At 43.2% G+C, this 142,863-nt stretch overlaps 8 protein-coding genes across 13 annotated transcripts in view; 3 read left to right on the forward strand and 5 right to left on the reverse strand.

Moving 5' to 3' along the window:
• Window positions 1-2,835: 2,835 nt before the first annotated feature.
• LOC129168000 (prostaglandin reductase 1-like) lies at window positions 2,836-7,337 on the reverse strand. Of its 2 annotated transcripts, none has more exons than XM_054752750.1 (9): window positions 7,251-7,337; window positions 6,784-6,908; window positions 6,639-6,684; window positions 6,510-6,569; window positions 6,150-6,317; window positions 5,806-6,079; window positions 5,633-5,738; window positions 3,444-3,562; window positions 2,836-3,339 (listed from the first exon to the last, which is right to left on the reverse strand). In XM_054752750.1, exons 2-9 carry the CDS (start codon window positions 6,887-6,889, stop codon window positions 3,229-3,231), a joined length of 990 nt encoding a protein of 329 aa, XP_054608725.1. In that variant the 5' UTR covers window positions 6,890-6,908; window positions 7,251-7,337; the 3' UTR covers window positions 2,836-3,228. The 2 variants fall into 2 exon arrangements, with proteins under 2 accessions (XP_054608725.1, XP_054608726.1); XM_054752751.1 differs by lacking the exon at window positions 7,251-7,337 and adding an exon at window positions 7,201-7,224.
• Window positions 7,338-7,395: 58 nt separating this feature from the next.
• Window positions 7,396-46,062, forward strand: poln (polymerase (DNA directed) nu). 4 transcript variants are annotated; one of them, XM_054753966.1, is made up of 28 exons: window positions 7,396-7,474; window positions 11,009-11,126; window positions 11,233-11,317; window positions 11,398-11,549; window positions 11,625-11,801; window positions 13,735-13,796; window positions 16,422-16,913; window positions 16,978-17,147; window positions 17,221-17,333; window positions 17,422-17,558; window positions 19,538-19,597; window positions 19,688-19,748; window positions 20,653-20,717; window positions 24,828-24,911; window positions 24,982-25,077; window positions 25,170-25,226; window positions 25,309-25,365; window positions 25,433-25,498; window positions 28,615-28,672; window positions 31,300-31,377; window positions 32,267-32,378; window positions 34,426-34,508; window positions 36,613-36,744; window positions 43,801-43,911; window positions 44,024-44,102; window positions 44,336-44,403; window positions 45,186-45,247; window positions 45,318-46,062. In XM_054753966.1, the coding sequence occupies exons 2-28, from the start codon at window positions 11,033-11,035 to the stop codon at window positions 45,402-45,404; spliced, it is 2,898 nt and encodes a 965-aa protein (XP_054609941.1). In that variant the 5' UTR covers window positions 7,396-7,474; window positions 11,009-11,032; the 3' UTR covers window positions 45,405-46,062. The 4 variants fall into 4 exon arrangements, with proteins under 4 accessions (XP_054609941.1, XP_054609942.1, XP_054609944.1 ...); XM_054753967.1 differs by having other exon boundaries at window positions 16,476-16,913; XM_054753969.1 differs by lacking the exons at window positions 7,396-7,474; window positions 11,398-11,549; window positions 11,625-11,801 and having other exon boundaries at window positions 11,016-11,126.
• Window positions 7,440-11,162, forward strand: haus3 (HAUS augmin-like complex, subunit 3). Its single transcript, XM_054753971.1, has 5 exons — window positions 7,440-8,737; window positions 8,815-9,024; window positions 9,113-9,345; window positions 9,485-9,764; window positions 10,522-11,162. The coding sequence occupies exons 1-5, from the start codon at window positions 7,793-7,795 to the stop codon at window positions 10,747-10,749; spliced, it is 1,896 nt and encodes a 631-aa protein (XP_054609946.1). The 5' UTR covers window positions 7,440-7,792; the 3' UTR covers window positions 10,750-11,162.
• A 560-nt stretch (window positions 46,063-46,622) lies between the features above and the next one.
• On the reverse strand, window positions 46,623-69,074 carry nat8l (N-acetyltransferase 8-like). The gene is made up of 3 exons (XM_054753100.1): window positions 68,639-69,074; window positions 67,758-67,922; window positions 46,623-52,238 (listed from the first exon to the last, which is right to left on the reverse strand). Exons 1-3 carry the CDS (start codon window positions 68,931-68,933, stop codon window positions 51,871-51,873), a joined length of 828 nt encoding a protein of 275 aa, XP_054609075.1. The 5' UTR covers window positions 68,934-69,074; the 3' UTR covers window positions 46,623-51,870.
• Window positions 69,075-70,338: 1,264 nt separating this feature from the next.
• Window positions 70,339-76,113, reverse strand: c15h4orf48 (chromosome 15 C4orf48 homolog). The gene is made up of 4 exons (XM_054753101.1): window positions 75,982-76,113; window positions 75,719-75,844; window positions 75,459-75,547; window positions 70,339-71,077 (listed from the first exon to the last, which is right to left on the reverse strand). The coding sequence occupies exons 2-4, from the start codon at window positions 75,831-75,833 to the stop codon at window positions 71,009-71,011; spliced, it is 273 nt and encodes a 90-aa protein (XP_054609076.1). The 5' UTR covers window positions 75,834-75,844; window positions 75,982-76,113; the 3' UTR covers window positions 70,339-71,008.
• A 2,599-nt stretch (window positions 76,114-78,712) lies between these two features.
• nelfa (negative elongation factor complex member A) lies at window positions 78,713-91,842 on the forward strand. Of its 2 annotated transcripts, XM_054753174.1 has the most exons (14): window positions 78,713-78,965; window positions 81,925-82,096; window positions 82,157-82,318; window positions 82,393-82,482; window positions 86,816-86,943; window positions 87,023-87,092; window positions 87,161-87,249; window positions 87,319-87,427; window positions 87,514-87,845; window positions 88,051-88,150; window positions 88,250-89,657; window positions 89,746-90,008; window positions 91,401-91,554; window positions 91,620-91,842. In XM_054753174.1, exons 1-11 carry the CDS (start codon window positions 78,756-78,758, stop codon window positions 88,432-88,434), a joined length of 1,647 nt encoding a protein of 548 aa, XP_054609149.1. In that variant the 5' UTR covers window positions 78,713-78,755; the 3' UTR covers window positions 88,435-89,657; window positions 89,746-90,008; window positions 91,401-91,554; window positions 91,620-91,842. The 2 variants fall into 2 exon arrangements, with proteins under 2 accessions (XP_054609149.1, XP_054609150.1); XM_054753175.1 differs by lacking the exon at window positions 91,401-91,554.
• On the reverse strand, window positions 88,832-112,870 carry faah2b (fatty acid amide hydrolase 2b). Its single transcript, XM_054753176.1, has 11 exons — window positions 112,647-112,870; window positions 112,260-112,342; window positions 104,264-104,400; window positions 91,592-91,801; window positions 91,398-91,517; window positions 91,203-91,338; window positions 91,027-91,144; window positions 89,875-89,994; window positions 89,700-89,811; window positions 89,440-89,628; window positions 88,832-89,358 (listed from the first exon to the last, which is right to left on the reverse strand). Exons 1-11 carry the CDS (start codon window positions 112,833-112,835, stop codon window positions 89,183-89,185), a joined length of 1,590 nt encoding a protein of 529 aa, XP_054609151.1. The 5' UTR covers window positions 112,836-112,870; the 3' UTR covers window positions 88,832-89,182.
• A 27,375-nt stretch (window positions 112,871-140,245) lies between these two features.
• The window catches only part of LOC129168468 (fatty-acid amide hydrolase 2-B-like), a 14,575-nt gene continuing 11,957 nt past the window's right edge, over window positions 140,246-142,863 (reverse strand). The window contains exons 5-11 of the mRNA XM_054753780.1: window positions 142,795-142,863; window positions 142,600-142,735; window positions 142,424-142,541; window positions 141,271-141,390; window positions 141,096-141,207; window positions 140,840-141,028; window positions 140,246-140,750 (exon numbers count right to left, since the gene is read on the reverse strand). The exon at window positions 142,795-142,863 is cut by the window's right edge and continues 51 nt beyond it. Of these exons, the coding sequence (XP_054609755.1) occupies window positions 140,575-140,750; window positions 140,840-141,028; window positions 141,096-141,207; window positions 141,271-141,390; window positions 142,424-142,541; window positions 142,600-142,735; window positions 142,795-142,863 (920 nt within the window). The 3' untranslated portion in view covers window positions 140,246-140,574. The remainder of the gene's footprint in view (window positions 140,751-140,839; window positions 141,029-141,095; window positions 141,208-141,270; window positions 141,391-142,423; window positions 142,542-142,599; window positions 142,736-142,794) is intronic.

Genomic DNA, 142,863 nt, shown 5'->3' on the forward strand with positions numbered 1-142,863 from the left:
GCCACACAGTCAGGAGATCAGGAAGCTCTGGGTTCGAATCGCCTTTTGGGCATCTCTGTGGGGAGTTTGCATGTTCTCCCCGTTCTTCCAAAAACACACATGTTAGGTTAATTGGCGACTCTAAATTGTCCATCAGTATGAATGTGAGTGTGAATGGTTGTTTGTCTATACAGTATGTGCCCTGGCAACCAGTCTAGGGTGTACCCCGCCTCTCGCCCAAGGTCAGCTGGGATAGGCTCCAGCATACCCATGACCCTAGTGAGGATAAGCGGCATAGAAAATGTATGTATGGATGGAAATTGACATTGTTTCCTTAAACATTCTGTCACGTACCTTTTCCGTCTTCCTGTTCCTCCTGGCGCAGTGACGAGCCACACCTGTTGCCACCTGGCAAATGGAATGTTTCTTAAAATTGCCTGTCCCACCAGTTTGTTTTTTGCTGATCCATTGAGTTGGCACACATCTCCTTCTCCACCATTGTTCTCCTTTTCTAAGTTTTTCCACAGATCAGTTTTTTTGCTCGATTCTATGCACAGCTTGTTTATGCTGCTGCATTGAGGCCAGCTCTGTCCTCCCGCTCTAAACCCTCTTGCCTAGCATACACCTCCAAAAATTATAACCTGCCATTGTGGCAATGGAGACCATAATGACTGTAATTGGTCATCATATGGGTACATTATTTCCTGTGTTCAAACGCCTCATTCAGGGGGCATACAGCCCACCTTCACAAATGCTTTCTCCACCGATTTCGGATCAACATTTGCAATAAAGGTGTTGTAACACCGATTAGCTCCAGTTCCAGTACCACTCTCTTTAGTTGCCATTGTTCATTAGTGGCAAAGAAAGCTAACAAGCTAAATTGTTGACTACTGTCATGGTTTCTCACCGAGGTGACTCAACGGACAACAATGCCCCTAGCAGTTTGGCAGAGAATTGCACGGCAGACACGGGACAGGACTTTGAAAGGCTCGTGATTACGTCACAAGTGACGCCATTGTTACTACACACAAGCATAAATCAGCTGGAGCCACAGCAGAAGGCTAAAAGAGCCGTGGGTTGCAGACCCCTGGTTCTGAGACCGCTGCAAAATGGTCACTTTCTCCAATTTTACTATTTATGTGTTTGAGAAGCAATGAACGTTTGTTTTATTCTACAAACTACTGCCAACATTACGTGAGCTTTCTTCTTTGCATTTTAATTTTTAACCAATCCAGTACTCATGTTTTAACTTAAAGAATTTAGAAATCAATACTTGGTGGAATAACCCTGATTTTTAATCACAACTTTCATGTGTCCTGGCATATTCTCCACCAGTTTGATGGCTTGTGACCGTATGACCGAACAAACAGAACTGAGACAAATTTGAGGTGGTCTCTTAGGTTTTTCCAGAGCTGTGTGGAGTCTTTTTTGGGGGGGAACAGCTATACAGTGCCCTCCGGAAGTTTTGGAACAGTTAGGTCAATTCCTGTATTAGTGCCGTGGACTGAAAATGTTTGGGTTTGACATCAAAAGACGAATATGAGAACAGAGAGCAATAGGTTTATTATTATTTAGGTTTATTTCCAGGTATTTACACCTGGATCGAACATACAACTTAGAAGATAGCATCTTTTGTTTGAACCCACCCATTTTTCATTCATCTTTTGATGTCAAACACAAATGTTTTCAGTCTACAGCAAAAATAAAGAAATTAGCTCTCCCAATACGTCTGGAGGACACTGTAGGTGATGTTGTACTGGCAGACGGCATCTGCGAGAGAAGGGTTTTAAGAACAAAAAAACGTCTTAAAAGGCCTCTTCTCCTTCAACACCACAAAATTGCCCATTTGGAATTAGCAAGAGAGCACCAAACTTTGGACATGAAAGGTGGAAGAAAGTTTTATTCTCTGATGAGAATTTTTTTTTTTACCTTGACGGTCCTGATGGCATGACAAGGAGATCCCACCTGAGATGTTCTCCACACGGCACAGTGGAGGGGGCGCCATCATCTGCTTTTTCCTTCAATGGAACAGTGGAGCTTCAAGTCGTGCAGGGGTGTCAAATGGCAGATGGCTATGTGGAGATGTTGCAGGGGGCATCCCTCATGACTGAAGGCCCTCATCTGTGTGATAATGACCGGGGTTTTCAACAGGACAGCGCTTCAGTTCACAATGCCCTCCTGAAAAAAGGAATTTTTCCAAAGTAATAACCTCACCCTTTTGGACCATCTTGCATGTCCCCCTGATCTAAATCCAACTGAGAACATTTGGGGATGGATGGCAAGGGAAGTTTACAAAAACAGACATCAGTTCCAGACAGTGGATGCCCTCCGTGAAGCCATCTTCACCACCTGGAGCAACATTCCCACTAGCCTCCTGGAAACACTGGCATCAAGCATGCCCAAACCAATTTTTTAAGTGATTAACAAGAATGGCGCAGCTACTCATTACTGATTCCTTTTTTTAACATTTTATTTCTATTTTAGGGGGTGTTTCGTTTTTTTTTAGCTATTAAACTTTTGATCTTTTTCTTATTTCAGTTGAATGGTTGTTTGCAATAAATTGCAAAATGTACATTTTTGCTATTTTTCAATTGGCCTTAACATTTTTATTAGGAGTGTCTATATATTGAAATATCCATCCATCCATTTTCTTCACCATTTGCCCTCATAAGGGTCACGGGTAAGCTGGAGCCTATCCCAGCTGACTTTGGGTCCAAATGATCAATCTTCTGACTGTGCAGACAACATGCTAACCACGAGGTCAATGTATGGCCCATATATATAATTTCTACAAGTGATTATGTATTCTTTGCGGCAGGAGTATTTTTAAAAGTTTGACTCATTCTGAATATTTTTAAAAAAGGTTTTTATTGATTTTCATGCTTTAAATGAAGAATTTACACAGTGCAATATGTTGTTGTGCGGCTTCACACAGCTGTAACTGGCCACAATAGCAGATGAACGGCGTCTCTTGTAACCATGGTGACAATGCTCTCATCACCACAGCCCACTGAAATTCAAATCAGCCACAAATTACAGGCTTGTCTATTTCCAGATCAAACACAAACAAGATCCACTAAGCCAGAGGCCTTCATCTTTAAATCATGTAAAGACAACCTAGCAGTATGAGCGCCAATAATTGAAGACAATAAATGGCAAAAGACCTGGGGTTATGTTGGCATCATGTTGGTTAGTAGTCCTTCATGCTTAAACAATGATTAATACTGTTAGTGGTTCCTGGGTTCCACATTAGACTGCCACGATGGCCTTTCCGGTGTTTTCTCCTTGTAGCATCCCCATAAAAGCAGCCGGCATGTTTTCAAAGCCCTTTGTGATGTGCTCCCGATTCTGCAGTTTGCCCTGTCAAGAGGACCAAGGTAGAACTACTAAATAACCATATAACTGAAAAATAAATAAGAGACACCAATCTAACATTGTGTTTTGTCTTCAACATATGGACAAACCTCTTTCAGCCATCCCATCAGCCTCCTGAGGGACTCTGGATGCTTTTTTTCCCATCTGCTCTGCATGAAACCCTCCATCTTGAGCTGCTTGAAAATCATGGTCATGTGTGGAAATGGCCCTAACAAGACAGACAAACATCATTAAGCACGAAAAGGTTTTTATTTAATTTCTAGGCCAGGGAGCACAATGCACAAGGAAACAGACAAGAAGTTGTTCATTGTTGTGTGTGCAAATGAGGATTGTGTTGTGCTTTCATTTTGAAGGTTTCATTTATATTGTGTGCTAAATGAGAGCTGGTCTTCTTACACAGTGCTGTGACTTAGAGCATTTTCTGAGCTACTAGCCTGGCATTTGTTTCTTGACTGGATGCACTGACTAGTAAATGTGCACAGGATTTTATGACAGTGGTTAAGGTCTGAACAATTGCACAAACCATGAAATAACAGTTTCTCAGCGCAATGACTCCGTGGAGGATGTTTTCACAAAGCTACGAGCAACTGCAAGTTTAAATATTACGTGTGGAGTGCCCCAGGGGTCAATACTGGGACCAAAACTGTTCAACTTGTATATTAATGATATCTGTAAAGTGACGAAAGACTTAAAGTTAGTATTATATTATATATGATACTAGGGATACTGGGGAAAGCTCAAAATGAGCACACCATCCGTAGTCTCATTATTAGCAGTTGTCAGGCATGCGTACAAGCACGTGGGGGCCACACAAACTACTGAGAATCATTTTGAGTTGTTACAATGACATTTTGGCAAAATGGACCAGTCTGCCGCATCATTTTTTCACTTTCATTTTTGGGGTGTCTTTGATTTCGCTCCTCTATAGGGTGATCATTTTCATTTCTATCAAATTATGTGGCATCATTTTGTTACTAATACATCACCCACTTATTATCAGGAAAGATATTCAAGATCATTTTTCCCCCAGTTTAGATCTGATGTGTTTTTGAAGTGTTCCTCTATTTTTTTAGCAGTATATTATATATATTGTATATATATATTCACAATATACCGTTGTTTTGTGTAAACTAACTATTGCAAAATTTGGTGTTGATTGTGTGATCCAAGATGGCTGGATAAAAAAGCAATGTTAGGACTAGTCCGCCCACATCTTTATTCATACCACAAGATTCAACGTGCCAAAGGGTAAAAGTTTGTTATGCGCAATATTGTATGACAACCAAGACAGTCTACGACAGGCGTGGGCAAACTTTTTGACTCGCGGGCCTAATGAGTTAAAAAAATTGTCCGGGGGGCTAGACTATATATTTGATACATGCACACTATTTTACGCTTATAATTCCAACAGTCCACTTGGAATTACAGTGTCATACAATCTGCTATATGTGCCTTTTTTCAGGAGCACTTTAAACATCAGACCACATCAAACAACAATTGAATTTTTTTTCTACTGAATTAAGGATGAGATACACATTGTGAACTATGAATGCTAAAACATTGACGATTAAAAAATATGTGAACGTCCCTCCTTTTTTACTTTCCGGACGGTGCAGTGTGTAGGTTAAATTGTGTGTCACATATTTGTTGACTTGTGTTTGTTTGGCACCATGGGTGAGGTGGTTGTTTGGATCGCTGCATGTGAAAAGCTATTTAAACCATCAAAAGGTTGTCTCAGCCTGACTGACTCTGACTCCTTGCAAGTCATTTTGCCACCTTGTATGTTTAAGGTTTAAATACTTTGGAAGCAACGGGCGGGCCGGATTCAAACGCTTGGCGGGCCGCATGTGGCCCCTGGGCCGTAGTTTGCCCACCCCTGGTCTAGAACAGAGGCAACATTTGTATATGAAAACTGGGGTGTTCGAAAACCGAGGTTCCACTGTATATCAACAACTACTTCATTCCTCACCAGGTATATTAAGTTATTTTTTTTTAATATTTTCTGTGTTTTATGCCCTTTTTGTCATAAGCCCCCCTGACTTTTCAATGAGAAAAAGACAAAATATACTATATTAAAAGAGAGAGAGAGAGAGAGAGAGAGAGAGAGGGAGGGAGAGAAAATCAAAACAATCAAATAAGCAGAATGTCCAAGTAAACAGTCTCCTTTCGCTGTAGCACAATGTTGCCCTCTACTGGAAAGACACGAGGCAAATATGTAAACGTGTCCCCGCAGGCCAGCAGATTTCCCTTCTAATGAAAAAGTCGTTACAGTACATACCTGTCTGAGGCTGAGTGTCGTTGTATGTGGATATACTTCCACACACAGCTATTCTTCCAAAGTCTTTCATCTGTGATAGGGCCACACTTGAGAAGGGGCCTCCCACCTTAATCGAACACTCAAAGTTAGGACAGCAGTAGGGGAAAAAAAAATTATATATATTTTAAGCTTACATTTTCAAAGAAGCAGTTGTATCCTTCTGGAGCAGCCTTCCTCAGAGCCTCCTCCCAGGAGGCCACCGTTTTGTAGTTGAAGGCCTCGTCAAAGCCCAGCTCTTTGAGGAAAGCCACCTTGGCATCAGACCCGGCCGAGCCCACCACTTTGCAGCCCTTAATCTTGGCGATCTGCCCCACCACGGAGCCCACCGCCCCCGCTGCTGCGTTCACCAGCAGGGTCTCGCCCGCCTTCAGTCCAAGGACTTCTTCGATTCCATACAGAGCGGTCAGGCTGGAAAGAGCAGATAAGAACATCAATGATTACGACTTTGAACTTTGAAATGAACATCTATCTTCCTTACCCAGGCATGCCGATGATGCCAAGAGCCAGGGACAGTGAGACATCCCTAGGCCAGTCAGGCATGATGGGGATGAGGCCGGAGCCATCAGAGATTGTGTGGCTTCTCCATCCACTACGACCAACCACATGCACCCCTGCAGGAAACTCTGCATTTTTGCTTTGGATCACTCTACGGGTAAAGAAAAAAAATTGTTATGAGGATTTCACTGGAAACATCTGTCACACTGATGGATCAAAGGCATTCTAGTTCCATCCCAATGAGTCAGCCACAAACATCTGGACTGTTTGTTTCCAGAGTCAGTGTAAAATAACATGTACAAGCTGTGCTCTCCTCCACACACGCAACTTTTGTGTTCTTTACTTTGCAACTTGAGTTCCGATCATCACATCTCCTTCTTTCATGCGGACGCGGCTGAACGGCCTGAGGAAACAAACAAACAAACAAACATGTCAGTATGCTTGTAACACAGACTGCTTACTTTGCACCCACCTCATGTAAGGGTCGACACTGAGAAACAATGCTTCCAAAAGCACCTCTAAAAAAAAAGAAAAGTTCAGTAGAGGTTAATACTACAATTGACATACTTCAAAATATAAATATAAATATATATATATATATTTTTAAAAAATCACACCTCCATCTTTAGGCTCCGGGAGCTCTTCCACTTTGAGCTGGAAGTTGCTTTCCTTGGGGAAGCCATCAAAATGTTTGGTCAGGATCCATGCCTTAGCTTGAACCATGATTCCACCTTTCTCGGCACTAAAGACGATGATACAAATAGTGTATATCTCACACATATTTTTAAGCAATGCATTCCAGTATTAAAAAAAGGTTTGTAAGTTGAGGTAGATTTCATACTACATAACGTTACATAAAAATGTTACAAAATCCTAAAGGGAGAATGCATGTTTTCATCTTGCACAAACACGCCTGCCTGCATACACATCATGTGGAAAACCGTGATTTTCAGTCATTTAAAAAAGTGAGTTTAGCGGGTCCTTTAACATCGAAATAGAATATTAAAACGACGGATTTCATAATGCAAACGTACTGCTACAGCAACAAGTCACGAATAAACATGCCCATTCTGCTTTTTCTTACCAGTTCCTTCTCTCTGCGGAGGATGGCAGCACACTTTTAACTTGAGGATTGTGGTGCTTTTGTGGCAACAAGAAAGGGCGGAAGACAAAATTTTTAAACCGCATGTGATTGGTTGGAAATGTTGACGTCATCATCTCTGGCCCCAGTCCTTTAATGATGATGTAAGGTGTTTGAAGTTGGCGCGGGCTAAGTGGCAGACGTGAGTTGCTAAGCTAGTGGAAGCGGTGAGTGGAGACGTCACAGTTATTATTATTCTTGTTATTATTATTAGAAGTAAATAATTTAAAGCTAAGTACCACTTAGCTTTAAATGTCAGGAGAAATATGAGTTTGCAGGGTGTGGTAACAGTACATTTCAGTATACTATTTTTTCGAGTATAAATTCTCTACTCGCCTATTTGTGTTATTCTCTCAAAGCAACACAAGTGTACGTGTCTCATTGTGTATGGCATTTGACATATGCTGTCATATTGTACCGAAAAATAGTGTTTCCATTTCAGAAAAACAATTAAATAAAACTAATAGGAAAGCAACATCAGCACCATGTTAAACGGTCGTCAGTTTGTGGAGGCTATGGGCCGTCTGGGCTACCCTGATGCATCCTCGCTGAAGGCCTACGAGTTCGACTGGCTGTTCAACTGTGCCCCGGAAAACCTCCACTTTTTGCGTTTTGTCTGTCGGTCACTAAACCGGACTAATGTGTTGACCATGGAGGAAGCGCGTGCCTTTCAGGAGCTCAGCAAGTCTGGCAGACCCATTCTGGATGAAGCAGCTTTGGGGGAGGTTCTCAAAACCATCGGACCATCTGAGGAGAACAGTGCAACATCCATGTTTGCAGCAGAGGCGGGTGTTTCCATAGAAGACTTGGAAACAGAGCTGCAGTCACTGTGTAAGGAGAAAGAGCTGAAACAGCAGCGTTATAAGAAGCTGCAGGTCGCGGCCACTTCTCGAGCAGATTTTGACTTTCGACTTGTCGCAGAATCCGAGAGTGCTGCATCCAAGCTAACTGAGGTCAACGCTTTTCTTAGAGCTGAGAATGCAGATACCAACACCGCGTTACAAAGCCTCACGGCTGAGGTGAGCAGGCTTGCGTCTCACCTTTCTGTTCAACCGGAAGCCAAGCACAGAGAGAAAAGAGAGTCTACTAGCAGAAGGCCAACAGCTCTTCTGTCTCAGCTCTCCTTGGATCCATTTCTGCATCAAGAAGAGCTCAACACCAAAACACTCTCGGCCTTCACCCGGAAGCACTTCTTCACAGGCATTTCGGACATCGTCGAGACTTCTTGCTCCTTTCAGCTGTTGGACCTCAGCTCTTGTGAAGGTGAAGAAAAAGAGAACAAACAGAGCGTCGTGGAGCAAAGAAGAACCCAGATGGCCAGACTTCAGTGGTCTCACATTGTGGCCCAGCATCAGCTGATACAAACCACTGCCGAGGAGAAAAGCGTCAGGGCTGGACTAGACTGGCTCGCTGAGAAGTCCTCTTGCAAGGTAAACATACCAGTGTATATGATCTTGTGATGCATTCACTTACATGAGGGTCCTTTTTTTGCCTTTTACGCAACCAGAGCATCTCCAACTCTTCCTTGCTTCAAGTGCGCGAGGTGGTATCGAGGAAGGAGCTGCAAGTTGTGGAGGCAGAACTCGAAGCTCTGCTCCACGGGCCGGTGCCTGCTGCACTGCGGCAGTCAGCGCGGCTGCTTAATGTGCCTATTGTGAAGGGAGACCTGGCCCTGCAACTGGCCAGGCAGAACTACCTCACATCCAGACAAGATCAAGTTTGTGTGCCCCAGTTGCTTTTTTCCTTTAATGTTAGTGGAGGAAATTAACAGCCAAAGTCAAATCCTTGTCACTTCATCCAACAAGGTACGTGATGTCCTGCTACGCCAGAAGGCCTCCTTTGACATCGTTCTCCTGGCCCAGGAAGTGGAGCTGAGGAACTGGAAGGCATGCCTGAAGCATCTTAGTGACGTGAGCAGCAGACTTGTTGAGGAAGGCAAAGCCGTGTCCCTCCGGATGCAGGCTCTGGGGCATTCTGAGCTGGCACTCAACACAAAGCAGAGTCCCATCATCAGCTGCAAGGACACTGCAGTGACCAGGTAGTAGGATTATATTATATTATCATCAATGAAGGTTACCAATTTTCCCCCATTAGGTGGCACAGCAATGCAGTGCATAGGAAAATCCAGCGAGACTGTGCATTTCTTGGTGTCTCACCTGTCCAAACACTTTCCACAGACTCCTCCATATCCTGGATTCAACCCAGGGGGCAGCAGAGCCTTTCCAGTCATTCGAAGCATTGGACCAGGCTGCTCATGACCTAGCAAGCAACCTCCAGGTGTCCCGTGATGCGCTTGCAGCTGCCAGCTGGGAGCAGAACTACTCTGTGGCACAACTGGAAGGCCACTGTGAGGCCCTCCATAGGGTCATGTACACAGAGTTCCAGCAGTTGGTCTTAGGTCCACACGTATGTTCTATGGCCATCACTAACCAAGAGCTGCTCTGTCCAAATGCACAGGTGGGTTGGATTTCCTTTATTTTATGCACACCATCATCATCACCCTCATCTCCATCAAGCGCAGTACAATTTGACTCAAAACCACTATGCAAAATACTATAATTGAGTGTATACATATATATATATTGTCTTGAATAAAAATTGGACTTGACTGAAAAACACAATATTTTTCCAAATATGACAAATGCGACAGGCTATAAAAATGTTGCAGTTTGCCAAGGAAATACTATACTTTGCCACAAAACCATTGTACTTGACTCAAAACCACTGTATAATGCCACAAAAATAATATACAGTACTGAGAATTGAAAACACCAATTAGTCACAAAAATAATATACTTGACTGTAAACTATATTTTAATCATAAAAATCTATACTAGATTCAGACCCACTATATTTTGTCACAAAAAATGTTGTTCCCATGAAAATTTGTCACTGAGCTATGTTGTACTATTAAAAAATATGATATTTGGTAAAAAAAAAAAAAAAAAAAAAAAAAAAAAGGTAAACTTTGCCCAAAAATTCTATAGTTTGCAAAGAAAATGCTGACATCACAAACCATAGAGGTGTTTTACATATAACAACACTACTTCTACTTCTACTACTGGGAGCTGGAAGCACCATGTGTTTTGTTGTTAAACCACACACACCAAATACTGTAAAGATGCACACTTTACAGCTATGGGTTGGATGTCATTTGACAAAACATGATCTTGAATATAAATGTCTTGGTGTGATTTCTCCCCCCTGGCCACAGGAGCTGACCAGAAAACTTGCAGGCGCAGAGTCACAGCTGCAGAGTTTGCAACAGGTCATGCAAGAGATCATGAGCCAGGTGAAAGCCAAGCGCTCCCAGCTGGAGCGCAACTCCCTCCTCAAACAGGAGAGGGATCTCTACATCTATTTCCACTTAGACGCCAGACTCCTGCGGAAAGTAGTGGAGGACCTGGAAAGCAAAATGAAGCTGAGGAGTGGACAGCAATAGTGACATCTACAAGGATGAACCTTCTTGTGTTTGTTATGATGTTAACCTTGTTTTTTTGTTGTTTTGTTGTAGTTGCCAAGGTGTCTTATAATGTTTTTTTTTTTTTTGGCATGCCATCTAATAAATAAAGGACAACATTTCTAAGCATTCTGATGTTGTATAAATTATTAAAAAGCTTTTTTCTGTGTTATTGTAGTTTACGATAGTCCAATGTGTGTCTGTCTTTACTCCTCCATTTATTTCTTTTGGTTCCTGATAGAGAGAGAAAACAGAATTATTTTCAATGGAGAAACCCAGCAGTGGACAGCTTTCCAAGGCGGCCCAGAGGATCCTAGCTGTTCTCCAGGCCCAGAGTGGAGCAGCCGGACATCGACACAGTAAGTCATACACACATATACAATATTTTGGGAGTGTAATCATCGTCGCTTAGCTGGTCTGTTCTAATGAAGGTGAGTGATGTTTTTTGTCTTTTGTTGTATGTAGCTGGGAGGTATCCTAGCAACAGGAGGTCATCGTGTGCTCCCAGCACTCTCACCAAAAATGAGGAAGGAAGGATGGATGGATGCTGGTAAATTACATGAGATTGATTTGTTTTGTGTTGTGTGTGTGTGTGTGTGTGTCTGTAAACAGGTGTCTTTTCTCCCTCAGCTTCACCGATAGCAGAAGCTCGAGTTCCCTCCCCAGTATCCATCCTACAAAGGATGAGGGCTTGCATGCTTTATTGTTCCCTAGTACTTGTCGCAGTGTGGAGCCCACTCTCAAAATAAGCTTTGGGAGTAGTCACAACACATGCACTGCAGGTTTGGAGGCAAATTTAGGACTAATGATGCATAAATGATCTACAAAGAGTGACTTGGACACATGTTTGTGTACAGAGAATCGGTTAAATGTGCAAAAAGAAGAGGTCCAAACTAAAAATGCAGAACATGACTGTGAAGTGATGCTACAAGCACAAAGGAGCGTCAATGAGGCAGAAACCCTTCAGACAAAAGTCACAGCTGGACCACTGGTGGCCTGCAGACATGGTTTTGATAAGTTGCATTACTATACAGGTAAACATATAGACTAATTATGATTATTTCCATTTTAAGTCATGTCATCATGTAGTTTTGACAACAATGTACATACAGTATATTCCCCAATACAGCCCAATACTGTATATGCTAGTAATATGCAGAATTGACCGTTAGAGGGCGACATACTAATAAGTATTTCACATTTACAGTGTCAAAGTTTACAGGCCGTCAAAACAGTTATCATTCAATAAAGATAATTATACATGATTCCTCAATAGTTATCTAAATAACCTGAGTAGTATGTCAGTCAAAATAGCTACATAGCGCTCGTTGTACATCCAGTTAGCATTTGCTATCAAACATTACAGATATACAAGAAATGAAAATGATTATCCAAAAGACAATGCAACCGAAGTCAAGGCAACATTAAAAAGGTTCAGCAATCGGCACATTTTCAAATTCAAGAAATAATACTTTCACAAACAAAAGTGTAGAAAACACGCATTTCTACAGTGGGGTTCAGGACGCGGAGCAGAGCCATCAAACAATTGACTTTTTTTCTGCATAACTAGCTGCGACAAGTGAAAGGATAACTTTTGTTATTACTATGCCTTGTTTATTTGTTAGAGGCTAAATGATTGAATCTTTGAGGAAGGGATGAAAGGACAGGATTGTATGTGGGGGAGAAATAATGTCATAGACCTCCCCCTCTGTTTAGAGATTGTTTCTCAACTTTAATGTAGATAGCCTCTCACTCCGCTTTCAAACCATCTATCTTATCTGTCCTGAATATGTACAATTGTGTCAATTTTGTCAGAGTGCTGTTTCTGTTTGAGGTGAAGAGTTAGCCTGTCTGTGTTGTGACATTGAGGAAACTGCGTGTTTCCTCAATATACAAATTGGTGCAATCCTCATTGCACTGGACAGCATACACCAGATAGTATGTAGTGTCCTGTCTTTGTGGTGTACCAACTTTTGTCTCAAAGTGTTAGCAGGTTTGAAGTGTACTGGTATGTCATGTTTGTTTAAAAAAAAAGTTTTGTTTTTTCTGGAGCGAGATGCACTTTTTACAAATGACCAGGTGATGTATCCACAGGTTTTGAGGGCATCCCTCAGGTGCTTATGCTCTTTCTGTTTGGCTTCTGGGCTGGTGGGAACATGATCAGCTCTGTGTTGTAGGGCTCTGATAACGCTCAGTTTGTGTTCCAGTGGGTGATGTGAGTCAAAAAGTAGGTATTGGTCGGTGTGTGGGTTTTTTCTGTAAACCCCAAGATGGAGGCCCCAATGTGGACATCACTGTCCAAAAAAGGCAACTTATTGTCTTTGACGTTCTCACGAGTGAACTTGACGTTTTTGTCCACTGAGTTTGCATTAAGAACTGCAATTTATTTATTTTGAAAATATTCAATTATTTTTAGTTATTTATTTTAAATACATACAGTGGGTATGTTCCACTTTCGTCAAGTTCTGTTGTATTGTTTTGAAATGAAGTTTTTTTTCTCTACTTTTCAATAAAGGTATTTCAAAATAACACATTTTAGAGCCGTAAATATAATACCGAACCGTGACACCATGATAGTTTTGCCTAAGGTCATCCTACTGTCAGAATCTCATAACGGCCCATGCCAAGTTGCCTCACAGTTTCCACTGCATTAAAAGACATATTTAGAAGGTTGCAAACAGGTTTTCTATGCTCTTACTACAAAACATTCTATTTATATAGAAGGAATCCTACTTTGTGGAAATTCACTTATCACGGTCTGATTTGGAATTGATTGTGATAAATGAGGGATTACTGTGTGTGTGTGTGTATCTATATATAACCTTTGCAAGGTTTTATGGCATCTGCTGACCTTGTCCTGACACTGCGGACACTCACACACATACTTATGTAACCTTGCTGTTTCATTGATTCCAGGCGTGTCTGTAAAGTGATGATCAGATACTACAATGCCTCTTCTTCTTGCAGAAAGCCTGGGGAGAAAATGCTGCCCAGCGCCAATGACGCTGCATGGGAATGCCCAGCAGCAAGTGAGTATCTGTGAAGAAGCTCGTTGTTGTGATTAGTCCTGAGTTGGTGGCTGCTTTGAAGAGGATTAGGGTTTTTTGTTATATATTTTTTGTTATATATAATCAATGTGGACTGAGTTAATTAGGCTACAAGTGAGAGATCCCGGCTGAGTTTTTAGGTTGAAAGACAATTTTTAGCACCGTAGTTTCCTGCAGCAGAAGAAGGGAAAGCAAAGATGGTGGTGTGTTTTGAGGAAATGGTCTCAGTAGTGGACTCAACGCTGTTGCAAATTTTGGAATTCTTTAAGTGGATTTGTACATCTTTCATGGTTTATTGGTAATGGTTTAATTTATTTTGAACATGCATACAAGTTACATTGGATTACATCACATATGTATTTCAATTCACAGTTCTGCATGTCCAAAAAGGAGTAGGAAGATGCAAAGCTTATTTAATCCCACCTTCCATCTGTTCCACATCAATTGCAATACGTTACTTTGTAATAATTGCAATACACTTAAGTCCCCAACTAACAAACACAATTGGTTCCAGACGACCGTTCTTAAGTCGAATTGTTCTTTAGGGGAAAAGGTAATATTACCAATTATATAGGTACTACATGTACGTGTATACATATACTGTACATTATATGTGTATGTACAGTATGTAAATATGAGTTTGGATGCAGTAGTAATATTAAACGAGGATAATTAATGAAAAAAACATAAATAAAAATGATATAATAATATGTAATGATAAATGTTATTTACCTATGAAGAGGAGTGGTCGAGCATACATCGTTGGTGGTGGTGGAGGAGGAGATATTGAAAAAAAGGACAAATCGTCGTTGTCGTTAGACTCTTCTAAAAGAGGTAGTGTTCTGTGGGTGGTGTCGAATTAAGCAGGCCTATTAACTCTTCATAAACTTTAATCACAAGCTGTGCCGGGTTGCATCGGACAGCTACAATTTAGCTTTTCTTCACGTCTCCTCCCCCTGGTCTTCATCACCTGTTGGTCCCATTAGCAGTGTCACAGTGCCCTTTAGTGGTCAAGCATGTGAAATATGGACTTGAATATAAATAAATATGGACTTATAAGGCAAAACACATAAAAATATAGACAAGTAGGCTTGTGTTTGTATCTCTAAATGTTCGCTAGTCGGATGTTTGTAAGTTGGGAACTTAGTATACATTTGTTCACTTCCTATTTGCTAGTTTAAAATGCATAAGAAAATGATTAGATAATATACAATGTGGTAAATAGGAGTCAAGGTTCTTGTCTTCATAAATAAATTATACAGTCATAATAATAAATATAAAATAGTCACTGAAGTAAGGGTTGACAGTGGACAGAAACATATTTGGTCCTACAGACACTACCTGTACTCGGAAAGAATGAAGAGTTAGTAAGAAGTGTAGTAGTTGTAAACAGTGGTTAAGGACTCTTCTTCCTTGTACTTCATAAACATCAGTTGCTTGTATTGTTTCTTGAAATCGCTCATGTTAGTGCATTGTTTGAGTCCTTTACTCAATCTGTTCCATCAGACAATTTCAGACAACGGAACTTGTTCAATGTAAGGTTGTGCAATATAAATGATATATAATAGAAACTATATAAATTTGGCCTACGATAGGACGGTAGAATTAAAATCTCTATCGCGATAATGCATGTTGTTGCTCCAACAGACGGCAATACGTCATCAATGCAGTGTAGTGCGCCTAGCTAGTGTGGCTAAAGTATGTCTTGCCAAGTGCCGAGGATCTTATATAAGTTTCTAATCTTCACCTCCATGGCAGCAAATAAGCTTAATTTCTTACAAGTATCATTATCACTGTAGGAATAGCTACACACAGAGCAAGAGAGCAGGAGAAAGGGAGCCATGCTAATCGCTAAGCTCACGTGAATGTAAAGTAGCAAAACAGAAGAATAAATGCTTGGTATACTTTTAACAGAAGTCTAGCTGGAACTGTGTACAGCCGAGAGTGACCAATAGGGGTGTTACGATACACGAGATTGGGTCTACAAGACAAGATGAGATTTTAGCATTACTTTTAGAAAAAGTACAATTAAAAAATATATTGCAATTTACTAATTTAATTTCTACTACGTTACCTTGCATTGCTCCTCACGAGGCTACAATATGCTAACAACCCCCCTCCGCCAGCTTATTACTATTATGTATTGTGTAAAACTAAGACAGTAACAACATCAAATCAAAAGCACAAAGTGAATACAGACCCATCATCCACCAGTACGAACCTGGAGTCAGTAGCCAATCCTCCAGTCCACTCCTTGGAGTCCTCCAGTAGTAAGGCCCCCAACGTTGTCCAGTCTTTGTTCTTATCCTTTCTGGCCCTCCTCCTTGCATTGTGCTCATTCTTGTATTCATTAGACAAACGCTGAATGACTTACGGCCAAATAGTTGCTAAGATGTTTTGCTTGATGGCAGCCATGTTTTTGGCTCAATCTTGCTCAGAATTCACACACATGTGCTTGTCCGTCCCCATTGCGGTGGGACTTTTGTAGAGCTGTGTGAGAAATGTCAAGCCTATCTGACTTTTGGGGTCAATTTTAGGGTTTTAATAACAGTGCCAGCATGTCAAAAAATAAGATCACAGGCAACACTACCTTTTGTTCTTGTGTAGGTTGACACTGGAAGCAGCACAGCCACGTCTTGCCTACCAAACATGTCATTGCAGGACTCCAAACCCATGTATGGACTACAAAACAGCAGTCAACCTTCATCCCAGAATCCGGTTTTGCCTGCGTCCTTGAAGAGGAAGCACGAGTTGCTTCACGATGAAATCCCTCCCCACAAAATCTGCCAACGCCTGCCCCCTTCCTCTCAGCATCCTGCTTCAGTCATGGCAGCACCAACTAACTGCTTGCATAAACCACCACAGAAGACAGCTGGTCTGTGTACTCTGCAACAGAGACGGGTCAATGACGGCGCTCCTTACAGCTACTCAAAACCAGGCTGGCTGGCCACTATGTTGACCTCTGACCCTAAAGTGAAAGATGCAGAGGTGTTGAAACCAGATGAGAAAAGGCAAATGTTTGAGTTGGTTAGGCAGGCTCATGCATTGCTGCTGACCATGGTGTACCGAGATGGGAGCACTCAGTTACACTCAGGGTCTGTAAGTTGATACATGTAAGTTATATTTGCTTTATGGACAAATTCATGCTGGTTCTTCTGCACAGAGGCTTACTCCGGCAGTGTGTGGCCTCCTCCTACTTCTTAAGAATGATCTGGACAGCACCAAACCGCAGGACTCACTCGGCCACAAGGACCTACTGCTCTACCTAAAACTGGACTGCACACCGACATGGGCCCAACAACACACGCAACAAACACACAGGACTTTCACCAGGTGTCACTATGTTTTTCATGCCTCCTCGTGTTTGTGTAGCATTTTTGTTTAAAAAAATATCTGTGCACCACAGAGACCTGCTGCTACAGGTGCTGTCTCGATCCCAAGTGGCTGTGTGCTACAAAGCCAAGGATTTGCTTTGCACGGCTCTGCAGTTGTACAGACAGCCCATAAGCTGGAAACAAGGCAAAGCACACAAATATGATAGCATACCTTTATGTGTGATAATACCATTTGTTACCTTTAATCAGTTGTGTTTTGCCTCTCTGTCTAGTGTCAGGTTGGCATATCCAGGACCCTCAGGTGTCAGGGTGGCTCCTGGACCCTGCAGATCCCTGCTCCACCTACCAGGACCTTCTTAACAAACATTTAAGGGCATCACATTCAGCACCCGCCCGGAGTATCACACCGGTAAACTGCCTTCACTCCATCCATACATCTTCTATGCCGTTTATCCGCACTAGGGCCACGGGGGTATGCTGGACTGGTCGCCAGTCAATCGCAGAAACGACCTGCACTGATTACATTAAAGTCTAATCAATTTCAGAAAACTATAGCGAGCTAAACCTCTGCAGGGGAAGGATAATCTCCAAGCGCCATATGTCATTTGTGGCAGGTAACAAGGAGACTTTACCGGGATATGCACAAATGGCATGACGTGATTTGGTGCACGCACCCACAACGTGATGTGACGGCACGCATCAAACATGACATGACGTGCATGCATGTGCACTTATGCACACGCCATAATGGGACCTGATGACATACTATCTGACGCACACGACACAGTGTTACATACAACACGTAACATACAGTGGTGTGAAAAAGTGTTTGCACCCTTCCTGATTTTTATTTATTTTTTTGTCACACTTAAATGTTTCAGATCATCAAACAAATTTCAATATTACAATGACAACACAACTGAACACAAAATGCAGTTTCTCAATGAAACTTTTTAATACTGGGGAGAAAAAAATCCAAACCTACATGGCCCCGTGTGAAAAATTGATTGCTCGTCTCAATTTTGGCAGAAAAAATCTTGATGATCCCCAAGACCTTTGGGAAAATACTCTGTGGTCTGACGAGACAAAAGTTGAACTTTCTGGAAGGTGTGTGTCCCATTACATCTGGTGTAAAAGTAACACTGCATTTCAGAAAAAGAACATCATACCAACAGTAAAATATGGTTGTGTTAGTGTGGTGGTCTGGGGCTGTTTTGCTGCTCCAGGACCTGGAAGTCTTGCTGTGATAAATGGAACCATGAATTCTGCTGTCTACCAAAAAATCCTGAAGGAGAATGTCCGGTCATCTGTTCATGACCTCAAGCTGAAACCAACTTGGGTTCTGCAGCAGGACAATGATCCAAAACACACCAGCAAGTCCACCTCTGAATGGCTGAAGAAAAACAAAATTAAGACTTTGGAGTGGCCTCGTCCAAGTCCTGACCTGAATCCTATTGAGATGCTGTGGCATGACCTTAAAAAGGCGCTTCATGCTGGAAAACCAAGAGTGTGGCTGAATTACAACAATTCTGCAAAGACGAGAGGGCCAAAATTCCCCCTCAGTGCTGTAAGAGACTCATTGTAAGTTATCGCAAATGCCTGATTGCAGTTGTTGCTGCTAAGCGTAAACCAACCAGTTATTAGGTTTAGGGGGCAATCACTTTTTCACACTGGGATTTTTTTTCTCCCTTAATAAAAAGTTTCATTTAAGAACTGTGTTCAGTTGTGTTGTCATTGACTAATATTGATGATCTGAAACATTTATGTGTGACAAACATGCAAAAAAACAAAAAAAAAAAACTCGGGGAGGTGGGCAAACACTTTTTCACACCACTGTACATGCTGTGACGAGATATGCACATCGTCAAACAACATGACGCCAACATTTCTGGTATTGTAATGTTTTTAGTAGCCTTAGTTGTTGTTTTCGCAACTTAAAAGTACAGGACTGTTTTACGCTTCTAATTAGGGAATTTTCTGACATTTGTTTTGCATCTTTCTTGCCATAGCCCATGCTGCTGACTGCAGAAAATGGCGCGTTTAGTCAAACAGAAAACGGCAGCATTTCTGCTATTGTAGCATTTTATGGAGCCTTTTTTTGTTTATTTTATCAGAGCGCACACTGCTGATTGTAGAAAAGCCACAATGTAGTCGAACAAACACAAAAACTGCAACATTTATGCTACTGTAGTATTTCTAGTGTATTATTTTTTTCTTTTCTAGCAGAATTACGTGAAAATGATTTACTAAGTAGAGGGCCGTTGTTAATACTGCTAATAATGGACTTGCTGGAAATTACACATTTTTGAGATTTTTACTGCCTTCTTATCAGAGCGCATGCTGCTAATTGAGGACTTTGGCACAATGTAGTCAGTCTCAATTTTCCAGGTCATCTCAGACCTCTCCTCCCTCTACTGGCTCAACGTGGAGCTTTGTTCTAAACTTCAGGTTAGAATTGGATATTTTCTACCTTGTGTCTTGTATCTATCTCACACACACATGCACTCATCTACTGCATGTATACATGTGTGTGTCCAGAGCCACGGTCTTTGGAAGCTGTACTCGGACATGGAGCTGAACATGATTCCTATTCTGGCAGGTGACTATCTCCAATGGTTTCTCAGGAGGGGTACAATGACCAAGTTGGCCATTTGTGCCCTTCAAGGTGTAATTTACACCTGAGGTTTAATTACTATGCTTCCAAGTGCTGTAAAAATAAAGTATTCAGGACACAGAAGATATTCCTTACCAAGTATCTATGTACCACCCCAATCCCAAGACACTGTACCCCTGAAAGTACACTGCTGGAAATGTGAATTTGTCTTGGAGATTATCTATCCATCCATCCATCCATCCATCCATCCATCCATCCATCTTCTATGCCGCTTATCCTCACTAAGGTTGCGGATATGCTGGAGCACAGTTGACTTTGGGCGAGAGGCGGGGTACACCCTTGACTAGCCAATAGTAGCTAATCTATCTATCATGTGCCGGATACTCGTTACAGATAATGCATTTTTGCCGAGTACGAGCATGAAACGAGTACAGCTCGTCATTATCCGTAATCGTGATGAAGGAAAATCACTATTGGGTAACTACTTATGTATTCACTCTTTTGGCTGGTGATATAAATTCAGTGGGAAAATTGCTTTTGAGAAAACTAACTTGAACAAGGCTGACAGATTATTTCCCTGTTTGCCATCACCGGATGTTTGCATAAATCACCAACTTCACACACATATAGCTAAATAATCAACAATAAATATAGCAACTTCTTATCAATCCATGTCAATTTCAGGCTTAAAATAATGTAGCAATTTAAGCCACACCCATTTCTGATCAAACCACGCCCACTCCGAGTACAGCTGCTACAGATAATTTAGATGGGTGAACAGATACAGATAGTGGTGTACTTGCTCATCCCCACTTTCTATCTAACTATATATCTACAGTATAGAATAATTAAAACACTGATAATTAGTTTCACTCTACTTGTGTTTCAGCAATGGAGAGCCATCGCATCCACGTGGACAAAGATGTTGTTAAGAACATGTCAGACCTGCTGGGGGTAAGCAAAGACATGTACAGTAGAGTATATATAGAGAGTATATACAGGTAAATAGTATAGTACAGTAAATAGTATAGTATTACAGTATATTGGTGAAAAGATGAGATGTCTCAATTTCAGTATCTGAAGCATATCTATGTAAAAAATAAACATTTTAAAACACTACATTAAAGTACTCAACTCACTCCTCATCTACTTTTAAGAAATAAAAAATTTAAGGGGAAATGGTGCTCAAAAGTACCAAAATGTCCTTCCTGAGTAACGTCCGGGCTTAAAATCTATCTGATAAATTTTGACAAAATGTCAAAACAATTACGAACGTTATTAATCATCTACTTTGGCATAGTTGTGGTGATGTTTGTACTAATGCCTACTGATACAGTAACAACCCAAGGTTGTTTTTTTTTTTTTTTTTTTACATTTTTACCGAAGTAATTCTTTTGTCTGCATTTTTGGGTTTCCCTAATGTCCTCCCTGGGAAAGAGACGTTAAAATATAATATTATCCAAAAAGCATTTGTGTAGTCATGTGACCAGCTACAGCTTTTTCAAGACGGCTGAGAGTCACAGACAACGGCTTGAAAGGTCCGTAAGTCTCTTAAAATGCTGATATTTGGACCTTTTCGCTCCCCCGTATGTGATGTTTTAATTACTTTTTATTTTTTCCTAAATTCAGTTGTTTCCATTTTAATGTTTTTTATTCTGTTTTTTTCTTTTTACACATATTTTATCACCATAGATTGGGTTTTCTAGTGTCAGTGAATAAAATGTAAAATAAGTCCAAAAATCCTTACATATATTGATGCAACACATCATTAGACAATTTTTCCCAGTATTTTTCTAACTTTTCATTGCTACAGAATGCTTAAATGATCGTATCTGTGCTTGTGGTTAAAGAAGATGTACTTGCAGATGCAAGTGCAATCGTTTTATTAATGTAAGCTATTTTTTAAGACACCCTTATTTAATTAGCACTATTACAGGATGTGCGCCACTCTTACTTTGAAGGCCAGACTTACTTCAGGAGGGGGCTGATATGCCGCTATGAATCATATGAATTCATTCACAATATGTCAATATCCGTGAGATTCCGTGTTTAACTCATTCAGTCCCAGCCATTTTTCAAAAGACAACCCATTCATTACCGGCCATTTTCAATGATTTCAACTGATCTTTCAAGGCACACAGAATATTGTATTCTGTGGCTATGTAAACATGGAACCAAAAGAATGATTAGACTCCACTCTTTTATCAGAAAAAAAGTTTGTTTCTACCTTTTTCTGTTCTAGTAATCTAGTTGTAATGTCGTAATTTTCAGGAAAATATCAGTTCTCAAATAAAAAAGATATAAATAAAATTTTAAAAAACATCTTTTGTGAAAAGATACATTTCAAGCATAACTTTCATTTTGACACAAATGTTTTGCTTTTGTGAGAGCTCAAATATGTAAACAACTACACCACAACATAAACAACACAAACAATGGTTGTTTTACATCACAATAATGATTTATTTATTAAAATATAACACCATGAACTATTTACAATTTCCACATTTGGAACTGAATTGTGCGTGCGTGCGTGTGTGTGCGCATGCGTTAAAATTTCCCTACAATGCGTAACCTTCTGCACGCTACACTCCTCCACGTTTTTCCACTTCCTCATTGCTGTCATGTATGTTTTTTTTTTCCTTCAAATTCACATGCCGAGCTCTTATCAAATGCACTTCTGCCACTTTGTGGCCGATTTTATGGCTTAAAACTGCTGAAAAAGTGACATCCTTTAGTGTGCAGTTGTGTCATCCCCTCTATTTCCCTCTCGTGCAAAACAACATAAAAGACGTATAAATAGGTCTTTGGGGTCGGGCGTTCGCGATTATAAAAACGTATAAATACGTCTTTGGTATTGAAAGAGTTAACAGTAAATTCTGTTTTTAGCGGCCGATTCAGTTCATGCGGAAATTATGGGACCCTACTTACTTTTGTCCAGTGGTCTTCAGGGCAACTTCGACGATAGTTCCACTGTATGAGGTTTAGGTTGTTGTGTCTTTTTGTTGATAAGTCTGAGCCACATGCAGTCTGCCGATGAAGCTTGACGACCATGCAGGGCTTGATCCCACGTTGTTAGTGTCCTTGCTGGCATTGCAAAGATATGCTTTGCCCAAAGGGGGTTCTTCAGACTCGTGCTTTGATGAAAAGACAATTCATCACCACAATATGTACACACAACTTTAGTTTTATCCAGACTTCCATTAGGTAGCTTTTTAAATTGAAATTTCCTGTGAAGCAGACCCTTTCTCCTCATTCATCACTGCGGGCTGCATTGCCCCGCCTTTTAGCTTCCAACTCGAGGAGCGTAAAGATCCACGCAGGAGGACTTGCTTAGTGATCTGAAACAATTAAGTGTGACAAACATGCAAAAAAAGAAATCAGGAAGGGGGCAAACACTTTTTCACACCACTGTGTGTTTTAGCTAGCTGGGCCATTGTTTGGCCAAGTTTTGGCAGGAAAATTGTGTTGTTGTTTTTTTGTCACCCTTGGAAAACAAAGATTTTCTGTTACTCAGGACATGTCCTCTGTTATCCAGAATGGACATGTTGATGAATATAGTATTTTACTTGGTATTTTTATTCATGAAATTCTGATAAACAAATACATTTCTGAAATGTCTTTATTTAACCAGTGTTCTGTAAAACGCTCAGTTCTGGTTTTGAAATAAAGATAAAAAAAATATATTTTTCAAATATTTAACAGTTGCCCGTGTCTCATCCTATTACTATGTATCGTTGAACTGTTGACTGTTTACCTGTGAAATACTTTGAAATCTTGCTGTATGTCATTCCTGCATGATACAGTAAAGTGTCTTTTAACCCAAATAATAATGTAATAATGTTTTTACACAACCACATTTTCATCAGTTGATGACAAAGATTTCGATACCTTTAGTTTAAAGTATTTTAATACAGTTTCCAGTTTTTCTTCTTTTTGGCATGAAAGTTTGTTTGATGAAGAGCACCTGATAGGACTATTCCAGTACACATAACCAAATATATTTCAAACATTTTGATAAAAATGTTTTTCTGAGCAGTAATTGCTGTTGAGGAAATTTTTCATTTTGCATACAATCCACAAAAAATCTGCAATTTTCATTCTTGAGATGAATCTCTGTTGTTGAGTGGTACACAGAACACAAAGTGCTTCAGTTGGCACTTTTAGACACGTACATCCATCCATTTTCTATGCCTCTTCAAATTAGGGTCGTAGGTCATGCAGGAGCCTATCCCAGCTGACTTCGGGCGACAGGCGGGGTACACCCTGGACTGGTCGCCAGCCAATCGCAGGGCACATATAGACAAACAACCATTCACACTCACATTCATAGAGTCTCAAATTAACCTAACATGCATGTTTTTGGAATGTGGGAGGAAAGCGGAGTACCCGGAGAAAAACCACACACGCACGGGGAAAACATGCAAACTCCACACAGAAATGCCCAAGGGAGAATCGCACCCAGGTCTTCCCGATCTCCAGACTGTGACTGTGGCCAACCACTAACCACTAGACCATCATGCAGCCCTAGACACGTACATAAATGATCAAATTTTAATCCTTAATATCGAGTCAATCTTTGTCAGAAACATTCCCACAGACCCGCTTGCATTCTCCCATAAGATGTCGGAGGAACATCTCTGGATCTTTTGTTTTGAGTTTATAAATGATGAAACGTATACAGGTATACCTGTAGATGAAAAGTATTTTCTTTCAAGTGTGTGTGTTATCAATTTCTGCCTCAGCCAACATGTACACAGCAGGTGCTGAGTCGGGTGTGTTTGCATGAGCTTAACCGTCAAGGTCACCTCTCTTCCTTCCAAGGCTGCATCTTTGTGTGTGTGTGGTTTCCAGCCCTGAGGGGCTTGTGTTTAATATTTATGATACAGTCTGGCACTTCCTTTGGGGCAAGAAAAAGAACATATTTTACAATTTCTGCTCAAGTCTGCCGGCTCTATCTTGTTTCACCACGAGTCAATTTTCCTTTTGTCCTGTTTCCCCTCTCTCATGATGTCAAATGTGTTGTATGCGTGGGTGTCACTCATGTTGTATTTTTTTGACCAGGCAAAGATGAAGCAGTTAGAGCAAGAGGCCCATCAAGCTGCTGGACAGATGTTCCTCATTACCAGCAACATTCAGCTGAGAACCGTCTGTAACCTAACATATACGTCAGGTGTGCATTTGTGTGGATTCAGTTTTTTTCCTGCCAATTTTAAAGGTTCTGTTTGAAAAGCTGCGCCTACATGAGGTCTGTGAAAACAAGAGGCTTCCCAGGACCTTCAGCACACAGCAGCAATCCACATCGGAAGCCACAGTACAACACACACACACACACAGAAAACACACTAGCTATGTAAAATGCCACCGTAATGTAACGTTTTTTATGACTATCCTCTGTCTTTGAAGTTGCTGCAGCTCCAGGACCTGCATCCTCTGCCAAAGATTATTTTACAATACAGACAGGTGTGTCACCATCCTTGCCTAATCATAAAAACATATTTTACTTACATTTCATAGTAAATATTGCCTACATTGTTGCCCTCAGCTCCACAAAACCAAGTCTACTTATGTCGACGGGATCCTTTCTTGCATGATGGGAAAGGTGAGCTGTTTTAATGAGGTGCATCGCAAGTGAGAACAAAATGAGTCAGTAGTCAACTTTCCCTCAGGACTACATTTCCTCCACATGGTCGCAGACAAGTGCGGTGACAGGCAGAATCTCCTCAAAGCACCCAGTAAGCACCATCTTCACAACACCAAAGCACTGTGGTTCTATTTCTTTTCAACCTGGAAATAGTTTTATGCACTGAATACAGTGGAGCCGTCCATGCTGAACCAAGCTGCTCAATGTGGATCTGATTTATCTAATTCTACCTCTCTGTTTTGCAGTGGTAATGGTTTAGTTTATTTTGAACATGCATACAAGGTTACATTGCATTTTTACAGTTACATAATTCAACATGTCCAAAATAGAGTAGGAAGAAGCAGAGCTTATTTACTCCTACCCTTTCTCTGTGTCGAAGCAATTACTGATGGTTTATTCACTTTATGTGCTCAACATGTGCCAGTTTACCATGAAATAACACCCCAGTAGCTACTTCTACACTCCTATTATTTTTTGTTAACATCACATTGCGCAGGCTGCGGGATCACTGCAGGGACATAACAGAGGGCCGCCGCTAGCATAGCAAGGTACCGAGCTAGCTACTTAGCCTCTCCAATTTACTCATTCTAAACTTAAAACAGTGTTTCAAACGGAGTGGGGAAGAAGGACAAAGAAGCCAAAAACTTACCATTTCCACACGAAATGAGAGGAGAACCTTTTTTCCCCCTACTCAATCTCAGCCATGGCATGTCCACTCGGCTCTGGTGGCTCAGTAGCCAGTCTCCATGCAGTGTGAAAGGTAATGTAATCTAATGTCATAACATTACTGATGCCTAGTGACCAGAATACTACATATAACTTGTGTTTCAATATTTTTTGACTAATAATAGGCAATAGTCAACCGCGAATCAGTGATCATTAATTATTTTTTGAAAACCTGCGATGTAGTGAGGGAGCGGTATTCGAACCGCGATATAGCGAAGGACGACTGTACAATTAAACAAGGAAATTTAGGAAAAAAAACATCAGCAAAATGAAAAAAAAAAGTTTTACAAGAATAAAGATGAAATATCAAGAGAAATCAGGAAATCAGAAATCAAGAGAAATAAAATTTCATAGTAAAATAGCAAGTTAAAATATTAAAGAAAACAAAGAATAAAGTTGCAATTTTTGTAGAGCTAAGTTGGGAAAAAGTTTAAATATTACGATAAAGTCAAAATGTTATGAAAATAAAGGCATAACAATATGAGGAAAAAATGTACAAGAAGTAACTTTTGTAAAAAAGAAAAAAAAAACAGCCCAAAAGTGTAATGTAAGGAGAAAAGTGTCATATTAATGATATGCTCGGTCACCGATAACACAAAGCTAAGATGCAGGCTGTATAGAAATACTGTATATGCCAAGGTCTCGGCATATCTACAGTACATGGGTTGGTTTAAAAATGTAAAAGTGGCCTGTGCATCCTTTTGATTTTTCAGTATGTGGAAAAACTTTGGACACCCCTGGTCTAACACATGTTTTTGGGATGTGGGTGGAAGCCGGAGTACCTGGATAAACCCACACATGCACACGGAGAACATGCAAACTCAGCACTGAGCTGCCCAAGTGGAGATTTGAACACTAAATTATCTGACTGTATGAGGCCAACATGCCAACCCTCCTCTGCTGTGTGACCTAATAACGCCTTATTAAATAATAAAATTCATAACAATCAGGATAGTGACAAGTTTGGACAATTACAGTATGTGCAGTTTTTGTGACAGCCAATCCAGCAGCAGAATCATGGCTTACGTAAACCCTGGTGGGTGCACAAGTTCACTTCAAATTCACTGTCAGTTTCAAATGAGGAGTGTTGCAGAGCTGGTAGCTTTCATCTGCGTCAAGCTCAATTGAGGTAAATCCTGTCAGCGTGTTACAAAAGGGCTGCAGAGGCTATTCTCTGCAGAGGAAAAATGTAAAATCCCTCTGCTTGATTTGTTTTTATCTCCTTGAAGTCAAAAGGTATCTTTCAGGAGAAAAAAACTGCAGTATTGTTTTGTGGTTAAAGCAATTTTTGTACCAGCAGGCATCCCTGGATTCAAAGAGGAAGCAACTGATGGCTGCCGTGGGACATAGTGCCCCAAGCCTCACGCACCTGACTCCAATTGATGACTAGCTAAGCTGCGAGTGTTGCATCCTTGCACCACTCAATGCGGCTAGAGCTTGGTGTTTGTTTGTGACTGCAGTGTGAAGTGAATAAGGACGTGTGTGTTTTATTCGTGCATATGTTCCGTGATGAGTCGTTAAATTGGTACACAGCGACTGAGTTACCTCACACGACTCCCACGAGCAATAATTCTGCTCCATCTGTTGAACAAGCTAGCCAGTCAACTTTACATTCATCCCATTTACATTTTTTACCTCCCCAGTACTGATTCATGCTTTTGTCACTGCACACTCTGAATCACCCGTCACCTCACATCTCACACACCTGACATTACATGCACCTTCAAACTCCACAGGCGTGTTTGTGTGTGCCCGTGCTGTTGTGCTCTTACAGTATATCCTTTCCTCTGTCCACACCCTGCCTCTGCAGTCCTTTTTACAGCTCTCCCTCGCCTATGTCACTCCCTCCCTATTGCTGCTGAATAATAAATAAGTGATGGAAGCAGAGTATTTTCCCCCACTCCTCTTCTATCTGGATGACACAAAAGTACACTCACTCTAAGGGTCAAACCCACCGCATACTGACCTTGCATGAATGGAAACAGTTTCATCCATGCATATGCTTCCTTCATCAGCATCCTCCTTATATTCTCTCTCTCTCTCTCTCTCTTTCTCTCTCACATACACACACACACACTACTGAGGATGTATGCAGGGAGATTATCGCCGATTGAAATAGAACTGCTGAGTTCCCTTTTTTCTTACATTAGACAGTGTGTAATGTGACTGATCACTTTGCTGTTTAGCTTCCTCTGCAAGAAAATAACTGCCCATGTAACTGTGTGTGTCTATTTCAGCATTTTCTCTGATTACCCTGTGGCTTGATGCAACACGAGCTAATGATGAGACTATCACTGCTCCTATTTTAAGACGAGAATCTCTTGAGTGTTCTAATTAAACTATGCCCACGGTTATATATGCTGCTTAAAGGTGTGAATGAAATGAGTCAGGGGCAGAAGGCAAACTAGCACCACAATAATAAATGTCAAATTAATACCTTTCTGATGTTTTTATATTTACTATTTGTTTCCTCCTAACTAGAACTTCCAGGCCATCCCAAGACAGCCACTTCGGATCAGCAAGAGGCAATACATACACGGTACGCTGCACAATGCTTAAAACTCCAAATCTGCTACAAAGCATTTGACAGTGCTTATGTATGCATTAAATGTTTTCGGCTACAACAACTTGGCCACCTGAGAGATGAAATTATTTTCAGTATACACATAGGGGCGAGGGAAAATGCATTGACCCATTTGTGGATTTGTGGATAACCCATCTGTTGCCAGGACTGGACCACATTGACAAGCTGTCACTAGCAGGCAGTGCAGGCCACACTCAGCTCTTTTTCTGTTTGTAGTGATTCATAGGCGCTAACATCAGCACCTCTGCTCTCCACAGAGAGCTCCTTGTCATCAAATCGTCCTTCTCTCCATCAGCATCCCTCCCTCTGTCATGTCAGCCTTCTTGGGCTGTGTCAGCACACACTGATGATGTTTTGTAGCATGTCATTACTGTTTTTTCTAATACGCACCGTCTACCACTTAGACTGAACCGGGTGTAATGTCCACTTAAATTATGCAACATCGACTATGTAACGATGTACAAACAGTAACATGTGCCCCATGTGCCTGTTTCTGAACCAAACATGAGAAAACTAGCATTTCCCTCACCTGTTTGCACCTATTTTGAGTCAGGTTTCAAGTTTAACGTTTTCATGACATCGTGAAGAAAAAAACATCCTTTTTCGTGGACATGATACCGTCTCAGACCTGGCCTTAGCTCAATGAGCCCACCCCATGTATACGCCTCCCAGTTTGGAAATAAATAGGCTTTGCTACACATCTTAAAATAAAACTTCAGCCCTCAGCCAGTCACAGACGTCGGTGAGCTGTAAGTTTAATCGTTTTGTGTTTTTTCAGCGAACAGCCAAACCTAGCACGATGTTGCTGTTTAAACTGTAATGTTAGCATTGTAGCTCACATAGCTATGATAAATACAGTGATGTGAAAAAGTGTTTGCCTCGTTCCTGTTTTTTTTTTTTGTATCTTTGTCACAGTTATATGTTTCAGATCATCAAACAAATTTAAATATTAGTCATTGACAACAAAGGTCAACACAAAATGCAGTTTGTAAATGAAATTTTATTATTAAAGGAGAAAAAAATCCAAACCTACATGGCCCTGGTTGGGCCACCCTTAGCAGCAACAACTGCAATCAAGCGTTTGCAATAACTTGCAACAAGTCTCTTACAGCGCTGTGGAGGAATTTTGGCCCACTCATCTTTGCAGAATTGTTGTAATTCAGCCACATCGGAGGGTTTTCTAGCATGAAGCGCCTTTTTCAGGCAATAGGAATCAGGTCAGGACTTGGACTAGGCCAATCCAAAGTCTTCATTTTGTTTTTCTTCAGCCATTCAGAGGTGGACTTGCTGGTGTGTTTTGGATCATTGTCCTGCTGCAGAACCCAAGTTGGTTTCAGCTTGAGGTCATGAACAGATGGCCGGACATTCTCCCTCAGGATTTTTTGGTATACAGCAGAATTCATGGTTCCATTTATCACAGCCTCTTAGTCTTTCAGGTCCTGGAGCAGCAAAACAGCCCTAGACCATCATACTACTATCACCATGTTTTACTGTTGGTATGATGTTCTTTTTCTGAAATAAGGTGTTACTTTTACGCCAGATGTAATGGGACACTCACCATCCAAAAGTTTAACTTTTGTCTCATCAGACCACAGAGTATTTTCTCAAAGGTCTTGGGGATCATCAAGATGATTTCTGGCAAAACTGAGATGAGCCTTAATGTTCTCTTTGTTCAGCAGTGGTTTTCATCTTAGAACTCTGCCATGCTGGCTGTTTTTGCCCATTGCCTTTCTTATGGTGGAATCTTGAACACCGACCTTGACTGAGGCAATTGAGGCCTGCTGCTCTTCAGGAAGTTGTTTGGGGGGGGGGGGGGGGGGGGGTCTTTTGTGACCTCTTAGATGAGTCATTGCTGCACTTTTGGGGTAATTTTGGTTGGCCGGCCACTCCTGGGAAGGTTCACCACTCTTCCATGTTTTTGCCATTTGTAGCTAATGGCTCTCACTGTGGTTCACTGGAGTCCCAAAGCTTCAGAAATGGCTTTATAACCTTTTCCAGACTCATAGATCTCAATTAATGTCAGTTAAGTTATGTTTTAACAGGGGGGAAATCACCTTTTCACACGGGGCCATGTAGGTTTGGATTTTTGTCTCCCTTAATAATTAAAAGTTTCACTTAAAAACTGCATTTTGTGTTCAGTTGTGTTGTCATTGACTAATATTTCAATTTGTTTGATGATCTGAAACATTTAAGTTTGACAAAAAAAAAAATCAGGAGGTTTACACCTTTTGACACAACTGTATATACTGTAGATACTTTATTCATCTCCAAGAGAAATGCTAGTGTTGTGTCCTGTCCCACTCCTTAATGTTACGTTGTTTTTTTGCGATATTTGGTATCCATTATGTTGGACAAGTGCAGAGTTGCAGTATATATGTAAAAAGTGCACAATAGTACTTCACAGGTATAGACAAACACACTGCAAAAAGGTGTGTTTCCAGGGCTTACTAAAAGCACTTTCAAACTGTCTAAATTCCATCATCAAGTATACATTTTGGACTTGTTTAAAAGGTATTCCAAAAAATACGAAAATATGGGACCTTTGTAAATTAAATTTAGGTGGTAGTGTTTGTTCTCCACAGGAAATGAGGAAGAGGTGGTGACTGTTCATCCTCGGGACATGTTCATTCCTCAAGAAGGCTGGACCTTTGTTGCTGCAGGTAGAGCCAACACACTTGCTGTTAGATACAGCAGGGAGGCAGTGACAGTGTGTCGCACGCTTACATAAGCAGGGTTAGCAAGAGGACAGAACACACACACACACACACGGTAGAGTTTCACTACCCACTTTGCACCAGCAGGCCAACACATGCCCACACAAGCATGCTCACACACGCTGAGGAGTCAGAGGCCATGTTGCCATGGAAACAACCCCTGCAGGGAAGCCTTTGCCTGGCCATTCTCTCACCAGGTCTTCCACGTCCTTCACAAACGTGTGTGATGGAACTATCACTTGCCGTTATCCCAAGGAGAAGTTCATTTTGGAGGCACGTCAACCGACATTGATGGTTCAATATGTTTTGTAACGACATAACTAGTTTGTGCCTTGAGATTGATATAATAGTATTATTAAATTCATTCGGATAGTGACAAAACGGAATGTTATCTTTGTAAAGAAACAATTTATGATGCAGTTCTTGTATTGGACCTCATGACTCTACCTAATGATTGTCTGTAGGTATTCCAGTGATATAAAAATTCTCTATGGAACATATTTCAAATCTTAATTATTATGGTTTGCACTATGTATTACGCTCGCGGGAACACACCAGAACACACACATCCTCCAATATGTTCTATGGGCCTGTCGGCCATTCTTGGAGGAAATTTGATCTGACTCATAAAACATTAATGGGATGATATCTTTAGAAAGTGCCTGTCTCCTCATCACGGTTGTCTTTATTTCTGTCCTCATCCTCTTTTTGTCTTTCATCTCAACAGACAATATTTGATTGCGATGGCTTTGTGCGTAATTAATAAAAACGTGTCTTTGAGCATTGTTGAAATACTGTACATTAATTTGTAAGTTAACACAGGCCATCTTTCCAGACTTCTGCCAAGTGGAGCTGCGACTCTTGGCGCACTTCTCCTCTGACCCTGAGCTGCTTCGCATCTTTATCAACCCTTGTGCCGATGTCTTTGCCATGCTGGCCTCGCAATGGTGGGTCTAATCCAAACACACACACACACACACACACACACACACACACACATTGTTTCTCTTATCCGAAACTGTCAAACTTAACAACTGTTGCCATGACAACCATGCTAAATGCATCACTTGCCCTCTATCCTCCATGGGCAGGACACCCCTGAGCTAGTGTGCCTTTTGAAGTATCTTTTTGAGTGTGTGTTGTCTGTGTGTGTGCAAGAGCTTACTGTGCACTCACATTTAGACTGATTACCACATTAACAGCACCATTGTGTCTTCCAAGTGATCGCGCTTTTAATAAATCTACTGATATCACTGCGTATCCCTTGTGATGACTCCTTTTTGCTCTGTCTCAGCTCTTTTGTGTCATTTTTATTCTTGATTACTCCCCACAAGTGTCCTCATCTTTTAACGGCTATCCTCTAAACCCCCTTGTCATTTTGAAGACACTGGATTCGGCCAGGGTGTTAAAAAATACAGGATTAAAGTGTGTGGGAGCAAAAGGAAAAAGTAAAGTTTAATGTTTTGCATTTGCACCCCGTGTTGGTTGAATGGTTCCTGTCCACCACCAATGAGTGTCCAATGTCATTTAGAAAGTCACTTCTCTTCTCAAGATTAAAAATAGTACTAAAGTTGAAAGGGGGATAAATGGATGTTTTCAACAGCTCACTCAAATCTAAACTCTGCTTGTTTGGAAATAAGCTAATACTAGGCAAAACCCACCTAGCAAGTTCCTCGAAAACACACAGAATTTTGTTGTAGATTCAAATAAAGGTGGGGAGTTTTTGCCTTAATTTCTCAGTGTATGAAACTTGATGACAAAATTTAGGCAATAGGAGAGGGCTGCTTTGGCTTCCTACTGAGTGTTATTAATATTGATCATCCAGCAGAGGGCAGTGAATATCGAACCCTATCTCGATGGTAAAATAAATGCTTTTCAACAATTACAGTTGAAACCAGAAGTTTACATACACTATGCAAAAAGTACACCTTTTTTTTCTCACTATTTAAAATTAAATCAAACAAAACATTTCCTGTTTTAGGTCGAAGGTCTGAACCTTATTTTGCCTTAAATTGCATCAAACAGACTTCAAAACATTGATAGGATCATTGTCCATTTGGAATACCCGTTTGTGGCCAGTCTTCAACTTCCTGGCTGATGGCTTGAGATGTTGCTTCAGTAATTCCACATAATGTTCTTTCTTCATGATGCCATCTATTTTATGAAGTGAACCAGTTCCCTCGGCAGCAAAATGTGATGCTGCCACCCCCATACTTCACAGTTGGGATGGTGTTGTCATGTTTTCCAGCGTGCTCCTTTCCTTCAAATGTAGCAATGGTCATTATGGCCAGTCATTATTCATCACACTACAGGACATATCTGCAAAAAAAAGATATTTGTCCCTGTGCATGTTTGCAAACTGTAATCTGTCTTTTTTTATGTTGCTTTTGGAGTGGCCTTTTAGCCCTTGTCGGTGCAAAACACCTTTGACTGTGGATAATGACACACTCTTACCAGCTTCAGCCCTCATCTTCTCAAGGTCTTTGTCTTTGGTTCTGAGGTTGATTCACACATTTCGGACCAAAATATGTTCATCTCTAGGACGCAGGACCCAGGACCCGTCCCCTTCCTAAACGGTAGGGTGGCTGGACATTCCCATGTTGTTTATATTTGCGGATAAGTGTTTTAACAGATGAATGTGGCATCTTCAAGCATGTGGAAAGGATGAACCAGACTTGAATTCTTTTCTAGATATCTTGGCTGATTTTCCAATAATGCCAAGCGAGGAAACAGTGTTTTTGAGATGTTTGTGTGTTTTTACACAGTGTATGTAAACATTTGGTTTAAACTGTACATGACTGTTACTGTGTGAGCTTGACCCTGACATGAATACATTGATGTGGCAGATCCTCCCGAGAAATCCCACCCTGTCGGGTGTTTTCACACATCACTATAATCCATATTTTAGGTACTATTTGTGTTCCCCTTGCATTTATGAAACATATGTTTAAAGTGAGATTCATTACAGTATTTTATATTATTTTTTTAATCCAGGAAGGGGGTGAGTGAGCAAGAGGTGACCTCTGAGGACCGGGAACACGCCAAGCACATTGTGTACTCGCTTGTGTATGGAGCAGGTCAGTATGAACTCACAACACCAATCAACTGAAGCTGTTCAGTAAAAAAAAAAAAGTGTGTGAAAAAGAAGAGCGAGTGCTGTTTAATGCATCACATATGAGAGAAGTCCCCAGATATGATGCAATTAAACATACTCCTGATGTTGTTCAACAAAACAAACCAGAATGGAGGATGGATTAAAAAGAAAAGAGAGCAAGATGAACGTATAATGCACCCTTGTGACCCGCAGAAAAGCTTCTGTGTGCGTGTCACTTTTGACATATTTCCTACACATGCTTTTTCTCGTGAGTGCACATAGACTTTTTTTCATGAGCAACTACCGTAATGTGTAGGTCAGTGACACGCGATGGCCATATTGATGTTTGTATGTGTCTTTTTCTTGCATGAGGTGGTGCAAATTTGGGCCACAAACAAAGTATATATATTTTTAAAACATGCATTGAAACCGCAATGAAGTTACTGCAGCTGGGTGGAGGTTTGTGGGAAAAAAAATATGTTTAGGTTTGGTTAAAATGTGCTGAAAAATACTCATAAAAGCAACTATAGACAATTTTTCTTTCCCCAAAAGTTCTATTATTGCACACGTTGGTGTTATTTATTGATGCATCCATGTGTGCATGTTTACATTGTGCTTCCATTTGTGTGGAGGAGAAACAGAGCTTTAATGGCCATCCGCTACTCTTCATCAGGTTTTACTGCCTGGCGGAACCACTAAAAATACTTACTCTAGATTTACAGCTTTTTTCCAAAGGGTCATGAAGGCACCATAATGGCGTTTTCATAAAAAGCATACTATATTATTGGAATTAAAATGCTTTATTGGTTGAATAAAACCCTTTGTATTGACCCTATAGCATATGACATACATACAAGAAAAGCTGATGCCCTTCAAGCATATGATTGAGTGATAAATAAATAAACAGTCCATTCATTAATGAAGCAGACAAGTGGGTTAATGGTTAAAAAGGCAAGTGTGACCAGAGAGAGACTGGGAATTGTAAATCACTTGTGGGAAAATATATAGGCTGAAGGATGGGAAAGGAAGAGCGAATGTAGGGGAAAGGGGAGCAGTGACGAGTGGGTGGGGCTGAGCGTGGAAAAAGGAGGGAAATGCAAAGACAAATGGAGGGAGCTCCTGAGCAGCATAGACAGACAGCTCCTGGTGGAGGGATGTGTTGCCGTGGATACGGAATACTAAGATGAAGCTTTCTTTGCAAGACAATAATCAGGCCATGCAGGGAGGAGGGGCAGAGCTGGTCTATATACACACATACACACAAACACACATATACAAATAGGTCAACAAGAGAGTCAGGTGATTACGACAAACTTGTGTGTCTCTCGTTTTAATTACACGATAACCTTTTGTAGGAGAGGGACAGGAAGAATCCCGGTCCTTAAGGTAAAACCAGATTAAACAAGAAAAGCCATGCAGGATTGGCGGCTGTGTGAGAGGAAGACAGGGGAGTGTTGGTAACCCTCCCCAAAATGACCTAATTTTGCAAGAATGTAGTGCTTCCAACTCATATATCCATACATCCAGACCTCTGTCCTACAAGGTGTACAACAAACATGTTGTTACTACAGTGTATTGATGTACTGTATATTAAATGGGCACATTGCCATTACACATATAGTACAGGCCAAACGTTTGGACACACAGAACACAATTGATTGTCCCAACCCCATTAATAAGGCAAGAAATTCCACTAAGTAATCTTGACAAGGTGCACCTGTGAAGTGAAAACCATTTCAAGTGACTACCCCATGAAGCTCACTGAGAGAAAACCAACGGGATGCAGTGCTATCAAAAAAGCAAACGGTGGCTACTTTGAGGAATCTAAATTATAAGACATATTTTGAGTTATTTCACACATTTTAGTTAAGTACATAATTCCACATATGTTCATTCATAGCTTTGAGAATCTACAATGTAAATAGTCATGAAAATAAAGAAAAGGCATTGAATGAGACGGTGTGTCCAAACCTTTGGCCTGTACTGTACATGTATTGTAAATACATTTTTCCACAAAGCTGGAATCATTAAACAGTCCGAGATTTAAGATGCAAGGTGAACTTGTCCTGTGTGGCGTCTCCCTCCAGGTCGTGAGCGCCTGTCTGGCATCCTGGGTGTGAGCATGGAACAGGCCATCCAATTCCAAAACGCCTTCCTCCAGACGTATCGAGAAGTACAGGCCTTTACCCAGACGACCATCGAGCAGAGCCACAAACAAGGTACAATGTGTCTCCAAAAATAAGCCTGTTCCTCAAGGCAGCGGTCCATAACTTTTTGAGCCTACTTACCAGCTTGTTTTTGTCAAACCTCTGACTGAGTGGGACACAGGTGCACCCCAGGCCTCATAGTGATCTAATACTGTAATGTCTGGTATTGTATGGTTTATTTGTTTTAGAGAAGCTTAACAAATTTCATTAAGGAACATCACGTGGTTGCTGTATATTTGCATAATTCAACAAGTCCAAAAAGGAGGAGAAAGAAGCGGAGCTTATTTAATGCTACTCCTTCTCCATGTTTATTACTGATAATTCATTCACACCATGTCTTTTACATGTTGACACTGACAATATTTTGTTTGCTTACATTTTGTCATTTAAATTTTGTTCACTTCCTGTGTGAAAAGAAGAAAGGTGTTTATGCAGTGTTATGGAAAATAAGAGATAAAAAATGTTATGATGGAGATAAAATAAGATTAAAAGTAATAAAATAGAAATAGATTGAATTTTTGTGGTCAAATAAATGTTAAAGAAACTTAAATGTAAAATTAAATAATGATGAACATAGACATTGATACTGTAAAAATGTTGACTGAATTGTACAATTTCTGATTACTTTCTGGACATTGTTTAAGTAATAATTTATTGGTCAGGTTAATCTGTGTTATTTTTGTAGAGTTGTTATTGTCGATTGTTGTTGACTTCAAGCGGCATCAAGCCTTTGTTAGTTGTGTCTTTTATTCCCTTTATATGCGATTGGCTGGTGACCAGTCGAGGGTGTACCCCGCCTGTCACCCGAAGTCAGCTGGGATAAGCTCCAGCATGCCCCCGTGACCCTAAAGAGGAGAAGCGGTATAGAAAATGGATGGATGGATAGTTATTATGATGTGTGCTGTTGACCTCTTGGCCAGGTCACACTTGTAAATGAGATCTTGATCTCAGTGGGGTTTATCTGGTTCAATTAAAAAAATAGTCAGGATGATGTTTCTGTTAACAAGTACTTTGGTGTCCTCCGGACCGCCATTTAACTTGATGTAGATTTTGCAATTGGCGCTCCAAGTGCCTTGAATTTTCCCCAGGTTCCTTAAGCCATGTGTAGGGCTGTTTCTAACTTTGTGGGGGCCCTAAACACAATGCTGTTTAGGGGGCCCCTAGTTTGCCAATCTACAATGAAGAGATGCCTAACCCTTCGATCAGAGGTGTCCAAAATGCGGCCTGGGCTATTTTTTTCTTGACCCTCAGTACATTCTAAAAATACAGTATAACAAGAAAACTAACAAAAACAACAGTAAACATGGGAAAAAGAGCAGTCATTTTACAAGAATAACAACAATTTATTAATTTTTTTTGTCCTGTCCAGCCATTGGGGCAGATAGTATTGTTGATCTAGATGCCCTTACGTGCTAAACAGATTTTCTGTGCCAGGGAAAAGTGTAAGATACTCTTCACCTGTTCCATAGATTTTATTTAGAATTTATTTGATGTTTATTGTTGTGCAAATTTGGAGTGGCCGGACCAGAGCAGGAGGGGATAGAGAAGAAGAGAAAAGAAGACAGAAGAAGGAGGGTGGGGAAAAGAGGGGGGGACAATACAAAGAGAGACAACAACACCAGCAACAACAACAATCACAACAATAATAACAAAGAACAGAAACACACAACAGGACTGCATTAGCAGATGTTTATAATGGTCATAAAGACCATAATGGAACAGCCACACTGATAATACTGTATCAAAACAGCCATACTTATTAGTGGTAGAAGTGGTAATGAAACTACTAGCTATAATAGAGAACAGATTGACAAAAACTGTAATCTTATTACCGACATCACCATCACTGTAATAAAACCAACAACATGATAACACCGTGGATAAATCAGTGAGTTATGTGGTCACCCCACTATCGCTATGCAAAACAACAACAAAAGAGAGTAAAGTCACACAGCAGTTGAAAAATGTAAGGGAAAAAGTCTTAATATTACAAACAAACAAAACAAAGAATAAAGTTGCAATTTTAGGAAAATTAGGTTGGGTAAAAGATACAATATTACCATAATTAAGTCAAATTATTATTATTATTGTGAGAATAAAGTCATAATATTACAAAAAAAATGTACAAAAAGAAAGTTGAAATATTTGTACAAAAATGTAAATTAAAAAATGCAAAAAAGTAGGGGAAAAGGAGAAAAAGTTCATACGAATCATATACTTTGTGACTTATAACACAAAGTTGCAATGTAGGTTGTTTTTTTCTTTAAATATAAAAACCATCTCACTAAATGAATACTGACTCATAATCAGTGCAAGCCTGGAGTTTGTTTTCCAGAGAAGATAATAGTGTGGTTTGATGTGCATGAGTGACAGGTGGAGGTTTGGTTTTCATTGTCCATTTTTCTTATTTTGGTGGTGGTGTGAAATCTAGTCTTTCGCAAGTAATTGGATGGGAATGGCAATGTCTTCAATGCCATTCTGGAAAGTTCTGGACAGTTCCTTTTAACTTTTATCCAAAATAACAGATCAACGAATTTCTCCCCGCACAAAACACAGACCTGTCAACATGCATGCATTTTTGTACTTGGCACTCATTTTGACTCTTGAATACTCTTGTATACTTTGCTGTTCTCTAGGTACACATTTTATTGAATTTTGCCAGTTTCAGTTTCGAGTTCTATCTCTGAAACCTGCATTATGCTCCTGTGTCGAGGCACCAGCGTACGCTACAGTGGCTCGCTCCTCTGCCTCCACACCTTCTTGCGTAGAAAAATCAAATCACGAGCTGCGGTGATGTGGACCATAAAGGCTGTGATTGGTTTTGCTTGTAGACCATTATTTCCTGTGCATATACGAGGTAGGTGAGGGGGAGATATTCATAAAATTTCAGTCGGTAAAAAAGGTTGGGAGGTCTGAAAACACAAATGGAATTTGGCACATTAGTCTGCCTGGAAAGCAATAAAACTATATTTTAAGTTGTTTTAATTTTGGTTTCTTGTCTCACATTTAACTTCATTAGACTGGGAAGTACAATCAATTATATATTATTGTTAAAGGAAAACTGCACTTTTTGTGGAATTTTGGCATCATCCACAATCCTTATGTGAGACAAGAACACATGTCTTTCCCTTTTCTGTGTGTTCAAAACAGTGAAAAACTGCTCGCTCGAGGCATCTAATAATGCACGTAATGGGATTCCCCTATTTGGCACAACCTGGACACATCATCAGTGAAGTGTCCGGGGTCATGGGGTATTTCGAGTCTTACATCACACCCTCACCCAGGTCATGTTTGATGTGTTATTTCGCTTAAAAAGCGCTCAAAAAATTTCCAAAAACCGCCAACAATGCGCCATTTACATACTGTGACATGCTAAACAAGCTATAGCGACATTGTTATTGTAGGCGCTAACATCGAGGAACTATTTTGTGGTGTAGATCGATTGTGTATATAGCTGTGCACTGTGTGCTTCATGTATCAGAATCAATATCGTGGTGACTTATTCGATGGACAAAAAGTTTCTTCCACTGCAGGGTTTGTTGGCGCTAACAGTTCTTCGTTCGTTGTGATGCAATCTCTTGGATTAGTGTCCTCCTCGATAAGATACACATACCTTTCCACCGATGGTAACACTGTGTGCCACAAAAATAGGTTTCTGTTGGCAAGTCATGCCATTGCCATTGTAACAATACGAACTGAATTGTTTATGTTTCACACAGACGTCTTAAAAGTGACGGACCGGAGTTGAGAGTTGACTTCTACCGATGTATATCTGTGGACTTTGATAAATAAAAAGACCCAGTGAGCAAAGGTAATGCTCAATCGTCTAGTTTGTAGTCAGGAGACAGAACGAACCAAAACAGTACTGACTCTCTTGGCCCCCGTCTGCCGTGATGTTTCACTCTCTCTTCTTGGCTGCTCAACTTATAAAATCTATAGTTCATCCTCCATATATACAGGCTCAAAAAGCTAAAGTTCTGGATCCTCAATTTTCCCAAAGTACTTGTCGTCAGAGGCAGCGGCAGACCTGGTTGTGGCGCCTTGCCACAAAGGAAGGTTTATCTTGCTCGGATTTTCATTTTCTACCAACACATGACTCATTCTTATATATGTTATATTGTGTGCGTGCGTGTGTGTGTGCACATGCATTGGCAGGAGTAAGATAAACAACAGCTGGTCAATACCTGGCTCACTCAGACTATTTATATCGGACCTGAACTACCAACACCGCACACCTGAGACCTGAACACACTGAGTGTGTACTTAACACCTTGACAGTGAGTCTTCCAACCTCAGCCCCATTTGAAATATGCTCTGATTACTCTGCATCTTATCTTTCCTATCTTAAAATGTGTATCTTGTTTTTATGCACCCCTGCTTCCCTCAATTCGTCACAGGAATTAAAATTGATTAAACACCCCCCACTTGTAATATATAGTGGCTGGGATGAGACATCACATTGGATTTACTAGGTGTTTTATCTCTCCCTGTGTGGAAGATTCGTACGAGCAGGGGCTTCTCTTACACTTCCGAGTTGAAATATAGTATCCAACATGGTAATATTTTGTTGTGCAACTGTCAGGCACCAGAGTCTGATGAGACTCCCTGCGCAGGCTGCTATCATTTGCTGGAAATGTATTAGTAAGTGCATAATGAAGGTATATACAAAATGTAAAAATATCCAATACAATTGTAGCTTGGCCGCACGGTGGCCTAGTGCTTAGTTAGCCAACACGGTCAGGAGATCTGGAAGATCTGTTTGGTGACAATTTGATCCAACAGCTCATCACTGGACGAAGGATGAGTAACTTAAACTTCACTTGTGAAGGATGCCTCCATTAAAACAATATGCAGAGATCAGAGTATGTTAACGGTCCCATATTACTAGAGTAGTTTTCAACTATTTGAAATGAAATATGAAATAGGTCCCACACATGGGCCGCACGGTGGTCTAGTGGTTAGCATGTTGGCCACACAGTCACAGTCAGGAGATTGGGAAGACCTGCGTTCGAATCTCCGTTGGGCATTTCTGGGAGTTTGCACATTTCTGTGTGGAGTTTGGATGTTCTCCCCCGTGCATGCGTGGGTTTTCGGCTCTAAATTGTCCATAGGTATGAATGTGAGTGTGAATGGTTGTTTGTCTATTTGTGCCCTACGACTGGCTGGCGACTAGTCGCCTGTACCCCGCCTGTCGCCCGAATTCAGCTGGGATAGGCTCCCCATGAGGAGAAGCGGCATAGAAAATGGGTGGATGGAGGTCCCAAACATACAGCAAAAAGGTGTATGTGATAAAGATCCTTTCCCTCCTTGGCTCCAAATTACATTTTTTTCACCCAAAAAATACAACACCACTAGCTGGCATATGTTACCAATTGTGGTTTCAGAGAAGAGATTGAAGAAAAAAAATATTTTCTTCCCAATTACAAGTTAAACTGAATGAGATTTGTCGTTCAGTCCGGAAAGGGGGAGTGATATTAATGGCTGTCACTCACCCACGGCTCATGCATAGGCACATGCACGTAGTGTGCACACACATGCAGTCTTAGTGAATCGACAATTAGCAGTCATGGCTGAGCAGGAAGAGGGCAGGATATAATACTTTCTAAGACTAGCGCTCCCATTGCAATACCTAATCATGACAGACAGCACCTTTAAGGAGTGGGACAGGAGGACACAAACATTAGCAACACTAAATAATCAGACTTACAGCTCCCACATCTGTAGCTGACTGACAGATAGTTGGCAGAGATCCAGGCTGCATTTTAAGATCTGTAGTGAAGCCTGTCTCTTTTCTTTTATTTATTTTTTTTGTAAAGTGGTAGGCGTACACAAAGGGCGGGCTCATCTAGCAAGGAGAGTTATCATGTCCAGGATCTAGGGACACATATTATTCTTTATGACATCATTCAAAAGTCACGCCTGATGAAAATTTTAAGACCAGTTGAAAAATTCAAGAATTGTTGTACTGTTGGATCTCAAGGAGGTTCTAAGTAGAGCTTCAAAAGGCAAAAAGAAGAAATGTGAGTACAACAAAAAAAAATTGAGTAAGCAATTCATTGCAAACAACCATTAAAGTGAAATAGGCTGATTCCTGGGTGGACTCCGTGGAGGAAGTGGGGGAGAGAAGGATGTTGGCTAAGCTGACATCCATCATGGACAACACCTCTCACCCGCTACATGACACTGTTGTTTCCCTGGGCAGCTCCTTCAGCAGCAGACTGTTACACCCACGGTGTAAGAAGGAGAGGTTCCGCAGGTCGTTCATACCGACCGCTGTCAGGCTCTACAACACCTGCACCACCTGAACCATGTTGTAGTCACTATGCATTCTTTACACTGTACTCTTTACATACGTATCTTGCTTGCTTGCTGCTGTAACAAGTAAATTTCCCCTCTGTGGGATAAATAAAGTACATACATACATACATACAAATGTTTAAGCCCATAGCAAAAAAACAAAAGAAAAAAAACAAAAATACAAAGGCACGGTGAGTTGGCAGGCTTTATTTTAAGATGTGTAGTGAAGCCTGTTTTCGCAATAGTATCAAGGTGTATTTCATGCGTTCAGATCCATACATACAGGTTGACACACTCTCAGCAAACACATTCCAGCATAATTTACAGTCATATACACACTGTAGCAACATTTGTGTTTTGTATTGGGGCTCAGTGCAAAGGTCACGATTGCGTTTAAAAGGTTGCATGCAAGTGTCACGGGTCAGCGGATGGCTTTTGTGTTTGTCTCTCTCTATCTCTTGTGAGCTCATTTCCTACGTATGTGGGCCATTCAGGTTCCATGCCCTGGTTGACTTTCCTCACAGTAAGGGATACTGGAGGGATTTAGCTGTAAAGCCATGCCCATTGTCCAGCCATTGGAATGTACTGCACTGCTGTGTGTGTGTACAAATTGCTGCATACCTGCATGTGATAATGGGATTTTGTGTTTTCTGGGTGTCACCTCATATTCTCTGATGATAGAGTATAGTCAGTTATTGATACAGTATTGAAAATTACGCCTGTGCATAAATAAGAATGCTCATATTTAGCTAGTAATTACATGTGCCGTAGGTTATGTGTGTTCCATCATGGGCCGTCGGCGCATGCTGCATAATATCAACTCTCCAAACTGGGGGATTCGCATGCAGGCAGAGAGGCAGGCGGTCAACTTTGTTCTCCAAGGTGGGGAAAGTAACTGCATCAGCAATCCACACAAACACAAAAAGTCAAGCTGGGATATTTTAGCTGGACATCACATCATCTGCTAAATAACCTTTGTGTGACCTGTGTGCAGGATCTGCCGCTGACCTCTGTAAGATGGCCATGATCCGAGTCTTCAACCTGGTCTCCTCCTCCAGTTTACTCTCTGTGAGGTACTGCTAGTCAGCCACTTTATAAACAAAATGTTCTTATCCATTGAAGAAATAGCCCTGTCATGCCAGAATGCGTAAGTGGTGTTCCCATGTTTACCATCCGATTAAATGTGTATGTAGACTTGTGAAATATTTCCCGCTGACTGCCACTACTGCACGTAAATGTTCTGCCAGGGTACAAGACCATATCTTGCTAAAAAAAAATCTTGTTGTGAATGTGTTTGTAAATGTAGGCTCATAGCCCAGCTCCACGATGAACTGCTGTGTGAAGTGGAGGAGTCTCAGGTGCAAGAGTTTGCAGGTAACCCTGATATCATCCGGATTGCACCGGGATTGGTCCAATACTATAGTAATCTTCACCAATTTGAAATAAGTCTCAGTGGTTCCACAGTCCTGTATTGGAAGTATATTGTCCAAAATCTATCTTCGGTGCTGGAATTTATAACAGTTTAAAAGTGCTTTAAGTAAGCCCTACTGGGAACACACTGTTTTGTGTGCCTGTAACCAACAGAGTGTGTGTCTCCAAGAAGTGCTTTCGTGCACTATATCCCCTTTTTACATTTACACTGCAACTCTGCACTTGTCAAACGTATCACATTGTACATACATATAGTGATAATAGAAGGCATCTATTTTATTCTTTTCTATTCTATATCACATATAGTATCATGTAATATTAAGGAGTGGGACAGGAGGACACTCACTATCGTTGCTATGTGAGCTACAGTGCATTACAGTCAACAGCAACATCATGCTGGGTTAGCCTATTTGCTGACGGAAAAACAAGATAATTAAACTTAGGCTTCAATCTTTGAAGCTCACTGGCTGATAGTTGGCAGAGCTTTATTTTAAGATTTGTAGTGAAGCCTGCTTTTTTACAAAATTGTCTGCGGCAGTCACGTCTAGCTAGCAGCGGGTCACAGGCAGTGTCATTTCCGTGAGGATGGAAGTTTTTTCCTTCATGACGTCATTAAAAGGCATGACTCAAGCTCCTCAGGCTCTATGGACACGTCATTAAAAAGTCACCTTTGCATTACATACATACTTTGCTTTACAATTCAAGGTGTTAATGTTTGTGTGCAGCTCTGGTGAAGTGCACTATGGAGTCCCTTCAGCATATAGACCATCTCGGAGTCCATCTCAAAGTGAGTGCAGAGAACACTGCTTGGGTTGTGTTACAATATTCAGACTTGTGTGTGTGTGTGTTCTTTCCAGGTTCCCCTAAAGGTGGCAGTCTCCAGTGGCAAGTTCTGGGGTTCCATGTCTGAGCTTCACATCCCTCCAACAGCTCCTTTCTTCTAGCTCCCTTTTACCATTTCTTTAACTCCTCCTCGCTCACTCTCCATTTTCTTCATCATTCAGTATCTTCACAGAATCGCTCCGCCTGTGTGTCTCGCCTCATTCGTCCTGCATCCACATCTCCATGGAAACACGGCAGCTGCGGCTCCTTCCCGCTCCCAGTACTTTTTTTCACTTCGTCCGTATCCGGGGGCAACGACATCAGCTACAGACAGGATTGCACCAGTTCTTTCTCTTTCTCTCCGTCTTCTCTATTTCCACTTGTTCTGATTGAGACTGTTGCTCTAGCCTCGTTGCCAAGGTGAAGATGCACATTGAAAGAGTGATATTTACACCTTCAAATATTTGGACTCAAAGCAATTGTTTATTTACTATTGTATGCTTAATAAAGCTTCAATTCTAACTCCTCTCCCCCTCCCACACTGCTCTCTCACTCTCGGACCCCCTTTGTCTTGATTCAAGCCCCTCTCACACGCACACACACACACACACGTACATTCCACAAATAGCTGTACACATACTCACACACATTTGCACACACACCTACGTTTTTTATCCACCATGAATGCACTTACACAGGCTTGCAGGCCCACTGACCGAGTTTCCTTATCCAAGACTCTCTTTTATACTGTCTATCAACACCCTTTATGTCCATGCAAGCACCACCACACGACCTGTTCTGTTTATTTTAAATGTTGGCTGCTGCTGTTGTTGCTGTAAAACTACTTTCCACCAGTTCCAGGCTTGCCATGTGCGACCGTGCTGATGGGTCGGACAGTGTTATGGAAATCTGGTCCTCTATTCTCTCATTGTTCTGTTGGTTTAAGGGTGCGCGGCCTTGCCCCCCTCACCCCCACCCCCTGCTGAGGGGAGCGTGAGACCGGTATGCGCAAGTTCAAGAGGGGCTCTCTGCATTTATTGTCAAAGTCTGTCCGCAGGTAAAACAAACACTCCCACCATGGTTGACATTCCTTGCTAATTAATGCTACTTCACCTCACTGACATACACTCCCTTAACAGGATACATGGATTGCATGTTAACATCAAGGCCATTTTAATGACCTTTTTGCTATCAGGAGCAGAGGCAGACAGTCCAGTTGGCAGGGACAACCGTGTGAGCTTCCCCACAGCTGCCATGGCAACCGGAGATGTGTGAGTACCACCCCACCTCACCACATTCATTTTGATGGTTAAAAAAAATCACTTTAACAGTGCAACATATGAAATCTTAATGCATGGTCATTTTTAATCGATACAATATATGTACATCCACGTTCATCATAATGCAGGGAATCCAATCTTTACATCCATACTGTTCCATTTGTTGTTATAAAAAGGGTGGCCTCATAATCCCATAATGTAATTCCCAGTGTAGTGGTACAGCATTAAGGGAACTGGTTCAATGCAGCCACTGAGGTTGAAGCAGACTGGCTTAAGCAGCAACATATTCACTCATAAAGACCCTCTGTCAAGTACCATTAGATGTTACTTGACCTCCTCACCACTCCCATCCCAAACTGCCTTTTTATTTGAGCTATGCTTTGTATTTTAGCCCGCGCATCCCCTTTTCTCACAAGTCCTATTAGTCAGTGGGTCCCAGGTGCTATTTACTCCCTGCCTGCAGTGGCAATGGGCCTCTTTTTCCCCTCAAATTCCACCCTGTTCCAGAAGTGCTCTGCCTCCCCTTTCAGCTCTCCTAACCCCCAATTACAAAGTTCCCTCAGTTGCAATTTAAAAGCCCAGCCTTCCATGCATCAGCTAGTCCCTCTGTCCATTCCCCAGTCACGGCCATCTATTTGACCTGTCTGCCTCCCAACAGTGTGGCTGCAGATCAGTTCCCCGCTGTGTGTGTGTGTAGGTGTGTGTGTGTGTGTGTGTGCGTGCGTGTGTTTCCTGGCAACAAGACAGCAGTCATGACATGACAGAGAGAGCCTCATGGTGTCGCAGCATCTCGCTGGCTTGACTTTCACGGCTGGTGTGGGATGGAAGCAAGCAGTGCTGCCTTTTGACTGTGTTAACTTTTACATCTCCAGAGTTCAAGCAGACAAGGAAGGATGGGCGTAGACCCCTGGGTCAAGATGATGTATAGCCCAGTCCCTAAAAGTGGCTGGAAGTCATTATTATGGGATTGTTGTGAGGTAATACAGATTAAAACACCCGCATTACTGGAGAATTAGTGCCCTACATATCTTTAAAATATAATTTTTGTCTCTTTTACATTTACAGCTTCAGTTATAAAGTGAGTAAAAACGAGCCCCCGGATGCTATTTACAAGAAAATGTACAACTTTACAGTTACTAACTTACAGATTCAAAACACAACTTTGAATCTTACTTGTAAGAAAAGTCAACAATGTTGAGAGTTGCAATTTTTTGGCTGCAGAGGGTTTGTTTTATCCCCGAATAGTGTGAACAAAGGAGAAGTTAAATAAAAGCCTTGTAAAATGACTTTCCACTTGCAGGGTGCAGCGACATCGCCTTTTCCTTGTCTGCTTGGACAACCATCCTCAATAAATCCACCATTTCCTATTGACATCTGTACAAATATGCAGAGGTACATCTGTGTATACTCCAACATAAAGGTAAAAAAAAAGAAAAATACAAAAGAGAATACAATCAAAACACCCCTTCAGTCTCAAGCATGAGTGGTAATGTATAAGGGCTATAACATCATTGCAGCATTTCACATTTATGATAAAATCCGTTGTTTTGTAGCTTTGCCTACTTCTTTGTGTTTATTGCTTGACTGAATGGCACATGGGCACAATTTTCTTCCCCCAAATAATAACAAATACCACTGTTATGAAGACAATATGGCCACACAAGGAATAAAAATGTTACTGTCACATTTGGCATTGGATTTCCAACCCCTAAAAAAATAGCTATTGGTCAGTATGAATTAAACATGATGCAATGACTGTGTCTTGCATGGATGCTGATGACAGAAACTTCCATATCCATATTCCTCACAGCAAACAAAAAAAAAGCCAAATCCAACAGACCTGTACTGTAAGACAAGACACAGTTGTGCTACAAGTGCTGAAGGGTTCTTGGCACCTGTGGCCTCAGTCCAGAGTGAGTCCGCTTTTGTACTGGCCACAGTGAAGAGGCATTCTCACCAGAGGTAGAGAGAGAGAGAGGGGAGTCCATGTCATCCTTGTTGCAGCATATCCGGCCCCACCTCCCACCCCAACCGCTAATGTGCCACATTCCACCCCTGGCTCCTCACCCTCTTCAGAAGGTGGAACATTCCACGTCGCAGCCTTCTACTGATTTAAATGATGGCAAATACTAACACATATTTACAGTCATACATGATGTAAAACATCTAGTGTTGTATGTTAGTCACTTATTAACCATCCTTTCCGCTGTCCATCCTTAAAGTCAAACATTTAAAATTAAATCATTTTCATGCTTTTCATTCACCTTAGAAAATTAGTAAACTGGTACATGTTAAACACAGGAAGTAAACAACTATCAGTAGCTGCTGAAAAAAAGAGAAAGGATAGGATTTTAGCCATGTTGAATTGTGCAAGTGTAAACATGTGATGTGCTGCTATGTAAATTGTTTTGCATGTAGGAAATAAACCAATCCATTACCAAGTAAATGCAAAAAAAAAAAGCATAATATCTCAAGTTTACATTCATGCCTTTGGGTGACATCATTAGTGTAACAACACACAGCATCTGTACATTTCATAATGACATACTGACCTTTTATTGATTTTTTTTATATAACTGATTGTGGCCATGGTTGAGGATTTCCTTATTTTAAACTTTAAGGAGTTTGTGCCATTTAGTGGGTTTTCCAGCAAGTAAATGAGGCCTCTCCATCAGGGGAGGGCTCTCGATGCAGCATACCTTGTCAAAGCAATAGTAAAGCACTCAAGCAAACTGCATCACAAAAATGAGATTGTATATCAGCAGAACCTTTTATACATATCATTATGAACTGGTTTTTGGGGGCGTGGGACTTGACCTAGCATTCACGTAGAATAGTAAATAGACACACAAAAATCATAGTTAATGCACAGTTCAAAAATTTCCCTTAAGCTACTTGAGGCCATCCAGTCCATGTGTTATTTGAACCCCAGTGTTTGATTTCAGTGCACAAGGCATTCTGCATGTTCTGTTCAGAATTAATTTTTAAATGTCACCATGCAAGAACTGATATAGACAGTAGTATCGCAAATGTCTCAGCGTATTCTGTACAATCCACCGCCTCTTGTTCTTGACATTCATACTGTGTGATGATGCTCAGTGTTAAGTGAGATATAGTGTAGGGAAGTCTCAGACACATTCCAAAATGGGATGCTTTGCCCCAGACAAAGCTGAATCCAAACCTCTGTCTCGTGTTTTTTGATGCTCCTCATACATTCTGCTTTGTACAACATCATGGGGTTTTAAAGACAAGGGATGCATCTGCTGCTCACTCACAAAGTCAAGAGTCCGTATAGAGTATACATTATGTATTTGTATTTAGTATATGTTTAGGCATTTAGCTGGGTTTCATCTTAGGGCTTTAGGTGCTGTGACCTGTGCAAGTCTAAACATGCGAGTGTCCATGCAAACCGCCCCACTTGGCCTAATTTAGAAACATTCTGTTTGTGCTGACGTCTGCTTCTGCATGGTAGTCACAAAATGGCTACCAGCAACATAATGTCATTATCCAGTAGTAAACCTGTTCAGCATTATCCGCCTGCAACAACTACTCTCTAATAATTGGCGGCCTCTTGAAAGATTTACAAGCTCTGACTCTGTATACATCATTTGGCACCCTCAACCTGCTCGCCCAGCATTTAAGAATCAAATAAATCAGAATTACAAGTCAGCGGATGCCATGTGCTCTGAGTACTTTTAAAAAGACATTTTTCATGCAAATGTTTCACATTATCATTTCAAATCTAAAAAAAGTAGCACAATACTTTTTAATTATATACATATATATTTATATATATAGCATATATAAATATATATTAATAGATTTTTTTTTTCCTACAATTTTCCAGGGCAGGCGCTGCACACACTGCGTACAGAGGCATGCCACATTGCATTGCTTTTTGCATTCTGCAGTTGCTTGGCTGGCAGGCAAGATGTCATCCAGGCAACATTGCTTTTGGTGAGTGTGTCCTTTCTTTTGTACACACACGCACACACACACACACACATATATATATATATATATATATATATATATATATATATATATATATATATACACACACATATATATATATATACTGTATATATATATACACATATACATATATATATATATGTATGTATATCCAGTAAGAAATCCAGGCAGTAGGATGACCTGGAGGCAGAACATCACACTGCCCAGATGACATCTGAGGATTTGAGGGGGAGTCTACTAAGGTTCTAGGGGGGCCCAACAAGCTTTAATAATAAAAGCAGTGCAGCAAGGCGTTGTATCTCATGCAGAGATGGTGGGAAATGGGTGGGGCCAGAGACAGGGGAGGTCAAAGGTTAGTGGTGAGAGGGGGTAGGGTCTCGGCCCAGGGTTGCAGACAGATTTGTAAATGGGAGGAAGGGAGAGGTCATTTTTATGATGTTTGTAAGCATTTTATTATTTTCTCCAAAGGTACACAATTTAGGTTGGTAATGAACACTGCTGGCTTTTTTGTGCTGAAGTTTTGTAGATATTGCTCGTTGTCACGTCTTTACTACCCCACATCACTGTGGTTTAAGACCGCGGCTGCTTTGTCATCTGGCAGATAATTGCATATTACAAATGTAGGTTAAGTAAAGTAAATAATGCTGTGTCGTTCTATAATACTTGGCTCATTATTTTAATGAATATTACATTGTATATTAGGGCAGCTCAAGAGACCAAAACCAGAATGGAGCGAGGGAGAGGAAAGATGCACACACACATGATGCTCATCCTTCTATCTGTCTCTCTCACCATGATGGTAACATGCTTTGCTGTGCTTCAATATGGCATCTAAAGCCAAATTACTTTATTTGTGGACAATGTACACACTCAAGGAAGTCACACCGCACCCCCTTCCCTTTCTATGCTGGGTCCAAACCTATGTGATGCATATTGCAGGGGACCAATCAGGGTAGTGTGGGGTGTGTGTGTGTTTGGGGGCGGGGGGTTCGCCAGGGAATAATGAAGAATGGGGATATTGATCATATATTGATATCCACAACTACTGCCGATTTTCCTCATTAGGGAAGGAGGGGAAAGGTGGTAAGGATACCAAAACAAATTGATAATAATGAAAATGGAGGAAATTAAAAAAAGATGTCAAACAATACTATAAAGACAACATAAGTATTATAGATGTTAGTGACTGTAAAATTGAAAAGTTAAGTGATTATGTCTAATAAAATCAAGAAAAGCTGTCAGAAGAGAGGAAGGGCTCTCGGGTGTTGGGGGGGGGGAATCGACGCTCTCTCTCTCTCTGTCCCTCTCTTCCTCCATCTCTCCGTGTCACCTCTCACTCCTCACGGAGCTGCAGGCGGTACCGGCTGTATCGGATCTGGAAGAAGAGCCTCTCCAGCATGGAGCGGCTCATGCCAGGAAGCCTGTAGTCCTCGCTCTGGCCCGTTCGGCAGAAGCCAAGCGACTCGTACAGCTTATGGGCGGCCATCTTTACTGCCGTGGTGCCCAGGACGACGGCGGCGTAGTTGTTGCGCACCGCAAACTCCAAAACGCGCCGGCCCAGGGCCTTGGCGATGCCTTTTCCCCGGTAGCGAGAATCCACGGACATGCGTCGCAGCTCCACCATGTTGTCATCTTCGCGGCCCTGTGCCGCCACGATGCCCACAACGTGTCCATCCAGCACTGCTACCCAAAAACAAGAGCCTGGGAAGGGATGGAACACATTGAGTTAGTTTAGTACAGTGTTACAAATCACATACTGTACTGTAGTTAGTTGCAGCGATTGTGTGTCAATTACTACAATGACACTTTGCACAATGCATTGCATTTGTTTGTTACAGCAAAGACGACTGTATTCCATCACGCATGCACTGGTGAAACAAACTGAGTACTGACACAAGATTAAATCAAGTCAGATGTAAATGTCAGCAGACAACGCTCCTCCACCAGAGGAAAGAAACGCAAAGACAAATAACATAACACTGCTTTCTAAGTCAAACAAACATCCAGCCTGAGTGCGTGCTGTGTTCAGCTGCGCAAACCGTAATCTGTCAAGGAAAATTACCCCTTCTAACATCCCCTGTTTTTATTACGTAACCTTCTGTATCAGATGTATCCATGGCATATCCATCCAGTGGTTACATGGTATTATGCGCAAATGCCATCTGTTTGTAACTGACCAAATCATTTCATGAGTCCATGACTGGCAGATGTTTGCAAAAAAAAAGTAGCTTAATGAAGCTTGAATCCTTATTAACATTAACTTCCCTTGTTGCTCCCTCTTCTCAAAAAGTGACTTTTTAATGATGTTCTAACAGCAATAGTAGTCCTTTGACTTTCATGACCACCAAAGGTGACACTAATGCTCCACTTGTGAGAGAAGACACACTCAAACGCTCACTTTTGACTGTCCGTCAGGGAGCTCCAGACGTGGCAGCTGTAAGTTTTGGGCATTTAGTTTTTCTTCAGAAAATACCAACAAATAACCTAAGAGCATGCCCTAAGAGGCAGGGAGTACTTTCAACGTTAATGTAGACCTGCCAACATGTAGGTGTGTAAAGATGGTCTGTCTCTCTTCCATTGTTAATTCCCTTTTTTCTTGCCATTTTTGTAGCAACATATCACTTTCTCCATTAGTGTTCAACTGATTTTCACAAGGATGTAGTACCACATTGTGTTACAAACACTGTTTTTATGCAGACAGAGGAGGTTGTAAGTATCCAAGAACTTGGAACACTTTTAGGAATTAGTTGTACCAACTGCTAAGGCTTGATCAACCTCCATTGCTGCAGAACAGCTTCAAATTGTTGACCCATTTTGTGGTCCCTGAAACAGGCCTTTTTGTATAATTCTGAAATCCACATTATTTTTCAGTTTTGGGTTAGCTTAACTTTTTTTTAACCTCTGGCACTTCACCACTTACCTTTGTACCATTTCAAGCTATCAATTGGACTTAAACGACTTCAATTTCAATAAATAACAGGAAAAATTTGGGTGTTCTAAAACTTTTGACCGGTAGGGTGTGTGTGAGTAGGTGTGTGTGTGTGTGTGTGTGTGTGTGTGTGTGTATGTATATATATATATATATATATATATATATATATATATATATATATATATATATATATATATATATATATATTATACACACATATATACACACACATATATATATTCTGTATATATATATACTGTATATACTGTATATACTGTATATATACTGTATATGTATGTAATTATTACAGTAACATTACTGATGCCTACTGACCAGTGTAGAATACTACATATCATTTACAGTGTCTTTGAATACCTCTTCTGAATGTCTCACGTATTTCTGGACATTTAGCCATTTTTATGCTTGAAAATACTTAATTTAGGAATGTAAAATTTGCTTCAATAATATATATTTTTTGGACAATTAATAGGCCGTATTCAACAACAAAACAGCATGATTAATTAATATATTTTTGAAAAACTGTGAGAGTGACAGCTTCACTTCATGGGATATATATATACACACACACACACACACACACTGAGGATGCTCCAATCAGGGATTTATGCTGCCGATTCCAATACCAATCATCCATGCGAGAGATTGGCCAATCACGTACCGATGCCGTTCACATGGATTAAGTGTAAATTTATAATGAGTGCTATTGGCCAGGGTCGCTGAATAGGGGAGAAAGTTAGGACAATTCCAAGGGCCCCAGACTGCCAGGGGCCCCAAAAAGTTGGTAATTATTGAAAAGGGGAAAAGGGGAGGGGGCCCAAAACATATATCACTTGTGAAATGATGCCTTCTTTAAGGAGACACTCGATGTGAGAGTACATTGTCTGGTGAAATATTTCCTCCCAGCAGTGGCACCTAGTGCATTTTGTACCTGGGCCTTCAGTGGGGGCTTAAACGACCCAATCCACCCCTAAATAGCATTACTATCGCGTCACAGTTATACAAACAATCAATAATATACCAAAACGCAATATGGCAATGCGTTGCATGACAGAATTGGGGGTGAATACCATCTATTCGCTTATCCTCATTAGGTATGCTGGAGCATAGAGCTGACTTCGGAGGATAGGCGGGCTACAACCTGGACTGGTCACCAGCCAATCACAGGGCACATATAGACAAACAACCATTCACACTCACATTCATACCTATGGACAATATAGAGTTGCCAGTTAACCTAACATGCATGTTTTTGGAATGTGGGAGGAAACTGCAGTACCAACATGCTAACCACTAGGCCACCATGCGGCCCGGGGTGAATACCATTATTACTAAAACAAGAAACCCTGTATCTTTGAATGCATCATCTCTAAACAACTCTAATTACAAACATCTATACTACAACATCAAATGAAGCAGTTAAATAGTCAATATCTGTTTAATAACATGACAAAAACATAAAAATTTAACAAAATGCATCACACTAACCACACACTCATAAGCACTGGTCTGGAAGACTTCCAGTGGAAGTACGAACAAACCGTTACCCTGGCTGACTATATTATATATTTATAAACTCACTTATTTGTTCATACTGTATACTGTAACACACACAAAGCGATAAACAACTGCATGCTGTCTCTTTTCTTTACGTGGGAACTTTATGTGTTCTTCTGATGATGCATTCAAGTGCACTGATAACTTTGAGCGTTACGGAATAGGCTTTCAGACATGAACCATTCGGAGGACGGAAAAATGCTGATGACACTGTAGGCTGGCTAGCTAGCTGGCATTGTGAAGTGAATATGAAATCTGATCAATCAAATCTAATTTAGGAAACAGTCCCATTGCTAATAGTGTGTATGAGCCTTGGGCCGGCACTCCTGATTCTGAAGGCCATGGGCAGATAACGTACATTCATATGGCAACACATAGAAGCTGAACGCTGATTGGACAAAGAAAACTAACACACACATACAGTACATGTACTGGAAACAATGCAGCTTAAAGACACGCTATAAAATGAAGATAATGAACCATTGGAAATAAATTAATATAATTCCATGGAACAAAAACTAGAATTTAACTTGTAAATGTAGGTCAGTGTTTCTGATAGTGTTTAGTCCAGCAGAGACGGCTTTGCTGGCCCTGACTGCATACCACTGCCTTCCAGGTAACAATAGCGAGGTACCAAGTAAGGGACCACTGTCTTCCACTGCTCATAAGGCTGGTCATCTAGTCTGATGAATTCAATTATATTTTGGGTTATTTACAGCCTTTCTGCGATTGGCTGGCGACCAGTCCGGGTTGCACCTAGCCTCTCGCCCAAAGTCAGCTGGGATAGGGTCCAGCATACACCCACGACCCTAATGAGGACAAGCAGCATAGAAAATGGATGGATGGATGCTTAGCCTTCTTCTGTCACACACATGTGGGCGAGTGTTGCCCAGTGTTGGCTGTGACCCCTCGCCCCCTTGATCGTTGGTCGCTCGCTCGCCTGATCTAGTGTGCACGTGGTACCGTCTGCAGTGTGCATGTGAGTGGCAACATAGGTTGAGACGTGTGTTGTACCTATATTCATATTAGATGCTGCTGTACGAAAACCACTGAACAAAATAAAGGTCTCAAAAAAGTAGCTTACACTGCTATCACAGGTGCTGTGAAATAAGTTTGGGACTCTAGACACACTCGCTTCCATTGCTTACTTGGCGCTTTATGTCTTAAGCTCCAAATTACGTCTCCTAAAGCTGTATGGAGCTCCTATTGCTGTCATTCATACATTTTTCTCTATAATTTTTCATTTGTCTATTTTAGATGAGTGCAGAGTTTAAGACATTATTCACTAAAATCCTACTGGAGTCATTTCTAGAAGGACTTGGTGCCACAATACGTGGCCTTTTGGAGCGCTACAAAGCTGGGGTTGCAAGGAGGTGGTTAAGCCTGGCATCAACATCTTCAAAAAGAGGTAAAGATTCTTTTAAAAAAACTAAATCAAATTTCCTATCTGTATGCACCAAAATTTGATGATTTTAGAGAACTTTACTGCATGTACTTACTGTTGGCTTTTTGAGTAAAACAAAAGAACAGCTACCTTTTTTGGTCTTTCGCACTACGTGGCCGAGGATTTGTCTGCCATAAGGATGTGTGATGTAAAGCACTGTATATAATATATACTGTATAACAGCAATTGATTATTAAATTAATCATCTGCTTTGATGATCAATCAGTTTCACTGTTATAAATATACATTTATATACAAATACATTTTATAAACCAAATCTGTGACCATTAATTTTATGATAATGTTTTATCTTATACATTGCTGTATGTCGTTATTATGTTTTATTGTTTTATTTTATTGTCATACTGTCAGTTTGGTGTTTTCCCACACCACATGAAGTATACTTTTGAATTGTTGCAAAGGGTGATCATGGGCATTGAACCAGACCAATGCTCTGCACGAATATATGGACTCAAACATAAACTCCTGAGATGCTGCCTGTAACCTGAAGGCCCACCACAACTGTTTAAAGATGGTTTGGTACCAGTTGTCCACTTGTTATTTCAATCAAATCTACATTTACTATACTTACTATACTACTATACTTGTTATTTCAATCAAATCTACATTCACTATACGTTTGGGACTGCCCGGTGTGTCCAGCATCCTCTCCCACCATCTGATCCAACTCATCACCAGATGATGATCAGTAGACAGCTCAGCCCCTCTGCTCACCCGTGTGTCCAAAACATGCGGATGCAGGTCTGCTGATACGGCTACAATCATAGACAACATCAGGTTGCCGTCTCTCCCCTGCAGCAACTCCAGAGTAGAACATGGTCCAGCCCCTCTTGAGGAGTTTGGTTCCAGAGCTCAAACTGTGGGTCGAGGTTAGTCCAACTATGTCTAGTTGGAATATCTCAACCTCTTGTACAAACTCAGGCTCCTCTCCAGCAGAAAAATTACGTTCCATGTCGCAAAAAACAGATTTGTCCACCGAAGACCAGATCGCGCAGGTGCCCGCCCTCGACCATCACCCAACACGCAATGCATGGGCTGGACCCGGCCGGGCCCCATGGGTGAAGGTCTGACCAGCTTCAGAAACCATTGGAATAATTATGGTAGTTGAATATTTACAATCATTTGAAAATAGCATTGCGTATCCGGTTACAGCTTCAATGTTGAAGTTTTTGAAATAATAATTTGGAAACGTCTACTATTAAAAGGCTTAAAGTAAAACTGCACTTTTTGGAATTTTGCCCATCATCAACAATCCTTATGTGATCCTCTCTTTTCTGGAACACAACTATTCCGCCAACAAAGCCTGCTATTAAAGGACCTCCAAAAACCTCCAACAAGGTTTTATGGGTTTATATACATGCTGTGACCATGCAGTTATAGGTACATTTATTATAACGTGTAATACTTACAGTATTGCCGTACTTTGGTCATTTTAAGCATTACCGGAACATCCTTCCTGGGAACATTGATTTCACATAAAAACATTCAAATGAACGCTACACCTGACATTAACTTTTCCAAATTCAAAAATAAAAACATAGCAGCAGCTCCAGTATGTAGCGTTAGCTTTCGGTAGTGCCTTGATGCATTATGAGTGCAGCGCTGACGTTCTCAGAGCAAATGTGTGTTGAAGCTAGTCACTAGTCGGCTAGTAGCTAGCCGGTGTGGTGTGGCGAGGTGTCACTACGCCAGTAACGTAGTTTGATGTAACAATGCTAATAATAAGAATAACAATGTTGCTGCCGCTTGGTTAATATGCAGGTCACATTATGTACATGGAACGTTGTTAGCGGTTTTTGGAGTTTTTTTCAGAAGGCTTTATAGTCAAAATAGGTGTGTCCCATTACGTGGATTCTTAGCTGTCTCTTTTTATCTCTTTTTTATATCTTCAGAACACACAGAAAAGAGAAAGATTTGACCACCCTTGTTTCTTCAGTTTATTGATCCATTTTAATGCCCGGTACAACTAAAGGTGCATTTGTTTGGACAAATATAATGATGATAACAAATATAGCTCATAAGAGTTTAATGTGGATGATGGGCCAAATTCCAAAAAAGTGCAGTTTGCCCACTCCTACACTAAGGGGATGCGTGGAGCCTGTGTGTGAGTGTGTGTGTGTGTGTTTGCGTGCGTGCATGCGTGTGTGTGTGTGTTTGTGTGTGTGTGTGTGTGTTTGTGTGTGTAAAACAGCGTTACACAAATCCCTTAGCGAGTCTTATGGTCTTATCAAACTATTATCTTCCCCATGTTGCAGTTTTCACAAGCACAAAGGAATGATGCTGCAATGTTTGTTTTGCAGGAATAGGAGGGGATGAGGCGGGCTATAATGCCCTTCTGACCATCTGTCTGACTGGAGCCAGTGCCAGGAATGAGGACAGCGCATTAAAAGCATGCACGCCAAGCAGGTACACGCCTTTTCAGCCACACTTGTTACATCCACACATCCTTCAGCACTTAAACTGAAGGGCATCAAGGCTTCCTGACATCCCAGCTTCGAGAAATCTGTTGCACAGTAGCGGAGTTGTTTTACTCACTGGTTGTTATTATGCGCTCACACACCCAATAACTTCAGTGCAACTGAATCTTGTTTAACGGATTGATTTCTGCATGTTAAATTATATATATTTTTTTTATTTTTTATATGATTTGCGTATTTAAATCTTGAAAAGATCTATTATGGCTGCCACAGCCTACATCCTGAGTGAGCGAAGCACATAGAAGAAGTGAGGAGAGAGGAGGGGATACGGTGAGTGCTGATGATCTCCAAGCAAAGGTGAGGGAAGACAGGAAGAATGTACTGTATCCATCTATCCGTTGATTACTGCTTTGCAACCTCTAGTTTACCACTGTGTAACACTAAAAACAGTTACCGGTATATGGTGTCTACTTTTCCCCATCAGATATCCAGGTATGCCCTCCTCCTTCTCAGGTCAAAGTGCATGCTGGAAATATGAATTCGCTTGCTCAGCAGTGTTGGGAGTAACGGTGTTAAAAATAACATCTGTTACTGTTTTCCAGTAACAGGTAATCTAATTAATTACTATTTTAAACGCTGTTACCAGTGTGAAATGTGGTGTGTTATTTTGCACTCATATTGAACAGTAGTTAACCACTGCCGGCTCACTCTTAGAGATGTAATTTTCGAGTCGAGTCGTTTGAATGCCTCTTTAAAGTGAAAGATGAGAAACGATTGGCAGATTTAAGAATATAAAATATTAGTTCTCGTCGTTCACTTAAAAGATCCGTTCAAAAGACTTGACTCGTTTGTGAGCATCACATCTGTATGAGCGAGCGGCGGATAGCAGCTGTTTGATATCTTCTGCTGGATACAATAAAACTGTTTTTCAGAGTTAAGAATATAAGATATCGGTCATCATTGTACACTTGAAAGAGCTTGACTTGACTTATTTGTGGAGCCGTGGAGCGGGAGTTAAAACGTCGTTTTCAGGATGTCTGCACAAATTACTCCAACGTCACTGATGTAAAAGGCAACATGTGAGGTGTACATTATGTCCCAAAGCAAAGTGTTTGTCTGCGTCCGTTGTGAGTAACTCTAATCTCATGAAAAACCTCTCACTGACACTACACAGCTAAATCAAAATTAATTCATATACTGTATTTGAGGGCTTGTATTTTTTAAAGTAAGAGCGAGCTGTTCTCCCGATTGATGAAGCTCCGCATCATGCACTCGCCCATTAGCTTGCATTATCTTTACAGCCTCCCCCGCCCATCAACACACCTATGGTTTGTTTGTATGGAAAGCGCATGCCCCACATTTTGCACACACACTACACTTTACTGTGTGCACATACCACTGTTCACGAGCGAAGCCGACCCTGCCTCTCGGCCGGGGTCGAAGGTCATTACTGGGTGGAGGTGGTGGGGGCAACAATGTGTCTCTGCAGTGTTACACCAAGAAAGTACTTGTAATTGATCGTGTGGGTCAGAAGTTTACATACACTCATCATGGGCTTGAATGTAATATCAATTTTGGGCCAAGTTTTAACCGATTTTAACGATATAATGTACATCTTTAGTTATTTTTAAAATGTGTTTTTTAAATTTATTGTACATTTTTGCTAATATACACAAGGCCAAAAATATATATATACAGGCTCAATTACAGTATATACATGCGGTGAGGTTCATGACTGGTGAGGCACTGACTCCTTTGGAGTGTTTTATGTTAACACAGGTTGCTCATTAAGAGGATAAGAAGAAAAAGAAGAGAATAACTCACTTTGGTTAAAAATATGTTTTCAAATTCTTTTCAAATATCTTCAACACGGCTTCACTCTATCATGGTTTTTCCAAATATATGAATTAGTAAATCAGCGCTGTTTTGCTGGGGTTATTTTGTCTAAATTAAGCATTTCAATCATAAAAATGGCTAAATTAAGTAAAATATAAATATTGGCATTCAGAAAATGCATTCAAAGATGATATGGAGTATTTCATACTGCTCACCAGGTGTCAGTAATGTTACTGTAATGGCCGGTGAGACACAAGCACCAGACTTGACCACCAGAACAACAGGCTTTTATGGCAAATTTGAATTATCTCACAACAGGCACGATAATCCATAATAAATATACAGGCTACTGTTGCGGCCGAAATCTAGGCCAAGCTGAAACTCAGCTCTGAGCTCCCGACATCACTTCCTGTCCGTCCTCCACAGAGAGACATTTACAGCATTTATGTCTTAAATAGCTTAGTTACTCTTATTATGTCTACTATATTGGGTAATATGAGTGCAAAGGTGACTATAAGAGTTTTATTTCATGTCTGCAGGGCTCTATATAATAATATTAAATGCGGGATTGAGAAGGTCGTAAACAGCTTTTCTATGCTCTAACTATAAAAATATTCAATTTATAAATAAGAAATCTTACTTGGCGGAAATTCACGTATTCACTTTTCAAGTCTGGAAGCAATTGACCGTGATAAACAATTGATTACTGTAAAAAACACTGGCTTTTTCTCTCTATGGAAGTACAGCAGTGACAAGCACCTTCCAGGTCACACACACCCCGACCCCTTCCGAATGAAGTACCTCCTGTCTGACATTTGTGTGTTTTATTGTCTGATTAGCAAAAATAATGTTGTCACACTTACATTGAAGACGTTACACGGGCTGTAAAAAGTCATGGTGTATAATAGATGTTTCTGCAATATTATATTATTGGTGAAGTACTGACAAACAGAAACTGGCTAGTGCCCATTCTCCAACTCAGTGTGCACTCAACCGGGTGGCAGTGCTTGTGCACTAAGCCTAGAAGAGACACTTGCTGCAGCTTCATCTTGGGTTTCTGTAGTAATTCATCAGGAAATGTTTAAATTCAGCGATTTTTACTTAAGAAAATGTTATAAACAATTGGAATCATACAGAAAATGCATTTAGAATACAGTTCAATGGACAAATAGTAATATTTATTTGATGTTATCATCAATCTTTTTTTTTTCATCATAGCTCTGTCTCACCTTCCTCCCCTTACTGCGCATAAAGCTTATAATAAGTGGTGCTGAAAGTTCCAGAGTGTCTTTTAACTTGACAAAGCCAAGCCTTCTCTTACTGTAGTGATCATGACTGACTGATGTTTGACAGAATATTGTTTGACCAATACTCAATAATTTAATACGACGTTCATGTCATTGATGGGTGTATGGGCCATTCCATGTCAAATCAACCAATGGATGCAACCACACCCCCTCAGATTTTGCTCTTATTCACATAAAATTGTTTCTGTACCCTGCAAACCAAGAATCAAAAATATAGATTTTTTTAAACTCAAATTATTAAGGGAGTAATTTAACGATTGAAGATTTCACCTTTCCGTTAGTGCGGGCACGCCCATTTATCTTTAAATATAATCCTTATTTTCTCCCAGACTATTAGTGCTGGGTTAACCAAACTTTGTTTCATACAGAATTCAAATCTGCAGTTCCCAGTATTATCAATACTTACAAAGTTATAAAAGATTTTCAAAATTTTGGGGGGTCATTTTTAGTTCCCAAAATCTCAGGTCCCCCTGAACCGATTTTTTTCAAGATTTACATACTATGTTCTTTGGTGCCTATAGGATTTAATTTAAAAAATCAGGAGGGTGCTTTTTTTTATTGCATAGAAAAAACACAAAATGTGTTAGTACTGTATGTACTCCATTTATTGTACCCTGACAACATCACTGAAATTATGTAACACTCAAATAAACTGTTCAATTTCCCTCATTTTGCAGCTTCAATTCAAACTTTAGCCTTGATTTGGATAGAAGCATAACACTATGACGACATTGACAATTCCCTTGCAACACCAGGGTCCTCAATTGTTGATGAAGATGGTTCAGGTTCAGATAATGACACTGGAAGTGGCTCTCGGTCTTCCCCAGTCTTCCCCAATGAGTTAGGGCATGACACTGTGGGATAGTTTTTGGCTTCTGGCTTCACATGACTCGGTTTGCTGACACGTTGTTGGTCAAGGTAAAAAAAAAAAAGAAGAGTCTAACAAACAGGGCAGAAGATGAACAGTTCAGTTAATGGTGAAATTGAGAAATCATCCTTATTTCAACAGTATTTTCATGAAGTACTCATGTGCAGCCTGATGGCCAAGGGGACCACAAGTGCATTGCTGATTTTTTTGGAGGAAAACGTTAATTTCCATTCTTGTTTTGGGAGAAAATTCCAGAAAACATGCTTAAAAACGAGGGTTACATTCAATTTAGGTTTGAAAAGTGGGGAGAGGGGAGGGGGACAGCAAGAAAATGCAGTGTGTTGAAGTGTAAAATATCATTAAAGAATCCATCTTGTCCATTGGTTCAATTAAAAAGTTTTCTTAGTCAGTATGTTATATTGCCTGACCATTATTTGTTCTGACAAGTTATGAACAAGATAATAGAATTCAAGTTTACTTAAAGAACTTACCCCTGGCAGGTTTCCGGTAACTGGAAAAAGGATCACAGCATTGTCTCTGGTCATCTTCATATCTTTGTAAATAAAGCTCGTGGTGATGATAACACACTGTTACATCTGGATTGGAAGTTAGGTCAGCTGCAGATACTCGTCCAGACCAACAAGTCTACATCTCCTTTGGACAAATTTGAAATAACATGTAATCCATTTTTGTGTACAAAACGTGTCTTATGACGAGTTAATCCTAATTTTGTGCCTGCTGTGCAGGAGAGAGTATCTTCTGCATGATTGACCGTATGTCAGGGGTGCCCATTATGTAGATAGCGAGCTACCGGTAGATCGTCAGGTAGTTTTGGTCGATCGTGTAAACGTCACTTTCTAGATGTCCTATGACATCAGTCGGCTGACATGAAGCTCCCCTCCTGATTCGCTCTTGCTCCCCTGCGGTGTTTCGAGCTACACATGGAGATGCAGCTTTCATCCATATCTACCATATCTATCTGCCATATCTACTGATTACGGATAAACTAACTCAGCGGTACGATGCTTATATCTATAACAAAAGTTATCTGTTCTCTTGTAGTGGCTTTTTTATGTCGAAAAAAGTGCATTATTTGATGGCTTTGCTTCACGTCATGAACTCCACTACACAAATCAGTGTTTTCTACACGTCCGCTTCTTAAACTATTATTTCATAATGAAATGGAAAATCTGCCCATTGCTGAAACCATTTTTATATGTTGCCTTGACTTCGGCTGCATTGTCTTTTGCATAATAATTTTCAATTCTTCCATCCATCCATCTATGCCGCTTATCCTCACTAGGGTTACGGGTATGCTGGAGCCTACCCCAGCTGACTTCAGGCGAGAGGCAGGGCACGTATAAACAAACAACCATTCACACTCACATTCATACAATTTAGAGTTGCCAGTTTTTGGAATGTGGGAGGAAACCGGAGTACCCGGAGAAACCACACAAGGGGGAGAACATGCAAACTCCAACGGAGATTCGAATCCAGATCTTCCCGATCTCCTGACTGTGTGGCCAACATGCTAACCACTAGGCCACCATGCGGCCCATTTTCAATTCTTGTGTGTGGGTAATGTTTGATAGAAAATGCTAACTGGTTGTAATACATGAACTGTGTCTCCTTATGAACGTTACATAGCTGACATATTACCAGTACACAACTATGTACACAACTATTGAGGAATTATGTGTAATTATCTTTATTACCATATTGAATAAAATTATGACATCAACTACTTTGATTACCTGTAAACTTTTAAACTTTAAAGTAGGAGGTAGATTTTTAGGACTTGGTCATTTTAAAAGTAGCTCGCAGACTGAAAAGGTGTGAGCACCCCTGCTCTACGTAATCTCTGGACTGCTCATCTCATTTTATAGGGTTTAAAGCAACACCAAATGCTTTGATTAATTCCTCAGTCTGGTACATTTTCAAAGTTAAGACAGCATGCACTATAAAAAAGGTGTCAAAACACTGGCAACATGAAGTTATTAAGCTGTGATCAACACACCCCGGGCAAATATTTGCTAACATTTCTTTTTGTGCCGCTGAACATTGCATTGTACCCACGACACCAACTTGTCTGTCAGCTCTGTCTGTTTCAAAGCTGAAGACCTTTTGAACAAGATGATGTTGACATTTCTTTTTTGGATTTTAATGGTAAATCGCTTGGCACCAAAAGGCCAAACATACCAAGTGATTAGTTTAATATTAGTTTATGTCTTCTTAAATATGGTAGTCAAACATCTGGCATAATTTATTGAATGCCAGGTCAAATGCCACATGATTAGTGCAATAATATGTGGCATCCACACCTGCAGAGTCACTCAAAGTGATTTTACACCCCCAAAACATATTTACAATGTACTGTATATTTATACATTGGGAGCGCAACAATATTTGCATATAAATCTGATCAATGATCAGGATCAGAAGAACTAATCACAAGATAAACAGATGATTGAAGCATGAACATCATGTACACCTAGGCATGAAGTGGGGGCAATGTGGAGGACGCAACGGCCAGGTGCTCATCTGTTTTGTCATTTTTCTCTGCAATAAGGGAAAACACCCTCCTAATTTTTTGATATTACATCCTAGAGGTACCAAAGAACATAACATGCAAATCTTGAAAAAATCGGTTCAGGGACACCTGAGGTTTTGGGTGCCAAAAATGACCCCCTGGAAATTCCAAAAATCTTGAATAACTTTGTAAGTACTGAGAATATTGAAAAGCTGACTGCAGATTTGGTTAACCTAGTACCAATAGTTTGGGAGAAAACAAGGATTATATTTAAAGATAAATGGGCGTGGCCGCACGGTTTCCAGTGCCAACACAAAGTCTTCAATCCTTAATTACTCATTACTTAATAATTGGAGTTGTGAAAAAAATATTTTGGATTCTTGGTTTGTATGGTATAAAGACTATTTTATACTGTAATAACAAAATGTGAGGGAGTGTGGGAGGCAAGTGTCCCCTCCATTGGTTGAAATGACATGGAATGACCCGTATGTAAACTTCTGTATGTGATGAACAGGGCTAATAGTGTTACATTAAGTGCAGTTGTTTCGTATTGATTGAAGTAAGCAGCACTTCTCAACTGAGATCAATGCATTATTAATAACTGGTTCCACTTTCTTCGGATGATTAAAAGCAGAGTTCAAACACCTGATAGCTTTGCTTTTGGATAAGTAAAGCAACATTACGTGTGGATTTAAAGCTTTGGAGTCATGAAGATGATACACAGGTTTGTTAGAAGGATAATAGCATCCTCTGTTGTTGCCATGGCAATCCCGAAACCTCTCTAGTAATATTGTTGGACCATCGTGGACACCTCTCATTATATTAGCGTCATTTTCCACTTTTTCTTTGCTTTTTTTCAGATTTTAAAAGGCTCTTGCATCAAAGGGGAGCAATATATACAGTAGATACTGTACATAACATTTAGCCCATGTTGCTAATTAAGCTCTTTTTATTTATTTGAAACATGCCTTCCCCAGATTTTCCAACCATTTATTTGGCTCACAGCTAAATTAAGCTCAGCAAGTAGGAAAAGAAGCTCCTCAGTAACACACGGGTCTTTGAATGACTACTCATTAAACAAAGTGAGCATGTATCACTAGCAGCCATTAGAGTCTTAGCTCATTCTATTACATCCGCCTTCTATGCACTAAGAAGCTCACCGAGCAATGAGGAGGATTTGAGATGTCTGTTCTTATTATTCCTGTCCTTCATTGGCAATTATTGATCGGCTCATTGATCTATGATTGCTCTCATGACGGGGTGAAGAAAGTCGATGCGATTGGAGCCAGCTGGTCTTGCATTTCATCAGACTTTTGGCCCCAGTGGTAAGTAGAAGACATATCCAACCAACAATGTAAAGTAATGTAATGTCCAGAAAACTTTCTATCACAAAGAGTCCAAAGCCACTTTTAAGACAATAGCTTCTTTAGCACAGTAATAAATAACCCCGCAGCTCTGATGAACAGATCCTAAACACCCCCATGTGATGCAGTCTCATGATTCCGGCATAATGTGTAGCATGTAATACAAGCATGTATATAACCCTTCTACTCCTGAATCGCTGCACACAAAAGCGTGACAATGTCAAAACAAGGGGCCCCCCCACCCCCACCTCCATTGTGTTAATAAGTAAAGGCAATGGCCAAAAAAAGACCCTTTAATCACAAGGAATCCTCACTAGATTACTAAATTATATGTACTAACTAAATCAATACCATCAGTGGCGTGTTCAGGTGCTTGCGCACCCCCTTCAGGCCCCACCCCTTCAATTCAGTTTACATTGTCCGAGAGCGGTGGTGCCTGAACACCCCCTACACCACCCTGCCGCCCACTAAACCATGACGGTCCTGCAGCAATAATGGGAGTGCTCGTTTGCGATTGTGCATGTCGTGGATTACTCAGCCTGTGGCCACAGGAAGACACAAAGACTAGCTTAACTATAGCACCTGCTTTAGTTGGGATAAATGATGATTTTTTTTGTCGGCAATCTCACAAGAATTTGCTAGAGGAAATGCAGCAAAGCAGTTTCCTCCTCCTTGGAGGATCAGTGGTGATACAGACCCTCCTCCCACCAGGCCTTCAAGTGGGGGGAAGGGGAAAAATGCTGGGAGGAGTGGGGGCATATTTGAGCATTCACTTCCGCTTTTCAACTTGCACGTGTGTTGGTTTTTTTTTCCCCTTGTGCTTTCCTCCTAAAGCCTTTCAAGCCACACTGGTGGCAGAGAATCCTTTGCCTGCCTACCCACGAAACTACAGTATATCTCACGACTCATGCAAGTCAGTGGCTTACCTGTGGGTTTCATGTAATAGGCTTCAATGTCGGCCATGTCCGTGTGCAAGGCGTGATCCAGATAGCTGTGGATGACTTTCCTGCTGTAATAGTAGCGAGCGCCCATGAGAATCAGCGGCACGCAGCAGGTCAGTGTGAAGGATTTGGTCATGGAAAAGCACATTACTAGAGAGAAATGGGAGTGACAAACAAAGGAAACCTGTCAGAAGAGAGAATCACGTGTTTGATTTTTGCCAGTAAATACACAGGACAGCAATCATCATTGTTTTTGTTGTATTTTTAGAGACATTAGGAAGGGGTGTCCAAAGTGCACTCCAGGGGCCATTTTTTTAGGTTTTTATTGACCCGTGGCACATTGTAAAACTTTTATTCGCCTTTTTGCACCATTTTAAAAAATATGTGTAGAAATATTAAAGTATCCCCCTGTAATCCTTTGATTTTTTATTATGTGGCCCATAATGGAAAAAGTTTGGACACCCCTGACATCAGGTTTTCTGTAGGTTCTGTTGGAGTAGTTACAAAAATGTGACCCTAGGGGCGCATAGGCATACACAAGAATGGGTCATGCTGCATTTTCTGCAAATTCAGTTTCTGTTTATGTATTTTTTTTTAATATTGCCAATGTGCAGATTGGAGATTGGGAGGATTTACTGACCAAAAAAGCCAAACCAGATGACAGCTTTGTCCACATTCACTTATTCATTGCTCCATGTTTGCGCATGCGTCTGTCCATGCCTTTTGTTGCATGCCGGTGTTTCAACACACCGTCAAACCTTTTAGATATTGTCTGAAAATGTGGTGGAGTCATCTCTGCATTCATAGTTGAATTGGTAGTTTGAATCCTGCGCACGTAAAAATGCGTCAACAAGGCGCCGGCTTACCTGTGAGAAGAGCGTACAAAAACTGGGTTCGGCTTTGCTGCCTGAGCCCCCTAAACGCCGTGTTCGGTATCCTCTCCATGATGCCCTCGTAAAAGATGCGGCGCACCTCCTCCTGGTCGCCGCGCTCGAACTCGCGGATGAAGACCGCGTCTCGCCTCGCATCCTTGGCCTCGCCCGGGCCGGACGGAGAGGCGCTCCACATCATGGGTGGCTCCTTTTTACTCCCAGGTATAGCATCGTGTTCGTCCGCTACTATTTTAGTCTCGCAAACCATTTTGGGAGACGAACAATGCATGCAAAACAACCAACCAGGTACGCTTTGTACACTGTGAATGTGAGGATGGCGTTCCTGCTTAAAATAAAGATGGATGGGGAGAAGACTGAGGAGGAGGAAGAGGAAGGAATGGGGGGGGGGCTCTGCTGCAACCCTGAGCGATTCTGGCGACCGAGGCAGGCCGGCTCACCACCAGCTGTATTTATAGGCGGGGCAGGGCGTGTGGATGGAGGTCCTGGGTGGGGGGATTCTGTGATTGGTGCTGCCGTGAGATGCTGATGGACTGAAGAGGAGGACGAGGAAAAAGAGGAGAGACACGCTTTTTATTGTATCTGAACCAGCGGATTTGGGTCGATATGAAGAAGGGGAGGGGCCTTAGCTGCTCCATGCTGATGCGTCAAACATAGAGGATGCTACTTTTTAGACACGCTCCTGGACGTCTCTATTTCAACACTAATGAGCTTTGTTGGCCCCTCAGGTGCTTCCTGCACTGCAGTGCACTGCAGCACGGATTCCATCTCCGGTTTTGCACCCTCGCTTTGTCCCGTCTTGTCATCCATCGACCCGTGTGTGTGTGTGTGTGTGCAGGACAGCACTGCCGTCCTGCTGCACACAGCCCTAAACCGGCTAGCACGCATCAATTTGTATTTAACTTGTATTGTTCATAAATGCACTACACTTGATTGTTGCATATCATTTAGTCACTATATTCTGGATCTAGGATTGGGCTGGATCATCAAAGCCAGCCTGCCATTAAATCCATAAACTTGGTATATTTTCTTACCTTGGTGCCTTTCTGGCAGAGGAGTAGAAGAAATACTTAAAAAATGCTCCAATTTGGACATTCGTAGTTCGAAGGATGCAGGTCTGCAACCTATCACCACTGCTGCCCTCTAGTGGACGTTGAGCGTCGACACCTAGCAAAATGCAAGGGACTTGCGAGCAAAGGGTTCAGTCCTAATTGTAACTTATTTTGGAGTGGCTCCATGAAAACTAGAAACGGTATATAAGATTAGAAACTGTCTTTTTTTAGACTGGTTTTCTATATTTGGCCGTGGCACCATTTTTGTAATGGCTTGAGGATAATGGTCCCCAGTTCACTCTCCAACTGGACACGTGTGTACTTTAAGTTTAATTCGTTTTTCTTTCGCAGGACCCTCCCATTGGAGTTGTAGCAAGGCATGCAGAGTGCCAGCCTCCGGACTGACATTGTTGAACCGTGGCAGGCTCATGCGGTGTGTCACTAAGGGTCAAGGTGTGCTTTGGCTTTTAGTCCTCATGCATCTTATTTGCAGCATTTCACCTCAGCTGGCAGTGGTAAAGGAGGGAGGGAAGGGAGAATGCTGCATTGCTGCGACACTGCTGCTCATCTGCCTTGACTTGGGGTGCCCTCTTGTGGTGTAAATAGGAGGTAGCTGTAAAATGTTGATTTTCCACATTTTAATCAAGTTCATGGCACATTTTATTTGTCCTTTGCACCCCCTCCCAAGTTGACAAATCTTTCTGCAACACAAAAATATTGATGTTATTCGACTACAACACAATCACATTTTTTTCTCTCGCAGACGTGACAATGCAAAGACTTGTGTGACATTACAACATCGTGTACAAGCGACTGCAACGCGGTTATGACTATCTCTCGATATTGCGGTAATCTGATGGGTATTGGTGTCATCTCTTACATACAAAATCTATACATAGAATCTATGGTAACAAAAGGTGCTGTAAATTCATGCTACAGTGCTGTGCTAAGTCAAGGCCGATAAATATGAGACCTCTCTCTGGACGTTATTCCTTTTTTGTTTTTGCTCCAAACAAAAACAAGATCAACAAATCAACATCATGTGATTTGAAAAAAATGATGAACAGAAGTAATCAATTCATTACATTTTCCACAATTTTCTAATCAAATTCTACTACAAAGGACTTCCCCAAAAGAATCAACTTTGGGTTTTACAATGTAAGACATCTGTGGTTTGTTCCAAAAAAAAGTGCTTCATCACAACATTCAATCACAGATATGAGAGAAAATAAAGTGTCCATTGTGTGTTGAAATAAAAATCGCTGTACATGAGTAGTTTTGGAACAGGGTGGGTTCAGCGCAGTGAGCTGGGCATGCAGTCGCACAAAGCCCTCCTCTCAGCCCTCAGCACCAGTGTTTCTGTCTGCAATACAAATACCACACATTCATTACATTGGAAGATGCTCAAAATCCTACACAAACAGCCACCAGGGGGCGTATTATCAAATAAGACATCCTCGGGAGTGTCCAATTGTCCATTTTGGCTGTTATGAATTAATATAGGGGAAATTTGTTAGAGGATATTTACTTTAAAACATTTTAGAGCGTGTTCCTTAAATTGGCCTTAAATTGTTACGACAAAAAATGTCCAATTGAAAATGTCATTTTTGACACATTCATTAAAGGTGTTGTTCCTCTTCAGCTTTTTTAAAACAAAAAACATGAGACGGCACCACTGGCTAGCAGATGTTACAGTGGTTTAAAAGAACAGATTGAACTAATAAATGTATATACAGTCGTCCCTCGCCACATTGCGGTTCGAATTTCGCAGCTTCACCCTATCACGATTTTTCAAAAATATATCAATTAATAAATCATGCTGTTTCGTGGCTTAATAAGGCCTATTATTAACGTAAATTTCGGTGTATAAGCCGCAGCCACTACATTTAGAGAGAAAAGCAGATTTGTTGTTATATAAGCCGCACTGTTGTATAGGCCACATGTGTCCACGTCATAAAATTGACATATTGTGGGCCGCATGAGTCCATGAGGATCAGGCAGCTCTTTATTCGACAGGAGGCAATCATGAGCTACAAAAAAAACTAATGGCATTGGCAATTGCAGAAGGTTGACTCAATATAACAGTCTGACTCACAGTGTCGTCTTACAAACAACATTAAACTCATCACACACCAACTTAAGACTCAAAAGGCACCTAGGAAATATACATTACAAGTACCAATACAAGTTTAAAATAACAAACAGCTCATTGGAGGACAAGCAGGATAGAAAATGGTGGATGGCGCTGCAATGCTGCCTCTGCCCACCAAAGGGAGCCAGAGCCCAGAGGGAGGCTGATGTCATTGCCCCCAATGAATGCGTTGCTCAGATGCAATGGATTGTGGGAAAACTTTAAGAGGGTTGTTTTTTTTTCTCATATTGGTACATGTTTTTATATTTGTCAGGTACACCTTTTGAGTCGCCGTCACATCACCATGGCTGAGGTGTCTGGGGTAGTCCAAAAACTCTCCCGTGGCAAAGCTGCGAGGGTGGACGACTTTCACCCTGACTTCCTTAAGGCTCTGGATGTTGAGGGACTGTCTTGGCTGGCACGTCTTTTCAACAATGCACGGAAGTCACAAATTGTTCCTCTGGATTGACCGGGGTGGTGGTCCCCCTTTTTAAGAAGGGTGACACACTCCTCAGCCTGGGAAAGTCTATTGCAGGGCGCTGGAGAGAAGAGTGCGACCGTTAGTCGAACCTCGCTAACAGGAGGTGCATTGTGGTTTTTGTCCCTGTCGCGGAACACTGTACCAGCTCTACACACTTGCAAGGTTGTAGAGCATGGGAGTACGTGGGAGTTTGCATAACCAGTCTCCATGTGCTTTGTAGACTTGGAAAACGCATTCGACCGTGTCCCTCACAGTGCCCTGTGGGGGGTGCTCCGGGAGTACGGGATTGGTGGCACGCTACTACGTGCCATTCGGTTCTTGTACAACCGGAGCAGGAGCCTGGTTCGCATTGCCAGCAGTAAGTAGAGCCTGTTTCTGGTGAATGTTGGCCTCCACCAAGGCTGCCCTTTGTCACCAATTCTGTTCATAATTTTCATGGACAGAATTTCTAGGCGCAGCCAAGGTGTCGAGGGAGTCCAGTTCGGGGGCCTTAGGATCTCTTCTTCTCTGCTATTCGCAGACAATGTGGTCCTGATGGCCTCATCAGGGACGGTTCACTGCTGAGTGTGAAGCTTCTGGGATGAGACTCAGCACCTCCAAATCCGAGGCCATGGTTCTCAGCCTGAAAAGGGTGGATTGCACCCTCTGGGTTGGGAGCATGGTCTTGCACCAGGTGGAGGAGTTCAAGTATCTCGGGGTCTTCTTCACTAGTGAGGGAATGATGGAGCGCGAGGTCGACAGACAGATTGGCGCAGCATCTGCAGTAATCCGGTCGCTGTACCGGACCGTCGTGGTGAAGATTTAGCGGTTGATCTATGTTCCCACCCTCACCAATGGTCATGAGCTTTGGGTCATGACCGAAAAAACGAGATTGCAGATACAAGCGGCTGAATTGAGTTTCCTCCGTAGGGTGGCTGGATTCACCCTAAGAGATTGGGTGTTATGTTAAGATTTTCACTTTTCCCCTAAAGGTCTTATAATTGTTCACCAGATGGTGCTCATTTTTCTTCCCATTTAACGCAAAAAGCCATCTTTTACAGTTTTCTACAAGGGTGCATTGATAGTGAAATGATAATGTGTGTCTAGCTCTGTTTCTTAATATCGGGAGTGACATGATAGTTTAAAAAAAAAGTTAATGCATTTCTGTTTTTTATTTTTTAGATTAAAAAACAGCAAAGTTACTGAACGTACTGGCCATACGAGGATTAAGATCACAAAAATGTAAGTAATAATTACTATGTACTGTGTATATCAGGCAGAAGGACTTTTAAAAGAGTGATTCATTTAAAGCGAGGAAAAAATATTTTACAGGGGTTTTTAGGAAGCTGACATTTTTGGCCCCGTGGACTCTGAGTGTGAGTTAAAAAAAGAAAATAATAATAATAACAATAATAAGCAAATACTCACTGAAATGTGTTGTAGTCATCCCTTGCTACATCGCGATTCAAACATTGCTCCCTCACTCTCTGTTTTTTAAAAATGTATGAATAAATCTATGGCCTATTATTAGTAAAAAAAAATATATACATATTTAAGCAAATTGTATGTATTTTTTGCCCAAAACTTTCAAGTATAAAAATGGCTAAAATTCAATGAACTAAACTAAAATACAAATACAGTATACAGTGTTCCCTCATTTATCATGAGGGATAGGTTCCCAAAATGGAAAGCAATAAGTGAAATGCGCGAAGTAACCAGCTTAATTTTTTTAAATTATCATGTATGTTTTAAGGCTGTATAACACCTCACAATACACTTTATACACTTTTCTCAGACAGGCATTAACATTTCCTCACATTTTTCTCTTGTTTAAACACTCTTGAAGTTCAAATTTCATTTGAATTTTAATGATCAACCTGCGAGTTTGGACACAAGAAATTACTAAGTGACTCACGCGTATTTGACTCATCTGACAGTGCCTGGTCCTGCCGCCATTCGACTGTCGCGTTTTTGCATCCTTGTTAAAACATATTTCTCCTTTAGTAGTATTTTACTCCTCCTCCTCGTCCTTCATGACCCGAAGATTCATGTACAGTATTCCAGAATGCCGACTTACAGACGCGTAACTTCTGCCTTCCTTCAGCACATATGATCGCAAGCAACAGGAAATACGGCAGAGCTGCAAGGAGATTGATTGACAATGGTCTACAGCCAATCAGAACGCAGAACACAATGGTCGGGTTCTCCTTTAGCCAATCAGGACTGATGTGGCTCTATATTTAGCCGGCTACACATGCTGAGACAGGTGGAGGGAAGACATCTTTACTCCACCTGCACGCGTCTTCTCTCACATGAGTATACAACACCCTCTACTTCTAGCAGTAGTAAATACTATAACAGATACATACAACAGAGCACCGATAGATCACTCTAATACGCCACGAGGACGCAGAACACAATGCGCAATTATCGGCTGTTAAAAAAAAACATGCTCAATTGCACTTTTAAAAAATCCACAAAACAGCCAATCCGTGAAAGGTGAACGGCGATGTGGCGAGGGAACATTGTAAGCCAATAAGCCCAACTTGTGAATGTAGTAGTCCTACATTGGTCACTAGGTCACGAAGCACTCGCACACGCCGCACGCAACACACGCACACACTCATAGCACTTTATTTATTTATTTATTTATTTATATCTGTATTAATGTCTCTTCTGTTGTTGTTGCTTAATTTATTGGTATATATGTTTATGTGTTTGTTTCTTATGTTCTTATTCTTTCTTGTGTTTTCTTTCTTTTCTTGGGAGAATGAACAGAATAAGATTTTCATTGCATGGTATAACTGCTGTTTTACCATGCACATGACAATAAAACTCTCTTGAATCTTGAATCTTGAATCTCTTGAACTAGGTGTCAGTGATTGTTCGGCGAGACCACCACTGGCACCAGACTTGAACAACAGGCTTTAACGGCAGGTTTAAATGATCTCACTGCAGGCACAACAATAATAATAATAATAATAACACAGGTTACTGTTGTGTCATATCCCACAACAATTAAATTACAAAACTTAGAGATGAAACCTGCAAGATTTTACGGCCTTGCAAAGAAAATGCAAAATAAATGGACTGATACATGTATTGGTAATAGCGAGATATACTGTAAATATTGTAATAGTTGGTGCAACATACTCTGGCGTCAAGGTTGAACGCAGTCTTCTTTAGGTCCTGCAGGGCCCTCTGCATAAACTCAAATGCATGGCAGTCAACACACGGGCGACCTAGAATAAGAGAGTGCTTTACTGACGCTATGCAATGTCACTGTATTATTCATAAGCAAAGTCGCTCCCTTTTTTATTTGCAACAGATTAAAATGGTTTGCATGCATTCATCAATTCCCCCTACTTGCATCATTTAGAAAGGCATCCAAAAAAATGATTCAAACCACCTACTTTCTGCAGGGATGACCGTCCCCGTTTCCTGGTCAGCCTCTGCACCACCGAGACACAGAAGAAGCTGTGCCGCCAGGAGGAGCATCGCTGCCTGCATCAGTACGCTGGATGCCATGATTCCAATACCTGTAGATCCGTCATGATATTATCATTAAAAAAGGTGCTCACGTTACACTCGACCCTCAAGTCAGTTAAAATGACAGAACAGCATTCGGTTGTTATTTGTATTATAGACGCACGAACGGAGCCTGCTGTTTACCTACCTTGAATCTGTCGACGATGTACGCCTCAGAATAGCAGGTCAGCTCGGAAAGCCAGAAAATTGTTTTACTGGAGCCGATGTCAACGATCGCGCATGCGCAGAGCTCGCCATGTTCTTGGAGGGCAAAAACACATTTCAAAATAAAATCATCAGCGACTGTGCATCGTATTTTAAAGAATGAACGTAGCTTTTAACTTTTAAAATTTTGCGCTTTTTACATTTATTGTCTACTACTCTGTATGCCTATCCCAGCTGACATTGGGTGAGAGGCGGGGTACACCCTGGACTGGTCGCCAGCCAGTCGCAGGGCACATATTAGACAAACAACCATTCACACTCACATTCACTCACCTATGGACAATTCAGAGTCGCCAATTAACCTAACATGCATGTTTTTGGAATGTGGGAAGAAAATGGAATACCCATAGAAAACCCACGCACGCCCGGGAAGAATATGCAAACTCCACATAGAGATGCCCAACGGAAATTTGTTCTGCCCGATCTCCTGACTGTGTGGCCAACATGCTAACCACTCGGCTACCGTGCGGCCCTCCTTCTGTTTTATGTTTAGTGCATTTCCAGGCCAGTTGTTTTGATAATGTGCCTCAGATAGATAAGCAAGTTTGGGACTGAATGTGTATTACTGGAGGGTTCTTCTACTGTCAGCTGTCACGACTATCTTTCCTCGACCCAGAAGAAGAAAAGTGTGCCAAGGTAGCAGTAAGTAAGTGCACATTTTTTCTTCTAGATATATTCTACGAATATTAGAATAATGATATGGGTTTTTATGCCAAATTTCAGGGACCGCTGCTTACTCGTCTTGTATCTTGCAGTCTCTGCATTGATCTGCCAGTGTCAATCACTGCCAGTCAATCAACACACCTGTTGTGGCCAATTTTTTTTAAGTGTGCTATATCAGATGCTCAGTGAACTGCGTTGTCAACAAGCGGAGACAGCTCTCACTTCTGAAAATGATATAGTGCCAGTTGACAGTGCTTATGTACAGTATATATATTAACCAAGTATGAAGAAGTACTCATCACAACACAATTTCAGTAAATGTTATTATTGTGTTCAGTTATGGAAGAGGTAGGATTAAACAAGCTCTGCTTCTTCCCTCCCCTTTTCGAACGTGTTGAATTGTCCGAATGTAACTACGTGATGTTCGTTGTAACTTGTTAAGCATGTCTGAAACAAAAAAATCATACCATCGCATCTCCCAAACGGAAAGTAACCAAATACTCACGTGACTGTAATGGAGGTGGGCCTTTTTCGATTTGTACTTTTTAAAGTCATTTTAAAAATCTGTATCTGTACCTGTACCTGTACCTGTCTCAGGAGGGAAGCAGCAGATTGACAAAAATTAAAAAAAACACTTTTTTCCAAACCTGCTAACTTCAGTTATGTCAACGGCAAAATGAATGGAATTTTAGTTCCCACAGTGAGAGAGTAAACCAAAAAATATGCTTCAGAAAATCAGTTTTTCAGGGAGTAGGAGAAACCACTAAATTAAATTGAATCTATTACTGAGTAGAAAAATATAGATGGGGGAAAATGCACTAGGAAACAATAGTGAATGATGGCCAGGGCAATCACATGGTGGTAAATTCTGCAGGAAGACTTGGCTTATTTTTGCACTTGTATTCATAAAGGTGTTTCCTCTTATTTATTGATTTACTTTGACTTTAGTAGATTTTTTTTACACCTGTACTTTTACTTGACTACAAATGAATGAACATACAGTATCACTATACTCACAAAAAGTTATTTCAGGTGAAATTTCAGGATGAACCTAAAATACACTACAATATAACCTTTTACAGGTGAACTTAATTTGAACTTCTAGCAACTTTTGAATGTCCAACTTTCAGTACTTTTTGCACAACTTGCTGTTCTCTAACAAGGAGCTGAACGATCCATGAATTGAACAATAAATATCCCGGTTCAATCAGAATTGTTTTTTTAAAACAGTCCTCTTCATCAAGCTGTTCACATTTTGACATCATGAGACCACGATGACTCTTAAAACTTTATCAACAGTACCTAGCCATTGCTATGCTGCAAACAGGATGTTTGGCAGACGGAAGTGGCCACTGAGCTTAGAGTGCCACTGCGTGTGTCTTTAGCAGGTTGCAACAAAGAGACTGGAAGAGTCACGCGGAGGCATACTGTTTGCCTTTCTGTTAATTTTTTTTTTTTAAATGTCACCTGTTGTGAATTTTGCCATTTGGCTCCTTGTTAGAGAACAGCAAATTATACAAAAAGTACTAAAACACTGAACAGCTGGACTAAACTTCAAAAGTTTAGAGGTCAAATTAAGTTAACCTATAAAAGGTTATACTGTTCATCCTGAAATTTCACCAAAAAGCCCAACTTCCCTAACTTTAGGTAGTGTATATCATAAATTAATCCTTACAATTGTAATTATTTAATAACACTGGGATAAATATTATTATATTCAATACGCATTTTTCATAATTACTTTTTATTGTCTTGTGTGCACAAATTAAATAAATTGCGTTTCATCTATTGGATGTTGATTGAATGATGATGCTTGCTGGCATATTGTGGCGTTATATAGTTGTTTTGCATGATATGTATAACAAAATATGACCGCATGTTTCTGTAAGTCCGAAACATTCTTTATTATTATTATTATTATTATTGGTGAGACGTTGTTCAGTGGGCCTCCAAACAGATGTGGGCGGGGTCCTGACTGCTGTTTTCTTAGTAGTCCATTAAAATGCCCGAACTCAAAACACTTCTTTTTCCAAGATGGCGTCGATGAAGGACAGCGACACTGGCCTGTGGCTTCACAACAAACTGGGCTCCACGGACGAGCTGTGGACGCCGCCGAGTATCGCATCGCTCCTCACTGTGTCCGTGATCGACAACATACGGCTCTGCTTCTCCAGCTTGTCGCCACCGGTCAAACTGAAACTCCTACTCGGGATGCTCCATCTTCCCCGGCGGACTGTGGACGAGGTGGGTTCCGTGCATTAGGCGTCCTGCTCGCCCGCCAGGTGGGCTTCAAACCACCCGGTGGTGGCCAACTAATAAGTGCTTATTTATTTTTTTGAATGGTACTTACCATTTAATTATTTGTAACTGCACTGTATTTTACCTTTATACAGTTAACTATTTCTGTTAGCATTAGCTTGCTAGCTTGCAACACCGCGGAAGGTGACGAGAGTAGCAACGAAATGAAGCGGAAAACTTGTCCTTTTTTCTTGCACCCGATTCGGATCTTACACCTAAACTTTATCGGAGAACACCTCCACAACATAAATACAAAACTACGCTTTTTAAAGCACACAGCTGCTTGTTTCCAGTAGTATGCTATCTAGCTGACAATTAGCTCAACAGCTCTCGTTCAGACATTGTGGCGGTGTGATTGGAACACCACACGGAGTCAACCGGGGGGGTGGGGGGCGGTGCCTTGACATCCTCCAGCTCCTCGCATCGCTTGTGTCGTGCGTTTGATTGCAGGCTTAGTAATAGAGGTGTGCGAGTCATGTACAAGTCGTTCAAAAAGCGCAAGTTTTTTTTTACTGAGTACTCACGGGTACTCGTCTCCATTAACACGTTCACTTCCTCACACCTGCTACATCTAACTGAATTTTAAAAAGGAAACCAGATAACATGTTACTGATGCATGTTACTGTAGCATGTTACATGATAAGTGATATTACTCAAAGACAAAACAATAATCAGCAACAGTTGGTATGGGAAAAATGGACCCATTTACTTCTTTATGCATCTGGGGTATAGTTTTATCCACAATGTAGTGGTAACTAGGCATAATATGGTGATGTTCGAGGTGCTCAATTAAGCATATAAACTAGGGTTGTCCCGATCTAATCTTCAAGATGGTGATCAGCTGCCGATCCGCTGTGTTTTGAAGATTCGATAATATCGGCTTAATAATATAATATTGGTTTTATAGATGATGCCCAAGATCTAAAAGATCTTGCCTCATCTATAAAACTGTGTGTAGAAATCTTACTAAAAGTGTGCGTACGCCAGAGACCCCTAACTGTGCGTACGGACAATAATATTCAGACCTAAAAAAAAAGGTGGCGTATGCACACATTCACGCAATTTGTGTACGCAACTCCACTCCACTCCACGTCACGCCCTCTCCACGCCTTCAATTTGGCATAAATGGTCAATGCAAAGTGGCTCATGAATGCAGCGTCTATATTTAATGACTCTTGATTACATTTGGCTCGGTTCTTCTGAATCATGGCTGCTGAGAAGCCGAAGACAAAGAAGCGGAACCTCACCGAAACGGATGTGGAAATCTTAGTTGGGGAGCTGGAGGCCCGTAAAAACATAATATTTGGAGGACACAGCAGTGGCATAACAAGAGGAAGATGAGCGAGTGCAATTAGCGTCCGCTGTCAACGGCGTCAGTGGAACAGGACGCAGAACTTTAAAAAGTGGTCGTATATCAAGGCACACATTTCCATTTTTTGTGAACATGTTTCTACATTTTTGGTGTAGGGAAGAGCTAAATCCTCCCCTTATGTAGCACTCGAAGTCGGCAGGGTCTGTGTTGAAATCCGCAGAAGACCGTTATATTGACGAACATCTTCACCATTCACGCCCAATCCGGACCGCTTCCGCAGAGAGGTGCTACAAGAGTGTTATCTTGGCCCCCTTGTGTGTGATGTCTTATTGATTGATTTCCAATAGACAAAGTGTTTGTCTTGAAACTTGAGGAAGCAAATGAGATCCGCTCTGTTTTGGTTAGGCTTCACGGGCACCAGCATGCAGTGAACCCGCTCCCTAATCAGGGTGTTCCAGCCACCGCAGCTTTGACCTGTCCATGTGTGATCCGAGGCTGTGCAAATTATTTTTGTAGTTTATTATTTTGATCCCATGTATTCTTATTACTGCCAAACATCCACCGAACTAAATTCCGGTTCAAGTCAAATCGTATAAAAATAGCGTTTAATGGCTCAATTAGGGTGGGTTTTCTCCGGGTACTCCAGTTTCCTCCCACATTCCAAAAATGTGCATGTTAGGTTAATTGGAGACTCTAAATTGTCCATATGAGTGAATGTGAGTGTGAATGGGTGTTTGTCTAATATGTGCCCTGCGACTGGCTGGCGACCAGTCCAGGGTGTAGCCCGGCTCTCGCCCAAAGTCAGCTGGAATAGGCTCCAGCATACCCCCGCGACAGAAGTGAAGAGAAGCTGGAGGGATGGATGGATGGGTGGATTGTTGAGTCGGTCGGTCGGTTAGGTCCTAGAGACGTGGTGACCACAGCTGCCCAGGGGGACCCAATGTGATATTTTTCATAGGTCCCAGAATTCCTGACAGCACCCCTGCACCTGGACAACAAAATACACCTGTCAGTAACATGTTCCATTATGTTCCAACACGTTCCTTTTGCTCACATGAAAAATGGATTACTTTAAACAAAAGGTGCTATCTTCTAATTTGGTTTCATATTCATCTTTTGATGTCAAATCTTAATGTTTTCAGTCTACAGCGTCACTGTTCCAATATTTCTGTTTTTGTTACACATCAAATTAACTGGAATAACAACTAACATGAGCTACCTAAATTGGTTGCTCAATAATATTGTAACATATTTACAAGAACATAAAAAAAACTGTACAGACATAGGTCAGGTCTTGCTCCCCTGGTAGCCTGGCAAACTTCTGTTTTGTTCCGTGAACTTGTTTTTTGTGTTTTGGGTGTGTTTTTGGCATTTGCAGCATTTTGCAATTGCAGCATTTGTGTGATTACAGCATTTTTAATTTCCAGCGTTTTTTCATTGCATTTGTTTTATTGTGTTTGTGTTTTTTTGGGGGGGGATCATTTCCGTTTTCCGAGCGTTTGGATGTTGCTGTGTGAGACATTCACTCTGCCATGTCTAACCTTGTATTTATGCTATAGTATGCTCTAATGGTAGCCTCATTTTTGTGTCCAGATGAAAGAAGCCCTCTCAGAGATAATCCAACTGGCCACAGTGGACTCCGAGCCCTGGGTGCTCATGGTTGCAGACATCCTCAAGTCCTTTCCAGAGACGGGCTCTCTCAATTTGGACTTGGAGGAGCAGAATCCAAATGTGCAGGACATCCTAGGAGAGCTCAGAGAGAAAGGTAGTACAGTTTGTTCGTGTTTTGTTGCCTGCCATTGATGATATTTTTGTTTCCACCCAGTGGGGGAGTGTGAGGCGTCCGCTATGCTTCCTCTAGAGTGCCAATACCTGAATAAGAGTGCATTGACCACACTGGTGGGACCCCTTACTCCCCCCGTTAAACATTTCCAACTGAAGAGGAAGCCCAAGAGTGCTACGCTCAGAGCCGAGCTATTGCAGAAATGTAATGGGTTTTTTCTTCCTCTTTCTCAGTACCTGTAGTGCACTTAAGTAAATGTTCTGTTTTTGTTATTCTAGCCACAGAGACAGCGCAGCAGCTGAAGAAGACCGCCGGAGTGCCTTTTCATGCCAAAGGGAGAGGATTAGTCAAAAAAATTGACACGACAAGTAAGTGCTGCACCTACAAAGTCCATAGTATCTCACAAAAATATATTAGCGAGCATTATGTGATGTCTTCTCAAGGGACAATACTATAGAAAGTAAACTTCTCTTAGGGCCCTGTGAAATCCGTTTTATTTGTTCTCAAACTCCATTTTTTCCATTTTTTAATTTTTTAGAATTCAGTTTTTTACCATCCATCCATCCATTTTCTATACCGCTTCTTCTTCATTAGGGTCGCGGGGGCATGCTGGAGCCTATCCCAGCTGACTTCGGGCGACAGGCGGGGTACACCCTGGACTGGTCGCCAGCCAATCGCAGGGCACATATAGACAAACAACCATTCACACTCACATTCATACCTATGGACAATTTAGAGTCTCCAATTAACCTAACATAGCTGCACGGTGGTCTAGTGGTTAGCACGTTGGCCAACACAGTAACAGCTTGGAGATCGGGAAGACCTGGGTTCGATTCTCCCCTGGGCATTTCTGTGTGGAGTTTGCATGTTCTCCCCGTGCGTGTGTGGGTTTTCTCCGGATACTCCGGCTTCCTCCCACATTCCAAAAACATGCATGTTAGGTTAGGAGTTTTTTACCTTTTCCACTTATTTTACCAGCATAGAATGTATGCTATTTGGGTTAGGGAATAAAATGTAAAAATCCTTACATTTATTGATGCAATGCATCATTGGCCCATTTTGTCCAGTAATTGAGAAATGGATGTAGCTTAGCAAACTTTTTGAATGGGATGTCAGCCTCAGCACATTTTGCTACAAAGTCTTCAACAAACTGTAATGCCCGTGCTGGTGATTAAGGAAGATGTAGTCACAGAAGTAATTCCAATCGCATTACTAATGTAAGACATTTCAATGACACCCTTATTTTGTTTACACAATTAGACAAATGTGACAAATTTATTTTGAAGGCCGGAATGTGTTGTCGACCAGCCCAGGGTGTACCCCACCTGTCGCCCGAAGTCAGCTGGGATAGGCTCCAGCATACCCCCGCGACCCTAATGAGGAGAAGTGGCACAGAAAATGGATGGATGGATGGAATGTGTTGTGTGTCTTGAGAATGGCAATTGACGGTTGATACACGCAGGGTGCAAGAATAAAGATGACTCTCGTCTTTTTTCACTCAGAAACTGCACGTCGTCAGTGGGCAAAGTAAAATGGTCCTTACATTAAAGCAGTAAAATACAACACGATGAAAATATACTCATCTAGTCTGAGTCGCGCATACCATCACGCACACACAACTGCACTAGCTAAACTAAGCGAACCCTGCTAGCTTCCATTCACGCTCCGTAACAGAGGAGTTTCCAAGGTTTTTTGCCGCTGTTTCAGCATGTTTAGTAGCGTTTGTGCGGTCCCTATTATAAGCGGCAGAGCAGCACTTCCCGTGCGAGCTCCCTACACCATGACGCAGCAGTCCGGGCACAGTGGGAGGGAACTACCGCTGTAGCTACGCAGCCGAATATTCAACGTCCAACGTGAAACTCAGTTCACCACGGTACACCGCGGACATGTCTGCATGGTGGTGTTGCGTTTTCTTTTTCTTGCGGGTGGCGCGAGTCAACCAGCTTTGAGGCGCATTACTGCAACTACCATGTTGGAATGTGGCTCAGAGTTACAAACTTGATGAAGATTGGATCGAGACATCCCTACTAGCAGTAGCTCACCAGCTGATGTTGAGTAGTTCACCAGAGAATATTTGTTTCACCTCTTAGTATTTTTATAAGTGTTCTATTCAAACATGACACTTGGATTTAATGACAAATGAGCACACTGAGTGAAGATGTGCTTTGTAAATAAAGTGCCATTTAAATTTAGTGTGAAATGTTGAGTGGTCTCAGCAACTTTGCCATGAAATTAACAGTTTCTGTTCATGTTTGGTGCATATTTGGCATTTTTAAAACAAGTCATAAAAAATTGCTATTTGTCATTTAAAAAAATAAAAATACAGATGCAGCAATGGTGCAACACAGCGGCCGTAGTCCGCCCTCCCATGCAGCCCACCACCACAGCTTCAAAAAACCCTAGGGGAAACCCTACGTGGTGGTCAGTGTACAACAGTATAGATTTACTATCCACAGAAAATGAATGAACACACAGCATTGTCTAAAGGTCTGGCAACACAAGTGAGTGGCAAGATAATTGTGTCTTGCCTACAGTCAAGCATGGTGGTGGTAGCGTCATGATCTGGGGCTGTATGAGTGCTGTCATTACTGGGGAGCTGCAAAATAATTGAGCTCCAATGAGCTGACCACTCATAAGAGAGTGAGTTGGGTGAGTTGGGCAACCGAAAGCAGACGTTAAAGTCTAACTTTTTTTTTTGCTAGGAGCACAGTGGTCCCTAACTTAATTTAATTCATTTTAATTTTATCTGGTCACACATACACAAGTATATGAAAATTTGCTCGCAATGTCGAACATTTTAGCTGTAAAACGTGACCATTTAGTCGCCGTTTGGAGCCCTGCAGTGGCTGCAGAAGCTACCTCTCTGTACGTGAAATGTCCCCTCTCTGGTAGGAAACGAGCCTGAGCTGGTGCGCAAGGTGGAGGTATAGATCTAGAGCCGGCTACATATATTCAGACTCACCTCGGCACACTGCATGGGCTCTGGAACCAGTCTCCAGAGGGGCTGGATATTATTCAACTCTGGTGTTGCCAGCAATGAGAGGGGACGGGCAGGGTTGGCAATTCCTGTTGCCCCATCATCTGCTTTTTTGCAGATGATGTGATCCTCAGCTCTCACTGGATCAGTTCACAGCTGAGTGTGAAGTGGCTGGGATGAGTCCATGGTTCTTGCCCAGAAAAGGGTGGAGTGTCATCTCTGAGTCGGAGATAAGATCCCACCCCAAGTGGAGGAGTTGAAGTACCTCGGGGTCTTGTTCTTGTTCACAAGTGAGGGAAGGATGGACAGCGAGATTGACACGTGGATTGGTACACCGTCTGCAGTGATGTGGACTCTCATCGGCCTGTTGCGGTGAAGAAGGAGCTGAGCCGAATTTCAATTGACTAGTCGATCTATGGTCCTTTCCTCACTTATGGGCATAAGCATGTGTAGTGACCGAAAGCACAAAATCAAGCGGATGAAATGAGTTTCCTCTGTGGGGTGGCTGGACTGTCCTTTTAGAGATAAGGTGAGAAGCCCTGTCATCTGGGAGAAATTCAGAGAAGAACCGTTGCTCCTCCACATTGAGAGGAGCCAGATGAGGTGGCTCGGGCAACTGGTTAGGGGTTCAGCCGATGTCCCACCGGTAGGAGGCCTCAGGGAAGACCCAGGACACATTGGAGAGACGGTGTCTCTCAATCTGCCTGGGAAGGCCTTGGGATCCACCAGGAGGAGCTGAAAGAAGTACCCGTGGAGAGCAAAGTCGTGTTGTAATGTAATGTAATGCTATTTATTTATCGGGTATGTTGTGTATGAAACAAAGACAAGCTCATTATCGAACTGAAGGTCTTAAGATGACCACTGGCTCTGTGAAAGCTTAACATGAAGGAAGGACAGCTGTCAACAACACAGTTACGGCCTTCACATTAAAAGCGCTGCACATTGCATCTTGTCTGACAGCACTTAACACAAGTCTCAGAAGAGTTGCTTCCTACATCATCAAATTAAAAAGCACAAAATGAACACAGTCTCACCATTGGTAGGAGCCTGGAGAGGGAACTTTATCACATTGTTTTTGGACTTGTGGCTGACAGCCAGTGTGGTAGCATGAATTAACTTGAACCTGAATAAATACGAACATGAACACTCAACACACCTATAATAATGTCTTCAAATCTCACCTTTTTGCATTCACAGCAGGCATCAGCATTTGGCAACAGCGATGTGTTGAAAGAAGAACAAAAAATATAAGTCTATTTATATTGCCTCGGAGCTATGGTGCGTTCAAGAACCCCAAACAACCCCAACAAAGTGGGAATAAATGTTCTGCGAACATAATGAAATAAAAAGACAAAAATATGCAAAAAGAATGGGATTTCTAACAAAATATTATTTTTCCAATAAAATAATAGTTCTTATTTCCAAAATTCATATGCGTTACATAAAATTTTATGTAGTTATTTACAAAACTCTTTGGTCCAGTTTGGCCACGGCCCGGCGGTTGGGAACCCCTGCTCTAAAGTATATACAAGTTGACTTTTTATTATACGTTTATTATATGTGATTAAAATGCTTGTTGAGATGTGAGGGGAATACTGACGTTTGTCAGATACTATAGATCACTTACATTTACCCTAAGTGCATCTATAGCTCCATTAAAGTTCATATAAGCAGCACAATTTTATTACATACTTAGAACATAAGAAACTGTTTTTGTCTCTCAGCGCCTCTCAAGGGGATTCCTAAGGCCCCATTCCGCAGCCCAACAGCACCGAGTATGTTTAGCCCCCCCAGCAACCGCACGCCCATTGCCCCTGCACGCACGCCGCTGCGCAAGGAGCGTGGGGTCAAGGTATAATGATGAAGCTGCTGTGATAATCATTGAGCATGAGCTGCGACTTGAAGCTTTTTTCCCCTTCTTTTCTTTACAGCTTTTAGATATTTCTGAGCTGAATATGGTCGGAGCTGGAAGAGAGGCAAAAAGGAGACGAAAGACTTTGGGTAACAACATGCCCATGTGCTGCATAACTGTAGTTATGAGACGTGAATTTGCTCTGTCTGTTTTGTAGACACAGAAGCAGATGAGAAAGCAGCCAAAGAAGAAGCAGTGGTGGAAAACACCACACCGGATTATGCTGCCGGTCTAGTCTCCGCACAGGTGCTTTAATCTGCATGACTTGCATCAGAATAGCTGTGGAGGAGTTCTAACAGGTCTTCTCTGCTCCAGAAACTGGGGGCGCTGAACGAGAATCCTCTTCCATCAACCAGCTACCTACCAGCTACGCCCAGCATGGTTCCATCGTCCTCCTACATTCCCAGCTCTGAGGCACAGCCAGGTGAGAGAACGTCACACAGCAGAAGCAGAACCTTCTCCCTTCACTTCATTGTGTCTTTTCATCCCGTTCCCACCCCCACCCCAAAGCAAACGCAGGTGGGTCAGGGCGGGAGACGCTTCAGTTGGCCCGCCAGCCAGAGGAGTCGGCGACGGCAGGCGCAGGCACCACCGCTGCCACTCTCCCGGGCCAATACAAGCAGAGGACACCCATGTATAACGCCAACACCACGGCCAACCCGGCCACCCCGACATCCCCCAGCACGCCGGCATCCACCCCCGCCAGCAACGGGCCACCGGCTGCTGCGACTGCGGGCCAGCCTGAGATGCCCACCCAGCCTCCCAATACCCCTCAGACACCCACACCAACACCCGCCCCCACACCAACACAGCCTCAGCCCAAAAAGAATCTTTCACTTACGGTACAAAGTCACTTTTGTGTTGTTTTTTTTAAATATTTCATCTGGAAACACATTCTCAAGCGGCAAAATGCATGCCAAAACAACACGCCAGCATCAAGTAATTTCATGACAACAATAAGGGTCAATATTCTAGTGTGTTGAATTAGACTGTAAATGATCTCACAAAACAGTGAACACTGTTAATTTTCTGCTTCATGCTTCTCAGAGAGACCAGATGTATGCGGCTCAGGAGATGTTCAAGACGGCCAACAAGGTCACCAGACCAGAGAAGGCCCTCATCCTGGGCTTTATGGCAGGATCCAGAGGTACATGATGTCTTGTTTCACTCCACTAACGGACTTACAACAGTGAAAAAGACATCAGATGTTGCGTCCTAATAAAAGCAACGTGTGTTTCCCTTGCAGAGAACCCGTGTCCAGAGCAGGGTGACATCATCCAGATCAAGCTGAGCGAGCACACAGAGGTTTTGCCCAAAGCGGACGGCACGGGCAGCACCACCATGCTGGTGGACACCGTATTCGAAATGAACTACTCCACGGGCCAGTGGACTCGCCTCAAAAAGTACAAACCCATCACCAACACCTCATGAGGGGGGGTGGAAACAGGTGGACCTTCCCCCTTTGCTCACATTTTCAGATTGTTTACACACGTTCAGAGTTTGATTCCACATCGGGGCCAAATTGAGCAGCCAGCGCAGGAGAATATTTTGATCTCATTTGGTTATTTCTCAGTTTGTCCCCACCAGGCACCTTTTCAACGTGACGTACAAACGTCTTTTGTATGAATGTGTCACACAAACACTGAGCGCTCTTCTGTTTGGAAACATTTTTGCCCACCCCCTTTGTTTTTCCCCAACCAAAGGGAAGAAAAAGTGACAACAGACTGTTAAGACATTGGTCATCTGTGTGAATCAATTAAAGCTATTCCAATTGGTCTTTGAGGTGGTTGTGGTTGTCGCTGTTTACAAAAAAATGAAGCAATTGAGATATTTTTATTATGTGATTGAGGAGAGTTGCAGCATTAAGCGGCACTACAGTCGATATATCAGCACCTGAGACTTACAAGAAATGATAGGATGGCTGATTTAAAAAAATCCATGCCTTCCATTCCCTTTACAACAATTCATTTCAATTTTTTTCCCTTTCATTTTTTTCTAACTAATAATAGTCACAAACTAAAGCACCAATGTTTACCTCGACAAACCAACCCCTCCCTCCCATGTGATTATTTTCAAAAACACATTTTGGAAGCAGTTGGAAAAGAGCATGAAATAATTTCAAAGATTTTAGTAGCAATTGAAAGATCCCATTGTGGCATTCATCTGGTGGGAGGAGGCTCTAGTTGCTCCCGGGCTCCCTCCAGCCTCCAAAGGACTTCTCCAGGTAGAGTGCCACGGCCAGGGACTGACGATCCTGCAGCTTCCCCGTCACTACCTGAACACCCAGGGGGAGACCCTCCTCGTTAAGCCCCAAAGGGCACTGGGTGACAGGTAGGCCCAGAATATTTAAGATCCCTAAGAATGGGGTGGGGGGGGAATATGATTTTACTTGTTGAAAGACAATCAAAGAGTAATTAGAATACTGTGCTACACTACCAGTGTAGGCGAAGTCAAAGGGTCTAAAAAGACAGTGGTGGTGTTTGGGGGCCACTCTGGGGTGTGATGGGTAAAGAAACACTCCATCAGTCCCCAGCAGCTCCTCCACTTCCTTCTGGAGCTTCTCCTTCATCTGGATAAGGGAAGTGGATGGTTTGGACGCGTGCATCTTCTCTACCAAAGTCAGACCTGTAGGCCCCACATGCACATTAATTCATGTAAGTGTTTGATTAAAAAAATAAATAAATACTGACACTCACCAATGGCGGCAACGGTGTGTTCTGATTTGCCCATCATGCGTTTCAGGAGCTCCCACAAAGGCCACACTGGGCGGCCCGCCTCTCCCAGCAGCTCAGCGAAGGGAACAGGAGGCTGCAGGAGAACACATCTAGTGTACATGTCCCATTTAAGGTTAAGAGTGTCGTCTCCTCACACCTTGCCATCTTTGCCAGGAAGCCCCATGAAGGTGTCCCAGATCTGGAAGCCATGTCGGAGCTCTGGGAAGTGCACTTCTTGGACTGTCACCCCGAGATCCGCTTCCAGACGTTCCACCACCTGAGGAAAGAAACGTGAGAGTTCTGTCTCTTCTTATGCAAAAGTGACTTTTTAATAGGGGTGTCACGGGACGAAACAAGACGAGATTTTGACCATACTTTTAAGAAAAGTACAATGATTAAATATTAATGACAATATATTGCAATCTACTACCTTGCATTGCTCCTCACAAGGCTACACTCGTCTGCACTGTGTGTATGCTACCAGCCCCACCTCCATCCACTGAGACAATGAGACTGTATGACTGACAGAAGGACTCACTCAGTTTATGCTGTTCTATGGAGGAAACGCCCCGAGGTGCTGAAACCAATGTACAGAGTGAATCCTCTTTCTGCCTGTTTGCAGGCGGTACATGAGGAAAACAGACATGCATGCACACGGCAATGTCGTCCCAGGCCTATTTTTTTTCTAAATGAGAAATCTTGCCACGTTTTAATCTCGCAAGATGTTGTGACAGCCCTACTTTTTAACGATGTTCTAACAGGAATATGCCTTCCTAGAGCCTGGTAATGAGCACCAAACGTGAGAAACGTACTGAAAACCTATTTAAATCGCTTTTGAAGTTGCACCTTTTCATGACATCCTGAAGGGAAAACACCCTTCCTCATGAAGATGATACCAATGGAGATGAGCCCGGCCTGTGTATATATGCCCACCACTTTGAAAAAGGAAAAAAAGAGGCTTCGCTACACATCTTGAAATAAAGCCTGCATATCCATCAATCAGCTACAGTACAAATGTAAGTTTGAGCATTTCTATTGTTTGACATGTGCAGCGTTACACGCTATGTAAAAAGTGGATAAAGGACACAAAAGTGCTTCTTGGAGACGTGTGGACAAACACAGCTCACTAGCATTAATGCTACAAACAAAACAGCGTGTTCCCAGTAGGGTTTACTAAAAGTAAACTTTAAAAATGTCTCTATTCCAGCATCGAGGCTTGGTATTAGACAACACGCTTCCAATACACTATTGCTTATTTATAATATGGGACCTTTTAAATGCTATGAGTGATCACATGACCCCCGCTCACCTTCCTCTGGATCTGTTTGAGCTCTTGGCTGACCGGGCTGGTCAGAATAGAGCCTCCATCATCCGGGATGGTGAAGAACCGCAGCTTCTTCAACTCCACCTTCTCACTCAAGGACAGCCTGTGCACTGAAGTGTTAGGATACATACAGGAAGTCATGCAAACATGGACTCTCTCACATGTGAGCGTTCGGTCCCGCCATGATTCTCAGCATGGGCAGCAGGTCCTCTGCGTAGCGGCACATGGGCCCACTGCAGTTATACTCGGCATGTCTGCCCGTGTCCTCAGGGTACTGGTTGTCATTTGACACAACACCTGCAGGAGTAAGAAGGGTTATGGTGCGTTCGAGTGATGTGTTTGCTTGGTTGTCTTACCAGGGGTGGTCTTATGGCCAAATATTCCATTGAAGAAGCAGGGCATGCGGATGCTGCCGCCAATGTCCGAGCCCATCCCAATGACCGCACCTGCCGCAGCCAGCAAGCTACCCTCTCCACCTGATGGAGAGCAACATAAAAAAAGAAAATCACAATTGTATGTAAAAGGATTGATCCATTTAAAGCCTGCTAACCTGAGCTGCCTCCTGGTATCCTCTCCAGGTTGTACGGGTTGCTGGTGATGCCGTACAGGTGGTTGTTCGACTCAGCCCACATGCACCCCTCGCTGGTGTTGGTCACACCCAGTGGGATGGCTCCTGCCCGCTTCATCAGGGCCACAGGGGGGGCGTCAGCAGTGGCCACGACTCCACGCCTGGAAATGATGCCCGTTGTGAAGGGCATGCCTGATGCAGGGGCAACAACAATAAAGTAAAAGGAGGTTCAACAGTCAAAGAGTTAGCTTACATTGAGGGCCACCCGTAGAAATTGTTCTGCCTCACATGCAAGTGTTAGTTCATTTATACATACAGACTCTTATTTGGAAACGTGCTTTTATTCTCTACAAGCTCTGCAGAAGCAAAAAGGGCCAGAGGGGATGAGACAAGCAAGTGAAGCGTTCTATCAACGCAGAATCAAACGCAGAAGCCTCACCCACATGTATCAATATTTTGTCTGCACAGAAATGTCATATACAAATGTGCAGTTCAAACGTCTTCAAGACATTTAAACTAGTTTGTTTTATGCTAGTAGTCCAGTATGGGTTACTAAATCATTTATTCAGAGTCATACGAAGTGAAAGGATAAATTAGTTTATATATTAGCATGTTTAATACACACACCCTTGCTAGCATACATACAGTACACATGATCAAATGAATATACTGATTTTTTACCACCACCGCATGCTAACTGTTGTATCACTATTATATTGTAGTATATGATACAGGTGTAAATGGTCGTCTTTAAAGTGTCGCACACAATCACACATACAGTGGCTATCCACACAAAAACGTTTCCAGGTCAAAACAGCAAAGTATTTGATCGTTTCAGCCTCTCATCCACACGGAAACTGCGTTCATGGGTGTCGGGAAACAGTATTTTTTTTAAACGGCTGAAAACGCCGGCTGGTCGTTTCTGTATAGATGAGCAATCCGCAGCTTTTTTCCATCGACCCATCGCTGTCACGTGACCAGAAGTGAGATTTGATGACAAGCCAACATATCTCAATAAATAAAAATAAAAAAGAATGTTTTGTTAACCGAATGAATGAACAAGCATTTATTTAAGTAAGTTATAGAAACAGATAATGATAAAAGTGCATTCACATAATCAGCAGTCAGATAGGGTCACAGAATGGGGCAAGCGGCTAAAAGATAGGCTGTACTATGCTGGGAGCGCATGTGCTATTTTGTACAAAAAAAAGGTGCTGATAAGAATCCTACCACGTCAGCTAAGACGCAATTCTCAGCTCTTGTCATCACACACACATCACAGAAGAATGCGAGGGATAAGATATCTTAGTCTATGGATCGGGGCTGACTCGCTCCTTCTGGTCAGGAGACTGCTTGAGGACAGACATTAGCCGCAGAGCTACGGAAAGATTGCCATCCTATTCTGTCTGACATATTTTCAATACAAAAAACCGAGGCAAAACGAGTCAGTAAGACAGTTTGCGACCGAGAACAGCAAACTAGCATCCGAAGCTAACATGGCTGCGTCACAAGCTAGCTTACGGAGCATTAGCAAATAGATCCATACATTGCAAAGAGAAATGAAAACTGACTTAAAAACATTCAAAGAGGACATTTCAACCCAAATAAGAGGTTAAATGACAGAGCCGAAGAGTCACAAGAAGTTTGTAAAGATAACCCAGGAGCAAAAGGAGAAGATGAACACGGCCCTGACGCACATCAAACAATTCAAGACGTGGAGCTCTGAGGTGAACAGAGTAAAGGACAAATGAGAACACAGGCTCATGATGGACAAACTAGATGATTTGGAGTCGAGGTCCTGACAGAATCATTTACAGATATGGAAAGACGCCGAGGCAAAGAGTAACTTTGAGGGGTGGCTCCGCGGGGAGCTCACTTTGGCTGATGACCTGCGAATCCAGCGAGCCCAGTGAGCCTTGTCACCAAAACAGGGCAACCTCACAGATCAATCGTAATTAACTTTCAAGAGTTCACGCAGAAGAAAATGACACTTAAAAAAACCTCGGGAGAAAAAAGCAGTACAACTCGAGGGTAACCGGATCTACTTTGACCAAGACTTCGCGGCGAGGACACTGCAACAGCTCAAAGCGTATGTAAACATTAAGAAAATGCTTTTTTTTTTTTTTTTTTTAAAAAGGAGGGCATTCGCTTCCAAACCCCCCTAAATAAGATGCACGAATTACAACCCGAGTTTCATGTAAGATGGATGTTTATAATGGTTGTGTGATTAAGATAATTCATAATTAATACGTTTTGGCCGGTGGTGAATGATAGGCGATAATGGGTGAAGTTGGGTTGAAAAAGTCTTCCCCCCCCCCCAAAACAACTCTAGTATGAACAGTGTCCTCGTGTCCCTGCTGTGGGATTAATAAAGTACTACTACTACAAGTAGTAGAGAACACTTTCTTAGTCGGAGACCCCCCCGCCCCACCAAAAAAACAAGGAAGTCTAAGAGAGTATGGCTTTTTGACATCTCTCTGTGGAAGTGTATATAGGTTCTTGTTATGCCAGGGGGAGAGTAGGGATAAGCTCCTACCTTCTACAAAATGCCCCTTCAGCGAGCGCCTCAAACACCCTCTGACAGCTAAGTCCAACTCCTGGCCTTCTCGAATGGCATACACCCTATACCTGGCGGAACTGTTACTACTAACTACTACTAACAGCAGAAGGGGCGAGTTACTGGCACCCCAAAACCAGTGCTTCGGGAAGATGGGACTCGATAGCCGGTGAGGCAACCCATCTAGGAGAAGGAAAACTCTGATTTCAAACCTCCACTGCCTAGTGGCAAGACCCAATCGGGGAAGGGCTAGGGGAGAAAACTCCCCTAGCGAAACGAAAAGAAACCCGGAGTCGGTGTCCCATAGGCAGTTTGAAATTGTGCTCAACCTCAATCTGGCAGCTCCTGCGACACACCGATACCAAGCTGTACTGGTCTTTACCTTTCCCTTGGACTCCATTGGTGCTGTAGAGAGGGGGCACCTGCTGCATGGACGACAGCGAATTCTCCATACACTTTGCCCAGGCCTGCGCCCTGGAGAGGACACTCCAGCGTCATGTCACGTGACGGAAAAAACACGGGAAACAACAGTTCACCAGTTATAAGCCTCCGCTCAATTGGCGTAGAGCTGGGCGCAAGGGGTTGTTTTCGACGGTGGGAGAGGTCATAGTATCTCACTGGACAGCTACCACCTGCCTCAAGCTGGGCAGCCCCCAGCCAGTTCGGTGCTGTTCCGCCACGGTCTATTCGCCTCACTGGGTGCGTGGGGCTCAGGAATGTTTATGTTCTGAAACATGGACTGCAAACCTGCACCAAACAAACACAAAGTAAATAACAAAAAGCCAGCACTCAAATTCGGGTGCTGGAATGTCAGAACCCTACTTCCGGGGTTCTCAAGCGGTTACGGTCAGATAGAGGATGCACGCAAGACTGCCGTAATAAACAACGAACTACTAAAGCTCAAGGTGGACATTGCCACACTCCAAGAAACGCGCCTACCAGAAAGAGGCTCATTACGTGAACGTGATTATACAGTACCTTTTACTGGCAAGGAAAAAGTGCAGAAGAGACAAGGGAGCACGGAGTCGGCTTTGCAGTGAAAAACTCTCTGCTGAAGATGGTGGCTCTTGCAGAAGGAGGAACAGAAAGAATGCTTTCTCTTCGTTTGCACACCTCAGGCGGACTGGTCAACCTAATTAGTATCTACGTGCCTGCCTTGTACTCCGGGAAGGGCATAAAAGAGGAGTTGTATCGTCAACTTACATCGATGATACAAAGGATACCCCCCAAAGAACACCTGATCTTATTGGGAGATTTCAACGCCAGAGTGGGTGCTGACTCAGGATCCTGGCCAACATGTATAGGGAAGCATGGAACCGGTAAGATGAATGAAAATGGACAACACCTGCTGGAACTGTGCTCAATCCAAGGACTCTGCATTACGAATACCTATTTTCAACTAAAACAACAACATAAAGTTTCTTGGATGCACCCACGCTCTAAGCACTGGCACCAACTGGACCTGATACTGACACGTCAACATCATCTGCAGTATGTACAGCTCACCCACTCATATCAGAGTGCTGAGTGTGACACGGATCACTCACTGGTTTGTTGTAAGGTCAGGCAACATTACCTGAAGCAGATGTTTCAGTAAGATGGAAAACAGCAAAACCAAGCACCTACATCTGCAACCGTGACTCACTCGCGTATCGGGCTATACAGCCACAAACAAAGTTCTCGTAATCCCGCTATTCAGATCCATAGTCTTCCGAGACTGACGGATGCCAAGGAGGAGGCGTTGACAGGCAGACATATTTTGAGCTAGGCCATTAAGATTCAGTGCCATCTATACTCATGATGTTGATGCAGCATGAAGTATGGAATAGCAACACTTAAATGTGAACGAGTTACATAAGCCAATCGAAAAATCTAAGACAATAAGCAAAATGAAAAGGGAAAGAAGAGTTATCTTTCTACAAGAAACACCTTGCCAAATCCGAGCACAAAAAATTTGACACATTAGGTTTTAGACATATGTATTCATCCTTGGAAAAAGGCAAAAGGAGAGGAGTTGCAATTCTAGTATCAAATGGAGTACATTTTCACTTCTCAACTGAAATAACAGGCCACCCGTTGAAACTAGTTAGTTAGTTAGTTCATTTATACATACAGACTCATTATTCTGAAACACACACTTTTGTTTTGATGCTCCACAAGCACAGCAGAACCAGAAGTGCCAGAGCACCGGTTAAAAGTTTATGTTGCCGAGATGAGAGAAGCGATTGAAGCTTTCGATCAACGTAGAATCAAACTTTGTGTAACTCCTGCAGAAGCCACACCCGCATGTATCAATATTTTGTCTGCTCGGTAATTTCATATGTAAATGTACAGTTAAAAGAAGTTTGTCAAGATATTTTATTACAATCTGCCAGCAACGACACAGAGGGACGCTACATTTTGGTAAAACGCTTCTTTGATCATGAAGAGAAAACACTTATGAATGTCTACAGACCACCCCGTTGTGACAAACAGTTGATAAATAACATTTTTAATTTGATCAGGTATCAGTATCAAGAGTTCTGGTTTGGAATGTTGATTTGAACCCGTCCCCTCGATTCCACAAACCTGACAAGGAGGTCAACCTCAGGCAATACGTGTCTGAAAAATGGGAAATGGAGGAAAAAAAGCAATGGGAATGATAGATGTGTGGAGGGAAGTACACCCCCAGGAAAGATGTTTTACTTTTTTCTCCTCACCACGTAAGGCCTTTTCTAGAATAGACCATTTTTTCATGTTTGAGATAGACATAAAATTAGAGTAAGACATATCTGACCATGCTGGGCATGTGGTGTCCCAATTCTCCTTAAATAAAAAGGGGTAATGGGTAAGCGCTAAGGGGTTTACAGCCCGAGAAACCAAGTGTGGTCGGGGCCCAGACTTGAAATGAAGGGGTAGGCGGACCTACAACACCCACTGACAAGACAGTAGGGTGGAGACTGAAAGAAGCATAAATGTAAGTAATTACGCATAATTATTGACTTTCACAGTAGCATCACCAATGTTTTATTATATATTCAATCATTTGCTACTCCACGTAAATATTCGCCATGTTATGAATTGTTGGTTCTCGTTAGTTATAACTAGCCAGCTAACACCAATATCTAACTTCACTGCAATCTACTGCATTTCATATATAAACTGAGTGTGAAGCTTCTGGGATGAGACTCAGCACCTCCAAATCTGAGGCCATGGTTCTCAGTCGGAAAAGGGTGGATTGCACCCTCCGGTTTGGGCATGAGGTCCTGCCCCAGGTGGAGGGGTCTTGTTCACGAGTGAGGGAAGATTAGTGCGTGAGGTCGACAGGCAGATCAGAGCAGCGTCTGTAGTAATGCGGTCGTTGTAGCGGACCGTCGTGGTGAAGAGAGAGCTGAGCCGGAAGGCAAAGCTCTCAATTTATCCCGGTCGATAACCTATGATCATGAACTTTGGGTCGTGACCAAAAGAACGAGATTGCGGAAACAAGCGGCTAAAAGGAGATTCCTCCGTCGGGTGGCTGGATTCACCCTAAGAGACAGGGTGAGGAGCTCGGTCATCCGGGAGGGGCTCAGAGTAGAGCCGCTGCTCCTTCACATCGAGAGGAGCCAGTTGAGGTGGCTTGGGCATCTAGTGGGGACGCCTCCCTGGTGAGGTGCTCCAGGCATGCCCAGCCGGGAGAAGGCCCCGGGGCCGACCTAGGACACACTGGAGGGATTATATCTCACAGCTGGCCTGGGAACGCCTTGGTGTAAAATACAAAAATTGTAAAAAAAAAACGACAACGTAGAACATCATTATAAACAATATAGAACACATTTCAGCAAAGTTGAAAAATCATGTCAGTGACCCCTTAACGAAGTGTTTCAAACGTTTGTTTATCTATTTCAACCATGGACCGTTTGCGACGGCGCTTGAAAATTTGGCTGAAATTCAGCAAAAAAAAAAATGAACGGTCGGCACAGTGCAACATTTGCAAAGCCATCATAACATGATTCAAACTCCTCCGGATTCACGGTGTGAACAGTGCCCTGTTTTTGATGCGCTACGCCGAACTCCTTCCAACCAGTCAGGTAAGTAAAACAAATTACGTCAATGTTCTGCCAACATTGAAGCAGCAAACAAATGATACTATATATTGCAAATACAGCGGCCAACTCAAATATCCAGCTAACCTGAGGTTGTGTACTTTTTCATTGACAAACAACCTGACATTAAAGCTAGCTTTAGTCAGCAAGATGACCAGACTCCGCGTTAAGTGTTACTCCATTCACCATACCTGTTTGATATATTGAACGCAGCGTAGTAGGAACTCAATAACATGGTTAACTTACACTTTGTCTATTCTGCATCATAAGACCCCCTCCAACACATAAACAACAGGATATGTGCAGTTGTTTTTTCATGAGGTTTTCAAAAATAAAAATCATATGTTAAACGTGTACTCCTATGTAAAGAGACTTCAAAACATTTATGTTCAAGTTTAGTGGTTTGATATTTATATACTGATTGAAAATAGCCCTGTGAGAAATTCATAGTAAAGTAATTCAAAAAAATTCACAGAATTTAAAAAAAAAAAAAAAAAAATCATGGAAACATTCAGACATTTCATCCAAGAACTTTGGTAAGCACCCTCATTTAAACCACGCAAATTTTTATGACCCTACCTCTGAAAAGAACCGGAATCGAGAATCGATAGGAACCGGAATGGCTCAAATTCAAAAGATACCGAAAGCTACAAATAATGAAAGAAAATACTGGAAAAAGTGGCTAACTATGATTTCAAGTAATGTTGATTTTGTTTAATGTATTTAGAAGTATGTATGTATGTATGTATGTAGCTGCAACTGGCTTGAGACCAGTCCAGCGTGTACCTCGCCTCTCGCCCAAAGTCACCCACATGAAAATAACGGGACTAAAATATCTGTCCACAAAAACAGCATTTTAATAGGAATGAGAACGCCAACAAACTCACCTACAAATCCACCACCAAAGACAATATACGGACGAGGTAAAAACTGCTCCATTCAAACTGAATCATTCAGAATATTCAGAGCAAAACGTATTGAGGAAAGGTAAACTATTCTTTCCAAAAATGGCATCTGTTTCAAATGTTGTACTTCAACCAGCCATTTAGCAAAAGACTGGAAAGCCCCAGTTAAGTGTCTGGGGCATGACCGCGACCAACACAACACCGCAATGCACTTTAATACACCACCTCCAGGCCCTAGCTCTACTAGACCTACCAACTGAACAGAGATGTGTGTCTCTGAAACGCACAGAAACCCACATTAAACACACACAAGACATATGTGTTAGAAAACGGTCACCCCTCTACCTGCGCTTTATTCAGGGTCTCTGCAGGTTTCAACAAGTCAAATTTAAGACTTTTTAAGACCACGTGCTTTATTACTAGTGCTGCCACTAATGACACATTTTTTTTTATGACTAATCTTTCAAATAGTGGACTAATCTAAACGGAATATATTTTTTTTAATCTCTTTATTTTCTTGCTTTTTTTATTTTGAATACAACTCAAGGGTCAAAACATAAAATGTCCCCTGTACCATGACAAGTGTAAATAATGTACGTAGATAGCTTAGCATACTTTCGTTAGAAGCTCATTAAGATGCTCTTAGCAACTGGGCTATGCTATGCCATATTAGTCCGTGTCTGGAATGGCCTACTATCTAAATCAGGGTTATTCAACTAAAATTCAAATAGGTCCAGACACAGAAATTTTCATCAGGCTAAGGTAGGAATCTCACTTCTGTCCTGTCACTTTTGTGGCATAAACCGTGTTATTTTACTAGCATGGCTTGTATTTGAAGGCCGGACTTTACCGGATGGGGAAGTGTTGCCCAAGTGAGCCCAAACGTCAGAGTTGCTGCTAAAGTTGCTTATAAAAGCCCCTTGCAAGTGGAATACGCCTTGCCATCTGTTTTGAACCCACACATACTGTAGATGCCAGATACGACAACTTTCACCTGTCTCACTGTCTTCCTCTCTGTATCAGCAGGCAAAGCAGCATGCGGCTTCGGCGGTGGTCGAGGCAAAAATTCAGGTGTGGGAGAAGTTTGGTGAGCCCAAGGAACACGATTTTCGACTGGCCTTGATGTTCTGGCAAACCATCCGATGCCTCAGAAAGGGGAAGCAGTGCCCAGTCCACAGTTTACAGTGGGGACGGAAGGTCTACCTGAGGATATAGTCAGGCGGTGGAAGGAATACGTTGAGGCCATTGTCAATTCTGCTAACATACCATCAATTAGAAGAAGCAGAATCTAAGGCCACAAATGCAGACCTGTCCACCACCGTGTCTGAGATATCCGAGTTAGTCAAAAAACTCCTCAGTGGCAAAGCTCCGAGTAGCAAATGAGTTTTGCCCTAGATTTCTCAAAGGTCTGGATGTTGTGGGACTGTCTTGGTTAACACATCTCTTCAACATTGCGGGAACACTACACTAGATGGGGAGACCAGGGTGGTGGTCCCCCTTTTCAAGGAGGGTGACCGGAGAGTGTGTTCCGAATACAGGGGGATCACACTCCTCAGCCTCCCTGGAAAAGTCTCTTGCAGGGTGCTGGAGAGAAGGGTACGACCTCACTACTGGTGGTGCAATGTAGTTTTTGTCGTGGTTGCAGAACACTGAACCAGTTCTACACCCTTGCAAGGGTACTGGAGGGTTCATGGGAGGTTGTCCAACTGGTCCACATGTGCTTTATGGACTTGGAAAAGGCATTTGACCATGTCCCACGTGGTGTCCTTAGGGGGATGCATCGGAAGTATGGGGTTGGTGGCACGCTAGTACGTGCCATTCTATCTTTGTACAACCAGAGCAGGAGCCTGGTTCACATTTCCAACAGTAAGTCACACCTGTTCTCGGTGAAGAATGGCCTCCGCCAAGGCTGCGATTTGTCAACGATTATCTTGTCTTTGCTATTCACAGATGATGTGAGTATGAATCTTCTGGCATGAGTCTAAGCACCTCCAATATGAGGCCATGGTTCTAAGCTGTAAAAGGGTGGATTGCATCCTTCGGGTTGGGAGTCTGAATGGACCGATGAACAGTTACGTTGGTAATCTAGAATTATGTAGATATTTGCTGCTTTTTCACGTTGACCTTGACAGTACACTCAGACCAGACATATTTTTGAACAGGATCTGCCTCTTTGCCCTGGGCCACACACTTTGGTAGATTGTGAGCTTACTGCAATGTCAGTGACAGTTGGTTCTTTCTCCCCGCCATTGTTTACTGCGGGAGTAGGCTCAGTAGAAGTGGGGGCTTGAGGTGGTGGGCCAAAGTGCATTGCTGTGTCATGTCGGTCGCTGTCACACGCCATACACTTCACTGGGGTTTTACCGTCTTCTGCACAATGGCTGGTCGAAGGCCAATACTTGCTCCTTCCCTCAGTACGTTTTGATTTGAATACTCTGCATTTCACGCCTGGGGCGGTTTGCAGCTGAATGTGAAGCTTCTGGGATGAGATTCAGCATCTCGCAATCTGAGGCCCTGGTTCTCAGACAAACAAGGGTGGATTTCACCGTTTTGGTTGGGACTGAGGTGTTGCCCCAGGTGGAGGACTTCAAGTATCTCATGGTATTGTTAATGAATGAGGGAAGGCTGGAAGCTTGAGATCAACAGGCAAATTGACGCAGTTTCTGCAGTAATGTGGTCGATGTACTGTACTGTCGTGAAGAGAGAGCTGAAGTCTGCCTGGCAATGTCTCACGGCTAGCCTGGAAACGCCTTGATGTCTCCCATGGAGAGTGTCTTTGCACCTACTGAACAAGCTGTCCATTTCACCTGCGGGCACCTCAACCTCACTCACTCAATCCACCAAAGCCACTGGTGTTGTAGCCTATCTCAGGAGCATTCAAGCGCGAGAAAAAGTGGATAGACTATTATCGGAAAAGCTCTAATCAGTTCCATTCTTTCAGCCACCTCGGCTAGAATTGTGTCGTGCAGTGGAGGTTGCCGACCTCATCCAAAACGTGCTAGACTCGATTAAGTTCTACTGCGACAGTAAGGTCATGCTTGGATGTATTCACAAATCAATTGAGACCAAATGTTTCCACGTCTTTGTTCACAATTGAGTTTGTGGCATCCATCAGTCAACGACACCCAAATTCTACATCAACACAGACGACAATACCAAGACCTATTTCACAAGTAGTTCTTCTGATGGCAGTTCAGTAATTGTTGTGAAGCACCGTGTCCGTGCACCCCGGCCTGCGGTTTACCCTACTAAACTGTTCTTTATTCTTTCTACGCCTGCATTCGCCAGCGAGGCGCAGCCAAGACATAAAGCAGCAGAGGTAAATCCGGAAGGGCTTGTTCTCCCTCAGATCCTTGCCAGTCACAGCATTCTCATCACATCGCCTCTAACTTTTTACGTTCATCCTATTGAGGCCCAGGCTTATCGTGGGTAGCTACTAGATGGGGTAAAGGCTACGTTAGCCTATACTGCTCGCCTTTTTTTGCTTTGTTGCAAGGCTCAGGGTCACCCTCGTGAACTCCTTTATTTGTAATCACTCATCCATTGTGTCCATCCCTTTATGTTAGGTGTCCCTTACCAGATTGTGTTTCGGATGTGAAAATGGTGACCTAATAACGTCAGGCTGGGAGTATTCTTCATTTCATGCGAGTGCAAGTTCATTTATACATATTCTTATTTTTCACCGCAGAACCGGAAGTGCTGGAGGTCCGGTGAAATTTATAGCGGAGATGAGAGAAGCCATAGAAGCCTCCTGTCAATGCAGAATCAAAGTTTGTGAAAATCCCGCAGAAGCCACATTTGCATGTATCAGTATAGTCTGCCCAGCAATTTTATATACAGATGTGCAGTTAAAGTGAGTATGTCAAGATATGTTGGACATATTTATTACAATGTATTAGCAAAGACATTTAAGTTACTGTAGTTTGTTTTATGCTAGTAGTCCAAGATGGGTTGCGAAACCATTTATGCAGACTCATGCTCAGCTTATATAACTTCATTGGTTGTTTTAGTTTGAAATACTGTTGTATTAGCAGCCATTTTAAGTTTATTAGTACAGTTTTGCACTCTCTGTGAATATGTATGTCATTAATACACACTGCTGATGTTTACTTTATCTTTATATTTAGTTTCACTCTGTCAGTCTGGCTGATGTCAGCAGTGTACACTGAAGCTGCAGTTTAGCTGGCTGTCTAGCTCAGACTCGAGGACAGTACAGAAGCATTGAAGCGTGTGGAGAGCTAATCTGATGTTCTTTGTTTGAATTCATTAAAACACGCTTACATCATCCAATATGGGCCAAGATATGCTAAGCTATTATGTAAATTAAAAGAAAAAACATCTCATCTTTGTGGTATTGGCACTAGGGGTTTTCCGATACGATACTGCAGCCTTGAATATTGGCTGATACTGATTTTGTCGTGTGGAATGCTAGAAAAGGCTTGATCAAGTGATATTTCTCACAGAACAATAGTCAGCAACCACTTCCTTGTTTATGCGTGTGGGATATACTTTTATCCACAATGTAGTGGCTGCTCGGCATAACATAGCGAGGTTTGAGGTGCTCAATGATGTGTTTAAACGAATGGCTGCTTGTCGTCCCGTGGGAGTTTCCTATGTGATGCATGATGAAGTTGCTCGTATTTATTTGGTTCTGTGCCACCGCAGGACTGACACTGTCTTTTTCAGACTTTAGCAAAAAATACTGCTATGCGGCCGACATCACTCCCAATCCTTGCTACTTTGTCAACATGTTAGCACGCGCTGTTGTGCTCATGTGAGCTCTCTCCGGCCATTGCTGAATAGAAGTGTTGTGCTGCTGTTTCTGTTGTGAAATTGTTCATTTATTATTGTTATTATTATTATTCCAGCAAATCACCTTTTCAGGGCTTTAACGTACACGAGAGCGCAAAGGTAGTCAGCGCCTACAAACCGGAATGACCATTTGGGGGGTTGGACCACACACATTTTTTCTTAATTTTCTGTATAATGTCCTAATTTTGGGTTGTTTAATTTTGTCAATGGAATATGATAAAAAAAACAACCTGTGGGCCATAAAATGGCCCCCAGGCCACAATTTGGACACACCTACAAGACAAATACTGTATATCAACACACTCCATTGCTTTACCCTGAAGGCCAAAGGACTCCTTGACTGAGAGAGGCACTCCGAGGAACGGCAGACGGTCCTCCAGAACCTCCTCTCCTCCTGGTTCCTCATTGATCAGCTTGTCGACATGCGCCGCTTCCTGGAGTGCGGCGGAAAACCTTTACAGTGAGGAAAAAAAGGGGTGGTTTGGCAGTTCAAACCTCACATTGAATTAAAGTTGCGAGCAGCATTGAACAGGTCCTCGCACCCCCACGCAACTCGAGGTTCACAAAAGTCGGTGAGCACGCGGGACTCGACGCCAGTATCCCAATTTTTAAATAAATCTAGGCACCTTAAGTAGAATTTTAACGTGCATAATATTTATCCAGTTGGGGTCGCCAACTGAGTCGGGACTGAGTCGGAAAATTTCAGGACTTGGACCATGTAAAGGTAGTTAGACTAGTTATACATTCTACCAGTTGGTGGCGCCATTAGAGTCAATAACAAAAAGTAGTCATGATCAGACCCCAGCCCGTAATCCTCACAGTGGTTTTGAAGGAGATCTGATAATATGAAGTGAAGTTACGACTGTTTGATGTTTCATGGCAGGGAGCAGTCTTCTCCGCAAGGCTCCACCCACTGCGTGTAAATGAAACATCATGCTTCATATCATCAATGTGTTTAATGTGCCCTGTATAAATGTGAAAGTGATTCAATACATTAACTCAGAGGTGTGGGCCTATTTATAAAGCATGGGTTTTGTTGTCACTTCCTGTTGCCACAAGGAGGCACTGTTACTAATTGAGGAAAGGGAGTCGTCTACATCATACACACCAATTATTGTAGAAGCCTGACCTTGTGGAGTCAAGTTATTTGAGTTTTGTGTCTTTTGGCAAGTCTCTGCATACATCCTATGGCTTAGGCCAGGGGTCCTCACAGTCGTCTACATCAGTGGTCCCCAACCTTGTTTGACCCACGGACTGGGGGGGGGGGGTTCGTACATTATTGCAATCTAATTTATCTTATTTATTATGTATTGTGTAAAACTAAGACATGAATAACATCAAATTAAAAGCACAAAATGAATGCCGACCCACCATCCACCAGTTCCAGCCAAGCTTTTCCAGAGAGATTATTACATCGCTGTTTGACGTGTGTGGTAAAAGGCAGTGCGCTACCATGAATTAACTTGACAAATGTGCACATTAGCACTCAATAAGTCATCAAAACTTACCTTTATGCATTCCCACATAGTATCAGCATTTGACACCAAATATGAGGTGAAAGAAAAATGGTAAAAATACAGTAGTAGTCTATCTGTGCGGCATGAGATAAAGTTAGCACACGCACAATGGACATGCGTCAAGTGAGACGGACGTAACAGAGAATCGGCCACTTTTCAAAATAAAACAAAAAAAAAAAGATATAATGGAAATTATTGTTTCTTTCTGTGCGGGGGTGACCCGGCGGTTGGGGACCCCTGGTCTACATCATACACACCAATTATTGTAGAAGCCTTACCTTGTGGAGTCGAGTTATTTGAGTTTCGTGTCGTTGTCTCTGCATACATCCTATAGCTTAGGCCAGGGGCCCTCACACTTTTTCAGCCCTGCAAGCTACTTTTAAAATGACTAAGTCCCAAAGATCTACCTCCTACTGCAAACATCAAAAATATATGAATGTGTAATATATTTAGGAATTTTTATTAATTGAGTATTTTTGTACATATCCGGGATGCACGCACTTTTTCAGCATGCAAGTTGGCATGGTCTCTCTTACTATAAAACATATCAAACCTAATCGGTAAACTTTGAAACTACTTTACTAAATACTAATGATTAGTATTTCACATGTTAAAAGTCATGTCAGCTTAAAAGTTTACAGGTAATATACTGTAGTTGATATAATTCAACAATTCACAATTCAATTCAATATGGCAATAAAGATAATTACACATAGTCCCTCAATTGCTCTGTAAATATCCTCAGTAGTGTTTCAATCAAAATAACTACATAGCGTTCATTATACATACAGTTCATGTATTCCGTCCAGTTAGCATTTACGATCAAACATTACAGATATACAAGAAAGGCAACATATTAAAAACTGTTTCAGCAATGGACACATTTTCTAATTATTACCTCCGCCAAGCACAGTTTGGAGGTTATCTTTTTTAGCCTGCGATTATCTGTTTGTGTTCAAAATAACTTTAAAAGTTCTAAATGGATTTGGATGGAATTGTCGGAAATCGGATATGGAAGAACTGATTACATTTCGGGGGTGATCCGGATGGCCGTCTGGATCCAGGAATTTTTTTTAAGGATTCTTTGAAATTGCGAGAGAGGACCATTTTCGGCATTTGTGCATATAATTAAACAAAAAAAACGGTCAGCGCACTTGAAAAAAAAAAAAAAAAGTTTCCAACAGGTTGTACAAAATATGAAAGACTGATCCAAAAAATGTAAGCTTATTATTTTGGTGTGAATCACAATTTTCTGGGGTGGGGTGGGGTAGGGGATATGGCGCTGGCAGAGGTCTGCGCTCTAATAGTTTAACAGGTGCAAGTGTAGAAAACACGTATTTCTATTGTAGAGTTCATGACGCGAAGCAAAGTCATCGAACAGTTCACTTTTCTTTCTACATAACTACCCGCTACCAGTGAACGGATAATTTTTGTGATAGATTCAGGCATCTTACTGCTGAGTTAGTTTAAAGTTGCATCTCTTTGGCTATGTTCACGTTGCAGGTTAATTCCAATTTTTTTGCTCATATGTGAACTGTATCTGATTTTTTCATGTCAGTGTGAATGCACAATTCTGTTTCTCAGGCCTCATTCATATGTGGATATCAATCTGATATGTATGCGATGGGACTGCAGTATGAACGGTCAGGTCGCATATATCCCACCTATACGTCATTGAAAGGCGTGTATTGTCGTGCTTGCAGAGACTTTAAAAAAAAAGGTACTCACCGATTTGTAGGTAAAAGTTCTTCTTCTCATCTGAAAATTATTTTTATAAAGGGTGTATAGTCAAGCAGCTCTCACCACTCCTTCCTGCGACATCCACCCACACACTCTTTGAAACAGACGTGACAGCAAGTTGTTTACAAACTGCCAGAGCCAAAATTCTTGCCCTCTTCTTCTTAATCTCCTACACGGAATCATTTGTTTGAGAAAATATTGACTCCCATTGCACAAAATCCTTGAAATTAAGGAGTTAAGGAGGAGTTAACACGTTAAGGAGAGCACACTGGTGATGTGCAGATCGGTACTGAAATATCAATACTACGGGATACCATCATTATACATCAAATATTGTTACTTCAGATATATGATGTTGTCCTTTGTTTTTTCAGATGTTGAATATTATCCATCCATCCATCTATCCATCCATCCATCCATCCATCTTCTACCGCTTATCCGAGGTTGGGTTGTTGGGGCAGCAGCCTCAGCAGGGAGGCCCAGATTTTCTTTTCCTCTCCCCGGCCACGTCGTCCAGCTCCTCCCGGCGGATCCCGAGGCATTCCCAGGCCAGTTGGGAGACATAGTCTCTCCAACGTGTCCTGGGTCTTCCTTGAGGCCTTCTATTGGTCGGACTTGCTCTGAACACCTCCCCAGGGAGGCGTCTGGGAGGCATCCTGACCAGATGCCCAAGCCACCTCATCTGGCTCCTCTCAATGCGGAGGAGCAGCGGTTCTACTCCCAGTCTCTCCCGGATGACAGTGCTTCTCACCTTATCTCTAAGGGAGAGCCCAGCCACCCTACGGAGAAAACTCATTTTGACCGCTTGTACCCACGATCTTGTCCTTTCGGTCACTACCCAAAAGGCTTTGCCTTTCGGCTGAGCTCTCTCTTCACCACAACAGACCGATGTAGAGTCCGCATCACTGCAGATGCCATACCAATTCGCTTGTCGATCTTCGCCTTCCATCCTTCCCTCACGCGTGAACAAGACCCCAAGGTACCTAAACTCCTCCACTTGGGGCAGAATCTCATCCCCGACCGACCCGGAGATGGCATTTCACCCTTTTCCGGGCGAGAACCATGGACTCGGACTAGGAGGTGCTGATTCTCATCCCGGTCGCTTCACACTCGGCTGTTAACCGATCCAGTGAAAGTTGAAGTTCACGGCTCGATGAAGCCAGCAGGACCACATCATCTGCAAAAGCAGGGACTCAATCCTGCAGCCACCAAACCAGAACCCCTCAACGCCCTGGCTGTGCCTAGAAATTCTGTCCATAAAAATAATGAACACAATTGGTGACAAAGGGCCGCCCTGGCGGAGTCCAACTCTTACTGGAAACGGGTCCGACTTATTGCCAGCAATGTGAACCAAACTCTGACACCGGTCATACAGGGAACGAACAGCCTGAAGTAGCTGCTCCGATACCCCATACTCCCGGAGTACTTCCCACAGAATTCCTCGGGGAACAAAGTCTAATGCCTTCTCCAAGTCCACAAAACACATGTAGACTTGGCAAACGCCAATGCACCCTCAAGGACCCTGCTGAGAGTGTAGAGCTGGTCCACAGCTCCACGACCAGGACAAAAACCACAATGCTCCTCCTGAATCCTGAATCCGTTGACTCAACGATCCGGAGGATCCTCCTCTCCAGAACCCCTGAATAGACCTTACCAGGGAGGCTGAGGAGTGTGATTCCACGATAGTTGGAACACACCCTCCGGTCCCCATTCTTAAAAAGAGGGATCACCACCCTGGTCTGCCAATCCAGAGGTACTGCACCCGATGTCCACGCGATGGTGCAGAGTCGTGTCAACCAAGACATGCCTACAGCATGCATTGCCTTAAGGAACTCCGAGGAGCTTTTTGACAACCTCAGCAACCTCAGTCCCAGAGATAGGAGAGCCCACCGTGGAATCCTCAGGCTCTGCTTCCTCATAGGAAGACGTATCGGTGGGATTGAGGAGGTCTTCGAAGTATTCTTTCCACCGATCCACAACATTCCGAGTCAAGGTCAGCAGCACACCATCCCCACCATACACGGTGTTGACTGTGCACTGCTTCCCCCTCCTGATTCGCCTAATGGTGGTCCAGAATCTCTTCAAAGCCGTCCGGAAGTCGTTCTCCAAGGCTTCTCCGAACTCCTCCCATGTCCGGGTTTTTGCCTCAGCAACTGCCAGTGCCGCAGACTGCTTGGCCTGCCGATACCTGTCAGCTGCTTCCGGAGTCCCATGAGCCAAAAAGGCCCGAAAGGACTCCTTCTTCATCTTGATGGCATCCCTCACCACTGGTGTCCACCAATGGGTTCTGGGATTACCGCCACGACAGGCACCGACCACCGTACGGCCACAGCTCCGATCAGTTGCCTCGACAATAGAGGCACGTAACATGGCCCATTCAGACTCAATGTCCGCCACCTCCCTCGGAACATGGTCAAAGCTCTCCCGGAGGTGGGAGTTGAAACTCCTTCTGACAGGGGACTCTGCCAGTTGTTCCCAGCAGACCCTCATAATACGTTTGGGGCTGCCAGGTCTGACTGGCATCTTGCCCCACCATCAGAGCCAACTTACCACCAGGTGGTGATTAGTTGACAGCTGCGCCCTTCTCTTCACCTGAGTGTCCAAAACATATGGCTGCAAGTCCAATGATACCACCACAAAGTCAATCATGGAAGTGCGGCCTAGGGTGTCCTGGTGCCAAGTGCACATGTGGACACCCTTATGCTTGAACATAGTGTTTGTTATCAACAATCTGTGAGTCCAATAACAAAGCACCGCTCGGGTTCAGATCAGGGGGGCCGTTCCTCCCAATCACGCCTCTCCAGGTCTCACTGTCGCTGCCAACGTGAGCGTTGAAGTCCCCCAGCAGAACAACGGAATCGCCTGAGTGAGCACTCTCCTGTACTTCCTCTAGATACTCCAAAAAGGGTGGGTATTCTGAATTGCGCAAAAGCACAAAAAACAGTCAGGACCGTCCCCCCCACTCGAAGGCGGAGGGAAACTACCCTCTCGGTCACCGGATTAAACTCCAACATGCAGGCCACAAGCTGGGGGGCAACAAGAATTGCCACCCCTGCCCATGCCCTCTCACTGCTGGCAACGCCAGAGTGGAACAAAGTCCATTCCCTCGAAAGAGGACTGGTTCCAGAGCCCTTGCTGTGCGTTGAGGTGAGTCCGACTATATCTAGCCGGAACTTCTCAACCTCATGCACCAGTTCAGGCTCTGTCCCTACCAAGAGGTGACATTCTATGTCCCAAGAGCTAGTTTCTGTAGCCGAGGATCGGACCGCCAAGGTCACCGCCTTCGGCTGCCACCCAGCTCACTCTGCACCCGACCCCTTTGGCCCCTCCCATGAGTGGTGAGCTCATTGGAGGGGTGGCCCATGTCGTCTCTTCGGGCTGTGCCCGGCCGGGCTCCATGGGCATAGGCCCGGCCACCAGAGGCTCGCCATCGTGCCCCTCCTCCAGGCCTGGCTCCAGGGGGTCGGATCGGTATCGCCGATACCAGCCTGAATTTTACCCAGTATCGGGTCGGAAATGAAACCAATGGTATCACACATCACTCGAACACACACTGCAGCAATCTTTACTTCCGTAAACACACAGAAATTCGAGTGATGTCGTGCTTTTGCGCATGCACGCCACTTTACGGACGTTTTGCATTTACATTAACAAGTCGCATTTGTTTAGTAAAGTGAATGACCACACAAAAAATTGGATTTAAACAAAAAATCCGAATTGGGCATCATACGCTGCAGTGTGAACGTAGCCTGGTGTAGCTTGAGACATCTGTTCACCACTTAATCTTTTCCACAGGGGAGCACCAGAAAATCAGGAGGGGACCTTAATGTCAATGTTTATGCGATCGACCAATCAACGTAATGGGCAGCCCTGACGTAGGCTAAATTGGTTTGCAATTTATCACCGCCCATCTGTCTAGCATCTGTGATTTTCATGTGGCCTCATTTGAAACAAGAGTCCCTCGGAAAAGTTCGTCAAAGTATGACCCCTTGTTTTGCCCCAAAATGGCCGCTTCAAATCAAAGCGGTCGACTTCCTTTTTCAAACATGGGTTCTTGACACTTTTTTGTGTGCCCGGATGTCTCCACCAAATTTCGTGAATATCTGTGAAATGTGTCGCGGGAGATAATTGTTCAAAACTTATTGTGTGCGCTAGCTAGTCAATCTGAGGTGGTCTCATTTGGGAGCTGCACCATATTGTCCGGGCTTGGATTCTTACTTACCGTATACTGTACATTTCTGATGAGATGTGACCATCTGCATTCAAGTTATGACACTTGATGGTCAATGGCGAAGACAGAACCATCACCACAATGCCACACCCACCACGTGTGCTTTACATGCATATTGTTCGCAATTTAAAAGGGATAGTTCAGATTTTTTTTACATTAAGTCGTATGACTTCCCCATCAGCACTGTAGTGCGTCAACAGTGACTTAGCCCCCACTTGGTCCCGTGAGCCCAGTTCTGGTCGGATTTTGGTGATTAATAACGTAGTTCTGGTTAGTTATTGGGGTTACTTAAGTACAGAGTTTGGCTTCTCATAACAATATGCATTCTAAAGAGTGGCTGCGAACCTCGCATCTTCATCCGCTGTGGAACACACATGTACACAAGATGGCTGCGATGCTCACATCCACAACAACGGACAGCCAATAGCTCACATTGATACGACATCAGAGAAAGTAAAGCAGAGCGATTTCTGAGGTCTGATTTTTTTCAAGGAGGCATTTTTGTCATGCAAATGTATTCCTCTTTTGAACGCATATCGTTTTGAAAAGCCAAACTCTTTACTTAAGTAACCCTAACAACTAACCAGAACTACGTTTCTCATCACCGAAATAAATATAGGAAAAGTGGGCATATTTCACAGTGGCAAATGCTGATTAATCATTAATTTATTTGAAAACTGATTAATTTGATTACAATTTTTAAATATTTGACAGCCCTAAATAATAATAATAATAATAATAACAACAACAAAGAGCAGTTTCAAAAGTGCCTTTGCACCACGATAACTAGGTGCTTGGGCCCTCATAATGCCACTCAATCTTGCCTTTCTTTGACAACAGCATTGATGAGAGGGTTGACTTCCTGGATCCTGTCAATATAAGCCTGGACCACCTCAACACTGGACACCTACACACACACACACACACACACACACACACACACACACACACGTTATATATAGCATGTGGCACTAACGCAGCAAAATGATGATTACTTATTGGCTTTAAATTCTTCATTCAGATATTAGGATTATGTTGTAAACTATATAAAAAGTACAGCTATCCAATGATGCTGTGTGCAAAAACACAAGTAGGAATGAATAAAAATGAGTAGTTTGTTGTTGGATCTATGGCTGCAGGACTGAACGTTATGCCGTGCAATGTGAAGCTCGACAATTATTTTCACCCAAACCCATTTAGCCGACAGTCACCTCTCTCCGTCGGATCTTTCTGGCGAGTTGCGTCGCAGACACTTTAAGGAGCGGGTGGCTGATAGGCGGCAGCTTCTTCACACAACCGGAACTCGTCCGGTGTGACAGAAGCCGAAACAGCATGAAGAACACCCCCATAACTGCATGGAAGAGCCATTTCTGGAGTCTTTCAATTCCGCTCAGGTACATGTCTGCTCCAATCGACCACTAGTGCTGAATGTAAACTAGCCAATAACCATTTATATTACCTGCGACGTCAAGCCAACGTGGAAACAAACAAAAATCCGTTCTTAGTTTCAGAATAAAAGCCATACAACTTCTGTGAAGTGAGAAGAAAGCTCCATTAAGGTTAGAGATAACTATTCATTGACAAGCTCTATTTAACTTTATTCGCATAAATGTAATATTTTACTGGAAAGTAATCAAATTGCTTGTTTTGCTATTCAATGCAACCACTTCCTGCATTTGCAATAACTCTAGCCTGACAACTTAAACGTTAGCATCACAATTACAATTGTTTAGGTGACGCAACAAAAATTAAAGTTTAACCGAGACTTTAACACAAACGCGAACCAATTCCAGTGTAGGTATGTGTTTAATTAATTTTTAAAAACTTAATCTTGGATAACTATGGAAGCTCGTTTCCGATACTGAAAGAAAAAATATCCCAATGGTAACTCATAACTATGAGATAAAAAAATCGAAATTATGAGATATAAAATAATGAGATACAAACTGCGCATGTGCCGCCTTCTTCACTGGAGCCTTCGTCAATGGCACTCGGCACATGCGCAGACTGTATCTCATAATTTCGACCTTTTATCTCATAATTATAACCTTCCTATCTCAAAATTGTAATTTTTTTAATCTCATAATTTAAAAAATTATGATTTACCATAGGGATATTTTTTCTGTCAGTGGCGGAAACGGGCTTCCATATCACGGACTTGCAAACTGAGGACTTCTGGTTGCAGTGACTAATGTGAGCAGTGGAGGGAGCCATTCGCCCAAAAAGACATAGAATCGGGGAAAGCAGGTCAGTGGGTTACTTGTGAAACTTTTGTGTTTTGTTACACATTTGAGCTTATGGAATTGATTTCATTTTCCATTTTGATGCAAAAATTCCTAGAATGGCGCCTAACTGAGCTATTTATTTGATCGTCTTTCGACAGATTTGGAATTGATGGGGAATTGATGGCTTGTGTGTGCTCCCTCAATTCAGAGCCTCTGAATCAAAAGAAGCACATTTAGGCTGCATTCTCAAGGTACAATATCTTATTGCCTTTGGGTACATCCACATTTGAGTGTCATGCATTGATTATGTTCCCAGATCCCCAGAATCCCCAGAATGACACCCTATGTAATTGCCAGGCTTGTTTTAAGGATCAGATCACTTAGAAGTCAAACGTGGATTTTTTTTCCCATGGAAAGGTCTGCAGACAAAGGTGGCATCTTGAAGTTAAAAGATAGCTTCTCCCTTGCGACGATGACCAGCACAAATTTATCACAGTCGAGTGGGAAGGAAAGAAAGGACAAATCCTTACCTGTAAGATGAAACTTGAACTCACACAGGGCAAGTCGACACAAGCAGGGACAAAAAGGCGAAAGCACACAATGTTTGTATATGCTGGCCATGCTGCTGCATTGAGCAAAAACCCAAACATGGCTGCTTTTATTTACCTTTTACTTATCTATGAACAATCATAGATTGTTCCTGTCAAGGGAATATATAAATAATGTATTCTGTAACGTGTGGCATGGCAAGCTTTAAAAACATTTGTGAACATTGAGGCATTGGGGGTAAAATGATACATTTTCATGCTCAACAACAGGAGGAAAGCTTTTGGTGAAGTTTTGTATTGATTTCTATCTCCTGCCTCTGCTGCTGCCACATGACATCCACTGCAGTATCCCCCAGCACAATGTGGTCACAAAAACAAACATAGACCATTACACCATGTCATTTAGTAAAAAACATCTCGTTCCAGACATTGGAGTGGACCGTAATTATCAAAGTGGATGAAGTGTTGTGTCGCTCTGATCCACTTTCCAGCACCTCCATCTACTCTGGAGACTTGGGTCTGATATGTGTCTCCCCTGGGTGGGTTTGAGCCTGTTTGTGGGATTCATTACCTCCTTGACTGTCAACATGGGAGTTTGTAATTAACAGATAAAATCACCTCCTTCCACTCTTTTAGATTTAAATTCACATTTAATTCAACAATGACTGAAGCAGCCTCCATACATGGGGATAAGGGGAGCATGTGGCAGCTTATTTGAGGCACATGGCACAGTTGGTGTGCTCCCAAAAACCTATTATCAAAACCCCAGGACACCCCACTTCATCCGCATATATTGAGTGCATAGAGAGAGGTGCAGGAATAATTTGAGATGTAAAGCTTTCCCTGCTAGTTTTCACTACGGAGCATCAAGCAGTGTTGCATTCAAGTGCTGACAGGATTGATCTGTACTGCTGATGCGGCAGGCTGGTGTTATTGATTGCCTTCCAGATGGGACAGTCACTGTTGATTCGCTCATTTTGAAGGTGCTAACCCTCCTTGGCTCCAAGCTACAATTTTTCAACCCAAAAATATAAGCGCACCACCACCGGCTAGCATTTGTTACCAATTGTGTTTTCAGAAAACAGATAGATGCCAAAAAGGGGGAGTGGTGTTAATGGCTCTCACCTCACTGTTACCACCACCAAGTATTACAGAAAATACCCAAATCAAAAACAGTGGATGAACTGTGATGTAAGGGCTAAGCTACGTGCTCGTTCGACTGCATTTGTCATGGGCACCACTGATGACTACAAAAAGGCCAGATATGACCTGAGGAGGTCCATACGAGAGGCCAAAAGACAGCACAGACAGAAGCTGGAGGGCTACTATTCCACCTCAGACCCTAGGCGCATGTGGGCGGGGCTCGAGCACATCACAGACTATCGACAGCAGAGTAGCGTAGCCACATCCAGCCAAACCACACTTCCAGATGAGCTGAACAATTTCTATGCCCGCTTTGACACCCAAACTCCTGATCAGCAGAGAGGGTGGCTGACAAGACTCACCTCTCATGGTGACATCAGCTGATGTGCGCAGGGTTCTGAACAAAACAAACCCACGAAAAGCAGCAGGCCCAGACAACATCTCAGGACGTGCACTTCGGGTTTGCTCATCAGAGCTAGCTGATGTGCTTGTTGACATATTTAACCTGTCGCTTGCACAAGCATCTGTACCGACCTGCTTTAAGTCCACCACCATAGTGCCCGTACCCAAGAAGAGCAACGTGACCTGCTTGAATGACTATCGCCCTATAGCACTCACTCCTATTGTTATGAAGTGCTTTGAAAGATTAGTCATGACCCACATCAAAAAGAGCATCCCGGCGGCAACTGTGGACCCTCTACAGTTTGCATATCGCCAGAACCAGTCCACGGATGATGCAGTCAACACTGCCATCCACACAGCCCTTTCTCACCTACAGGGCCAGGACACATATGTCAGAATGCTATTTATAGACTATAGCTCTGCTTTTAATACAGTCTGCCCCCACAAACTCACAAATAAGCTCCTCACACTTGGCCTGTCTTCCTCCCTCTGTAACTGGGTGTTTAACTTTCTAACGGGCAGGCCCAAGTCAGTCAGAGTCCACAATCGCACATCCAGCTCAAGAATTGTGAGCACTGGGACCCCACAGGGGTGTGTGCTGAGTCCGCTCCTCTACACGCTCTTCACCTACAATTGCGTGGCCTCCCAGAACAACACCAGCATCATTAAATTTGCGGTTGACACTACAGTCATCGGACTGATCACTGGTGGTGTTGAAACATCATACAGAAGAGAGGTGGCGGACCTCATAGCTTGGTATCGTGATAACAATCTCCTTCTCAATACAGAGAATGTTACGCGTGAGTGCGCGGTGGACCACAAATTGCAGCAGCAAGGTGAGTGATGACAGTACTTTTAATAGTCTTAGGCGTAGCCAACAGAAAGCGCTGGAGTCCGTGGGTAGCGGAACTCCAGGAAAAGGATGTCCACACAAAATAAACTATGCAGAAAGGCAGAACAAGGGGACAACTGGAGCACCCAGCTGTAGAGACGCCGAAACTTGGGAATGCCAGAGTGGAGATGCCGTGAATGCTCTGACCAGCAGCAAGGAAGGAACCGGCGTCTCACAGCTGCTCCTACTCAGGTATAAGTAGGAGGGAGGATGATTAACTGCCGGTGTGTCCAGTTGTCCCTGCTCCTGCTGTGCGCCCAGCTGTGGGAGAGAGACAGAGAGATAGAGAGAGCGAGGCGCAGCAGCACATGACCGTCACAGTATCCCCCCCCTTAACATGCGTCTCCTGGCCGCTTACCTGGCTTGTTGGGGAACCTGAGATAGAACTCAGTGAGGAGACGTGGGTCGAGGATGAGCGCCCTCGAGACCCAAGAACGTTCCTTTGGGCCGTACCCTTCCCAGTCCACCAGGTACTGGAAACCCCTGCCCCTCCTTCTCACGTCCAAAATAGCCTTGACCGTAAAAGCCGGGTGACCGTCGACCAGCCAAGGAGGAGGAGGAGGCACCTCTGGGGGGCTGAGGGGGCTGAGGGTGACTGGCTTGATACGGGAGACGTGGAAGACCGGGTTACAGTGGAGTGAGTCCGGGAGGCGCAATTTGACTGCGACCCGGTTGATAATCTTGGTTATGGGGTACGGGCCGACAAATCTGGGTGACAGTTTTTTGGAGTCCACCGCCAAGGGGAGGTCGCGGGAGGACAGCCACACTTTCTGGCCCACCTGGTAGCGAGGTGCGGGTGTGCGGTGGCGGTTGGCCACCCTCTGGTTCCGCTCGGAGGTCCTGGAGAGGGCAGCCCTGGTGTTGCGCCAGGCCCGGCGCGCTCGGCGTACATGTGCTGTCACTGATGGTACTCTGGTGTCAAGGTCTTGGGAGGGAAATGCGGGTGGTTGAAAGCCGTAAGCGGCATGGAAGGGGGATAGTCCAGTGGCGGAGCTGATGAGGGAGTTGTGTGCGTATTCGATCCATGGAAGAACCGATGACCATGTGGCGGGCTGTTGGTGGCATACACACCGGAGGGCTGCCTCCAGGTCCTGATTAGTTCGTTCTGTCTGTCCATTGCTCTGGGGGTGGTATCCTGAGGATAGGCAGGGAGTTGCACCAAGGGTCTTGCAAAACGCCCCCCAAACCGCCGACGTGAACTGGGGGCCCCTGTCCGACACCACCTCCGCAGGAATGCCATGAAGGCGGAATATGTGGTGAACCAGGAGTTGTGCCGTCTCCAAGGCAGACGGTAATTTAGGCAGGGCCACGAAGTGTGCCATCTTGGAAAATCTGTCAACTACTGTCAGGATGGTGGATTTTCCTCGGGAGGGGGGCAAACCAGTTATGAAGTCCAGTGCGATGTGTGACCACGGCCGGGATGGAATGGGTAGGGGGTGGAGGAGCCCAGCCGGCGGTTGGTGGGAAGCCTTGTTCCTGGCGCAAGTAGTGCAGGCAGCCACGAACCTCCTGGTGTCCTTAAGGAGCGTGGGCCACCAAAACCGCTGTCGGAGGAGAAAGGTTGTGCGGTTCACGCCTGGGTGACAGGCCAGTTTGGATTCATGTGACCAGCGCAGTACCTCTGAGCGGAGTTTGGGGATGACAAAAAGGCGTCCCGGGGGGCATCCGTTGGGGGGTGTAATGGTCTGGAGGGACTCCTTCACCCGTCTTTCTATGTCCCACTGGAGGGCCCCGATGATGTATGCGTCCGAGACAATGGGTTCCCGGTGGACGGGCTCGGTGGGGGGGGCGTGGATGCGAGAGAGGGCATCCGGCTTGATGTTCCGAGAGTCAAGACGGAAGGTAATGATGAAATTGAAACGTGTGAATAGCAGGGCCCATCTGGCTTGACGGGGGTTAAGTCTCTGCGCTGAGCGTAGATAGGCCAAGTTCTTGTGGTCTGTCAGTACCGTGAATGGAAGCTCTGTCCCCTCCAGCCAGTGCCTCCACTCCTGAAGGGCCAGGATGACGGCCAGGAGTTCCCTGTTGCCAATGTCGTAATTTCTTTCCGCCGGGGTCAGGCGTCTGGAGAAGAAGGCGCAGGGGTGCAGTTTCTGGTCGGTGGTCGAACGCTGGGAAAGGACGGCCCCCACGCCAGTATCGGAGGCGTCCACCTCGACAAAAAACGGGACTGAGGGGTTAGGGTGGATTAAGACAGGTGCGGAAGTGAAGAGGAATTTGAGTTTATTGGTTTGGTTTGGTTTGGTTTAGTTTATTTGAACATGAAGGTTACAATGGAATACATCTCGTGAATCATTCTTTGACAGTTCCACATGTCCAAAAGGAGTAGGAAGAAGCAAAGCTTATTTAATCCTACCCCCCATCCATTCTACATCTAGTACAGTACATGTAGTTCACTTCCTGGATTCCATGTCATGTTTTCAGTGATAGTCAGGATAACACATAATAGATAACGGTGAGATAACCCTCCCCCCAAAAAAGAGAGAACATTCATAATAATGATAATAATGATGACAATACTAAATAAATAAATAAATAAATAAATAAATAAATAAATAAGAACAAAGCTTTTTTTTTTTTTTCCTTTTTTTTTTTTTTTTAAACACAACAAAGAAAATTATAAAAATAAATAAATAAATAAATAAATAAATAAATAAAAATAAAATTTAATTAAATAAATAAAAATAAAATAAAATAAAATAAAATAAAATAGAAAATAAAAAAATAAATAAAATAAAATAACAAACCTGACAGAACAATCAGGACTCTTCTGCCTTGTATTTAGCAAACATCAACTGCTTGTATTGTTTTTTGAATTTGCTCATCTCTGTACATTGTTTGAGTTCTTTACTCAATCCGTTCCATAATTTAATTCCACACACGGAAATGCTGTGGGTTTTCAGCGTTGTTCTCGCATATAAATGTTTTAGGTTTAATTTTCCTCTAAGATCATATTTCTCCTCTCTGATTGAGAAATACTTGATTAGATTTTTGGGTAACGAGTTATTGTTAACTTTATACATTATTCTAGCGGTTTGAAAGTGTACTAAATCTGCGAATTTTAATATCTGTGATTTTAAAAATAAAGGGTTTGTATGTTCTCTATACTTGGCATTATGAATTATCCTCACAGATCTTTTTTGCAGTACAGTGAGTGAGTGAAGATTGCTTTTGTAATTATTTCCCCATATCTCCACACAATACGTTAGATATGGTAATACTAAGGAACAGTACAGAGTGTGGAGTGATTTTTGATCAAGAAGATATTTTGCTTTATTCAATATAGAGATATTTCTCGCCACCTTTTGTTGTGTATATTTAATATGAGATTTCCAACTCATTTTTTCATCTATTATAACCCCAAGGAATTTATATTCTTCCACTTTTTCAATATCCGTTCCATTAATTTGTATTTGGTCGTACGTGTCCTTTCTACTATTACCAAATAACATTATTTTAGTTTTACTTAAATTCAGAGATAATCTATTCTTGTCAAACCATGACTTTAATATGACCATTTCATCCTTGACCTTTTTAATGAGTTCTTGTGTGCTTTCACCAGAACAGAAAGCAGTGGTATCATCGGCGAATAAGACCAATTTTAAGTTGTTAGTTACTTTGCAAATGTCGTTAATGTACAAGTTAAACAGTTTTGGTCCCAGTATGGACCCCTGTGGTACTCCACACGTATTGTGTAGACTCCCAGATGTATATTCTCCTAGCTTTACAAATTGTTTCCTCTTTGCTAGGTAGCTTTTAACCCAATTTAAGACTAAACCTCTAATTCCGTACCTTTCTAATTTTGAAATTAAAATAGTGTGATTAATTGTATCGAAAGCTTTTGTCAGATCCATGAATACTGCAGCTGCGCATCTTCTGTTGTCTATGGCAGTAGTGATTTCCTCCGTGATTTCCATCAGTGCCATAGAAGTTGAAATGTTGGCTCTGTAACCATATTGACTACTTGCCAATAATTCATTCTTATTAATAAATTTGTCCAACCTATTATTAAATAGCTTCTCCACAATTTTCGAGAATTGTGGTAACAAGGAAACTGGTCGATAATTTGTAAATTGGTGTTTGTCTCCTTTTTTGAAAATTGGAACCACCTTGGCTGTTTTCATTTTGCTTGGAAATATTCCAGTCTGAAATGATAAGTTACTAATATATGTTAACGGGTCTGCGATCTCATTGATGACACTTTTAATTGTTTCCATTTCGATTCCATGACAATCAGTTGATGTTTTTGCCTTAAAATGGTTAACAATGTCAGTGATCTCCTTTTTGGTTACAGCAGTGAGAAACATAGAATTAAGATTCCTATCAATAATATCAATCCCTTCATCAATTGTGTCTTGTTTTGGAATTTCCTCTTCCAGTTTTTGTCCAATATTTACAAAATATTCATTAAACATTTCAGCTACCGCATTCATGTCATTCCTGTAAGTGTTTCCAACCATGAAATAGGGAGGATAGTCTGCTTTATTAACGTTGTTCTTTATAATACTATTTAAGATGCCCCAAGTTGCTCTCATGTTATTTTTGTTCTTATTTAGTACGTGACTATAATATTCCCTCTTACACACTCTCAAGATAGTTGTCAACTTGTTTTTGTATGTCTTATACTTTTGTTCTGCTTCTTTAGTCTGTTGAATGATAAATGTCCTGTATAATGTGTTCTTCTTCTTACAGGCGTTTTTTAGTCCTTTTGTCATCCATGGCTGCTGGTTTTTCTTTTGCTTCTTGGGCTTTTCTTGCCAGGGACAGTTCTTATCGTAGAGCTCCATATAAGTACCAAGGAAGCTGTCATATGCCTCGTCCACATCTGTTGCACTGTAGACACTCTCCCAACTTTGTTCTTCTAGACCTATCTTGAAGGCACGGATGTTGTCCTCTGTACGCAATCTTTGAAAAGTCTTTTTTGCCTCCGCCTGTTTTTTCTTATAATGTTCATTGTAGATTGTAAACACTGGAAGATGATCACTGATGTCACTAATTAGCAGGCCACTGATGGTGTTGTTATCAAAGTCATTGGTGAATATATTATCGATGAGGGTGGCACAGTGGTCTGTTATTCTACTTGGTCTAATGATTTTAGGATATAAACTCAAGCTATACATTGTATCTATAAAGTCATCTGTTTCCTTGCACTTGTGTGAGTTCAAGAGGTCAATATTGAAGTCTCCACATATGAAAATAGTTTTCTGACCTATGTCTGTAAACGTTGTCTTAATCCAATCCTCAAACATTCCAATCTTTGACTTTGGAGTTCTGTACACACAACTTATTAACACATTTTTGCTTTTTTCTTTACAGATTTCAATTGTTATACATTCTAAAATGTTATCAATGACAAATGACATATTCTTTACCATTTTGTAGTTCAAATGTTTGTCCACGTATACGGCCACACCTCCTCCATTTGCATTGTTCCTGTTTGCACACGTCATTTCATATCCTTCCAGCTCGAAGTCCATTCCTTTGTTAGCATTAATCCAAGTTTCTGAGATTGCTATAACTTTGAAAGGTTCTTTGAATTGATTCAAATATTGTTTAATATTAGTAAAGTTTGCGTTCAAGCTTCTGCTGTTTATGTGTATGATGGATAACTTGTCGTCGTTGATAAAACTGTTGTTGTATTGCTCCTCCGTATAATAACGGCAGTCGTTTGTAATGTGAGAGAAAAAATTTGAGTCTGGATCAATATCTTTTTCCATATCCAATTGTTTGTGATCTGTAAAGTGAAAAGTGTCCAATTGTAGATCTTCTTGTAGCATATTAAAGCTGTTTTCCTCCATGTTGGGAGACCTCAATATCTTTCTAGGTCCTTGATGTCTTTGACAGCAAGAACTCTGGCCTCTGGTCCTCCATTTGCTTTGATGAAGATTTTGCAGTTTGCACTCCATGTTCCTTGAATCTTTCCTTGCTTCCTCAGATCACGTGCTTTCTTTGCAATCTCAGCGTTGCGCTTGGTCAGGTGGTCATTCATGTAGACATTTGTTCCTTTCAGCTTCTTTCCCTGTTTCAGCAGAGCAACCTTGTATTTCCTGTTGGTGAATTTGACGATGATGACGGGTGTAGTGCGGTTCCTCCCATACAGTGGGATGCAAGTATCAATAGATTGGATGTCTACATCCACCTCCTTCGATTGCAAAAAATCAACAACTTGTTGCTCTGTTGAGGCGACATCCCTTTCGTCTGGTTCTTCAGTATTCGCCACTGCTCTGGCATAGGACCTTGGTTTAATTCGAAGTCCCGTCACGACCACGTCATTCATTCGTGTGTTCTGATCCATATCATCTATGGTGTTTTTCAGCTTCTCAATGATTTTATCCTTTTCTTCACATTCTTTTTTGAGAGTGGCTCCCAGTGCATCATAACTTTCCTGTAATTTTTTATTCTCCACTCTCAGACCTTGCATTTCTCTTTGTATGGCGTTGGTAGTCTCTATCAAACTGTAAATTAGTTGATGCAGGGAGTTGGAATTCTCCACAAGTTGCTGCATCTGTTTTCCATAATCCTCCATGGTTTTCGCCATAGTATACTCACTCTTTTCCATTGAACTTCTTTCTTGCTTGTTTGCGCGGTGTTTAACCTTCTGCAAGGCTGTCGCTGTTGCTTTGTCTATATTTCCACTCAGGTGTGTCAACTGGTTAACTGTGTCATCCTTGTAAGGTCTCGGCGGCGGTTGTGGTAATAGGTGAGCACCTCCAGTTGTCTCAGGAATCTGTTCGACATCCGTATATATGACTGAATCTGGAGTACTTCGACCAGAACTACTAGAGCCACCGCTTGTTGCGCTTCTTCTCCCTCGAGCCTTTGACATTGTTACTGTTGCTAGGTAACGCCGTCAGTTAGCCATTGACTTGTGGTGCAATGCCTTCGGTGAATAATCTTCGTTATAACGGCGAGTTTATCTCTCACCAGTATCTCACCAAAGTCCCACCAGTCCTCGTGGGCCGAAAAAGCTGCACAGGAAAACTCCAAATGTTATCCTGTTATTGAAATCAGGCTTCAAACCGCGGCTAGCATGATAGCTTGCTTGTAACGGCTGTCGGCTCCACCTGATTGTCTCTTTTGGTGAATTTAGTCCACTCGCGGGTCCGAGTTGAGGCAGAAGTCTCAGCACTCACTTGCAGAGTTGTAATCACAAGTTGTGATCACGAACTGTATTCACCAAGGTCGCAAAAGTTTAAAACTCCGGTAATAGTGGACGGAGCTTTTCCGTGAGCGTCCTTTCCGTACAACAGGAAGTGACTGTGCCTCTGGGGAAGGCGGACTCTGCCTCTGGGGTCCAGGAAAAAGGAATTTTAGGGGATGTAAGCTTGGTCAAAGGTTCTGCGACTCGACTGACGTTCCGGATGAAACGGCGATAGAAGTTAGCGAATCCCAGGAACCTTTGTAGATGCTTCCTTGATATAGGAGCAGGCCAGTCGACCACAGCCTGGATCTTGGCAGGGTCGGCTCTGAGCTGGCCTCTCTCCACTATGAACCCCAAGAAAGGAATAGACGATGCGTGGAACGAACATTTCTCAGCTTTGACAAATAGTCTGTTTTCTAGTAGCCTTTGGAGGACGAGGCGGACATGTTGGATATGCTCCTCCAGGGAGGCGGAAAAAATTAGAATGTCGTCAAGGTAGATGAATATGAAGCGGCCTAGCATGTCCCGCAGGACGTCGTTTACAAGGTTTTGGAAGACGGCAGGGGCGTTGGTAAGCCCAAACGGCATGACTAGATATTCAAATTGCCCTAGCGGCGTGTTGAATGCCGTCTTCCATTCATCTCCCTCGCGGATGCGCACGAGGTGGTAGGCGTTACGAAGATCTAACTTAGAAAAGATCTTGGCAGCGTGTAATGGAGTGAAGGCTGAGTCCAAAAGGGGTAAAGGGTATTTATTTTTTACAGTAATAAGATTGAGTGCTCGGAAGTCTATGCATGGGCGTAAAGATTTGTCCTTCTTCTCAACAAAAAAAACCCCCGCAGCGACAGGAGATGAAGAGGGGCGTATGAGGCCAGCGGATAAGGAGGACGAGATATATTCCTCGAGGGCTTTCTGCTCTAACTTGGAAATGTTGTACAAGCGGGAGGATGGCAGCGCTGCCCCTGGCAGGAGGTCTATGCTGCAGTCATATGGGCGGTGGGGGGGAAGAGACAGCGCTTTATCTTTGCTAAAGACCGCTTTAAGATCATGATAGGCAGAGGGAACTGCCGTGAGATCAGTTAATTCAGGCTGGAGAGTGCTCGTGTGGGAGGGGCTGGGGGCGGAGCGGAGACAGTGTGTGTGACAGGTGACGCTCCAGTTAGTTATGGAGAATCGCTGCCAGTCTAAGTGTGGGTTGTGTTTAGTGAGCCAGGTAAGTCCAAGGACAACGGGTGCAGAGCGAGAGGGCATAATAAAAAATTTTAGCTGCTCAAGGTGGTTGCCAGATAGTCTGAGTTCGAGCGGAATAGTCTGGTGTGTAATGCGAGCCAGGAAATTGCCGTCAAGGAAGCGCACTAATTTAGGTTCAGAGAGTTCAATAGTGGGAAATGACATACGTTTTACAAGGTTCATGTCAATGAAATTGTCGTCTGCTCCGGAGTCAATAAAGGCTTGAATATTAATGTGTTTATTTTTCCAAGACAGCGTACCTTGTAGAAGCATTCTGGTGGTCGCCGAGGGCGAGAGTGAGCGACTTCTCCTAGGAGGGGTCGTGGTGGGTGAACGATGACGGGCACTCCGTCGAGGGTCCGGGGGGGGGGGGGGGGCGAATGGGACAGCTGTGAAGTGCGTGGCCCGGCTCGCCGCAGTAGATGCACAGACGCAGACGCCGCCGTCTCTCCCTCTCTGCCGCAGTGAGTCTGCCTCCTAACTGCATCGGCTTCTCCGTAGTCCAGGTGGGCGTGGAGTTGGACACCGCGTGTGGGCTGGGATGGTTGCTGTGGCTCCCTGGCGTGGTCCCCGGAAGGTGTACCTCGGCGAATCGACGACGTAGGTCACGCTGCTCTCCATGATCGCTGAGGCGCTTGTCGATCAGTGTAGCTAATTCTATGAGGTCATCTAAGTTTGATGGCATAGTCAGTGGAATCATATGTACTCTGATGTGCTCTGATAGTCCGAGAAAAAACGCGTCAAGAAGCGCGCCCGCGTTCTAGTCACTTTCTGAGGCCAGTGTACGGAATTCTATGGCGTAGTCGGTGACCGGACGCCGCCCCTGGCGCAGCGTGAAGAGAGCCCGCGACGCCTCTCTGCCAGGCGGGCTGCGCTGGAACACTTGCTGTAGCGCTCTTGCGAAGGCAGGGTAGGTCTGATTGGAGGGAGCTCGGCGATTCCACTCCGCCGTAGCCCATGCGCTGGCTCGGCCCGTGAGGTGTGAGATGATGAACGCCACCTTGGCGCGTTCTGTGGTGAAGGTGGCAGCTTGCAGTTCAAAGTGCAACTCGCACTGCGTGAGGAAGGGACGGACGTCACCTGAGTCCCCCGAGAATCTCTCCGGTCTGGACAACGGCGTGCCGGAAGCGAGGGCGGCTTGGACTGGAGGAGCGGGCGGACTGGCTGGTGTGGAGTCCTGGTTCTGAGGAAGTGCCGCCAGCAACGTGTTGAGGCGGGAGCCCAGGCTTTCCATCATCGCGTCCTGGCGTGCTGATAATTCCTGGAGGCACGTTCCCAGGGTGTTGAGCTGCTCCTCTTGCTTCCTCAGACGCTGCGCTTGGCTACGCAGTGCCTTCTTGATCGGGTCTTGCTCCGCGTGGTCCATTAAACTGGCCGGTTCTTTCTGTTACGCGTGAGTGCGCGGTGGACCACAAATTGCGGCAGCAAGGTGAGTGATGACAGTACTTTTAATAGTCTTAGGCGGGAGCCAACAGAAAGCGCTGGAGTCCGTGGGTAGCGGAACTCCAGGAAAAGGATGTCCACACAAAATAAACTATGCAGAAAGGCAGAACAAGGGGACAACTGGAGCACCCAGCTGTAGAGACGCCAAAACTTGGGAATGCCAGAGTGGAGATGCCGTGAATGCTCTGACCAGCAGCAAGGAAGGAACCGGCGTCTCATAGCTGCTCCTACTCAGGTATAAGTAGGAGGGAGGATGATTAACTGCCGGTGTGTCCAGTTGTCCCTGCTCCTGCTGTGCGCCCAGCTGTGGGAGAGAGAGAGAGAGATAGAGAGAGCGAGGCGCAGCAGCACATGACCGTCACAGAGAAGACTAAAGAGATGATCATCGACCCAAGAACAAGGGAAAAGGAGCCGCATAAACCCCAGTTTACTGATGAGACTGAGGTGGAGAGGGTGAAAACCTTCAAGTTCCTTGGCACACACATCAGCGAGGACCTCACCTGGTCTCACAACACCCAACAAATTATGAAGAAGTCCCAAAGGAGACTGTACTTCCTGAGGAGACTGAGGAAATTTGGCATGTCCACCACAATCCTGAGTTGCTTCTACAGATGCACTATCGAAAGTGTCCTTACCGCCTCCATCACTGTTTGGTACGGTAACTGTACAACACATGATAGGAAGGCACTCCAGCGGGTGATCAAGACCTCACAGAACATTGTTGGGGCAGTCCTCCCCTCACTGCAAGACATTTATAAATCTAGAGTCCTACGCAGAACACACAACCTCATCAAGGACAGCACACATCCACAACACTCATTATTCACACTCCTACCGTCAGGCAGACGCTACAGGATTTTGAAGTCCAGGACCACAAGACTGGCAAACAGCTTTTACCCACAGGCCATCAGGCTTCTCAACCAAGCACTCACACACGCCGCACGCAACACACGCACACACTCATAGCACTTTTATTTATTTTCTTATTTATTTATTCATTTATATGTATTATTTATCTGTATTAATGTCTCTTCTGTTGTTGTTGCTTAATTTATTGGTATTAATGTTTCTTATGTTCTTATTCTTTCTTGTGTTTTCTTTCTTTTCTTGGGAGAATGAACAGAATAAGAATTTCATTGCATAGTATAACTGCCTGTTTTACTATGCATATGACAATAAACTCTTGAATCTTGAATCTTGAATCTCACTCATGGCTCATGTGTTCGTAGCGTGGACGCACATACAGATTAAAGATTCAAGAGTTTTATTGTCATATGCATCGTAAAACAGGCAGTTATACTATGCAATGAAATTCTTATTCTGTTCATTCTCTCAAGAAAAGAAAGAAAACACAAGAAAAAGAATAACATAAGAAACATAAATACCAATAAATTAAGCAACAACAACAGAAGAGACATTAATACAAATAAATAAATAAATAAATAAATAAAGTGCTATAAGTGTGTGCGTGTGTTGCGTGCGGCGTGTGTGACTGCTTCGTTGAGAAGCCTGATGGCCTGTGGGTAAAAGCTGTTTGCCAGCCTTGTGGTCCTGGACTTCAAACTCCTGTAGCGTAGTAGAATGAGTGTTGTGGATGTGTGCTGTCCTTGATGAGGTTGTGTGTTCTTCGTAGGACTCTAGATTTATAAATGTCTTTCAGTGAGGGGAGGGCTGCCCCAACAATGTTCTGTGAGGTATACACAGTCTTTGAGAAGCTATCGACAACTAGCTGTCATGGCTGAGCAGGAACGTTTGAACGATAGGGCCCCCATTGCAGTACCTAACCATGACAGACAGCACCTTTTTAAGGGCAGGAATACCAAGGTAACTCTCGCATTTCATGCAGGAAAAACAAGACACACGACATCGATAGCCTTGGCTGGTACAACGGAGCATGGGGGGGGGGGAAAAGTCGGAGATTTCGAGAATAAAGTCGTAAATTTAGGAGAAAAAAAAAGTTGTGACTTTTGCCCAAGGCCAAAGGTCACATAACTCCACCCTTCTCATAGCCGTCTCAGGCAATGCCTGTTACAAGTATTAAAATAATGAGATTTCAAGAAGTAAGTCGTAAATTTACGAGAAAAAAAACTTGTAACTTTATGTTACAGGCATTGCCTGAGACAGCTATAAAAAGGGGGGACTTGTGTGACCTTTGGCATGTGGAGGTGGAGGGGTTAGGAAGGCGGAAGTGAGAAGGGTGAGACATGCTAATCTGTGCTCCACTGCTCTCTTTTGCTGCCACGTTATGTGTGGGGATAAGAGGGGGACAAAAAAAGACAGAGACAAGGACAACAGCAGCAACAACAATTGTGACAACAATAACAGAACAACAGAAACAAACAGAACTACATCAGCAAATGTCTGTGACGACTATAAAGACCCTGACGGAAAGGACAAAATAATATCTACAACCACAATGATAATACTGCATTGAAACAGTCACACATAATAGTAGTAATGAAATTATGAACTATGATAGTGAACAGAATGACAATAACTGTAATGCACATCACTGTAAAAACTATAATCATATTGCTGACATCACCGTCGCTGTGATAAAACTCTTCTTCTTTTCCTTTTGGCTTTTCCTTTCAGGGGTCGCCACAGCGAATCAATTGCCTCCATCTAACCCTGTCTTCTGTATCCTCTTCTCTCACCAACTACTTTCATATCCTCTTTCACTACATCCATTAAACCTCCTCTTTGGTCTTCCTCTAAGCCTCCTGCCTGGCAGTTCCAAACTCAGCATCCTTCTCCCTATATATTCCCTATCTCTCCTCTGGACATGTCCAAACCATCTCAGTCTGGCCTCTCTGACTTTATCTCCAAAACCTCTAACATGTGCTGTCCCTCTGATGTACTCATTCCTGATCCTATCCTTCCTGGTCACTCCCAGAGAGAACCTCAGCATCTTCATCTCTGCTACCTCCAGCTCTGTCTCCTGTCTTTTCCTCATGGACACTGTCTCTAGACTAAACAACATCGCTGGTCTCACCACAGTTTTGTACACCTTTCCTTTCATTTTAGTTGAAACTCTTTGATCAAACATCACACCTGACACTTTTCTCCACCCGTACCATCCTGCCTGTACACGCTTCTTCACCTCTTTTCCACACTCTCCATTGCTCTGGACTGTTGACCCTAAGTACTTAAAATCCTCCACCTTCTTGATCTCTTCTCCCATTGCTGTAATAAAACCAACAACACAATAACACCTTGGTTAACTCAATGAGTAATGTGGGGAAGTATGTATGTATTATGAGTGTGCATATGTACGTGTGTACAGGTATCTCTGTATGTGTGCAAGTCCTCATATATATATATATATATATACATAAAGGTGCAAGAATGTGTGAGCGTGAAATTGTCACTGAGAATGCATGAAAGGAGAGGGTCCCCCTCCACCGCCCAGAAAGCCCCGCCCCAAATAGCCAGGCCGAGCCCCCACCGGCAGAAAGCCACCAGGCCCACAGGGGCAGGCAGCACAAAGATCAGCCCCCCAAGAGCCAGCCCAGAGAGCCCTCCCCCCTGGGAAAACCAGCAAGGGGCCGCAGAAAGGCAATCCCAACCAGAAACAGGGCGCCGACGGGCCGGAGGGCAGCCAACCCCCGAGACCAGTGAGAGCTCACACCCCACAAAGGCAGACGAGCACCGGGGGCCACACACCAGCAGGCCCCCGTTGCAGGAGACGCCCCCGCAATGGGAAAAGAAGCCCGCCCCACGCTGGAAGCGCCAACCCCCCGGGTGCCCATACACACAACCCAGAACCCAAGCGGCAGAGAACGCGGACCACCAGGGAGCAGGAGGACCCCAGGCCACCTCATCCCAACGGCAGGACGCTACCAGCAAGGCAGACAGAGGAGCTGGCGAGGAGGAAAGCCACCAAATGAGCAAGCGGACAGGCAAATGGGCGAGCAGCCGGGTGAACCACCACACAGCGCCAACCGACACCCACGGGGCAGCAAATCCCGGAGAGGAAGTGGGAGTGTCGCACCCCCAAGCTGCAGGGAGGCCAAGCACCGGAGCCGAGAAGGCGAGACGAGCAGCAGACCCCACCGTCCACCGGGAGCCAGACCACACACATGCCACCACAGCCGACGGCGCACCACCCGCGCACCGGAGCCCCACCCCCGTAGACAGACCGGGGGAGGCAAAGATGCAGACAACAGCTCAGAAGAGCACAAAGACCAGCAACGACAAACGCCCAAGCGCCCAGCAGAGCACCACCCCTCCCAGCAGGCCCGGCCCACGGACCAAGCCCCACCCCACCAGACAGCCCGTCGCCCCAGCAGCCACCACAGCGCAGCCACCACAAGCCACCACGGCACCATGCAGGCCAGCCGTAGTACCGGCACCGCCCCCCAGAGACTGCCGATTCCGCCCCAAGAGAAGTCAGTCCAAGGGAAGCACCGCAAGCCGCCCCCCGGCGCAAGCCCCGGCATCAACAGGCCCCAACGGGCCACCCCAAGTAATACCTGATGTGTTTGTATTGTCATGATATTAATGGGGAACGTCAATAACGTCTGTCGCTGTGGACCCCCTACTGCTCTAATTAGTGTGACACCTTTCATTATAAGTTTGGGCCACGACTTTGGACTTCCCTATTTGTTCGTGATCTCCAAGTGAGAGGGGGCACGTTATTCGGCTACATTGTGACTGCATATGTGTGTTTTACTTTCATCAGAGTAAAACGAAGCGCAACTCCGCAGCAACCCTGTGACTGTTGTCACTCCATCAGCCACGACGCAGAGAGACAAATACCACGGGTTACACTTGGTGCCGTGACGACCCGTTGCATCGCCGACTAGCGCTTGACTGGTCCCCGGGGTGCGCTGCTCGAGTGGCTGCAGTCCGCTGCTCCTCTCTCCCTCTCTCCTCTGCCGGTGAAGACGACGGCGTGCGCTCCCGCGTGCACGCAAGATGTGGTGTCAATCAGCTGTTAGCTCGCAACCGATCTCCACTGCTAGCTCCACACCAATTACCCGAGCGGTGCCTGAGCCCACACAAGTCATATACACTGAGGCTTTTGGAGACATGATCACAACATTGGCTAAACAGATCGGAGACAACATCTCAGCCAATCTTAGCACTATGTACCAGCCAAGTGCCTTTCAGCCTCAGTCCCCCACAATGAGCCAGTCTCCCAGCCATGATGGCTCAGCACAAGTGAAAGTGGTTGTGCAGCAAGGCATCAAGGCGCCACCTTACTTCAGGGGTGATCGTTCTGATGCATTCTCTGTTCATGAATGGGTGGACATGATGATGTGTTACCTGAATAGAGTTAAATGTGACACTCATGCAGAAATGTTAGAGCTAATTATGTCAAGACTAACAGCAAAAGCAAGGGATGTTGTGAAGGTGTCGCTGCGCAGCCGTCCTCAGCTAAGTGCAACTGAAAGGTAACTTCAGTGAGCTGTCATATTCTAACTTACCGATGAAGGATTTTTACAGTATTATTCCCCGTGTGGGTGAGATTGCTATAGACTACTGGATTCGGCTTAACAAGTTCATTGATGCTGCTGATGAGTGTCTCCGTAGGCGGGAAAATCTGTTGCGGACCCCAGTGTAGAAGTGGTCTTGATGTTCATTAACCACTGTCCTGACCCTGGTCTTGCCATGCCATTTCAACTGAAGGCACCTGAGCAGTGGACAGCGGCTGAGGTTCAAGAGTGTCTGGATGCTCACATGAAAAACGAAAGGCAGCAGCCCAGTCTCAACAAATGGTTGGGTTGTCAGCTCACAACCAAAGCCATCCTTCTATGTCGCAGGCCTCGGTAGCACCTCAGCAGACATTCCATCTTGTCTCGCTACCTGTCCCTACCCTTCCCTGCAGTCAGTCCCAGTCAGATGCACTTGCAGCTAACACAGCCTGCTTCCTCAATCCTCCCACCTTCTGCTGTCACTGCAATCCCTGCTGCTGTTGGGGCATCAACTAACAACCCTGGTGTTGAACAGGTTGTGACAATGTTTGACAAGGTTCTGTCCCTGTGCAATGCTTCCCTGGCAACCAGTCAAAGACCAGGAAGCCGACGACCAGGTACCCGTCACACTGGTCGACTCAGGAACCAGCAAGTTTCTGAGTCCTCATGTAGAGTGTGTGCCTCCAGTGACCACTCAACTCATGCACATTGCAGGCTTTACAGACTGTGCCACAACTGTTTTGGTCCTGGCCACATGAGATATGGTGAGTGCACACAGGCCCTCACCATGCCACCATTTTTTCCCAATGCTGATTTAAACTAACCCTGATTTAAACTGTGTAGTGAGAGGGGTAGCATGGGCAGTGATAATGACACCCTCAGTGAAGTTGAAGATGTGCAATCAACCTATGTGAACTGTTGTAGTAACCTTTCTCGTGACAAGACTGTGATTGCTGTGGGCTCCCATAGAGTGGAAGGAGCTAGTGATTTGTTTTATGCTCCAGTGTCTGTGGGGGGTCAGTCTGTTTTGAGAGGGATGCTTGATTCAGGGACCATGGGATGTACACTCAATGTAGAGGTGGAGTCGAAGCTTAGAGCTGCTGGTGTTCTTCCTAGCCCTCAGCCTGTCCCAGAGAAGGTGGTCCTTGTTGGATTTGGTGGCCTAATGACACAACCAAGGTACATCTATGACCTTGAAATTGAGATTTATGGGTCTAAGTTTATCGTACCAACGTCACTTGTTCCAGGGCAGAGAGATGAGCTGATTGTTGGAGCAACATCTTAAGACCCATGATAAAGACAGTGAAGTCTGACGACAAGTATTGGGAGCTTGTCTGCTCCAGCACCTCAGACCCTGATTGTGAGCAGTTTCTTGAATTGCTGAGTTGCATTACTTGTCAGTCTGGTCCAGAACTGCCTGACAGAATTGGCACAGTTAAGTTGAGGCAGGCTGTCACTCTAGCTCCACAGGCTGAGTCTCTAGTGTGGGGCAAGTTGTCCAGCAGCGCTCCTGTGTCACCTGGGAGCACTGTCATTGTGGAGCCCACTTCTTCCCATTCAACCCCTAAAAACATCATTGTTGGACGGGTTTTGACACCCATGTGGGGGGGATCGTTGGGTCCCAATGAAGATCCTGAACCTGACCAACAAACATGTGACACTGCATTGCAACGCAAAGATTGCCCATGTCTTTCCATGTGTCGCTATGGAAGATGTCCCCTTGTCATCGAGTGTGTGTAGGCTGCAGGCCAGTCAAGGAGGTGACCCTGCCCCCAAGTCAGATGCTACCTCTAGCCCCTTTCAGCAGCTTAAGGAGTGCGGACTGGCAGATGTCGGCCTTGAATGCTGTGAAGTATCAGAGGAATGGAAACGGCGGCTGGCTGAAATTGTTCTCGCTTACCAAGATGTCTTCTCCAAGGACAAGCTGGACTGATAATCGCCCCTTCCGACTTCCCTATTGCCGTGTCCCTCCAGCACACTACCGTAAACTGAGAGAGGTTATATCAGAGATGGAGTTCAAAGGCATCATCAGGAAGTCAGTCAGTGAGTATGCCTCACCGCTGGTCCTCATCTGGAAGAAGTCAGGAGAGCTAAGGATCTGCACTGACTTCCGTTGGCTCAACGCCAAGACCATGAAAGATGCTCACCCGCTTCCCTACCAGACTGACTGTCTTGCCGCTCTTGGCGGAAATGCCTTTTTCAGCACCATGGATCTCACATCAGGGTTTGACAACATCCCCCTCCATGAGTCTGACATACGGTACACGACCTTTACAACACCCTTAAGCCTGTACAAGTAAAACAGACTTCACCAAGGCTTGTGCAACAGCCCCGCATCCTTTATGAGGATGATGATGATGAGCATCTTTGGTGACTTGAACTTCTCCAGCCTCCTCTGTTATTTGGATGACCTCCTTGTCTTTGCTCCATCCGAAGAGGAAGCCTTGAAACGTCTTCGGGCTAACAACATGAAGCTGGCACAAAAGAAGTGCTACTTTTTGCGCAGGTTTCTGTGAGGTTTCTCGGTCATGTAGTGGACAGCAGTGGTGTCTCAGTTGACCAGGAGAAAGTGAAGGTCATTTCCGCTTTCCAGAAGACAAACCTCATTGAAGACGACGGCTTCACCCCGTCACAGCAGAAAATCAAGTCCTTTCTTGGCATGGTGCTGTACTTCCAGCATTTCATTCCTGGTTGTGCTTCCGTTGCAAAACCACTCTACGCCTTGACAGCAGGACAGAAGAGGAGTGCCAAGGGCTGCTTTGGGCCGAGGCGAGCGGGCACTTTCAGAAAATAGGCTCCTCGGGATTGGACTCCTGCTTGTGACAAAGCATTCAAAGACCTAAAGAGTGCACTTCTCAAAAGTGTGGTGCTGGCACACCCTGACTTTGACAGGCCCTTCATCCTCTGCACCGATGCTTTCCTTGATGGTCTGGGTGCAGTCTTGTCCCAAGTACCTGATGGTGAGGAGAGAACAATACCCATCGCTTTCGCAAGCAAACTCTCAGCCGCAGTCAAGTCAACTATCCTGCCCACAGACTGGAGTTTTTGGTTCTTAAATGGGCTGTTTGCGATAAGTTTAGCCATTGGCTCAAAGGTCACAGATTTACTGTCTGGTCAGACAACAATCCCCTCACTCACATTCTGACTAAGCCAAAACTAGATGCCTGTGAGCAACGTTGGGTCTCCAAACTGGCTCCATATTCCTTTGAAATCAAGCACATTTCTGGCAGGCAGAATGTGGTTGCAGATGCTCTTAGCAGAGACCTGTTTGTAAGACCTTTGAGGGAGCAGCTGTTGTGCGTGCCTTACTCTGAGCTGCTAAGTCGGGTCAGTGATGTCAGTGATGGACGTGTGCAGGATGCCTTCCGCCTCACTTGCCAGCCACAATCACTGAGATGTTCCTCTCACCTTGCTGCGATAGAGAGTTCAATGTCCGAAGAGGATGTTGCTTCTCTTCTTTCCTCTTTGGACGAGTGGGACAACGCTCCTCAGCAGCGTGCAACATCCCTAGCAGACCACCTCACTGTCTTGAAGCCTCCTGGCCAGGATGCATTGCCTTCCATGTCCCTTGCTGACCTGCAATCACACCAGCAGCAGGACATCTCAAGAGCTACTTATTATGTTGACAGGAAAGGCAGGCCTTCCAGACGTGAAGGCTGCAATGAAAGTAGTCAAACTTTGCGAGTTCTGAAACAGTGGGACAGGCTGACATTTCTGGACATTTCTGGATTCCTTTATAGAGTCATAAAGGATCCCTTGACCAAGAAGAAGAGGTTCCAGTTTGTTGTGCCAGACACTCTGAAGGCAGTCCCGTTGTCCGGCGCCATCAAGGGCAGCCCCGCACTCTCTGTTTGGCTCGCCAGCGCTTTTTCTGGTATGACATGGAGAAGGATGTCCGAAATCATGTGAAGCACTGCCACAGATGTGTTCTCAGCAAGACTTCCGAGCCTTCAGCAAGGGCCCCACTGGAGAGTGTTAAGACCTCTGCCCCTCTGGAACTTGTGTGTGTTGACTTTTGGTCAGCTGAAGACAGTCATAACAAATCGGTGGATGTTCTTGTGGTCACAGATCACTTCTCGAAATTAGCACATGCTTTCCCATGTCAGGACCAGACCGCTAGGAGGGTGGACAAGAAGTTGTGGGACCACTTCTTCTGCATTTACAGATTCCCCCAGCACCTTCACTCAGACCAGGGTGCAAACTTTGAAAGTGAGTTGATTGCTGAGCTCTTGATGCTGTCAGGAGTTGACAAGTCTCACACTTCCCCCTATCATCCCATGGGAAACAGTGGCACGGAGCGGTTTAACCGCACATTGGGCAACATGTTGAGGTCTTTGCCGCGTTGCATCAAGCAGAAATGGCCACAGATGATCCAGACCATGACCTTTGTGTATAATTGCACTGTGCATGAGACAACTGGTTTTGCACGCTTTTATCTAATGTTTGGGAGAATCCCGAGGCTGCCAGTTGACCTCCTCTTCAAGAATGTGCTTCATGATGTGACAGTGTACGACTATGATGTTTATGTAAAGTCCCTTTTGGAAAACCTGCACTGTGCCATGGCACTTGCCCAGAAGAACTGCTTAACTGAGCAGAAACATTAGTGTGACCAGTATAACAAAAGGATCAAAGGTCAACCTCTTTCACTCGGGGGCCAGGTGCTGCTGGCAAACAAAGGTGTCAAGGGGAAGCAAGCTGTCAGACAAGTGGCTGCCTGTCATACACACTCTAGTGGTCTTGAAACCTGCCCTGCACATCTACCGGATCAGGGATCCAGAAGGGAACTAATGTGTTATTCACCGCAACCTGCTGCTCCAGGTCAATTTCCTGCTACTGGATGGGGCTTTAGAGGACGATGCTACTCCTACAGTCATGCCTGCTACTGCTGGAACTGGAGTCATCCCTGCATCTGAGGGTCATGAGTTGGAAGCGTCTGACTTGGATACTGCGGCCGCAATGGTGGAGCCATCCCTTGCTGAGTCCGTTTTGATTGATGATGGCTGGGATGATGATCGTACTGCCTCATGGACCCGCTGTTGATGAGCCCCCTGGGTCAGCCAACCCCTTCCCTTCACCTGTAGCAGACTCCCCTGAAGCTAGTAGCCCCGTTGCTGCAGTGAATTCTCCATCACAGTCAACTTTCCCGGATCACCTGCCACAACTAGTCCCTCAAATTTCAGATGCAGGTGGCCGACTTGCCTCGCGGTTATGCAGAGTCATTAGACCAGTGTGCCGCTTAATTGAGTCTATGGCTCAACTTGAGTCAATATTAGGAGTCGAGCCAGGACACCGAGCTGTTGTTCATGTGTGATTTATGAGACCATGAGTGAATCGTTATGCTGTACCACACCGGTGTTAAGAGTTCTGTATTGGAAGAGTTGTAAGACAGATCTCCCCACCCACCCACCCATGTTGTTTGGGCTGTGTATGTGTGGCACCTCAACTTGTCTGTAGAGTATTGTGTGTTCTTGCGAGGCGCCAAGCAAGTCTCACTTACTCTTATCCTTTCAATGGGTAGCTTATATTGCTGGTGAATGTTGACTTTTTCATGGTCATCGTTTGTTGTTTGGACCAGAATTTTGTGTAATTCTGGGGGGGTGAGTGTAACAGGGTCAATTAAGTCATTGTAAATAAGTTATAATAAATGTCTGATGTAATTACACAAAATGAATGTTCAAGTAATACCTGATGTGTTTGTATTGTCATGATATTAATGTGGAACGTCAATAACGTCTGTTGCTGTGTACCCCCTACTGCTCTAATTAGTGTGACACCTTTCATTATAAGTTTGGGCCACGACTTTGTACTTCCCTTTTTGTTCGTGATCTCCAAGTGAGAGGGGCCACGTTATTCGGCCACATTGTGACTGCGTATGTGTGTTTTACTTCCATCACAGTAAAACGAAGTGCAACCCTGTGTCTGTCGTCACTCCATCAGCCACAACGCAGAGAGAGAAATACCACCGGTTACACTATGGCGGAGGTAATCTTGCTATTTTATAATATTCATTTATATTTTAATTTGACATACACATGACGCCCCCATATGTGATTTTTTTTAAGGGGAAGGCGTGAGAAAAAGCTCCACCCCCTCTTTCGCCGCCTCCAATAAATCACGGCAAAAGACGCCACATCCAGGGTCGTGTGTGGAAGTAACGCAACACCACCGCGGAGGAGGAGTACGGACGCTCCGGGGATAATTGATTGCTAAGCGGACTACGCAGTAGTTGGAAGAGAGTGCGAGGAAATACCAGGACGTCGTTTTGCGGGTGAGTGCGTGTACACATCACGTCCTCGTGCTTTAGCGACATGCACGCGTCGCTTTGATGACTTCGATTTCTGTATGCATCATCCCATACCTGCATGATAGGCAGCTCTGCTCAGTTGTGGCATCCATAATTGACGAGCTGAGAGAAGGATGGACCGTGCAGCAAGGCCAGCATGCAGCTAGGTAGCTTAGGGCCTTGTCACACCTTGACGATTTAGCCAGCGCATGCCTGACGTGATGATTTTGATGGCATACGTTGAACTGTGGACGTTTTTTTCAATTTTGGGCATATACATAGCGTATTCATAACGAGTTGGACGTATACATGACGTATTAGTAACTTATATAGAACGTTTCTATAACTTATAGACAACTTATACCAACGAATGCGTAGCGTGTTGCCGGCGTTCACAACTTATGCCCAACACCAGTCTAACTTATGCAAACCGCACGGCAGCGTATGGCCGACGATCACGTGCCATAGCCTATAAAAAGGCTGCCATTTGATGACTCACCTCACTAGACATCGCAGTGTCAACATCAGCATCATGCCGAAGAAAAATTCAAAGACCGCTGCCAAGAAGTATCAGGGCAGTGACGGAGGGATCCATCACCACCCACAGCCTCTCCTTCCCACTCTCACTCTGATGGAGATGATGCAGGTTGTAACGCCTCTTCCCCTCCTGTTGGTTCCATTCCCCAAAGTTGTTTGAGTATTATTAAAGTGTTGCACTGTGCAATAACACTTGAAGGAATACGTTTATTATCGTTCATTGCTGGGGTGTGGTGTTATTATGACGGATGATCATGTTTTTCACGGCTGTCTCTTATACTCATTTGTAAATAGTTCTATTTTTTCCAGCAAACGCTAACTTGGACAGTAACATGCTGTATCTCTCCATTCTTTTTGAATGTAAATACTTCTGTGCACTTTATGTTGACGTGATCAATAATGCTTGATTAAAACGTGCATTGTTTCTCTCGGACAAAGAGAAAAAACATAAATAAATGTTAGTTCCATTCCCAGTGTCACAGTGCCCTCTACTGGTCAAGCATGTACAGTATACATAAGGACTGCCGACAAGGCACACCATAATGTACTGTATAATGTAATGTATGCAAAAACAACAGCCTCCATCTCCTCTCAGCCAACACTTGCCAAGAAGATACAGTTTTGTCTCAAGATATGTTGACATATCACGACTTGTGTGTAATTTACAAATAACGTGTGTGAACGGGCGTCAACGATCGCATAACTTATTGCCCGCGTATGCGGGACGTATGAATCATACGTTGACATACGTCGAAAAGTTTTGTGCATGCACAAAATTTTTGGACGACTTGGACGTACTACGACATATTCCGGCGTGCTTCAGCGTGCTGTAAACTTATACAAAACTTATCCATAACGTATTCGACGTACGCCAGCGTATTGGCCAGAGAGAGAGAGCCTGAGAGCAGATAACACCACCAGCAGCCACTGTTGTTTTTTTGCAGAAGGAGCACTTTGCATCCAACATGACTTTCAAATGTGCTCTGCCATTGTAGGTCCTGCAAAACCAAGTGCAGGGCAAACTTTTATGTCATAGGCTTTTTGCAGTTCTTGATGAGTCATCACATTGCCTTTCATATCAGATGATGTGATATTCCTCTTTTTTCATTCAGAACCAAAACGAGGGTGCTTCCCTACCGCAAAGTGTGCATTCACCCTGCAGGATGCAACACAGCAGCAGCTCACCTTGCTAGAGCGGACTGCACCAGAACCTGACTGCATCTGTGACATCATTCCTCGTGGCCTCTAGAGCCAATATGGGACACGTAGATGCCCCCCAGGCTGGATTTTAAAGCAGGTCTGTCCTCCAGAGATGGAGAGGGTCAAACTGGAGCCGGAGAGGGAGGCCGAAGCGCCCATGCACAGCGTGCACGGAGCCAACCGGGCCAGGCCGTCCTCCTACCGGGCCCTGCACAGCGCCTTGTCCAGTCTGGCCATGGCAACCCTCCAAACATTGACCACTAGGAGTCGTGGGGGGGAAGGGACACCACATGGCTTTTGACATTTGTCGCCCCCTATGGGTTGTATTACAAAAAAATGAAGCAATTGAGATATTTTTATTATGTGATTGAGGAGAGTTGCAGCATTAAGTGGCACTACAGTCGATATATCAGCACCTAAGACTTTAAAAAATACATGCCTTCCATTCCCTTTGCAACATTAATTCATTAATTTTTTTTCCCTTTCATTTTTTTCTAACTAATAATAGTCACAAACTAAAGCACCAATGTTTACCTTGATAAACCAACCCCCCCCCATGTGATTATTTTCAAAAACACATTTTGGAAGCAGTTGGAAAAGAGCATGAAATAATTTCAAAGATTTTAGTAGCAATTGAAAGATCCCATTGTGGCATTCATCTGGTGGGAGGAGGCTCTAGTTGCTCCCGGGCTCCCTCCAGCCTCCAAAGGACTTCTCCAGGTAGAGTGCCACGGCCAGGGACTGACGATCCTGCAGCTTCCCCGTCACTACCTGAACACCCAGGGGGAGACCCTCCTCGTTAAGCCCCAAAGGGCACTGGGTGATGGGTAGGCCAAGAATATTTAAGATCCCTAAGAATTGGGGGGGGGGGGGGGGGGGGGATATGATTTTACTTGTTGAAAGACAATCAAAGAGTAATTAGAATACTGTGCTACACTACCAGTGTAGGCGAAGTCAAAGGGTCTAAAAAGACAGTGGTGGTGTTTGGGGGCCACTCTGGGGTGTGATGGGTAAAGAAACACTCCATCAGTCCCCAGCAGCTCCTCCACTTCCTTCTGGAGCTTCTCCTTCATCTGGATAAGGGAAGTGGATGGTTTGGACACGTGCATCTTCTCTACCAAAGTCAGACCTGTAGGCCCCACATGCACATTAATTTAAGTGTTTGATTAAAAAAAAATAAAAATACTGACACTCACCAATGGCGGCAACGGTGTGTTCTGATTTGCCCATCATGCGTTTCAGGAGCTCCCACAAAGGCCACACTGGGCGGCCCGCCTCTCCCAGCAGCTCAGCGAAGGGAACAGGAGGCTGCAGGAGAACACATCTAGTGTACATGTCCCATTTAAGGTTAAGAGTGTCGTCTCCTCACACCTTGCCATCTTTGCCAGGAAGCCCCATGAAGGTGTCCCAGATCTGGAAGCCATGTCGGAGCTCTGGGAAGTGCACCTCTTGGACTGTCACCCCGAGATCCGCTTCCAGACGTTCCACCACCTGAGGAAAGAAACGTGAGAGTTCTGTCTCTTCTTATGCAAAAGTGACTTTTTAATAGGGGTGTCACGGGACGAGACAAGACGAGATTTTAACCATACTTTTAAGAAAAGTACAATGATTAAATATTAATGACAATATATTGCAATCTACTACCTTGCATTGCTCCTCACAAGGCTACACTCGTCTGCACTGTGTGTATGCTACCAGCCCCACCTCCATCCACTGAGACAATGAGACTGTATGACTGACAGAAGGACTCACAGTTTATGCTGTTCTATGGAGGAAACGCCCCGAGGTGCTGAAACCAATGTACAGAGTGAATCCTCTTTCTGCCTGTTTGCAGGCGGTACATGAGGAAAACAGACATGCATGCACACGGCAATGTCGTCCCAGGCCTATTTTTTTTCTAAATGAGAAATCTTGCCACGTTTTAATCTCGCAAGATGTTGTGACAGCCCTACTTTTTAAGAATGTTCTAACAGGAATATGCCTTCCTAGAGCCTGGTAATGAGCACCAAACGTGAGAAACGTACTGAAAACCTATTTACATCGCTTTTGAAGTTGCACCTTTTCATGACATCCTGAAGGAAAAACACCCTTCCTCATAAAGATGATACCAATGAAGATGAGCCCGGCCTGTGTATATATGCCCACCACTTTGAAAAAGAAAAAAAAAGGCTTCGCTACACATCTTGAAATAAAGCCTGCCGATATCTATCAATCAGCTACAGTACAAATGTAAGTTTGAGCATTTCTATTGTTTGCCATGTGCGGCGTTACACGCTATGTAAAAAGTGCATAAAAAGGACACAAAAGTGCTTCTTGGAGACGTGTGGACAAACACAGCTCACTAGCATTAAAGCTACAAACAAAACAGCGTGTTCCCAGTAGGGTTTACTAAAAGTAAACTTTAAAAATGTCTCTATTCCAGCATCGAGGCTTGGTATTAGACAACACGCTTCCAATACACTATTGCTTATTTATAATATGGGACCTTTTAAATGCTATGAGTGATCACATGACCCCCGCTCACCATCCTCTGGATCTGTTTGAGCTCTTGGCTGACCGGGCTGGTCAGAATAGAGCCTCCATCATCCGGGATGGTGAAGAACCGCAGCTTCTTCAACTCCACCTTCTCACTCAAGGACAGCCTGTGCACTGAAGTGTTAGGATACATACAGGAAGTCATGCAAACATGGACTCTCTCACATGTGAGCGTTCGGTCCCGCCATGATTCTCAGCATGGGCAGCAGGTCCTCTGCGTAGCGGCACATGGGCCCACTGCTTAAGTACTCGGCATGTCTGCCCGTGGCTGGAGGGTACTGGTTGTCATTTGACACAACACCTGCAGGAGTAAGAAGGGTTATGGTGCGTTCGAGTGATGTGTTTGCTTGGTTGTCTTACCAGGGGTGGTCTTATGGCCAAATATTCCATTGAAGAAGCAGGGTATGCGGATGCTGCCGCCAATGTCCG

The sequence above is a fragment of the Dunckerocampus dactyliophorus genome, chromosome 15 (genome assembly GCF_027744805.1).
Source record: "Dunckerocampus dactyliophorus isolate RoL2022-P2 chromosome 15, RoL_Ddac_1.1, whole genome shotgun sequence".
Lineage (NCBI taxonomy): Eukaryota > Metazoa > Chordata > Actinopteri > Syngnathiformes > Syngnathidae > Dunckerocampus > Dunckerocampus dactyliophorus.

Excerpts from the sequence above, each read along its gene's own strand:
- c15h4orf48 (XM_054753101.1), bottom strand. The coding sequence starts at position 75,833 with ATGGCATCCAGCGTACTGATGCAGGCAGCGATGCTCCTCCTGGCGGCA. Across the intron at positions 75,548-75,718 it reads GACGGTCATCCCTGCAGAAA|GTCGCCCGTGTGTTGACTGC; the intron begins GTAGGTGGTTTG and ends CTCTTATTCTAG. Across the intron at positions 71,078-75,458 it reads CGTTCAACCTTGACGCCAGA|ACAGAAACACTGGTGCTGAG; the intron begins GTATGTTGCACC and ends TTTGTATTGCAG.
- nat8l (XM_054753100.1), bottom strand. The coding sequence starts at position 68,933 with ATGCATTGTTCGTCTCCCAAAATGGTTTGCGAGACTAAAATAGTAGCG. Across the intron at positions 67,923-68,638 it reads TTTGTACGCTCTTCTCACAG|TAATGTGCTTTTCCATGACC; the intron begins GTAAGCCGGCGC and ends ATTTCTCTCTAG. Across the intron at positions 52,239-67,757 it reads CTATTACATGAAACCCACAG|GCTCTTGTTTTTGGGTAGCA; the intron begins GTAAGCCACTGA and ends ATCCCTTCCCAG.
- poln (XM_054753966.1), top strand. The coding sequence starts at position 11,033 with ATGGAGAAACCCAGCAGTGGACAGCTTTCCAAGGCGGCCCAGAGGATC. Across the intron at positions 25,499-28,614 it reads GAATCTCCTCAAAGCACCCA|AACTTCCAGGCCATCCCAAG; the intron begins GTAAGCACCATC and ends CCTCCTAACTAG. Across the intron at positions 36,745-43,800 it reads CGAGCAGAGCCACAAACAAG|GTTATGTGTGTTCCATCATG; the intron begins GTACAATGTGTC and ends CATGTGCCGTAG.
- faah2b (XM_054753176.1), bottom strand. The coding sequence starts at position 112,835 with ATGTACCTGAGCGGAATTGAAAGACTCCAGAAATGGCTCTTCCATGCA. Across the intron at positions 89,995-91,026 it reads TCAAACAGATCCAGAGGAAG|GTGGTGGAACGTCTGGAAGC; the intron begins GTGAGCGGGGGT and ends TTCTTTCCTCAG. Across the intron at positions 89,359-89,439 it reads CTTTGACTTCGCCTACACTG|GGATCTTAAATATTCTGGGC; the intron begins GTAGTGTAGCAC and ends CCCCATTCTTAG.
- LOC129168000 (XM_054752750.1), bottom strand. The coding sequence starts at position 6,889 with ATGGTTCAAGCTAAGGCATGGATCCTGACCAAACATTTTGATGGCTTC. Across the intron at positions 6,685-6,783 it reads CCCGGAGCCTAAAGATGGAG|AGGTGCTTTTGGAAGCATTG; the intron begins GTGTGATTTTTT and ends CTTTTTTTTTAG. Across the intron at positions 3,340-3,443 it reads TGATGGGATGGCTGAAAGAG|GGCAAACTGCAGAATCGGGA; the intron begins GTTTGTCCATAT and ends TCCTCTTGACAG.
- nelfa (XM_054753174.1), top strand. The coding sequence starts at position 78,756 with ATGGCGTCGATGAAGGACAGCGACACTGGCCTGTGGCTTCACAACAAA. Across the intron at positions 82,097-82,156 it reads AGGAGAGCTCAGAGAGAAAG|TGGGGGAGTGTGAGGCGTCC; the intron begins GTAGTACAGTTT and ends GTTTCCACCCAG. Across the intron at positions 87,846-88,050 it reads AAAAGAATCTTTCACTTACG|AGAGACCAGATGTATGCGGC; the intron begins GTACAAAGTCAC and ends CATGCTTCTCAG.
- haus3 (XM_054753971.1), top strand. The coding sequence starts at position 7,793 with ATGTTAAACGGTCGTCAGTTTGTGGAGGCTATGGGCCGTCTGGGCTAC. Across the intron at positions 9,025-9,112 it reads TCACATCCAGACAAGATCAA|GTACGTGATGTCCTGCTACG; the intron begins GTTTGTGTGCCC and ends TCATCCAACAAG. Across the intron at positions 9,346-9,484 it reads AAGGACACTGCAGTGACCAG|ACTCCTCCATATCCTGGATT; the intron begins GTAGTAGGATTA and ends CACTTTCCACAG.